This window comes from Cavia porcellus, unplaced genomic scaffold (assembly GCF_034190915.1).
Source record: "Cavia porcellus strain 051 isolate PalLab524CR breed Dunkin Hartley unplaced genomic scaffold, mCavPor4.1 scaffold_24, whole genome shotgun sequence".
Lineage (NCBI taxonomy): Eukaryota > Metazoa > Chordata > Mammalia > Rodentia > Caviidae > Cavia > Cavia porcellus.
The window spans coordinates 52,237,000-52,350,279 of record NW_026947507.1 but is presented as its reverse complement, the minus strand read 5'-3'; the positions used below and the strand labels follow the sequence as shown (position 1 = coordinate 52,350,279).

Sequence of the window (113,280 nt, the reverse complement as noted above, 5' to 3'; positions counted from 1 at the left end):
CACCGGTGCAGACTCCCTGAGCTCCCGTGCTGCTGCCTCTCCTAGAACACGCCCCATGCACCCTTTCACCCCTTTACCCAGCTCCCCTTACTCACCCGTAGCATGTTCTCAGGAAAGCTCTTTCTGGCCCCATGAAAGTTAGCCATGCCCCTCCTTTGTGTCCAACAGCATCCACATCTTACCCCTGAATCGTTGTACTAACATCTCCATTCTCTTGGCCTTATCCCCTAGGAGACATTTTGTGAAGACAGCCACTGTGGCCTGTTCTTCACTGTATGTGTATCCAACGCTTGCAGGAGGCCCTTCACAAGGGTTTCTTAAGGATAAGTCTCTGGCTGGACCTAGGGACAGAGTAGACATAGTCCATAGTTCTGGTGACCCCTGACTCAAAGCATGTCCTGATGTTCCACAGTTCCCAGGGCTCCTGAAGACCATCTCTGCAGAGCAAAATGAAACTTAAAAATGAATGGCGTCTTTGGGTTCCACCCGAGCCCCCACTGATAAACGTCTCCTGTTTTCCTGAACTGCAGGTTCTTATAACCAGTTACCACTTTGGCACCTCCACTTGGATGTCTAATCAGATCTCAAGTGAGTCGTGAGCCAGACGTGGTAGCACGTGCCTTTAATCTCAGCACTTGACAGGCTGAGGCAGGAGGCTCACCTGTTTCGGGCCAACCTGGGCTCCATAGTGAAATTCTAACTCAAACAAATCAAAAACTACCATCTCCAAATCCATTTCTCTTGTCCCTCCAAAATCTGCTCCCTTTCATTTAAGCAAATAAGAGCCTATTGTCCTACTTGCTCAGAAAAGAGGTTGAAATCATCTCTAGTTCTTTTTTCTTTCTCACACACCGCAGTTCATCAAGAAATTCTGTTGGCTCACCTATGCGCTACCTGAGCAATGCCCCACCATTGCCTAATTCAGCCACCGTCTCGCCTACCCGGCCTCCTGCAGCAGGCTCCTGTTTCCTGCTGTTGCTGGCACCCAGCTGTAAACTGTTCAACCTTCAGCAGCCACAGCAATTTTTTTTAAAACCTGCATTACACCACACACGCGTCTGCTCAAAAATTCCAGCAGCTTCCCATCTACTTGATCTTGGCTTAAACAACTCTCGGGTTCCCCCACCGGCCACGCCTCCCTGGAGCCTGCTGTTCCAGGCTGATGTGCCCCTGCCTGGCCACAGATCCACTCCCAACTCTGTCTTCCAAGACCACTGCTTTGGGCCACAAGACCTGCCCCAGCACTCGCTGCATCACTCGCTGCAGGTCCCTCCTCAAATGCACCTAGGAGAGACACAGTCCCTGTCCAGTGTGTCCACAGTAGCGTCCCCCAACTGCACCTTCATCCACCTTTTCTTCCTTACACTTAGCACCAGACAATCTTTCCCTTGTCAGGAATTTTGATTCTTCCATGCTTATTTGGCTGTAAGTTCAATGAGAACAGGGACTTAGTTGTCCCTTACTGTTATATCGTCAGCTTCTAGAACATTGTCTAGGCCCGGGGATATACCTCAGTAGCACAGTTATCTGTCTGGCAAGCGCAAGGTTCTGAGTTCAATTCCCAGTACCAAGAAAGAAAGAAAAAAAAAAAAGAGCATAGTCATTGTCTAGCTGCTAGCATACAAAAGGCAGTAAATAACTATGAATCAAGGGCTATAATTAGATAACTGTCTTACTCACTTTCTTTGTCACTGGAACAAAATACTCAACACCCAAAACTTAAAGAAGGAGAAGTTTATTTTGGCTCACAGTTTGTAGAGGTTTCAATCCATATCTGACTTACTCCAAGGCAGAACAGCATGGTGGGAGGGCCTCAGCAGAGGAGAGCTGCTCACCTCATGGCGGCCAGGAGGCAGTCAGTGGAGGAATCAAGAGGGAGACAAACCCTTCCAGACCATGCCCCCAGGGACCTGCCTCTTCCAAGGGAACGCCAGCTCCTAACAGCAAGTTGGCTACAAGCCCCTAAAACCCAATCACCTTCCAAAAGCCCAGCCTACAAGAGCACAAGGCTCCTGGAGGACATCCAACAACCGAAAAGTTACCTACAAACCAGGTCCCTCCACCCTTCTTTAGTCCCTACTCCCTCTGACAGAATTTAGCTCCTGAAGGAGGGTGTCAGGATATCAGGCCCCCTTTGACAGTCATCCTCTTTTTCATTCACTCGAGTAAGGGCCATTGTTACTGCCCTGATCAACAGTTTTAAGCATAGCTTTCTCGCCGTAATCTCAATCCAGGGTGTGAATTTCAGATGATGCTACTAATTTGATATTCATAGCATATTTTTGTCTTCTTTTTTTTTCTGGTTGAGAAAATTGCACTGTATTTTAGTGGACAAAGGCAGCTCCAAGACCTTGAAGCATTCTCATTCTAAGAAGCACAAGAGAGCCAGGAGTGCTAAAGAGAAAGTGATTAGAGTATGCCTTGGCAATGCTGTCTTCACATTCATCTAGTTGGTCAGCTCTGATTGACTCAGTCTGTGTGGCTTTCCTGGGCTGGAGCAGCTCTGCCTTCCACTGACAAGAAAGGGGTGACTGCTTGTGAGCTGGATGTTCCACGCTTGAGCATCTCCCTGAAGCACCTTGCTTAGGTCCGCAGCGAGACAGTTCCCACATGGGCAGACAGGTGCAGATAAACCCCAGTGCATGAACTCCCAGATTGGTGCCTACTTCCTCCTAACTTTTCTCTTTTTTTTTTCAGAGTAGGTCTCACTATCTAGCCCAGACTGGCCTCGAACCCTTGATACCTTCTGCCTCAGCCTCCTCAGTGCTGGGATTGAAGATATGTGTCACCACGCCCAGCTCCTCCTAAACTTGAAACTGAATTTCAGCAAGAATCCACCTTCAATAAAGGGAGAAAAAAAACCGAGCGGGCTTTGGGAACACGGAACATGAGGTCTATTGACTCTGGCTATGAAAGAATGTGTAAGCCTGAACGGGCTCTATGTGAACATCTGGTTTTTTCCTTTTAAGCTTCTGTGATTTCTATGACACAGGAAATTCATTTTGGAACAACCCTGTCTGCTTTCAAGTGAATGCCTTAAAAGAAAAATTGGGATCAAAATTATGTTTATCTCTTCACTCAGGCAGGATGATCAAATCCAGAACTACTGTAGTACCACTGTGAGAGGGAATCAGTTGTGGCTTCATCCTACATCCTACCTCTGGGGAGGTGCTAGTCATGAGCCCAGAGGGGTGGAGCATGGAAGAAAAGACTTCTGCACAGGCTTAAAACCATCCTATCAAGGCTTTTCCTCCAAAGCACCCAGATATGGTGAAAATACCAGTTTAATTCGACTCAATGAATAGTGTGCGGGTGGCTCCCGGGGCCCCTGGTCTTCTCCATCAGGTTTCCACCCTAGAAGCCTGGGCTTCCCAGGCCGGGCCTTCCCACCTCGGCGCAGGCTAAGACAGCTCTTCCTACCCACAAGGGAAGCAGCTGGGAGCTGCTAAGAGATAACACAGAATGAGGTGGGTGCTATCATTTGGATGCAGTTTGTCCCCTGAGCTTGCTGGGCTGGTCTCCAGGGTGGCAATAGTGACAGGTGGCAGAACCTTTAAGAGATGTGCCTTAATGGAGGTGGCTAAGTCTCCAGGGCAAACCCCTGGGGAAAGATGAACACTGGCCTCACGGTGAGTTCATTTTTGCAAGCCCCTCTGGCTTTCTGTCACCTTCACCAAGTGTACCTGTCATTGTGATGCCACTGCTATAAGGCCTTCACTCGAGGCTGAACCAGGGGAGCCACCCGACCGCAGATTTTCAACTTCCAAAACTGTGAACTAAATCTCTTTCTGTCTGTGTCTGTGTCTTTGTCTGTGTCTGTCCATCTGTCTCTTTCTCTCTCTTTGTCTCTCTCTCTCCCCTCACCCTGAAGACAGGGTCTCACTATGTAGTCCATACTGGCCTTGCTCTCCCCATGTAGCCCAAGCCTCAGTCTCCAGAGTGCTGGGATTACAGGTGTGCCCCACCACACCCGACTATCTCTTGCTTTTATTAAGCACCTAGACACTGGTATTTTGTTATAGCAACTAGGAATGGACTAGTACAATGACAGGAAACGGAGAATCTCAGACTTAAAAGAGGACTAGTTACACCCCAAGGGAGGTCTGAAGGAAGATAATAAATCATACTAGAAAACACATAAGGGACCCCTAAAAGAGAAGGAGAGATTGAACAAATGGACAACAGCAGTGAGACAGAAAGAATTGGCAGAACAATTTACATTCTGAATGTCCTCTTTTAGTGTTGGGTTTCCAGCGACATGTAATAGTTATTTTCTGCACAGTGTCATGTGACTTTGTTCTTCGGGCCTTATTTATATTTTCTGTCCCACAGCAGCCCTGGGCCTGGAAGCCTTTTCCTTAGTGACCTCACCAGGGTTTCAGTTTGGCAGTGGCTGAAGTCCATTGTGTCTCACACGTCCTCTGTTCTGTTCAGTGGCTGCACACATGCCTTCCACCACCCTTTATTCTTCTGTATAGACCCAACTGCTGCATCAGGCAACTGTGCCTGTGTTATGGCTTGTGTCTAGATGTCCCCCCAAAGCCTAGGCAATGTCATAGGTGGGGCTTTTCCAGAAAGGCTGGATCTAGAGTGTGTGACCCTGGATTCACAGTGCAATGCTAGGATCCAGGACACTGGGAATAAGGATGTGAGTGCTCCCCACCGCAAGTAGCCTGGATAAGATTTAAGGGACAGACAGAGCTGTGACTGTGTCTTGCCACTTTGCTACCCTCTCCCTGCCATGGACGGTTTCTTCCCCTGCGATGCATGTCCTGCATGCCAATTGGCTTGGAACCAGCCGATCATGGACAGTGTGAACTAAATAAACCTTTGCTCCCTTAACTTTGGAGGTAGGATATTTTGTCTCAGCAACGAGAAAAGTAACTAAGGGAGTCTGCCACCACCTAGTCCTCCCAAGGGTCACGAGGGGCCTTGGGAAAAGGTGCAGGCACAGAGAGAGAGGGACAAGACCCTCGGTTCGCTAGGAGGCTTGTGAAGTGTTAAGGGGAGACCTGTGGAACAGGGGTGGCATGGCCCAGAGAAAGGCCAGCCCAACTCCAAAGGGCCTGCTCCTAACCTACGTCTTGGCCTGTCCTCTCTCCCCCTGTGGGACAGCTTCAAAGTCTTTTCTTGGGTCCTTCTCATGAGACCTTCAGAATCAAAAGACTCCTGGCCAAGAAACAGTGGCAAATCACTCCATTCTCCCAAAGCTATTGGATGACAATGGAAATAAAGTCAAGCACACTCCAAGAGGACACTGGAGAAAAACCAAGCCAAGGCTACGATGAGGGTCCTGTGTCAAGGTCACAACTGCCACCCCATCGAGCTGAAAATATCACCTTGTCTCGACAGCGGGAAACTGATTTTTTTTTCTCTGATCTGCACCAGCGGGTTTGGCACATTAATGCATATGTGAAACCTTTTGAAAAAAAGAAAAAAAGATGTGTCTATTGACATTCTTCTGGGAGGAAGCCAAGGAGGAATTTCGTTGCACAATTCACAACCAAACTTACAAAAAAAATCCTCTTTCCAGATTCCTCTCCCCCAAATCTTACTCCGACAGCCACTATTTCTCTCCTTTCCTCCTCCTCTCCTCTGCAGTCCTCAGCCTTGTTCCCCTCACCTCCCACCTTTCCCTGCCTCCTTTTCCTCAAGGAGAGGATTACAGACTATTCCCATCTGCGCACCAGCTTTGTGAAGGATCTCACCAATAACTGAGTCGGCCAAAAAAACCCAAAAAAGACACAGAGGGAGAGAAACCACCCTGCCCCAGCAGTCAGGCATGGACAAGAGCTGGAACAGCACGTGTTCAGTTTTGTTTGTTTCGCGCCACCAATACAATACCAGTCTCAGTTTTCTCAATGTGTTCCCAAGGAGTATACATAGATCCTCTATAATTTTCTCCCCAGTGGCCAGAGCTGACAAAGAATGTGAAAAAAGTCATATATCCCTGTTCTCTGGGGACCACTGGCCATCTTCTGCTTAGTGACCTAACTTCCTGCTCATCACTGGAATTGTTCAGGATAAGAATAATGAGACATCGGGGATTCTCTGTCTCTAAGATTTTTGTGAGTGCAAATGTCCCTCCTCTTTGCAATTTAATGTTGTCTTTCTCCTTGTAGACCATGTCCATCAACAAATGGATGGATAAAGAAAATGTGGTATTTATATACAAGGGAGTACTACTCTGCCATATAAAGGATAAATTTGAGTCCCTTGTAGGAAAATGGATGCACTTGAGGCCACAATGTGAAGTGAAATAAATGAAACCCACAAGCTTAAATACTGTGTTGCATAGTTTCTGTTACCTGAGAAAATCTGACATATAAATAAAGAGCAAAATGAAAGCTAGATAATAGGAAGTAGGAAAATAGATCTTTTGCAAGTGAGAAAGGAACTAAGAGGTGCAGGAAGAGTGAGGGAAGGAAGGAGAAAGGGGTGAAAAAAGAATTGAGACGTGTTATGAACATATGACAACTCCCAACCTCCTCATAAGGAAAGCAATCCTTGTTTACCGAAAATGTGGCGCACTCCTGTAATCCCTGCACTCAGTGGGCTGAGGCAGGAGAATTGTCCAAAGTTGGAGACCAGTCTGGGCTACAAAGTGAGCCCAAGGCCAGCCCAAACTGCATAACAAGACCCTGTTTCACAAACACAAAAAGAAAACATTCCACATCAAAAATAAAAATAAAAATTCCATATCAAAAATAAAAATTGAAAAGAAAACGCTCCTTTCACCACCCCATCACCCAACTGGAACCAAAGACAGGATAGTCATTAGTACCTCTTTCTTTTCTTTGCCCATGTTACCCAAAGATCCAGTAATCTTATCTCAAAAATCTCAGTCTTGTTCCCTTCAGGCATCTGGGCCCTTCTAAGGTTAAATGTTATCCCTCCAGCTTCTCAGGTTGGCTTGTTGAATTGTGCCCTGTTTATAACAGCAATAATGCTGCAGGAGAATTAGCTGTGTTTCAGTCTAACCCACATACAGGGCTCGCGCTCGCTGTGACTGATTTTGGGAAGTGGAACACTTAAGAAGCGATAGTTGTGGCCCTCACCCAACTTCCATTATTCTCTGAGGGATAAATAAACACTGTGCCAAACGTATTAGTCAGGCTTCTTTTTACAGATAAATGACAGGAACTCAGATTATGCTAGCTTAAGCAAAAAGAGACAGAGACAGAGACTCTAGTGGTTGATTGATTGTGTCAACTTGAGACAGTTAGAAGCTAACTAAATGGGTTTAGCAATTCTACACCCAAGGATGTAGAAGAAGACCCACCCTAGTGTGAGTTATCACCTCGAGGTATAAAAGGAGAGGAGGAAGGACAAATCCATGCCCTTCTTGGGAGAAGCTCCAGTCTTGGCCTTTAGTTTGGACCTCACCTCCTGGCTTCCAGTACAGACTCTTCAGCTTCCCAGCGTAGACTCTTCAGCTTTTCATCACAGAGCCTTCGGCCTTCTGTCGCAGACCCATCAGCCTGCTGGTGTGGACTTGCACAAGACACTAGGGTGAACTCCAGAGATCTTGGATTGAACCCTTCAGCCTCCAGTGCATAGACACCCTCTGCACGCTTCATCATCGGACTCTGTGACTGACTATCGTAACCCAATCTTGTTGTTTCTGTATATTCCGGGTTATATCTGTTCTCTCTAGTAAAACCCTGACCAATACAGAGACAGAGACAGAGAGACAGAGAGAGAACTGGTTGGCTTAACTGGCAATCCAGGAGCTTCTCCTTAGTCTCTCTCTCTCTCTCTCTCTCTCTCTCTCTCTCTCTCTCTCTCTCTTTTTTTTCTATTTCAAAAGCGCTCCCCGCCGCGCAAAAAAAAAAAAAAAAAAAAAAAGTGCTTCCTTCACAGTCTTGAGAAGCCCGGTTGCTGTCAGCTCCCAGCTATGAAATCCCAACTTTCCAAAACCAGCAGAAAACACAATTTTCTCTCCCAACAATCATGTTAGTTTCAGGGAACGACTGTTACTGTTTCCGCTTCGTTAAAAGACCCAACCTTTGGGCTGGTGATACCAGAAGGGCAGGAAATTATGATTATGAGACCAAATAAAAACGTTGGGATAAAAGACTGAGGTTCTTTAAGAAAGGACAGTGGGCGGAGAAACTCGTGTGTCCATCATAATTTTGCAACTAGAGCTCCCGCGCCCCCTCACCAGCTGGGTGACTTCTGGCAAACCATCCTCCTTTGAGAGCCTCGAGCCCTCGCATGCAAAAGGGTTACATGACAGCTACTAATACTTGCACAGATCGCAGACGCAGATTTAGACGTCTCTTTTCTAACTTTTTTCGGTGTAGCCAGAGCCTCACATTTACAAGTTCTTCGCGCACCATGTATTAGAAAACGAAGTTCAAGAGGCTGCATAGTCCAGAACATAGGCGAAAGGGAACTTATTTGTGTAGCTGTGGCCACATGCAGCCGTGCAAACTGGATGACGAGGCAGCCAATGAATCATTTCCTGGATTAAGGAGAAGGCCCAGACCCACGGGGGAGCAACACGCGCCCAGCATGCCCTCGCTAAGGCGGCGTCCAGGTAAGCACGACTCCACAGCCCGATAGGCAGGCGAGCGTGCACCCTTCACCAGCTGCAGGGCACGCCTGCGTGAGTGTCTGCAGGGCAGGGAAGGCCCAGAGAAGTAGGGGGCATTGAGCAAGCTAGCAAATTTAGTTTTTAATTTACAAAAAAGAAAGGAGAAAAAAAGCAAAACTGTCCTGCGCCAGACCCTTCCTGGAACGCTGCAGCCCCTGCTCCCCTCCTCGATCCTGCTCCTGCGGCTCGGTGTTCCGGCCCGCGTTTTCGCGCTCTCCTTCCACATCCCCCTTCAAACCCCAGGAGTAAACAAGCCGCCAGTACCCCCAGCCAGTAGGACCGGCCCCTTGGCCCGTTTTCCGGCGCCAGCCCTAGGAATAGACCCCGCCCTTCGCTACAGTCCTCGCCCTGACCCCCGTCCAGATGCAGAGTCTTCCGCCAGCCCTCGTGCCTCCTCCCTTGGGGTGCACGCCGCAGAATAGTGCGTGGCGTGCACGTGACCCGCTTCGTGGGCGGGGCCTGAGCCACAGCGGAGCAGAGAGGGGCGGGGCTTGGCGCGCCTCCTGTCAAGGACCCGGCTGGCCCCGCCCCCTCCTCCTCCCGCCCGCCAGGCGCCTGGCACTGGGCCTTGGCGCTTGCCTGCGGAGCTTGCTCCTCCGAACGCAGATCGTAGTGCTGAAGTTTCCGGCCTGTGCCTGCTGAATCCTACATCCTCTTCGGTCCCGGGCGGAGCATCCCTGCTGCATAATCGCGCCGCCTTCCTGCCGCCTGTGCGCAGCCCAGCCTGCACGGTGCGGCCCGCCCCTCAAGTCCCGGGTGGAACTGAGCCTTTGCCCCATTGTTGGAGGCGGGTTTTTGCTAATTTGTCCGACTGGGCTCAAATTTGCAATTCTTCTGCCTCAACCTCCCAAGTAGCAGGGATTACAGTTGTGTACCACTGTGCCTGGCCCTCTCTTCGTTGCCAGGGGCTCCTCTACCCTGAGCCCTTTCTGCAGCAGAGGATCACATGACCCTCCATCTGCCCCTCTCCCTGGTGGAGGCATCTGCCCATCACCAGGAAATGCGTGGCCTTGCCTGAGCGCTGCAAGAGCAGTGATTTCGTGTGGTTCTTTCAAGAGGGCTGTGCAGCAGAGTCTGCTGAATTGCAGCCTGGCTAATCCTCCTACCTGTTATCTTGGGCCAGTCCTTTGCCTTCACTGGATTCCAAGGATGACAAGTAAACTCGGGGAGATGTTCTGCAGATTAAAGAAGTGAGTGTAGTTCAGAACAGTGCTTGACACCTAATAAAGGAATCAGACCAATCACTGGGTGCTGTCACTATGCTGCTGCGTTCTTCCTGATTCACACACAGCAACACACTGCAGCCGGGTAAAGCTTAACGCCTGACTTCAAGGTCACCTAGAGAGACCTGGGGGGGGGGGTCAGGGGACGGCCAAATGGCAGAGTGGGGAGCCCGAGTAGCCATCGCCCAGAATGCCCTGACCCCTCAGCGCCTTCCTCAAGTGAACAAGCACATCTGGACCTCCACCCCGTGTGTTCCTGGCCCTACCTGTCATTTGACTCTTCAGTGCCTGACTAGTGCATTGTGTAATTGATCAACAAGAATTTGGATGTTTGTTAACAACATCCTATACACATCATCCCGCTAGGCCCTGTGGAGGGAGGATCCTCATCCTCAGGAATTTCAGACTTTTCTATCCCAGTGTCTCACCTCAGAGTTAAAAGTGGAGCAGAAAGCTATTTGTCTGGGTTAAGCAGTGAGTTAGAAAAAAGCCAACTCTCTGCTTTCAGCCCCATGCTGTTTCCATGACACCACACGGAACTTTCAAGGCAGCAGGAAGGAAAAACAAACTCCCTCAGCCTTACAGAACGAAGAAGGCAGCCTGTGGTTAAGACCTGGTGTGTGGGACAAATGGCTGTGACAGGAGCTGGGAGGATTTGAGTCTCTCGGGGCTGGGGTCAATGGCAGACATGTGCCATGCAAAGGATGGCCTGGCCTTGAGGGATACATGGGATTTGGGGCTGCAGTGCTCATTAAGGGCAGACCAGTTGGGTTAGAAGAGAGTCTGCCTTGGATCCCAGTAGGACAGAGTGTTGGAGGCTTAGCTTGAGGCCAGACTGGGGGAAAAGTCAAGTACTGGGATATGGAGTTTAGATTTTCATCTATGGGAAATGAAGGACCCCTGAAAATAGACCCTGAGTGGGCCACTGAACCAAAACAGGACACCAGGTTCCATCTGCTTTGCATCTCTGGCAGACAGTGGCTTGCTGTATAAGTGCATTTACCAAGCTCACCACACACAGAGGAAACTCCCAGCAGCATCTCTCCACTGCAGCCCCAAGGCTTCGTGAGAGCTGCTCGGGAGCAGAGGAAGGCGAGGGACAGGAGTTCAGGTGGGGGCCTGCTGCTGGCCAGGCACTGCTGCCTGTGACACCTCACCACATCCTCACATGGCCGCAGTGGCTCCTAGAGGCGATTGTCACTCCCGGATCACAGAACCAGTGGGTGGTGGCAACTGAATTCAAACCACCCCCCCTCCACTCCAGACACCAAAGCCCTCTCCTGTCGCTTCTCATGTCCTTTGCAGGAGAAGACGCAATAGGGTTCTGGCGGTTCTGGCTCCCAGCTTCCTTCTCAGACAGGGTCATGTGTACCCAGAAGGCTCCCATTCCTAGGAGGACTTCACATCCTTGGCTTCCTATTCATCGGGAAGGGGAAATCCCCATTTCGTGTCTTTGGAGTCAAAGCTGGTTGGAATGAGCTAGTTTCAGGGGTAGACACAGTAGATCTAAAGTTCTTGGTTCTTCCCTTACAGGGCCTTGCAAAGGGCTACCCAGTTTCAAAACTGTTTTTTGTTAACCCTGAAAAGAGCTCTACTCACCACATCAGCGCCAGTCCCCAGGACCTCCAGGCGGGCTTTTACTCAGATGAACTCCACCAGCTACTCTGAGACTAAGCTTCCTTTGCTGAAGAAAATCACCCTGGACTCCACTCATAGGCCGGACAGCCAGCTGACACACCATGTCTGCATGGCTGATGCCAAAGTAACTTGAAAAACAGGATCTCAAGGCATGTTAGGCCTAAGGCAAAGGTTCACATGGCCCTGAGGCCCAAAGAAATATCTAGACAATCTGATTATTTCATAAGTCCAAACAACCAAAGTTTCCACATCCGAATTTTTTTTAAGTTCTTTACAATACACATAAATTGAAAGGAATTTATAGTTTTATTTCATTTTTCATGAGTGTTTTTGCTTTCTAATTGGAGGTGTACACTTGTTAAAGACTGCTTGATTTCCCAAACCTTAGAATCATATTGCAACAACTACTCTCATTTCCTGTTGCCCATCAGTTTTTATACAGTTCTTGCATTTGGTGGGGGGAGAGTCTCCCCATGTAGTTCAGGCTGGCTACACTCACTGTGTAGCCCAAGCGGGCCTCAAACTTGAGGTGCTCTTCCTACCTCAAGCTTCCTAAGTGCTGAGTTGATTGATGTACACCACCGCATCTGGTTTAGCTCTTGCTTTTTAACACAGAATCCACCAAAAACCAAGTCTATAAAGACACAGTGCCATCAAAATTATGGAATACATTCTATTCTATGTCAGCGTGCCACAGATGTCAAAGAAACTGTTTCCCTAAAAATGGAAGATATCAGAAGTGCGTATACGAGTTAGTATCTTAGGTACCCAGGACACAATTTGGGAAAGATTCACAGGGAGCTGTTAGAGGCTGTTTCCGGAAGCAACCAAAGAGCAGTGTGTAGAGAGAGAGCAAGACTCCCTGAACTTCCCCAGTTCCCAGTCAGCCACCAAGTCCTTGCTCAGCACACCCAGGAAATCTTCCTGGTCTCTTCTCTGGGTGCCCCTCCTCCTGCCCCGGGACAGTATTTACAGAACCTTCACACAGTCAGGAATAATGGAGGGCTGTTGGAGGCCTGGGCATGAGTCCCAGGCCTACCACTGGGGAGGTGAGGCACCCTGGGGCAGCATCCTTCCAGAGTCCCTTCCACCCTGAGATGCATCTGCCCACCAGCTCCCCACCAAGCACACAGATTGTGAATGTGCTCGATTTAACTTGGCCTCTTCAGAGCAGGCAAGAGCTGTGTCTCCAGGCACACGTTGGGAAGCTAGGCTGCACTGTCTGTAAGGGAAAAATTCGTCTTTACCTCAGGCACAATTCAGACAAGAGGGAAGAGAACAACACCCACCACCCAAGTTCTAGGGAAGGCTTGTGAACCAGGGGGCAGCAATGCCATGTCCGGGTCTGAATACAGGTGACAGGGGATGACTGGTTTGGGAAAATGTACTCCTGGGACATGTGTGTCTCACTGTCTATATGGTCACTTTCTGAGACAGGCTCCTGCTATGTGATTCAGGCTGGCCTTGAACTGACTAAGTTAGCCCAGGCTAACCTTAAACTCATGGTGCTCCTCCTGCCTCAATCTCCCAAGCGCTGGGATTATAGGCACAGGCCACCATGCATAGCCTATTCGACTTTTAAAAATTTGTTATAGTGAGAAAGATTGCCATTAACCCCCCTCATACTCCTCAGGGTACCCCTTCTCACTTTGAATGCTCTCATCCATTGTTCTTGGTCATGTGTCTTTTACTTAAGAAATTTTTAAAAATATTTAAGTACTCACCGTATTTTTCAGTCACCCTATTGAATCTCCCCAACCCCAAAATAAATTTTAAATCATTTGAAAAGCAAAATAAAGTAAGGCGCCAACCAGCTACAAGGAAATTTAGGATGGGCCAAAAGTTGGAGGCTTGTTCCTCTACCTGGCTTCTTTGAGATATGATGTCCTTGAGGGTCCCTTGTACAGCTTGGTCCCTGTCACACTGCAAAGCTCAGAGGCTCGGGCAGTACAATCTCAAGAGAGCTGGCAGAGCTTTCATAGGCCAAACCCATGTTGTCCAAGAATCTTAGGTCAGAGCCAGGCATAGTGGCACGTGCCTGTAACCCCAGCACTCCTGAGGCTGAGGCAGGATAGCCATGAGTTTGAGGCTAGCTTGAACTACATAGTGAGAACTTGTTTCAAAAAAAACTGAACCAAAATAAGAATCTAAGTGGCCCTGCTGAGTAGCTAGGAGGCAGAGGCTCTCCATGGCCTGAAGGGTGTCAGGGAACATGGGCCAGAATCAGGGACTCAGCCAGGGACCAGAGGCTGCATGTTCTACAAGTCACAGCACAGGGTGCCTGCATCCTAGCCTTGGTGACACAAGTAAGCTGAGTGTGGCCAGACTGCCTCTTCTGTAAAATGATAAACAGATAGTGGATGAGGCCTTCCTGGGGAAAAGGACAACAGCCTTAAGGATGCCTCAAAGAGAAAAGCAACTACGGGCTGGGGATTTAGCTCAGCGGCATAAGCACCTGCCATGCAAGCACACAGTTGTGAGTTTGATCCCTGGTACTGATTAAAAAAAAAAAAAAAAAAAAAACGAGCAACTTGCCCAATAGGGAAAATGGTCTTGGGAAACCTCTGGGAGTCACCAGAGAGACACCAGAGCAGGACTGACTTTAAAGACCCGAGCAAAGCAAGAGGCTGTGTGTGCAACCCACGAGCTGAATTCAAGGCTCTGGACAAGCAGATGGGCTTCCGGGATAGAATCTGAAACTGCAAGATGGTGACTTTGGTGCCAAATGGACGAAGTCAATGTGAAAAGCAGCACTGTGGCTGTGCTTTTTAATCCAAGTGGTGCAGTGCTGCAATTGTATCCATGTGGCATATGCAAGGGCTTAAAACAGAAGAAAAAGGGCAGTTTTGCTTGGATTCATTCTCTCCCCATGCGACTGGGAAGAGAGTCAAAAGAGCAACAATGATTTTAGCAACAGAGCATCCAGCATTCAGATAGAATCTTTTCAGGCCTCAGTTTCCTCATCTGTAAAGTGAGAGCTGTGACTTGCTTTCTTCAAACGGTGGCTGTGGCCTAAGCGGCATTCATGAGAACGCAGCTGCGGGCTGGGTGCTTATCAGTGTTTATTCTCTTATTCAGTACTGAAGATTGCACCCAGGGCCTCTTGCATGCTAGACAAGTCCTTCTCCGTAAGGCTAGAGCCTCAGCCCGCCCTTCTGATATGGAGAAAGGGTCTAAATTGCCCAGGCTCGTCTTGAGGTTGTAATCCTCCTGCCTCCAGCATCTGAAACTGCCGGATACATGCAGGCGCCACCGCATCCAGTTTGGTGATTCTTACAGTGCAATGTTCAATCTCCAACTCGGACATCGCTTCAAGTCCCTTTGCATGCTCAGGGGTTGGAGCATAAGTTCTGGACCTTGATTTGCCAAGGAGCTCTGCTCAGAAACCACCCTGCGAGACCATGGCAGCTTAGTGCACACCCTGAGGTCAGACAGCTGCGACTATGTGCTGCCCTCCCACCCACAAGGGAGAGGAAGGAGTGGGCAGCGGAGCTTATTGTTGGCAGGTGAAGGTTGTTCTGTTTCTCTGTGTTCCTACTGCTCCTCAGGTGGAGATTAGCTCACTTGCAAGAGCAAATTGATAGCATTTTCATTAATGACAGATAAGGTTTTCTTGATTCAGAGACAATTCTCTAAATAATACAGCACTCAGTTGTCAGAATAAGGTGCAGAATCCTCAAACTGCAGCCCAAGACTTCCACAGCACAGTCTCAGAACACAGCATGTCCCCTGCACTCTGCACTGTGGGTGCTGGCCACACAGAGCTGCTCTCCACAGCTTCTTTGTTCACACCACCTAAATCATGGCCAGCGAGAAGCATCCAAACAAAGCTAAAAGCAAGCACTGGAAATGCGGCGCCCTACATGGTTTAGCCACACCTCTTCATCTGTCTGTTTCCTCAATGCTGATATTCATATCATAGAATGTGTCTGACATCACATTGATGACACATGAAAGCCCATCAGATAACAAGAAAACTGAAAGGGAGAATCATGGAGATAATGTGGGAGGGTGTTCAGGAAAAAGAAAGTCCAGAGTAAGGCTGTCCTGGATGGATGGGTTCCATGGATCCCAAGAACTGCCCTCTCTGAATATACTTGGTCATGTGGGGGGGAGAAAGTGAGCAGTCTAACGTGGAACTGCAGCGAGCATACAGATGAGGACCTATCTTCCCTGTGTCATCTACCTTCACAGCAACAAAATGACAAAATACATATAAAACTGTAGCTTATGTATCATTTTGCCTCCAATACCAATAGAATACTGACATAACTAGGCAAGAATAATCTATGGGTGCCAGACACAAAAGTATGGTGGAGAATGAATTCAATAAACAGTGGAATATTTTCATAGATTCAAAGTGCCTCCTCATCTTTGCTTGCTTAATATAGCCAGGGAAGATTAATAACTATGTAATAAAGAACTGAGAGAATGCATTGACCAATGATCAAAATTAACATCAGCAAATCCAGATGGTCACTGTGTGGCTCTGGACCTGATACTCTGAGAGGTACATAGCATAATTTTTATAGCAATCTGGGTAGGATGGCATCTCCTATCTTAAAATTCAGTAATATTCAGAGGAATTGCTTGCATGTATCCTTCAAAATAGCAAAGCAATTGATGGAGGAACTGTCTCCAGGGATGAATATGGAGGCACAAAAGCTTCTTGCAATGTGTGATTCTACATTGATCCTGCCCTTGTTAGAAAACATTAAATGGCACATCATAGGAGAATTGTCAAAGACATAAAACATTGACTTAACTATTAAAACTGTTATGTCCATCTTTGATTTCATGAAATTGGTTATATTAAGTGAATATTATTGTTGGTAGACACCTAAGAATGTACAGTACACGCTTTTATGTGAGTACTCACTATGATTTGGAAGAGGGCTCTTGGTTCCATTGAACCGGGTTCTCCTATAGCTTCAAATTCTATCTTCATGTCCAACTTCACAGCCATGGTAGTGTTATAAGCAGCTGAGTTGGGCAGAAATATTATAGGCAGTCAGATAGGGCTGAGCCCTTGAAGAAACCAGTGCAGAAGACCAACTCTAGGGGAAGACAGACATCTCCCACTGTGGGCCAGACTTCAGGAAAAAAAATCAAACAAATGCACCCATATCCTAAGATTAAAACATCTCGGATTGATATTCTAAGTAGGTCTCTCTCACCTTGAGGAAACCAAAAGCAACCACTAATCTAACCCCTTACAGAAAGAGCCTCTGCTCTATATTCATGCCTGCCTGCCTCCTCATGTGTTCCTGACTTAATCAATCTTACCTGAGCAATTATAATTTTACTGGCTGGCCGTAGTTCTGCCCCACCTCATGTCCACCTTGCCAGTTCCCATCGTTTCCTAATGCTGGACCTGCCTTACCTCCTACTTCTGTTTTGTAAATGACCCTGGAAAAGGCAGTCTTTCGCAACCCACTTGGGACCTGTTCTGTCTCTCAGACCGCTTTCTTTCTCTCAATAAATATACTTTGCTCTTAGCCTCCATTGTTCCTAAAACTCACTCTTTGATTTCGGAGAACACAAACTTGTACCAGACCTCGAGTAGGCTGGAGTCTCTTTCCCCTGTATCAGTGGGAGCACCCTGTCCCGTGCCAGAGCCACTGTCCTGTGGTTGTTGTGGGATTGCTGGCTCTAACTTACCTGCATGTGCCTGCCTGAGGCACTGGCCTGAGAAGTCCTTCAGAGCCCCACCAAGTAATCCATCTTTACCACCCTGATAACATGTGGGGTGAGCCGTCATCTAAGTTGATAAAGAAATGTAAAGGTTTTAACTGGCTGTATCTGTGATTCTAGAGCCCGACATTTGCCTCCATGAAACAAAGAAGTGCTCAAATGAGTTGAAGAGGGGGAGTTGGCTTTCTAAACAAAACAAAACAAAACAAAAAAATAGAAAAAAGAAGGAAAACGGATTGGTATTTCTAATGGACTTTTCTTGTAAGGCAGGAGGAATACATGGTTCAGGTTAATATCAGGATATACATATTGAAGAATTAAAACAAAGATTTCATCATCACCTTCATTGAAACTGATGTTTAGAAAATTTGGCTGTTACCTCTCTCCTATGATTTCTCAGGAGATAAAATAACAATGTGGTTTCACATGAGTGACTCCACTGTTTTGTTTGTTTGATCTGCTTCACTTGGGCCATAGTACAGGACTTGAGGCCCAAGCAATAGCTTGATCTAAGTTTTATTTACCAATATGAATATTTAGTAGGTCTTGCAGAAGCATCTTTCCCTCAGGGATAACATACCCCTTGTGCTAGCTTTGAGTCTGTGAGATTGCTATCTCAGGCCCCAGGGGCCAGCAGTACTTTCTAAGTTCTTACTTAGCCCAATAGGACAATGGTGAATGTGAAAGATTATTATTTATTTTATGACAGAAATAAGGAAAGAAAAAAGGGAAGCCTAAAAGGAGTGCTCAGGGAGAAAAGGACTCTTTGAAGGAAAAAGTTGTATTCCACAGGCAGAAGGGACCATTGAAAGAACAAGAAAGCAATGGCCACAAAGTCAACCGCTGTCTTTCTCCACCATCCTGGTAGTTGATGCAGGCAGGCCCACTTGATCTTGTGCCAGAAAGTTGATCTCTGGTGCCACGTTCAGTGTGTTTTAATACTGGGAGATTGGTGCTGGGTGCAGGGTTGGTCTGATCTTGTCAGGCTCAGGTACTGCCATCCTGCTCCCTGGTTAAAAAATCTCTTTATTTACATTGTGCCTAACTGCTCCAGCCATGTGGTCCTGACTTAGCCTCCTACTACATAAATCCCCATAAGTATGGGACAGGATGTGGAGGAAGTGAAGGACTCTGCCTTCATAAGCTGCTTCATGCTACAAGGGCTGGAAGCCCTACCTCTGGGGATTAGCTACTTGACAACTAGCTTTGGCTGAGGTGGCTCACTGGGCAGACTGAGAAGCTACTAGAAAGCAGTAAGAAGTTAGTTATCATCTACACACGGAGCTCTGCTGAGCTCTCAACTTAACGAAACAGAGCTTGGTGGACTGGAAGAGAGACATTGGATAGGCAACCAGAGACCATTCAAGCTGTGACAGAAAGGGAACATTTTTTTTTTTTTGAGGGGGAGTCATTTTGACTCTCTGTGTCCTTAAAGTAGAATTGGGTCCTGTTTTTCAAATAGGAGCCTCCAGTCTTCCAGAGTTTCTCAGGAACAGCCCTCCTGTGGTCAGATGGTCTTCTTCAGCTATTTTGGGTGGAGTGAGCTTTATGCAGAGGTGCAGAGGGGGCTAGCTCATCAGACCTTTCTGGTGGAAACTACTATTCCAGATCTTGTGCAAATTCAAGTGACCATTTCCCATGTCGTGTATCTTCCCACATGAAAAGAACCATGAAGGCTTTTTGTTGTACTCCACTGTGTTGCCTGAGAAACGACCAATTTGTTTTCTTTAAACATTTTTTTTGGGAGGCTGGGGATTTAGCTCAGCAGCATGCCTTGTAAAGCGTTTGCCTGCCTTGTAAAGCAGGCAGTCGTGAGTTCGATCCCCGGTACCGATAAAAAGGAAAAAGACAAAAAAAAAATTTTTTTTTTATTATTTTGAAGGCAGTAAAATACAACAGAACAAGATGGAACAAAGCCAATTTAGACAGTGTAGTGAAAATGATACAGAATTTCATAGCAGGTTACTGGGATCACAGTAATAGGTATCACAGTATATCTTATCTTCACAATAGTTGTTCTTTCAGTCAGGTATAGCAAAATAAAATGAAATACAGAACATAATGGAAATTATCAAAACAGAATATTGAATAGAGCAATACCATTAATCAGAATAAAGTAAGATAGTGGTAAAAATATTTGCCTTCAAAGAGATGGTAGAAGGAAATCCCCCTGACTTGCTATACTGCATATGGTCAGTCTCCCAAGAGATGCTCAGATCTCTGGCTCCCAATTGCTAAGGGGGTGTGCGGGGGTTGTGGGATGTTTGATTCTCAGCCCATGTGCCAGTAGGTTTACTACCGCTTAGCAGGGAGGCTAGCTGGTTTCTTGGTGTCCCTGCACCCTAAGTTTCAACATGGCACAGATCTCAGGAGTTGCTGGTAGTTCCCCCTCTGGCGTGGCCTCAGACTGTCTCACCACTGCTGCTTACCAGGGAGGCAAGCTGGTTGCTTGGTTTCCCAGTGCCGAGTTCCAACATGGCGTGGATCTCAGGAGTCACTGGTGGTTCTCCTGGAGCGGCCACAACCTCTATAATTTGTTTTCTAAATACCACCTTTCTAACTATCTATATTAAGGCCCATTTATCTTCCTGGGGGTAAAGACTGGTTTTAATGGTTCTTCAGGAATAGAGAACAAGGTAGGGTCTGAGAACCTGAGAGACGGTCCCTCTTCCTCACAGTCAGCCTTTTGATTTCCCAAAGAGACTTTACACTTTCACAGATAACATCCACAGGTTTTAGTTACCTTTCCCAGTGAAGCACAAGAATGCTTAAAACAGTAGGGTTGTTAGGGCCGACGCCGCAGGGAAGGAGACCCCAAGGACTCAACTCTTGGTGAGGGAAAAAAGTTTATTTCCATGCGCATGGGGTCCTCCAGGCAAACGAGTGCGGAGGGCCCCGAGGGGAATTTGTGCAGGGTTTTTAAGGGCACAAGCGGGAAGTAAGCAGGTTTACAGAAGCAGATCGCATTGGTTAATTTTGAACGGCGCAGGACTTGGCAGATGCTGATTCGAGGGGTCTGGGGCTGAGTAACCATGGAGACTGAGGGTCCTGATCTGATCTCAGAGTGCCAGGTACAACTCGGTCTCGTTTGAACAGCACATTCCTTTACTTATCTTTACCTTTACAGAGGACAGAACATCTTGTGGTTAATGACTAGCAGATGCATTCCTTCCTGTCCTGCTCCGATTTCTCAAGGAGGAATTAGGGAGTGAAACATTCCTTGCAGCTCTGTTCTATAGCTCAGGGGGGTTACATTACAAACGGGGAGTCGATTCTCTCAGGGTAATTATACAGTTTTTCTCATCCAAGTTTTAAAATCTACAGTGCATGCAAGTTAATAGCCTCACCATCAGATTAGAATAACAAGCATAACAACTTACAAATAAAAGCACACTTAAAATAGCTTTAATGCAGTTTTCATCAGTAGATTAGATCATATTCACTTATTAAAAATAAAAGGAGGTCTATTGCTTTGGTGGAAATGTGGAAATCTCTCATTCATGTACTACAGAGCATAAATGCATTATTACTTAATCAGAATCATCTGGTCATCTACAACTGTACAATAATGATGGCATATCCATGAATTTTTATTTTTGAAATTAATTATAAAGTAGTTAAATTAAATTCTGAAGTTTGAAAATACCTGAATTAAATACATGTTCTCATATCTCCAGATTTTTAGGTAAAATCATTTCTTGGTTTAATTTTGTCAGCATTGTGTGTCTTTCTTACACAAACAATCCAAGCATCCAACACTTCACAGAAGCAGATCGGGTATTTCCAATTCAAGATCTTGTAGCAGAAAGTGCCCCCCCCCCACGATTCCATTCCATTAATTGCTCTGGTAACCTTTCCTGTTACAAGATCCTGTTATTTCTGTCTCTTAGAAATGCCCAGTCACTGTGATGTAGAGTTGGTCACTGTGATGCATATTGGAAGAAACAATCAAACACAGCCAAGTGCTCTTCTTCTATGCCTCCCATTGAATTCCATAAAAACTTCCTCTCTGGGTCTTCAGGGCCTGATATCTTGGGAGTGATCCTGATCAGTGCTCATTCATGTAAAATAAATCTGCCTCCCAATCCGGTGTGTGTGTGGGGGGTCATTTGGGTGTTACTGCTTGTGATTGCAGTCTTACAGACTCTGTGGAAAGTGAATAAACTGACTTAGTTGAAAGGGTTTCACTTTTAACAAGTGCCTTATTTGAAAGACAACAGTTTCAAAGGAGGAAGAGCAGTAGAAAGTGACAGAGCCATCTGCTCTATAGTTCTCATATATGTGCCTTTAAACAGCTCATGCTGTTTTTATACAGGCTGCAGCCATTTTTGCTGCTTTTAAATAAGTGGGGGAAATTTTTAAAGTAGTAACTCCCAGCTGCCCTGGGAGTTAACTATCTCTAGGTGTGCCTGTCAGCAGTGTCCATGGCTCCAGCGCCAGCTCAGGTACAAAGGTGACCTTAATTGCCTACATAACAGCCCTGTCCATTCCCCAAGAGAAACAGAAGCCCTAACCATGGTGATACCCCTTTCTCAAAGGTCATCCCTTGGGTACAAAACTGCTGCCTAGCATCTCTACCCTACCTGAGGGCACCAGTTCTCTGCTACTGCATCAAGTGGCCAGGATGTAAAGGGATCATGATTTTATCTAGCGGGCTCTGCGGTACTGAGCCCTGAGCTCAGCCTGCAGCTGCACAGGCTTTCTGCTTTGTGCTCTATCTGCTTGCCTCTTGTAGCCATTGGAAGGATCAAGGAGCCCTCAGCTGCCACTAATTTTTATCACACTGTGCTTCCTTCTTAGTCCTTGCCCATACCAGGAAAAGAGGCTTTCCTAAAGTACAGAAAAAAAACAAAAAAGCAATTCCATCTTCAAATTTGTCCTTCTTAACTTGAGTCTCTAGGTTTCAAAGAGAGAAAAACATAACCATCTGCAACAGCCTTGCTTTCTAACTTTCCTGTTACCTGCTTGTTAACTCCTGGCTGGCTCGCCAAATGTGTTATTAGAAGAAGTCAGAACCAGCAGTGTTTCTCAGGTTCTAATTTGTTTTGATCAATGGATTGGTCAGGACAATTGGTGATTGTAAAAATTTAGCAGGTATTTTAGGGTAGAAATAAGAAATAGAGAACAAAAAGGATAGGAAGCTCAAAGGAAGTGCTCAGGCAGAAAAGGGTGCTTGGAAGAAAAGAGATATCCTGCAAACAGAACAGACCATTTCAAGAACAAAAGCACAGTGGTTCCAAAATAAATCACTGCTGATGTTTTATGTCTTCTTTGATATTTGATAAAGGTGGTATCACTTGATGTTGTGCTAGGAGATTAACTATTAGCTGCCAAGTTCGCACGCTTTCATGTCAGAAGTTTGGTACCAGGCACAGGGCTCAGGCATTGAGCAGGTATTGATCAGGTATTGATCAATGTCAGGCATTCTGCACCTGTTGTAAACAAGTTTCCTCAACTGGTAGATCATGCCCAGCTTCTCCAGACATATAGCCACGCTCTAGCCTCCTACTATACTATTAATATTTTGTCTTCATTCATGCTTATGGGGCAGACATTCATGGGTATCTTCTATTATGCCTCGAGCACTACCCTGAATCATGCATTACAAATTAATTGCCTGGCATTATTTTCCATAGAATTCTTTACCTTGCATTTTCCCAGTTTTCAGGCTTTCTGAAGTTGACATTGCTTCATTTGGACACTGTAGCTCATCTTGGTTAGTGGGAGAAACTGTATCTCTACTAACATCTGACCTCTTTTTTTATCTGAAGAAGGGGAAATGAACTTTGACAGTCCAGAAAGATTCTTGTCACACAGATAATGCAGTGGATCTCATGAGTTGCCAGCTAAAATCTTGAGTTTACATCATGCCTAAAGGTCCCTGTATCGAATTCTGACCTAGATCCTCAATCTCCCAAATGAATGTACTGCGAAGGCTTAAATAAAAGAGGCAAGTGGTATAATTTTAGGGAGGATCAAAACCCTTTAGCCAACTTTGAGACTCTAAGGGCTAAGACCAAGCCTTCTATGGACTGTCTATATTTATTAGGTCCAAACAAACAAAGAGTGGGGAAACTGAGGAAAGTGCATGACATGCGGACCTTGGGAGTCACTTTGAAGGCTTCTTGAAGTAGTAAATTATGCCAGTTAAGAGAACTGTCTCATGTCCATGATGTCAGTTATGGTAGGAGTGATACTGCAGAAGTGAGATCCCTGTAGCTATAGTCTCCATCTGCTTAATTGGTGTTTGAGCGAGGTGTTCTCAGCTGTGGCCTTATCTTGTCTTTTAAGGTATCTCTGGCCTCACAGGCCACTACAGACCTCACCCAGGTTCAGTGATTCATAGAGCTTCACTTACTATGAATCAGCTCTCATCAGCAGAAAAGGGATCTAGGTATAGGACAGACTCGCAGACAAACATAGAAAGCCAATTAGTTAATTTTAAATCCTGCTCAGAGCTGCTTTATAGTGGTCTCCAACACCTGCAGTGGAGAGTGACTGATAACTCAAGGTAAATTTGTGGTGGTTAAGTTGAGTAAAACCACATAGTCCTACCGAGCCACTAGCTTTAGTTGCAACTGTGCCTATGGGCTAGACTTTACTGCCTAACACTGATCTTCCCAGATGTCCTGAGTCAAAGTTGTAGGCCGAGCTGAAATATCCTCAATAACTCTTCCACCTCCTAGTCTCGGTTCTTATGGATGTAATTATGGAAGAACAACATGGATCAAATAGTTTATAAACCGTAAACTGAAATTAACCAAAACATGAGATTCTTCCAATGAGAAAGGGTAGGAGTTTGCCTTCCCCTTTGGGTCAGCAAGGCAGCAAGATCACTGATATGCAGATTATTTATAGCTGAATGACCAAGGGACACTTGTATTTCTTAGTAAGTTCCGGATCACATGTTAATGGTACAAAGCATCTAAATGCCAGGTATCGAAACTGAATAAACACAATGGATATAAATAGTATATGTCACAAGCATGAGTGAAGTATAACAACAAAAATAACAAAGAAGACTTAGAGATGGAGAGAAGGAAGTGAGTAGGAAGAGGAAGTGGATTTAAAACAGAAACAAGAGATTCAGGGATCCAGAGGGTGGTGAAAGTAGCTGGGATGTTTTATGTACACATAAGGACTCTACACAAAGAATGTAAACATTTGGTACTGCAACCACACATTAAAAAGGCAGAGGATCAAGAGATGGGTGGAGCAGGAAAAGAGAGATAGGAAAGGATATGAAAAAGGAATTGAGATGTGTTATGGAAAGGTACCAACTTCCCACAAGCAGTGTGAACATTACATACTACACACGTACCAATAGACAGAACTAAAATAAGTAACTAAAAGTGGAAAAAGAAGCAAGCTGTGTTATACACATGTACCTGTTCCCCCAGATGAACATAAACTGCATGTAGACTAAGTATGTGCTGACAAAATTTAAAAAACAGAAAAGCAACACTTTATATGATAAACAAATGAGAAAGAATCTGTAGGACTGACATAACATAGGCAGAATTACCATGTACTGGACTAAAGTTACACACCCATACTCACATGCACTCACACACACAAACACACAGATTGTTAGGGCCAACGCCGCAGGGAAAGAGACCCCAAGGACTCAACTCTTGGTGAGGGAAAAAAGTTTATTTCCATGCGCATGGGGTCCTCCAGGCAAACGAGTGCGGAGGGCCTCGAGGGGAATTTGTGCAGGGTTTTTAAGGGCACAAGCGGGAAGCAAGCGGGTTTACAGAAGCAGATTGCATTGGTTAATTTTGAACGGCGCAGGACTTGGCAGATGCTGATTCGAGGGGTCTGGGGCTGAGTAACCATGGAGACCGAGAGTCCCAGTCTAATCTAGCACATTCCTTTACTTATCTTTATCTTCACAGAGGACAGACCATCTTGTGGTTAATGACTAGCAGATGCATTCCTTCCTGTCCTGCCCCGATATCTCAAGGAGGATTTAGGGAGTGAAACATTCCTTACTGCTCTGTTCTATAGCTCGGGGGGGGGGGGTTACATTACAAACGGGGAGTCGATTCTCTCAAGATCACTCCGGACATTACATAGATGAAGCTTCTGGCTTTTCCAGGGTGGCAGTGCTTCTGGGCATCAATATGTTTCACAGGCAGGGAAGTAGATGGCTTTTCTGTGGGCTGGGTTGTGTCAGCCTTGGACTATGGCTGTAACACCTGTTAGGAGGCCATTGCTGCAATGTGCTGTACACATGTCCTGCCAGAGGTCAGGGCTGCTGAGAAATCCTCTTACCCACGGGAATGGTGCAAGCATTCCAAAAGTTGTGATTATCTCTCCCCATTTCTCTAGTTAGCACCTTATCAGATTTATCCAGGGATGATCTGACCTGATAACATGTGAGATCTCATTCAGTGACAATGTCTGGCTTCTTTCAGTTCTCATTTCACAAAATCTGCTTGAGGTGGTAAAACTCAAGGGGAGGTGTTGTAATAAGGATTGTTTTAGACAACAGGAACATTGAATAAATTCTACATATATTCAACATTTTCCTTAAAGTATCAATTCAAGCTTGCCTCCACTAATAATTTATGTCATGAATGACTTCATGGATGCAGTGCTTACAAATACTTGTTTTGTTTTGTTTTTAAATTTTTTAATTTTATTGGAAAGAAAATAAGACACCACAACAACAACAAACACCAGAATAAATCTAATTAAAACAAAGCAGTGAAATTGGTACAGAACTTCAGAGCAGGATATTAGGAAAACAACAATGGCCACATAGGATATCTTGTTATCTTCACAATAGGTGTCCATTCCTCTAGATATAGCAAAATCAAACCAGAATAAAACAAATCAAAACAGAATACTGAATAAAGCAAAACAATTAATCAGAACAAAACAGTGAGAACAATACTGAATTTCAAAAACAAGATAGCAGGACATCTCCCATGTTTGCTATACATTACACCCTGTTATCCTCCCTATAGATGGTCAGACAGCCAGCCTGAGGCCTGCAAAGTCAACCAAGCAATACAAGCATTTAGCTGTGTATTATAGCTCAATTGCTGTCAACTCAGCCTGTCCTCTGAAACAGCCTGTTGCTTAGGGAGTGTGGGGGAAGCAGGGAGTTAGTGATTCTCAGCCTATGCACCAGTAGGCTCATGGGAAGTGCTATCTCACTTTTCTCTTCCTGGACCCCACATGGCTTATGCAGCTTACCAGAAAGATTGGCTACTTGCTTGTTTGCAGCTCCTCCCAGTCCCAGCATGGCCAATTCTTGATTCTTGGTAGGTGCTGATTTTTCTCTTCTTGGGCCCCACATGGCTTCAAGTATTCATTTAGTAATTTTCATTTGCCTTATACATAGAATGACAGATTCATTGGTAATTTATGAATCTTGGTGATTATTTTTAAAGGTTTTTAGGTTTGGGGAAAAACTAAAAACAAGACAAGTGTCTCTTGAGATCCACACCATGTTGGAACTTAGGATCCTGGGAAACCAGGCAAGCAGCTTGCCTCCCTGGTAAGCGGCTGTGGTGTGGCAGACTGCGGCCCTTCAAGGGGAAGAATCATCAGTGTCTTCTGAGATCCATGCCATGTTGGAACTTAGGACCCATTAGCAAATGGGAAACAGAAATCTGAGCATCTCTTGGGAGGTTGACTATAGCAAATAAAGGGAATTTCCTTCTACCATCTCTTTGAAAGCAAATATTTTTATTATTGTTTTGCTTTATTCTGATTAATGGTACTGCTCTATTCAATATTCTGTTTTGATAAGCTCTATAATGTTCTGTGTTTAATTTTATTTTGATATATGTGATTGAAAGAAAAACTATTGTAAAGAAAACAAAATATATTATGATACCTATTACTGTTATCCCAGTTATCTGCTGTGAAGTTCTATACCTATTTCACTACCTGGTCTCAGTTGGCTTTATTCTGTCTTGTTTTGTTGTATTTTACTACTTTCAAAAAAATTAGAAAAATACAACTATCTTGATTATTATTTACTGTTTTCAAGAATTCTGAACCCTGGTTAAATTTCAAGTGCCCTTCATTTCAAATAATGAAATAAACTGTTCACTGGGGCTAGAGCTTCAAAAAAATAAAAATAAAAAACTAAAAATAAGATAACCATAGGACCTAGTGAGATGCTTATGAAAGAAATTATGACTTTCAAAATTACACATCTATAGCCTTGATTAGAATTTTGCTACTTATCAGTTCTGTGCTTTAGAAATACGCATTTCACTTCTAGGACTCTATTTCCTCATCTTGGAAATGGGAAAATATTTTTAATGGGAAAATATCATAGAACCAGCTTCAGTTAATACTAATTTCCCTATTTCTCTATCCTCTTTTAAAAATAGATTTAGATTTAAATTTTTCCTTCTTCCTGTTTATTACACATCAAGTAGAATAATTCTTTAGACAGTCTTTTCCATCATTTTTTTCATTTCAAAGCCTCACAATAGAGGCCAGTTTAGAGCTCCAAGACTAATCTTTGAAGACATTGGGGTACTGTTTCATGGAGACCCTAGCCTGTTCCATTTCAGAAATGAGCAGAAGCTGCAGGGCTCTCATTTTGCACAGTCCTCAGTGTAATGGGACAATAGGCAGAGTGACAGTCATGTGGATTCTCTTCTGGGAAAACTCTCAGGGGCTTTCACGGGAAAGCTGGTGTTGCTTCTGACCAAAGGTTCATCAAAGGCAATTTCTTACTACTTTAATTGCTTTATTAAGTGAGAATATCTTTTGAATTCTATTCATTCATTTTTCCTAATAGTGTGTTCTTTTGTTTATAAATTTGTCCTGAATCCAACTTTGATGAGAAAAAAGTAAATTATGAATGGTATGCTGCTCTGGTCCAAACTGATACCCTCAGTCCCACAGAGAAAGATCAGTTGCACAGTCTCAGTGATACCTGATTCCTGCTGTTGTCACTGTTTGTCATGCAATTTAGAGAGCATGACAGGTCCAAGGCCTGTTGATAAGATAATTCATCAAATAAACTCATAGTCTAACACTGTTTCAGCAAGGAATAATTGGTGCTTTACAAAATATCAACATTTTCATGATGCTTATATAGAATACATTAGGTCTCAATGGTCAAACAAGCACACAGGTCTGTGTTCCTAATGCAAAGGAACTTAGGTGTCAGAATTTTGCCCTCTGTTTTAGACAGGCAAGATTCCCAGCTTGAGGACTTGTATAAACTGAGGGAAATATTCAGCACTGATGACCAATCACAGAGGTGCAGTGTTAACTCAGTAGAAAAGTTAAGAGAAGAAGATTTTCAAGGCAAGATAAAGTTTCATCTGCAAATGTTGATTTTTAAGTTTTAGGAGGAAACATCAGGGCAACATTTAATAGCTTCTTTGAAGTTAAGGGGAGAAGTCTGATTTACAACTATTAAGGTAAACACATAATAAACAATGTATAAGTTTCACATAGAAAACTACCTAAGATTGTGATGATTTTTCCATATTATCTAGTAATCCCATTAGTTTGTACATAAAACAGGAAATAAAACTAACATGTTGTAGAGATACTTGCACTCACATTGCAGAATATTTTAGATGCCACAAATAAGAAAAATATGACACTTGTCCTTAGGTATTTGACTTATTTTTCTTAGCATAAGGTCTTCCAGTTGCATCAATTTTGAATCTGCAAATGATGAGACTTTTATTTATACTATAACATTTCTTTATCTATCTACGTATACATGTATACCTAGGCTGATTCCTTATCTTACCTACTGCAAAAAGAACCGGGTGTGGCTGAGTGGTAGAACACTTATCTAGGCATACATGAGGTCCTGGTTCTGATTTGGAGCACTGCAAAAACAAAAACAAAAATCAATATATTCTTCAAAGTTACTATGTGATACTTTAAGTGTTCACACAACAAAAAGTCCTGAAACTGCATTGCAAAGAAACAAAACTGAACATGATTTTTAAAAAAATTTTATTTAAGGAGAAAAGAAAAAAAAAACAGCGAAAGGGTACAAGTTATACAGATTTACAGAAAAAAAAATGAACAGTAGGAAATCACTAGTTAATGGATTACATATTGCCATCTTAGAAATAATTGTTCAAGTCACAAAATTAAAGCTTGTAGAGTGGACATTCCAACAATGATACTGCAAACAGTTCTGTTCAATGATCCAATAAAACTCTGTGATATCATTTTCTATCTTATACACTTAAATATACATGCAGTTATATAGTTTAGAGCACTTTCTTTTCCTCTCTTTTGTAAAATGACTATTACACATTTTGGGTTTCATTACTCCCACGGTTCTTATTGCTTTTTTGAAAGAGAGTAAAACCAAATGTGACATAACAGAACAGAATCAGTCAAGTCAAAAGGGTGGACATAATAGATAATGTAAAAACATAATACAAGGTGATCAACAGTGGTTACAATAATGCCTCCCGCTATCTCTAATAGAATTGCCTATATCATTAGTTATAATACAATTGAACAAAACAGTAAAGAACAAAACCGACAAAACCAAACCATTGGAGACATTGTAGGTCTTCAAAAGTAGATAAAAGTCAACGAGAATGGGCGTCATAATGAATCTCATTATCTTCACAGCTGATGCCTAAACTTTCGAACCTGATACTATCCAGCAAAACAGAATAGGGGAACATCAGTCAAAAACAAGATGGTGAGAGTAATACAGGGCTTCAAATCGAGATAATAGAAAGTCAAAGTGGGTTACTATAATATATCCTGCTATTTTTTTCCCTTTAATTAAACAGATAAAAATAAAAAAGTAAATAATGGAGTGGAGATTGGGATAAAAGAGGGCATAACAGCGAAACAGCGTAGATCAAAACATAACCATTTAAGCAGAATAGTGTTTCACCGCCAGATAATTCCGACCCAAAAGTAGTTACCATATTGACTCTTTCCTTGAAGTCCTTGAGTACAACTTCATATACTGTAGCATTAAGTATATCAAAACAATGTAAAACCATTTAAGAGAATGACAGCATTACAGAGTATTTAGAATCGACTAACAGAAAAATGAACAATGGTTTCTGTATGATCTCCTTGTCTTTAAAAGGTTTTTGCTTATACTATCGTACATAATAAAAACCAATAAGATACAACCTATTTAGACCATTGGAGACAGGAGAACAAAAGCTAGATGAGACTTCAAAACAAGATGATACTAAATCAGTATTACCTATTAAGATGTAATTTTCTCCAAAATAGCTGTTCCTATCATCCAATCTTCTCTGTCTCATTTCTGTTGAGATCTTTTTCTGTCAGTAGCTGTCAGTTTGTCTTCTTCATTTTTTTCTCTGCTCCATTCGTTGTGGCCTCCTCGCCACTATTTCTGGGTTCTTTGTATTTTTCTTTTTTTAGAATATCCTGCAATACTTTCTGTAGAGTTGAATTGGTGGTTGCAAATTCCCCCAGTTCCTCTTTATCCTGGAAGCACCTTGTTTTTCCATCAATTTCCAGGGACAGTTGTGCAGGATATCTCAATCTTGGCTGGAGATTATTATTTTTCAAAGCTTGAATTATTTCTCCCCACGCTCTTCGTGATTTGATGGTTTGTGCAGAGAAATCTGCTGTAATTCTGATGGGTGTTCCCTTGTAAGTGGTTTGTTTCTTGTCTCTGACAGCTTTTAATATTCTGTTCTTGTATTGAATTTCTGGAATTTTTATTATTATATGCCTGGGTGTTTCTCTGTTAGGGTTATAGGTAGCTGGGGTCCTGTATGCCTCATACATCTGAGTATCTTTACCTTTTGCTAAATTAGGAAAATTCTCCTGGATTATTTCTGTGAGTAGCTTTTGTAGTTCACTTGTTTGTGTCCCTACTTCTTATGTTCTTAATCCTTAAGTTATGGCTCCTCTTATCATCTTCTTGTCTTTGTATTATTGCCGTTTGTTTCTTTGTTATTTTTAAGAAGTTTTTCATTTCATTCTCCCATATTACAATTCTGCCCTCCAGTTCAGATAGTCTGTCCTTAGTTTCTTTCAAGCTGTTATGCCAGTCTTTGATAGACTTCTTAGTTTCTTGATAGTCCCTTTGAACCTGCTTCACATACTCTATGCTTTCTCTGTTTTCTCCATCAAACAATTCTCCCCTCTTTTTCTGTTCTTCCATTCCACCATCTGTTTTTTCCTGGGTGGTGCTTAGCATTTCTCTAACTATTCTGCATACTTCTAGCTTCAGGTCGTTGATAACTTCATTCCTGAATTGGTCTATGAGGCTCTCTATATGGCGCTTTATGTCTATTGGTGTGGTGTCCGCTATTGCCTGTTTCTCAGAATTGGGGGCCGAGGAGCCTTTCTTGTTGCTGCCTTTTCCCATATTCTCTGTACCTTATATATGCAAGCTTACATAGGAGGCCCAAATTCCCTCCCTGTCAGCCACAGCCTGATCGCTGAACATGATTTTTAAAAGCTAGTTCCTAATGGACCCTTTCTAAATGCTTTTAAGAAACAAGAAATGGGAGAGGAAATCCCAAAGGAAACTTAGCAATTAACGAGGACTGTCTCAATGAAGAGGTAAAAATGGAAGCCAATTTATTTTGGAAGAATAGAGGGTCTATAAAGAGGTAAGGATTTCTGAAACAAAAGATAAAGATTTATGCTTACTGATGATTTTTCTCTGACCGATAGAAAGACAGAATAGAGAGCCCATGAATCAAGTAAGCTATAATGTTTAAATGACAGCGATTGTCTGGACAGGAGGGTTCACAGGTTTGGATGTTTTCTTCTCTGAAGTTCCATGAATGCTCTTACAATTGATGTGACTTGAAATTGAGAAAGATAAATCTCCTAGAAGTTGCATGGCAGAATTGGCATCTTCTGGTTTTTGGCGGAAGATGCTGGTTTGAACCAGAAATTTTGTTCTGTTCCTTTGGAATACTTGTTTGACTGACAGACACCCCATGACTACAAGCTCCATGAAGGAAGGCAACATTAGCAACATTTCACAGCAATGGATTTTATGTATTTAGTACAGAGCCTGGAATTTAGTAGGTTTGACAACACAGTCAAATGAATTAATGACATAGTCACCTGGCCATAATTGCAACAGTACACTGGCAAACATCGTATTTGATTATCACAATATACCTACAATTTTCTTCATATTTTAGTATTCTCATTTGCATTGCCTTATAACTTTCTTCTTATATTGAATCTTGGATCTAATTTTTTTTTGCTTTTTTTTGAAAGTTAAAGTTCATGCTAGATCTACTTTATGAGAATAAGATCATGTCTTTACTCAGAAACTGAAATTCTCAAATACAGTGAGGAAATAAAAAAAAAAAAGAAACTGAAATTCAGATATGAAAAATAGAGAACATGAAGTACAGGCTGACAAAAATATCACTTTTACTGGGAAGGAATTACAAATCTGGCCCACCAGATCATACCCTCTGGTCCTTTCCGCCAGGTAAGGAAGGGGAGCAAATGCTCATCTCTCCATCAGTCTGGAGCCAGTGCTCTTCAATAAGGCACCCAGTATCGATAACTCAGTTTACAGAGCGTTAAGAGTCTCTAGGCTCATGGCCTGCATTTGTCTGCATGGAGAGAGAGCTTGTTGTATGGTAAACGACCTGCATCTGCATGCAGCTGGATCTTTTTCCTTATTTCAAACCAGAACTTGTACCAACATCTGACCTAAGACAAAGGTTCTGACCATGGGGTGCTGGAAATGTTTTATAACTGGATTCTTGGAAAGGAAAAAAACAAAACAGTAGCAAAAGCAAAATCTGGTTGTTTCCAGGGTCTCTGTTGTTTTTATCATGTCCAGTTTCCAGTCAGCAATGTGATATCAACCAGCTCACAAAATTCCTGAAATTTTATCAGTAGGCTGCATAATCTGGCATATGTAAACACTGATTCTTTATTCTGGATAGTGTTTATCACATATCTCAGCCCATAATAGAGTTTGGTTTCACTGACTAATATGTGCATACTTATATTGATTTATTCAAGCATAATATTGATGAAGTATCTTGGGATAGGAATGAAAGATAAAAAGATGACTCTACCCTGTTTTAACAGTCAACAAAAGACAAACTTTTAAACAAGCAAAGGTAGTCTTAGGGGTATATGCAGGTTTTATGGAAGCACAAATATGAAATCAGGTAAATTAGAAGGCCAAGGATCCTCAGAGTAAGAATTTGAATATTTAATGAGCATGCTCCTGGTAAGAAACTACTAAGTATTCAATAATACAAAAGTAAATTAGATTCTTCTACTGAGAGCCACAGAGTCTAATACAAAACATAGTAGGTAAATAATTGCAATCTGTTGTGAGTGCAGTCACAGAATGGATATCAGAAACAGTGATGACTTACAAACAATCATGAGTAAAACCTGCATTGCACAGTATTGATCACAGCTCTCCAGACTGCTGCATGACTCTGTAGTTGGCCATGCAATATCTAGTCTAACCCAAGTAGCATCTTCAAGCTTCCCTAACATGCCTGGGCTCCTTTTGGGGGAATCAAGTGGTACTAGAAATCTGTGTGTTAAATTGAAGATGTGAACACTGTAGCAGTCTTTGCTTATCATATTTCTGACTTATTTTCTGTCCTTTTTTGAAAAACACTAAGAGGAAAGTTAAGCTCTATTGGGTGGTAAGAATAGCAGCACCCAAATGGAGCCAGGAAGCCCAGAATACTGCACCACCACCCTCCCCACCAGGGATCTTACAAACACACAGCCAGGTCCCCTGCAGCAATCAGGAAGGCCCACAGAGCATGATAAGGCCATTGGCTCAACTATGTGTGGTCCTTTCATGGGCAGTACATAGATGAGACGCTGAAAAGTGAGTAGTGTCCAATAGGGTAGAGATGATATGGCTTGGGAAAATGCCCAAGATCACTTTTAATCCCTTTAAACACTCCTAGACAGAGAGCCTTCATGGGTAACCTGCTCAGGAACCCCCTCCTGGCTGGTGGAAAGCTGCTCAAGAAAAGCAGAAGGGAAGGAGAGAGCCAGGAAGGGTGATGCACTCTTCCAGGTCTCACTGCATCTCCTAAGACATAGTGAGTACCTCTTCCAACCACCACCTCTGAGCGCATAGGCTCTGAGGAGAGCCTTGATTTAAACAACAAAACCTACCAGCTAAAAAGTGTATTTCTGTACAAATATGTAAGCTCAGTTATCCAGGGAGTACAGCATCTTACATGATAGGGTGAGGGTTGGAGGTTTCCCAGGGTGAGATAATAGCAGTGGCAGGGAATGTGCAGCGAGAGTGGAGGAGAATGCTCTCCCTGAGCAGGGATCAGGGAATAGAAGGCTGTTCTTGGAGGCTGCCTGAAACTCTAGGCTGACACTTCTGATCAATCACAAAGGCTTTCACTCTAAGAAGATAAGATTTTATAGGAGAAGAAATAGAGAATGGGTTTACTTTTAGATTCTATGTCTATTGCTACAAAAAGCAGTTATAGTTGTCACCTAAAGCAACACAGCTTTCAAACAGATTGCAGATGAAGCCATTTTGCATTCTCTGGCAAAAGAAACAAGCAGAAAGCTAAATGGAAGCAGCATGAGAATATGACAAGTTATCATAATAACAACACTTGAAGGGCCAACAATTTGGTGACTCCTTGCACCTCCGACTTTGTAAGATAAATGTAGTGTATATTTTAGGAACAACACCTATAGTTTATTTAAGTAATACAGATTATGAACACAAATTTATGCTTTTAAAACTATCACAAATAAAACCAAAATAGAAATTATAAGAACAAGACAATTGTGATATGCATGGCCAGTAAAGAAGAGTCTAGCTTTTCCAGAAAGCAAGTTGAAAAGAAACATCAGAAACCTTATAAACTTATTCATGTGCAGGGTATGGTAGCTCATACCTGCACTTGGGAGGCTGAGGCATCTCAAATTCAAACCCAGCCTAGGCAATTAAGTGACTTCACGAGATCTGTCTCAAAATTTAAAAACATAAACAAATAAAATAAAAAGATGTATCTCAGTATGAAGGCTCTAGGTTCAATCCTTAGTACTGAAAAAAAATCACAATGTTTGGCAATTCTATTAATCCATTAGTGCAATGTAGCAGGTTTTTTTGTTCTGTGTATGGCTAGTAGTAGCAGTAGTAGCAGTAGTGAGGATCAAACCCAAAGGGCTCAATCAAGGGGCTGCATACCCAACACTTTTGTTTATTTTAATTTTTGAAACAAGGTTTCATTCAGTTGCCCAAATTGGCCTTGAACTGTTGATCTTGCTTCAGCTTCCCAGTAGCTGGGGTTACAGGCTGTGCCACCTTGCCCAAGAGTGAAGCCTTTTTTAAAATATCATGTTGACTTTTTATCATTCATAAGATCTAGAATTTACTCTCCAAAAGAGGAATGGTTAAATAAATCTCACTACTTCTGTATTATGAAATAACATGAATAAAATATAATTATTTTAGAAACTTTAAGATGCTGGTTTTGAAGACTGGATAAAAATTGACATACAGGAGATCGTCAAAGTTTGTAAAGAAGGAGAGAAGGAAGGAAGGGAGACAGAAAGAGAGAAGGAAAGAGAGAGAGACAGGAAGAAAAGGTCCACCAGATGATGACATTTTCATTCTTGATGCTTTCCATAATCACAACAATGGCTGCTGTACTTAATAAATGACTGACTGTAATACTGCTCAATGGGCCCATGCACAGCAAATCTATTTCTACTTCTTGTCAAATATTTGGAAACTGAGTGTAGGGAGCCCTTGAAGCTGGAGATTGATCACGTGCCTGGGGCTAAAGCACAGGCAGCCCAGAAAAAATAGACCAAAACAAGGTATGTAAACAAGTCATTGCAGCACCAAGAAGGCAAGGGGCCCAGGCGTGCCAGGCAAACAAGTTGCTAGGAAGTGGTGTTGAAATTGACATTTTTTAAAGGAGTGTATGGAGCACATAAATAAACGTACTATAGTGGTTAAGCAGTTCCTTTCCTCCCATAGAGGATAAGGGCTCCACCCCACTCCAGCTTTTGTCTTTTCTTTATTTTCTGGGGATCCTTCACCCCTGCATGGGTCCCTACAACTGAGTAAATAAGTCTACCTATTATGGCTTAACTCTAACCAATGCGCCTCCATCTTGTTCAGTATGCGCCGTCTCGACAGGGTTAAGTTTATAATTCTTATAAAAACTTAAGTTTCAGCTTCTTGTAACTCCCTACCCACTTTCCACATGTTATTGCTAGCGAGCTGTTCTGAGATAATTACCCCCCCCTTTCCGCATGTTATTGCAGGTGTGCTATTCTGAGATAATGTTTAACCGCAGGGTGGGAGTAGTGGAATGCACCAAGAGCTCCAGATGTTATCAGAACTAAGTCAACTAAGTTGACAGCTTTACAGCTTTGCAGTTTTTTAGCTTTAAATAACCCTCCCTTAGTCTGTTAGGCATGTAGTCCCTGGGTCGATCCAAAGGGGGCTGCATCACCAGGCCTGGAATAAAGCCTTTGCTCTGAATTTTCTTAATTTCTTGCTTCCTTGGATTTTATTTTGGGGTCTGAGCTATCTCATTTGGGGGCTCATCCAGCATGGAAGCAAGACCCCTGACTCAATTCTGAACATCTAACAGTAAATACTCTGGAGGGTTTGGACCGCAGTCAATTTGTACTTTTGGAGGGGGCGCCCTCAATTTGGGGAGCAAGGACCTCTTGAGGGCAGAGTCAACTGGTTTTTGGGACGAGCCTAGTCCATTTTGACTCTTTCCTGGGTGGGAGCTGCTCCATTGGTTAATTTGATAATTCCTCCAGATCCCAAAATTTGACCTATTTTTGAGCAAAGGCCATTTTTGCTGAAGCTTGTCTTATCTTGTATGTCAGTCTGTATGTCTATGGGTCTAACTGTTCTCCTTTTGGTTACCCAAATCTAACAGAACATTTTCTCCTAGGAACCCCTTCTATGAGCCTAAAATGGACAAAAGGGTTTTGACCATTATTTTTGTCTCATTGTTGTTCTGTCTCTTCCTCCTAATCTTATCTCTGTCTCTTAGAGTCTCCCACAGGAGAGAAGAACTGACATCTTTGCCAGTCATGGGGCGAACTGAATCTAAATCCAGCACGCCCCTTAGCCTTGTGCTTGATCACTTCAAAGAATTCAAGTGGCGAGCTGAGGGATATGGGGAAAAGGTTTATAAAACCAGATTAACAACTTTTGTCACACAAGAATGACCATTAGGGACCCAAGGGGTCTGGCCCCCCTCCGGGTCTTTTAACATGGAGACAGCACAAGCTGCTCCCCAGTATGTTTTTGGGCCCACTGCTCACCCTGATCAAATTGTCTATATTCAGATCTGGATAGACATAATTTATGCTGCCCCTTCCTGGATTAAGCCCTCTCACAACTGAGTCATTGCGGCCTTCAAACTGAAAGTAAAAGTTGAAAAGCTGCCTTCTGAACTACTGCACCTCCATCCTGCCCTCTGAAGAAGACCCCTCAACTCGCTGGAGGCACTCCTGCTGCCTCCCCTGTATCCCACCTCTAACCTGATTTCACTGCTCCATCCCCATAGCCCAGTCCTGTTCACACCTGCTGACACCCGCGACCCAAGGTGTCTTCGGAGCAGAGCTCTGAGGCAACTCCACTTTGTCCATTATGGGAGGTCCCACTCCAAGCGGGGGCTCAATGTTTGTATATACTCCTTTCTCATTTTCAGACCTTTATAATTGGAAAACCCAGAACCTTCCTTTTTCAAAGGATCCTGAAACTCTGATTAACCTTTTAGAATCTGTATTTTCTATTCATCACCCCACCTGGGACGACTGCCAACAGATCCTGCACATCCTCTTCATGACTGAAGAGAGACTGTGCATCTGCACTCTCGGGCAAAAAGGAGTCTGAGACCCAGACTGATCTATGTCCACCTATTGGCAGAATATTGAATGCCTGTTTCCGTTCTCCAAACCTGACTGGGACCCCAATATGGATGGAGGTAAGAGGGCTCTCAATGATTATTGCCTGAGGCTTCTTGACGCGCTCTCCACAGCTGCCAAGAAACCCACCAATTTGTCCCAAGTGACTGAGGTAAGACAGTTGGCTGATGAATCTCCTGCTATGTTCTTAGAGTGCCTCCTAGATGCCTATAGATTGCATACCCCAATTAATCTGATGACACCCGAGAATGCATGAGCAATTAATATTGCTTTCATGTCCCAGTCAGCCCCCAATGGTAGAAGAACATTACAAAAGCTTGAGGGATTTGAGGGAATGCCCCACAGCCAGTTAATAGAGATACTGGAGAAAGTTTTGGAAATAGAGAAAATTTACAAGAAGCCACCAACAAGAAAATGACCAAAGTGTTAGAATTACTCTGTGAAAGAGAAACTAAAAAGCCAGCCAATACCAATAAAAAGGATGCCCAGGGACAATGACCTCCTTTAGAGAAGGAACAATTGGCGAAAGGATTGCCCAAAGTTAAAGGCTAAACTTGAGAGAGAAGCAAAGGCTTTGTTGTCTCAACAATGAGGAGATCAGGGCTCGTTGTTGCCCCCGGAGCCTGGATAACTCTTCAAGTGGTGGGGGGGGAGGCACCCGGTGGACTTCCTGGTAGACACAGGACCCACCTATTCTATACTAACCCAACCCTTGGGAAAATTGACCAAAGACTCAGTTAATGTAATAGGAGCCACAGGGGGATGAAGATCATACCCAAAGGTAACCACCAGTTTAGCTCGACTGGGCCACAAGTTGGTCCAGTATGATTTTCTATGGGCACTGGAGTGTCCAGACTCCCTCCTAGGATGAGACCGCCTTCATAATTTGCAAGTTCAAATTGATTTCTTGACAAATGAGCCAAGACTGAGATTGGGAATGAGCTCAACCCAAGGTCCTGAAAAGAGCATTAGAGTTTTAGCCCTTGTCCAAGAAGGAGAAAATTACTGCCTGCTGGAAAATTTGTTTAAGCCACCACCTATGGACTTAGAACTAGAATTATTAAACAAGTGGAGGCAGGAAATCCTGGAGGTCTGGGCTGAAACTAATCCCCCAGGACTGGCAGTCAACCAAGTGCCCTTGTAGTAAAGCTCCTACCCCAGGTGCGTCTTATTTGTTTGTGTCATTACCCAATAAGTCTCCAAGCCCAAAAGGGAATTAAAGTTCACATACAGAAGAAACAATTATATCCTCATTCCTTGTGTCTCCCTTTGGAACACACCTCTGCTTCCAGTCCAGAAACCAGGGACAACTGATTATAGGTCTGTGCAGGACCTCCAGGAGGTCAACAGGCAGGTACTAACTTTACATCCAACTGTGCCTAACCCCTACACTTTATTCAGGCTCCTCAACCCAGAGTGCACCTGGTACTCCATATTGGACCTCAAGGATGCATTCTTCACTCTACCTCTCTCCCCGGTGAGTCAACCCATTTTTGCCTTTGAATGGACTGACCCAGATTCTGGGGTCACGGAACAACTGACCTGGACTCGGTTATCACAAGGTTTTACAAACTCACCCACTCTTTTTGATGAGGCCCTGGCCAGAGATCTCTTGGGGTTTCACGAGGAACACCCTGAGGTGACACTTTTAAAATATGTAGACGATCTGCTGATAGCCTCCCCAACTTTGGAGTCCAGTCTCAGGCCACAGGGGAGCTATTAAGAACCTTGGGACAATTAGGCTACAAAGTTTCAGCCAAAAAGGCCCAATTGTGTCACCAAACCATGACTTATTTTGGGCTACGAGTTACAGGAGGAAAGAGAACTCTAAGGAAAGGATCCAGGCCATATTACAGATTCCTATCCCAGAAACTAAAAACAAGTACTAGAGTTTCTGGGGGCTGTAGGATACTGTAGTCTGTGGATTCTAAATTTTACTAAGATAGCGTGTCCCCTGTATGACTCCCTTAAGGGAGAAACTCAAAATTCTTTGGACTGGACAGATGAATGTGAACAGGCCTTCCAGCAGCTCAAACGAGCCCTAACAGAGGCCCCAGCCCTAGGACTCCCTTATGTTACCAAGGCATTCACCTTGTTCATAGATGAACTCAGGGGCATTGCCAAAGGAGTCCTAACCCAGGACATTGGCCCCTGGAAAAGACCTATAGCCTATCTCTCTAAAAGACTTGATCCAGTGGCAGGGGCCTGCCCCCCTGCCTAATAATACTAGCTGCTGTGGCAATGTTACTTAAGGAGGCTAAGAAACTCACTTTAGGACAAAAGATTTCTGTGGTGACCTCCCACAGCTTAGAAACTCTTATCAAGACCCCTCTTGAGAAGTGGCTCTTGAACGCTAGAATTCTGCATTATCAGGCTCTACTCCTAGACCCAAAGTCAGTGGTTTTTAAGACTTCCTCAGCCTTAAACCCAGCCTCCCTTATGCCTGATGATGACCCTGGAACTCACTTTCTGCCTCTTCATGAGTGTGCAGACCTCCTTGGAACGCAGCAGAATCTATGGGTTGATCTTACCGACCAGCCCTTGGAGAATGCTGATAACTACTTCACTGATGGGGGCAGTTTCATCCAGGATGGCAAACAAGTGGCCAGAGTGGCAGTTACCATCAAAAAGGAGGTACTCTGGGTTAAGCGGTTAGAACCTGGCACCTCAGCCCAAAAGCCTGAGCTCATTGCTTTGACTGAAGCATTAAAGTTAGCCACTGGGAAAAGGGTAAATATCTATATAAAGTAGATATGGTTTTGCTACTGTACATGTACATGGAGCCATCTATCAAGAGCGAGGTCTCTCAACCTCAGCTGGGACTAAGATAAAAATTGCTCCACAGATTCTAGACTTGTTGGCAGCTGTCTGGCTACCTCAGCGGGTTGCTATTATTCATTGCTAGGCTCATCAGATGAGAAGACCCCATCATCCAAGGAAATAATTTAGCAGACCAAATCACTCAAAAAATAGCAACCACATCGGAGGGGCCTACGGAGGAAGTAGCTACTCTACTCCTAGCTTGGTTCCTCCTACCTTACCAGAACCAGTTTATACAAAGAAAGACTCACAATTAGCATCTCAGCTTTGAGCAAAGCTCCTCACTCCAGGGGGTTGGTACCAATTACCATATAATCGAGTGCTGTTGCCAGAGGACTTGAACTGCTACACCAGGCTCACCAAACCACCTATTTAGGGGGAACCAAACTTGCTGAGTTGTTCAGAACTTGTTTTTTCATTCCAATACTCTCCAAGTTGACCGCCTCTTTGAGGCGCTCCAGATGCCCACAGTGTCTGTTGGTAAACTTGACCAGGAGTTCGCCAGTGGAACTACTCGGCATCGAGGAACAGCCCCAGGAGAACACTGGGAAGTAGACTTTACAGACATGGTAAAGCCTGGTTTACAGGGACATAGCTATCTCTTGGTATTAATAGATACTTTTACTGGCTGGGTAGAGGCTTTTCCTACTAAGTCTGAGTCAGCCTTGGACATAACTAGAAAACTATTGCAAGAGATCATACCTCAATTTGGCCTTCCACTATCCCTGGGGTCTGATAATGGCCCAGCTTTCATAGCCCAAGTCATCCAAAAGTTAGCCCAGGCATTAAGAATTGATTGGAAACTTCACTGTGCCTATCAACCACAAAGTTCAGGACAAGTAGAACGTATGAATTGAACTCTAAAGGACACTTTAGCTGTCTTTAGAAACTGGTGATAATTGGGTGAGCCTTCTTCCCTTTGCTCTGCTGAGAGCTAGATGTATGCCTTATGTTTCTGCAATTTTCTCATTTGAAGCTATGTTTGGGAGACCCCCTCCACTGGTCCCAAAGCTCTCTCAGGACAAATTAGTTGAAATAACTAACCAAGATCTCATTAAGTCCCTCTCGATGCTCCAGCCTGTGTTGGCTTCCATCCACTAGCTGTTTAGCCAAAAACACCCCGACCCACCTTCAGAGATACCACTAAAGAATCCCATCAAACCGGGTACTTCAGACCTGGTGTGACACCATCATAGAGACTCCTTTGAACCCCGCTGGGAAGGACCTTTCACCATGGTGATCAGTACTCACACTGCAGTCAAGGTAGCTGGAAAGACTCTGTGGATTCATCATACCCATGTAAAGCCACTGGAAATGGTGGACGATAAGGACCACACCCAGTGGACTGTACAGCAGACTGGTAACCCCTTAAAGTTAAAATTGACTAGACTTAGTCAGATTGCATCAGGCATGTACTGCTTTAGCTTGCTTGCCTTTGCCCCTTCTATTCCACTACTGGGGATTTTCATAGTGCTGTTACCAACCTCATGTGGCGGGTTCGGTCTTCCTGTAAGCCGAGAACAGCTGTTAAAATCTTTGTACAGAAGTCCTTGTGATTGTGGAGGAGGCCAATTTTGTGGTAGTAATGGGGTAGTAATTGTTCAGACCAATCACACAGATTGTGGAAACAAAATAGCCATTCTTGTTGCTAGGCCCACCGCTACAAGAGTAACTCAAATGTGGGAATGCAAAGAAAAACGTAAGGATTGTCCTTATTATTCAGAAATGCATTCCTCCTGCTATGATTCAGTGCAGGAATGCACAGGAAAAGACAGCAAGACTTATTTCACTGCTGAGCTTCTGAGGACATGTATTGGAAGGGCTGGGGGTAACTGGTCCATCACTCAGACAGTAATAGAAAATTTAAAGTATGCCCAAGCCTCATGTAACGGCAGGATTGGTAAACCAGTGTGCTGGAGTAAGGTAGCCCCAATACATGTCTCTGATGGAGGCGGTCCACAAAGAGGGCAGTTCAATTTATCCCTTTATTGGTGGGTCTGGGAATATCAGGAGCCCTGGGTATGGGGGCAGCAAGAGTGGGGGGGTCTCTGTTAAACTTTCCAACCAGGTCATCAATGATGTGCAGGCATTATCTAGTACCATTCAGGACATTCAAGATCAAAATAGATTCATTAGCTGTAGTTCTTCAAAATAAAAGAGGGCTAGACCTCTTGACAGCAGAACAAGGAGGGATCTATGCCACATTGCAAGAACGATGCTGTTTTTATGTAAACAAATCTGGCATTGTTCAAGATAAAATCAAGAGATTGCAGGAAGACCTGGTTAAAAAAAAAGAGAGAGCTATTTGAAAACCCCTTTTGGAGTGTCTAGAATGAAATTCTGCCTTATCTTCTACCCTTGCTTGGACCATTGCTAGGGTTGCTACTCTTGATTTCAGTAGGTCCTTGTATAATCAATAAACTAACTGCATATATTAGACAACAAATGCAGAACATAAAGCTGATGATGATCCGTCAGCAAGCCTATGAAATTATTCCCCAGGATCCATAATGTTAGGCCAAAGATTTAGCCTCAGTCACAACATCAGAGGGGAAAGTTATGGCTTAACTCTAACCAATGCGCTGCGCCGTCTTGATACGGTTAAGTTTCTAATCCTTTTAAAAGCTTAAGTTTAAGCTTCTGGTAACTCCCTACCCTCTTTCAGCATGTTATTGCGGTGTGCTATTCTGAGATAATATTTAACCGCAGGGTGGGAGTATTGGAATGTACCAAGAGCTCCAGATGCTATCAGAACTAAGTCAACTAAGTTGACAGCTTTACAGCTTTGCAGTTTTTAGCTTTTAATAACCCTCTGTTAGTCTTTTAGACACACAGTCTCTGGGTCGATCCAAAGGGAGCTGCATCCCCAGGCTTGGAATAAAGCCTTTGCTCTGAATTTTCTTAATTTCTTGCTTCCTTGGATTTTATTCTAGGGTCTGAGCTATCTCATACCTAGTGGCCTTTTGCTCATTCCAACAAAATGTCAACAAAATGTCATTCATTTCTCCAGGTAAAAATGGCCCTGTTCTTGACTGCTTACTTTGTGTGCCATTTTCTATATATTTATTTAACAAGCATTTTCATTTCACAGTTTTTGTGTGCCAGTCACAGGTCTATGTGCCTTACACAGTGAATTCAACCAGCCTTCAGAACATTGATTGGTCTGGGCACTTTGGCCCTTTGTATTTTGAGACTAGAAAAGCAAAGAAGGAAAGACTTTGGAGCACTGAGGTAGAGAATCCTGCTCCCTCACATTGCCAACTGGAGCTCCTTGGAGAACGATGTCAATAAAATGATACATGAAGCAATATCCAAATACCAGAAAAGGGTCAGCTGTGAATGAGGAAAATGTATCCTGTGGGAATGTGTAGATATAGGCATGATCCAGGCAGTTTGAGGACTTTACTTTGGGGCACAGACTTCTAGTTGCCAAACAGAAGTATTTCTGCAATGTAAGTCAGAACACATAGGATCCTTACCTCAGAATCACAAAAACCACAAAGTAATCAGATAAGCATTCTTCCAAGTGTGAGTACAACTATAAAGACATGTAAGTCACAGAAAGAAAAAATACATAATTATTGAAATTAAACTTTTTTTTTCTTCTCTCTTTTTTTTTTTTTTTTGTCTTTTTCATTTTTACTGGTACCAGGGATTGAACTCACGACCGCCTGCTTACAAGGCAGGTGCTTATGCCACTGAGCTAAATCCCCAGCCCCCGAAATTAAACTTTTGCTATAATTTAAATAGCACACTATAAACAGCTTATTGATAGAAATGTGGGGGGAGGACCGGCGGGGGCTGAAAAGATAAGAAGTATGAAATATAAATGACTTTTATTTTGAGAATGCAGGGAGAGACACCCCTAACCCCCTGGGGCGTGACATCTCCACCCTGGGGCCGGCGATCTCTCCGTGGAACACGTGGAGTGAGGCACATAAGTAGGCTCGGCTTGGGGTGGAACCTAAGGGGGGCATTAGGGATGCACAGGTAGCCCACTGGTCTTAGTTTGGCCCCAGAGGTAGATTCCTAGGGGTGGGGGAGATAGGAGCTCCTTGGCTTTACCTGCTACAGTATCCGGCCTGGGCCCAAAACCCTTTCATATGCCATCTTATGATTATTATGAAAAGGGGTGGAGATTTCTCTCTTTAACTGCTTCCTGCCAGCTGAGGGCGCTGTACTGGGGTCTAAGGCAGTTGACAGGATGACAGTGGATGCCCAGGTAGAAGCTGGTGCCAGGTGTTTTAGCCAGGACAACTTCACTGTGAATACACGTATGTTAGACTGGAAAAACAAAGAGACAAGATGTTATGAGGAGAAACGGCACTGTCATATTTAAGGAGCCAGGGGAGGTAGAAGGAAAGGTGCTATTGATTTAGACATGTCATTCTATCAGGACCATATTGAGAAAGAAACATTTCCACGGCAAGGCAGAATTCTGAAAATTAAACATGGGATTAGGAGGAGTGAAGTTATTAAATGTGGGGTTAGAAGGAGTGAAGTTATGAGAGGTGCTTACTCCCCCATCTGAAAGCATAAAAGTTAAAAGGTAGGTCGGTAAGGCTTGTCTCTGGTATGCATGATGTTGGAGTCTGTAGGCAATACTGTTAAAGAGTCCTGCTATAAAAATGATCATTAATATAATGTAAGAAATTAGGAACCAAAGTGGATAATAAAACATGACAACCTGTGGTCATGGCCATGAGGCCTTGGTAAGGCAGAGTTGAGTAGGAAAAGGATGGTCAGATCTAGGGTCTGAGTGATGTGAAACCGGAATGTCTTGCAAATTAGTCCTTGGAATGATTTGCTGTAACAGAACTTTAGCAAGTGTATCAGCAGTTTCCCTGGTTGTGGGAAAGGCTTTTATGTATCCTGAAAAAGTGAGAAGACAAAATGTATCTGTCAGCCTGTAAAAGGGAATAAAAGCCTTTTAAGATTTAGGACTGGGACCTGCACAAATTAGGCCCTGTTTGTAAATGGCATAGGTTGACCTCCAATACCCTGACATAGAGATCGAGGACTTAATATAGCAGCCTGAAAATTTAGGAACAACTCTGTAATGTGACTTGGATTCTGAGAAGGACACCCACAAAGTGGGCTAGGGGTGGAGGAGATAGGAGTTCCTTGGCTTTACCGGCTACAGTATAAGGTTATAAATCCTTTTTGCTGAAAACCACTAGCTCTGTTCTAAGACAAGGGTTTTATTAAAAGTTTTATTATTGTCTGACAAACAAAAAAAAAAGGTAATTGACTGGTAACTTGAGAGTATATAGTAAGTTATAATAACTTGAGGGTATATTTGGCCCTGAACCCCCTGAGTCTTCAGCAGCAATTTCATCTGTCGGTGACAAATCTGGCAGTATGGACATTTTATGTGAGGGCTAGAGATTAGGATGGCCCACCTACTCTCTGGTGGCCAGGACACCCCAGCAGCCCTGGAGTAAGGTCTCAAAGAATGCCAGGATGTGACACTCTCTCTTGCCCAATGTCTTCTGCTGCATTTGAGCATGGTCTGTGTGTGTGTGTGTGGGGGGGGAGCCAGGCAGTTTTGCCTTGTGTAGGTTTGTCTGTCTCAGAACTTTAAGTGTCATAAGTAAAAATATGAAAAGCCATTTCAAGGTCTCTGTGGAGCTTGAAGGTCAAGTTTTGCTTTGTTGTTTGAGATCTGGACTACAGTAAAAGGTATCTGTAGAATTAAGTAAGTATGTAGGAGTATAATATTGACATTTTAGGTCAGAGAGCAGGCTTTATCTGGATGGCATATCACTTTTTTATAGGGTGTCACGTGGAATTAACAAAACAGGCTTTAGTCTGTCTAAAAGGCTTTAATGGAAACATTTCATGGAAACATTTTGCAGTAAAGGTTTATCAATCTTATGAATAAATCTATCAAAACTGATTTAAAATTGTCAAATTTTGAACATATTTAGTTGTTTTTAAATTTGCTGTTTGCAGTACTATAGACCAAGACAAATAAAATTCACATTCTCTCAAGCTTTCTACAACTTACATCCTCTCGAGCCTTCCATAACTTTCTACATACCCTGAAGTCTTAACCAAGACAAATATACCCTCAAGTTATTATAACTTACTATATACTCTCAAGTTCCAGTCAATTACCTTTTTTTTGGTTTGTCAGACAATATTAAAACTTTTAATAAAACCCTTGTCTTAGAACAGAGCTAGTGGTTTTCAGCAAAAAGGAATTTATAACCTTAGTTGTTAAACAGCAGATTGGTGACAACACAGTACAATAGAGGCAATAAGTTTAGAACATTACTGGTGGTCCACAGCAAAAGGAATTGATAAATATCTCTTAATTTTAGGGTTAAACCAGGAGATTAGTGTAGGCTTTAATTGATAAACAAGGCTGGTAAAATTGCCAGGTGGCCACTAACCTTGAATAAATAGTTTGAGAATTGTAATAATAATAATAACAAATAGTATCTCTGAGCAGAGCCAAATTGTAAAAAATAGCATGTCTGAGCGGAGTCGCTGAGGTGTTGTCTATCTGTGCCTGTGTTTTAAGCGGCGCTTGTGTTTGGGAGGAGCCTGTCTGGGAAACTCCAGTGTTCAAGGCACGATCTAGCTGAGACAGACAGAGCGCGCCTGCAGAGAGCTGTACCCGCGCATGGGGGCGGGGCCGAGATTTTCTGGCATGTAGCCTGTAGGTAGAACATGCAGAGTGGGCGGATTGAGCGCTGGGACACAGCGCAGGGGCGAGCTGAGACCTCATGCAGAAATGAGTAAGGCCTCGAGGATGGTGCACAGAAGAGGGAGGGGCTGGGATGGCGCCCGGAAACACGCAAGGCAGCTGTGACGGCGGGGAGGGGCTTGGAGGCTTGCAGCGGTGGTGGTGGCGGCGGTAGGGGCTCGCTGCTGGTGATGGAGCCGACGGCGTGTGGTGCGAAGGGTGGTGGGAGCAGGGGCAGGGGCAAGGGTGGCAGCAGGGCTGGGAGACGCCGTGACACAGCTTGAAGCTGGGTGCCGCTCCGAGAGGCACGTGGCCAGTAGCTGGTGAATTGTCACTAGAAGGAGCCACTGGCGGGGTGTGTGGCCCAGGGCTCGGTGCCAAAAGCTGAACCTGCTGCACAGACCAGGGCGCAGTGTCAAAACCAAACTGGGTGTATGGACCTGGCTGCATGAGAGCCGAAACACCATACATGGAGTTGGGGGCTGCGGGGCACGAGAGCCCAAAGCTGCACAAAAAGCAGCCTAAAACAGTCCAGTGCCTATCTCTCAACACTGTCTGGGCTCTACCCTGGTGGGGAGTGGGCCGGCATGAATGGGCCAGTGTGGCGGGGAATGGGTTGGACACGGAGCTGAGCCACCACATGGAGCTGGAACTGCTCTCGGGGCACACGGATTAGGGCAGGGCATTAGAGCTGACCTGGTGTGGACATGGAGCACTGCATGAGAGCAGAGATACCGCACAGTGTTGGGGTGTGGTGTGAAAGCCAAAAGCTGTTTAAAATCTAAAGCAGTTTGTTGAAAATCAAATGCAGTTTTATGTATATCTCTTAACATTGTTTGGTCTCATTTTTTTTTATCTTGGTGGGGAATGGGTTGGCGCACATGGGAAACAAAGGGACGCTGGGAGTGCGGGGGGCGGGGGGAAGCCGGGATGAAAGGAGACACTGAGAAAGCTCCGAAAGGCTGCAAGTAAAGAAGCTGTTATCTCTTTAAGTATAGGGAGGGGGAGGGATCCTGGAAGAGACAAAGGGATGGGGAACCTGGCAGGAAAGGTCACATTCCCAAAACAAAGATAGTTTTGTAACCCTGTTTGCAGTGTGATAAGCCTTAGATAGGTATGGTTTGGGGGGGGCAGGAAGTGGTCCCCGAGATAAAATCTGGTGTGGGGTCTAGCCCACGGGGTTACAATCAGATGAAGCAACGGACCATGGTCTACCAAGCTTAAAGTTGTCACTTTTTTACTTAAGACTGAATGGTTAATATGGTTCCAAACTCCTAATAATTGGCCGTCACCAATATTATGAGTGGACTTTACATGGGCTGAGTAACTGCTCTGCCATGAGAACTTAAAAAGCTCTAAAGAATACGAGGGTCTCTCAGTGTAGGCGGTCCAGAGTGGACACAGGCTTGCCCAGAAAGACCCTGGCTTGGGCTGTGAGGGTCTCTCAATGTGGGCGGTCCAGAGTGGACACAGGCTTGCCCAGAAAAATCCTATTTTGGGCTGTCCAAAGGATGTGAAAGCGTCACGAACCCACGCAAAGTGGGGAGAAGACCCGCTTGAGCCTGGCCCAGTGGCTGTCTCTGGGGAGTTGCTCACCTGTGGTAAATTGGTGGGTGTTGTTTGCAAACCAGCAGCAACAAGCTTACAGCTCCTGAGTGTAGAAGTGAGGAATTAATACAGGATGCAGTAAGGTCCGTCCTGAACAGCAGGGGACTCAAAACTGGGAACCAGCCCCAGGAGTCTCTCGCCTGCTGTTCCTGGTCAGGGAACCATATGATAGAACTGTGGGGGGAGGACTGGCGGGGCTGAAAAGATAAGAAGTATGAAATATAAATGACCTTTATTTTGAGAATGGGGGGACAGAAACCCCCGACCCCCTGGGGCATCTCCACCCCGGGGCCGGCGATCTCTCCGTGGAACACGTGGAGTGAGGCACATAAGTAGCCTTGGCTTGGGATGGAACCTAAGGGGGGCATTAGGGATGCACAGGTAGCCCACTGGTCTTAGTTTGGCCCCAGAGGTAGATTCCTAGGGGTGGGGGAGATAGGAGCTCCTTGGCTTTACCTGCTACAGTATCCGGCCTGGGCCCAAAATCCTTTCACTTATAAGGAAAATGGATTAGCTGGGACACAGATCTATACCAATTTTCTAAAAGTATCATACCTAAATAAGTAATAAATATGAGAGAAACAAAGAGATAGATTAACACTAGAAAGGACAAAATAATAAAATATGTGTATGTATATATGTATGAATGTGTGTATGTACATAGATATGCTGTACATGTACTAATATTGTATAGTTCCAAAAGAAGAAAATAAAAAAGAGCAAATTTTAAATAACTAATAATATAAATTTTTAGTTATAAATTTATAGTTATACATTTTTATAACTAATAAAAGATAAATTCTTATAATCTGAAAAAACAAAGGAAAACTCTAGCATGTAGAGTGAAAGCTGATTTTAAAGCAACAAAATGAAATCAGATTACTTATATAGAAACATTAGATTATGTGCAAATTTCCTAACTTCAAGAATAGAAACCAGAAAATTCCCAAAGCACTTCTCATGATAAATTTTAATCTATAGTTGTATTCATAAACCGTTATTGGAGAATGTGAATAAAATAAAAAGATTTCTGAACAGCAATAATCAAAATGAAATTAATTCTCTACCAATGAATTTTTACCAAAGAAAATCCCAAAAACAATTATTTTAAAATAAAGGTAAATAGGAGCATCTCCCAAGAACCAGCCATGCTGGAACTTGGGGAACCAACCAAGAAAGCAAGGAGCTCTACTTCCTGGCAAGCAGCAAAAGCTGCGGGCTGGCTGGCCAGGGAGAGAGTAAGTCAATATCTTCTGTGAGTCTACCACTTCAGGCTGAGTATCAAATGTCCCGAATAGCCCTTCCCCTGCCCCATTAGCAACTGGATGGTTTCAGGTCAGCAGGAATTGATAGCAACTAAATGCTGGTATTGTTTGGTTGATTACATTAACCTGAGGCCAGAGGTCTGAGCATCTCTTGGGAGGATGACAGTATGCAATGTAGCAAATATGGGGATTTCCTGTTATCTTGTCTTTGAAGGCCAATATTTGCTTTCAATGTTTTGCTTTGTTCTGATTGTTTGCTCTATTCAATATTCTGTTTTGACTGGTTCTATAGTATTCTGTTTTTGATTTGATTTTGCTATACCTGATTGAATGGACAACTACTGTGAGGACAAGATACACTATAGTATCTATTATTATTATCCCAGTATTCTGCTCTGAACTTCTATACCAATTTTACTGCGTTGTCTTGATTAGATTTGATCTGTATTGTTTTGTTGTATTTTACTATTTTTAAAATTTTAAAAATGGCTAATTGTAAAAAAAGGTAAATGGTTTCAGAAAATGGTTTCAATTAAACAAAGAATAAATGATTAAGAAATTAATCATCAATTATAGGCAATTGGAAATAGGGAGATGGATCTTTTGCAAAAATAGGACCAAGAGATAAAGGGAGTCAAGAGGGAGGAAGGGGAAAAAGATGAAAAAAGAATTAAGCTGTGTTTTGTACGTGTATTAATTCCCCACAATGCATACAATCATGATGTACTGTTAACATGGACTAATATAAATTTTAAAACTTAAAAAAAGTAATAAAAAGGAAAAGTTAGATTTTTCAAAAAGATGATGAGGTAAGCATAATGTTCAACTTGGAGCATAAAAAAGAAATAAAGAGGCCAGGGATTTAGCTCAGTGGCATAAGTGTCTCCCTGGTGTTTACAAAGTCTTTAGTTTGATCCCTGGTACAAAAAAAAGAAAGAAAGAAAGAAAGAAAGAAAGAAAGAAAGAAAGAAAGAAAGAAAGGAAGGAAGGAAGGAAGGAAGGAAGGAAGGAAGGAAGAAAGAAAGAAAGAAAGAAAGAAAGAAAGAAAGAGAAAGAAAAGAAAGAAAGAAAGAAAAAGAAAGAAAGAAAAGATATTGAAAGAGTTTTCGGCATAGTTAGAAGACAGAATATAAAGTAAAGTGGCCTTTAAGAATGCAGAGAGAGACTCCATGACCTCCGGGTCTGGCTTTCTCTATGCGGATACGTGGTGTGGGGGCATACTTGTAGCTTAGATTTGGGGTGGAGCCTAAGGGGTATTGCCGATGCACAGATATCCCATTGGAATTTATTTTAGGCCATCGGTAAATTGCTTAGGGGCTGGGAAAGTGACCTTTTGCCTCCCAGCGTCTCCCACACAGTTACAGCGTCCCCTCCAGGGCAAAATCCTTTCAGATATGGCAAAAATAGTTGATAGCTGTTAGTTGCAAATAGAGTTTATCAGAATTAAACACCATGTTTTACTAGCATTATCAAATAGAAGAAAAAACAATCTCAAGTTCATTGTGGCCACTAAGCTAGCACTGCAGAACATATTTAAAGGAATCTTATACCCAGAAGAGGAGGAATCCATAAACTATTGAGAATTAAGAAAGAAGCAAACATTTGTAAATCAACAAAATAGTAGGAATTAGTATATATCTGTTTATAATAACTCTAAATATAAATGGTCTTAATGGATGAAAAAACAAGATCCAACCCTTTGCTGCTTGAAGAGACACACTTTAATAGCAAAGATATATGCAGACTAAAAGTGAAATGATGGAAAACAATATTCATGCAAAGACAACACAAAACAAGCAGAAGCAGCTGTATTAATATCTGACAAAGCAGGCATCTAGACAAAGTTAGTCAGATGAGGCAAAGACTTACAGATTGGTAAAGGAAACAAACCACCAAAGAGATATATGGCTTTTAATATATGTCACTTAATACTCATGTAAGTCTGTCTTAGAAAACAAACTCAATATAAAGAGATACATAGACCCTAATAAATAATAATAGGTGACTTCAATAATTTACATAGCCAAAAGATAAGTCATTCAGATAAAAACTAACAAAGCACATGATAGATCAAATGGACTTAATACAGGTCTGCAGAGCAGTCTGTCCAAAAATTATACAACACATGTTCTTCTCAGCAGCTTATGCAATTTCTGCAAAATAGATCATCTTTTAGGCCATAAATCAAATCTTAACAAATACAAAACAGGAAATAATTTCTTGCATCTTATCAGGTCATTATGGGATAAAACTAGAAATCAACAATGTTTGAAACCCTGAAAGTATAAAAATATAGTGAGATTAAATAATTCATTTTTGAATGATTAATTGATCATTGAAAAAATCAAGGAGGAAGTTTTTTAAAGTTCCTAGAATCAAATGAAAACCGCAATCAACATATCAGAATCTGGGACAGAGTGAAGGCAGGTTTGTTTGTTTATTTGGGGTTTTTTACTTTTCGTTTGTTTCCTTGTAATAAGTTACTATATGCTCCAGCGGTTATCTTAGTTCTTTTGATAAGTACGTATTTGTCATCCATATTGATTATAGGGAATTTGTAGGTGTACATGATGCATCTTAATTCTTTTTTCCATTCTTCTCCCTACCCTTCAACCCTTTTCTCTTCCCATTTAAGAGTTTCACTTCTATTTATTCTTTCCATTATCTTTCGTTTTCCCTTTCCTTGTCCCTCCCCACTGCCTTGTTCCCCTTTCTATCTGAACATGTTATTCCTACTTCCCAATATGTCTCCTCCATTATGTATCTTTTCATGTATCTTTTCAGTTTCTCACACAAAAGGAATAATGCAACATTTAAACTTGTGTGCCAGTTAACTTCCTTTAAGATTATGGCCTTGAGGTGCATCTGTTTTCCTACAAATTACTTAAGTTTATAGTTCTTTATGGCCAACTAGTACTCCATTGTACATAAATACATTTTCTTTATCCATTCATTTGTTGATGGGCATATGGGCTGTTCCCAAAATTTAGCTATTATAAACTTTGCTGCTCTAAACATGGGTATGCATATAACGCAGTGGTACGATGCTCTTAACTCTTTCAGGAAGATACCAAGAAGAGGAAAAACTGGGTCAAATGCAATCTCCATATTCATTTTATGAGAAATCTCCATACTATAATTTCCATAATGACTGTATCAGTTTACACTCACACCAGCAATATAGAAGGGTGCTCCCCACCATCTCACCAGAAGTTATTTGTTGAGTTCTTGATGATGGCTATCTTTTCTGAAGGTAGAATCTCAACATTGTTTTAATTTGCATTTCTCAAATAATCATTGATGTTGAGCATTTTTTTTTTTTGGTCTTTTTCCTTTTTATCGGTACCGGGGATCGAACTCACGACTGTCTGCTTGCACAGCAGGCGCTTATGCCACTGAGCTAAATCCCCAGCCCGATGTTGAGCATTTTTAAAAATATATTTGCTGATTATTTCATCTGAGAAGTATCACTTCATTGCAAATGCCCATTTTTGGACTGCACTTTATCTTGGAGGTCTGTTTTTTTGTTTGTTTTTTGCTTTTTAGTTCCTTATATATTCTAGATGTTAATCTTTTGAGGACTGGATGGTAAATTTTTTTTCCCATTCTGTGAGTGGTTTCCACTTTGTTGAGGGTTTCTTCTGTTTAAACTTCTTAGTTTGATGTGATCCAAGCTGTTGATTCTTTGTAATACTTCCTGTGCTATCAGGGTTTGTTGATGAAGTCTTTGCCTACCTTATATCTTCTAGAGTTTTACATATTCTATCTTTCAACAGATTAAGAGTTTCTGTTCTAATATTTAGATCTTTCACTGATTTCAATTTTAATTTAGTGTGTGATGGAAGATATGGGTCTAAGTTCAATTTTCAGCACGTGCAAAACCAGTTTTTCCAACACCATTTATTATTTTTTTAAATTTTAAAGAGAAAAAAAAGCAAAACAGAAAAAAAGTATAAGTAATACAGAATTTCAAAAAAATAAACAGTAAGAAATCACTAGTTGATAAATTACATACTGTCATCTTTTTATAAATTTTAAAGAAAGACTAAACAAAACAGAAAATAGGTAGAAATAATACATACATTCAGAGAAAAAATAAACAGTAAGAAATCACTAGTTGATGTTTACATATTGTCGTTGTACAAATAGTTGTTCGAGATACAAAAAAGGAACATGTAAAGTGGGAATTCAAACAGCGAGACTGCAAATAGTTCTATTCAACTGTCCAATAAAAACTTAGTAACACAGTTGTCAATCCTATACACTTAAACATACATGCAGTTATCCATATCTTCATTTATGTTTATTAAACAAACTAAAGCAGGTTAAAATCATTCTGGACAAAGAATAATAGTATTGCAGATATTTCACATCATGACACTCTGTGATTAGCACTGGGTACTATAGTGTCTTTTTAAAAAAATTTAATTTAAAGAAAGACTAAACAAAACAGAAAATGGGTAGAAATAAAATGTAATTTCAAAGAAAAAATAAAAAGTAAGAAATCACTAGTTGATGATTACAGATTATCTTCTTACAAATAGTTATTCAAGATACTAAAGTGGAGCATATAAAGTGAGGATTCAAACAGTGAGCCTGCAACCAGTTCTGTTCACCTATCAAAATTAACAAAAACTTAGAAATATGGTTATCGATCCTATACACTTAAACATACATACAGTTATCCATATCTTCAATTATGTTGAGATTGAATAAACCCAAGCAGGCTAATATTACTCTGAACAAAGAATAATACTACTGCCGGGTTTCACATGATGACACTCCAGGATCAGCACTGGATATTTTAGTGTCTCTTTTTCTTTAAAGTATCTTATCTGTTCATTTCATCATGTGTCATAAGATCAGTTCTCATAAACTGTTTATAGATTCTACACATGCACAAGTCTTAACATGTATTTCTATCCATTCTATATTAGAGGGAGAAACAAAACAAAGCAAGACAAAACAAAACATATTCCTATAAACACATGAAATGAAAAGAACATATAAGACCATTGTACAAGGAGTTCTACCATAGTTCCTGTATTGTCTCTTGTTATCTCCAATAGAATTGGCTATATCATGAGACATAGTACAATTGAATATATCAGTACATAACAGTATTAATAAAAACACAACTTTGTATATAGTATAGAACTTCAAAAACTGGCAGTTATCAAACCAGAATGTGTATCATAGAGTCTTGTCATCTTCAGTGTAGTTGCTTATATTTTCAGATTTGATAGTATTAATCATATCAGTTTTGAATAAAATCTTTCAAAACCAAACAGCAATCAAACAAACCAGATTTAACTAAGATCAGTCATGATAAAACAGTATAAATCATACAGGGCTCTAGATTAAGATAATAGGAAATTAAAGATGATTACTGTGCTATATCCTGATGTTTTGGGGATAGCTGTCTGTGCCCTCAAATCTAATGCAAGTAGACAAACGGGGACAGCATAAAATCTATCTAAGCAGAGTGGTATGAGTAATGTGGGTTTTAAAACCTGATACACTACTAACAATATCTTCTGCCATCTTTTTTAAGACTCTCCCTCCCCTTTCACTTCCCCAGGGTATACTGTGTATTTTTGGGTCTCACCAAGACCCTTGGTTTTAAATTGGTGGGGGGCAACCTGCTATTTACCTTTTACCTAAGTGGTTCCAAACCTTCTTTCTCCTGGACTTGATTTCTAATTGTATTCCTTTACCTATTAAAGTCTATCTTACCAACCTATCCACAAATACTGGTCTAGTTGCCCCTATTACTCTCTGGTTCTCTGTCACATAGAGCATTGTTTTCTCATATTTGATTTTCAGTCCATGTACTCTTTCTCACGTTAATTATATTTCTTATAAATAGCATCTCAGTGGACCCTACCTCTTGATCTACTCCACATGTGGTTCTTTTTTTTAATTTAGTATATCAAGGCCATCTATATTAGAGATTATAACCAACCTTCTCTGCCTCATTTCTGTTATGCTCTTTTTTTGTCATCAGTTCTCTGCTTATCTTCTTCTGTTTTCTGCTCCATTCATTGAGGGCTCTCTGGCACTGTTCCTGGAATCCTAGTACTTTTTTCTCTCTCTAGAATTCCCTGAAGTATTCTCCGTAGAGTTGGATTGGTGGCTGCAAATTTCCCAAGATCCTCTTTGTCTTGGAAGCATCTTGTTTCTCCATTAATTTCTAGACAAAGTTTAGCAGGGTACATCAATCTGTGGTGGAGGTTTCTTTCAGGGCTTGGAATATTTCACTCCAGGCTCTTCTAAACTTGATGGTTTGTGTCGAGATGTCTGCCATTATTCTGATGGGCCTTACTTTATAGGTTATCTGTTTCTTGTCTCTAAAAGCTTTGAATAGTCTGTTTTTATATTGAATTTATGGGATCTTGATTATTATATAACTGGATGTAGCTTTGTTTTGGTTGTAGGTGGCTGGAGTTCTGTATGCCTCATACATCAGAATATCATTTCCTTTTCCTATGTTTGGGAAGTTTTCCTTAATTATTTCTGTGAATAGCCCTGTAGTTCCTTTGTTTGTACTCCTGCTTCTTCATTCACATTCTTTATTCTCAAGTTATAGATTCTCTTGTCATCTTCTAACTTTTATATTATTACTACTTGTTTCCTTGTTATTTTTAAAAAGTTTTTCCTTTCATAATCCCACATAGCAAAACTGTCCTCCAGTTTGGATAACCTATCCTTAGTTTATTTCAAGCACATTTGCCATCTTTCCATACAGTTTTTAATTTCCTGGTAATCTCTTTGAATCTGCTTCATGTATCCTATATGTTTTTATATTCTGCATCAAATAGTTCTCTCCTTTGAGTTCCTCCCTTTTTCCACCTGTGTCTGCTTGAGGGGTGCTTAGCATCTCTTTTATTAATCTTCTTATATCTTGCTTTCCTTGGCTAAATATTTCACTTTTGAACTCATCTGTGAGGTCCTAAAGATATCTCTTTGTGTCCACTGGTGCCATGTCTGATATTACATGTTTGCTGTTCTCATTCTCCATTGTATTTACCTGTCCTGGGTCAATGTTCTCAGGGTTGGGACCTGGGGACTTTTTGTTGTTGCTTCCTCTTCCCATTTTTCTTGTTTTTTTCTAGGAGGTCCCAGTTTCTTTCTTTGTTGGTTACAATCCTTCTGAAGCACGCTGGCTAGGTAATCCTTCCCACCACAGTATGCTAGTGACTTGCAAACAGGGGCAGCATATGCTGGTCCCTCCCCTCCGGATCAGTCAACCTGCTGTGGCCTGCACTGTATTACTGTGTGCCGCCTCCCCTCTGGGTCAGTCAAACTTCTGAGGCTTCACTGTGTTACTGTGTGCTGCCACTGTAGGGAATTGATTTCGGATAACCTATTGGGTCTCAGCCAGGTCACATGACCCAGGACTAGCTCACTCCACCAATCCTGTTTGGGAAGGGAACAACTGACTGAAGTCACTGCTGCCCCTTGTACTTGCCAGTCCTGCCCAGTCCCAGAATGTCATCCACTGGAGACCCCTTTCTGTGGAATGGCTCCACTCCCATTGCTCACCACAGGTCGATGCAGGTACCCTGCCAACTCAGCTCTGTTTGGCTCACCAACCCCTAAGTTCAATGTAACTGCCTCCAGTGAGTCGAAGTGGTGGGACCTCAGCAAGTTGCGGCAGGACCTCAGATGGTTGGTAAGTCGCCCGCTGCGGCAGGAACATTGAACATTTAGCTGTTCCATTAATAGCACCGGGACTGTATGTTTGGTTGGTTATTCTCACCTTAATTTCTTCTTGGGATGAGAGAATTCATCTCCCTCTGTTTGGGGCACCCCACACTGTATCATGTTGAATTCTAAGTTGACTATCTCAGGGAACCTCTGTAGCCAGTTGTTATCTATCTGCCATCTTTGTGCCTCCCATCCATACTGTCATCTTAGAAATAGTTGTTCAAGCTACAAAATTAAAGCAAACTGGACATTCAAACAGTGAAACTGCAAAGAGTTCTGTTAAAGGATCCAACAAAAACTTAGTAATATGGTTGTCTATCTTACACACTTAAATATACATGCAGTTATATCGTTTAGAGCACTTTCTTTTCCTTTCTTTTTTTATAATAGCAATTGCACATTTGGGTTTGTTACTCCTACAGTTCTTATTTCTTTTTACACTAGAGACACAATGTGATATTTATAAATGATTCTTATTTATTTCACTTATGAGAATAGTCCCAAGTTGCCTCCATTTACCTATGAAGGCTTCAAGATCACCCTTTTTTATAGTTGAGTAACACTCCATTGTATAAAAATACATATTTTTCATCCACTTTGTGGTTGATGGGCATTTTGGGTGTTTCCATGATTTAGCTATTACAAATTGTTATGTTATGTACTGCTATGAACATAGGTGCACATATATCACTGTGACATGACTTTTTCAGTTTTTCTGGGAAAATACTCAGGAGGGGAATAGCTGGATTGAATGGAACTTCCAATCCTAAGTCTTCTGAGAAATCTCTGTAGTTATTTCCATAGTGGCTGCACCAGTCTACATTCCCTTCAACAATGGAGCAGTGTTCCTTTTTCCCTGAAGCCTTGTCAACATTTGTTATGAGTTGATTTCTTGATGGCAGCTATTCTTTTTGGAGTGAGATGAAATCTCAATCCTGTTTTAATTTGCATTTTTCAAATGACCTGTGATGGTGAACATTTCTTCATGTATTTATTTGCCATTTGTATATCTTCATCTGAGAACTGTGTGTTCCTCTCAGATGTCCATTTTTTGGGGGCTTGATGTTTTTCAGTTCTTTATATGTTCTGGATATAAGTCCTTTGAGGGGTTGCTAGAAAAAATTCTTTCCCATTTTGTGGGGTTTCTTTTCACCTTATTGGTGATTTCTTTTGAAGTGCAGAAACTTTTCAATAATATGAGATCCCAGTTTTGATTCTTTGAAATGATTCTCATGCAGTTTGCTTTTGTTCATGAATACTCTGCCTACCCCTATGTCTGCAAGACTTCTGTCTACCTTGTCTTCCAGTAGATTTAGTGTTTCTATTTTAATATTTAGATCTTTGATCCATTTAAATTTTAGTTTTGTGTATGGTGATAGGCATGGGTCTAATTTCAGTCTTTGGCATGTGGAGAGCCAATTTTCCCAACACCATTTATTAAAGAGGCTATCCTTCCAGTGAACATGTTTAGCACCTTTGTCAAATAACAGGGGGCTGAGTGTCTTTGTAGTTGTGTTTGCATCTTCTAATCTGTTCCATTGAACCTCAGGTATAGTTCTTTGCCAGTACCATGCTGATTTTATCACTGTGGCTTTGTAGTATAGTTTCAAGTCAGGATGAGAGGCCTCCTGTCTTGCCTTTGTTGCCCTAAATTGCCTTTCCTTTTATAGGTTTCTTCTGTTTCCAAATGAATTTTAGTAATGTTTTCTCTAAATCTGTGAGGTATGTTAATGGTATTTTGATTGGGATTGCATTAAATCTGTGTAACAGTTTGGGGAGTATGGCCATTTTCACAATGTTGGTTCTTCCTAGTCAAGAGCAAGGAATAACTTTCCATTTCCTAATGTCCTTTTCAATCTCCTTTTTAAGCATAGCATAAATTTCAGCATATAGGTCTTTTACATTCTTAGGTTGATTCCTATGTATTTTATTATTTCAGATAGTATTGTGAGAGGCAATATTTCCATAATTTCTCTCTCAGTGAGTTTTTTGTTTGTGTACAGGAATGCTATTGATTTTTGAGCATTGACTTTGTATCCAAGTACACTCCTAAATTTGTTTATTACCTCTAGTAGTATTGTAATGGAGTTCTGTTTTGTTGATACGACAATTTACTGCTATATATTTTCCTCTTAAGACTGCTTTCATTGCATCCTATAGGTATGTTGTTTCTTCATTTCCATTGAATTGTAGATTTTGTGCTATTTCTTCTTTAATTTCATCTGTAGCCCACTGGTTTTTCAGAATTTAATTTTCATGTATTTATGCAGGTTTTGCAACTCCTTTTGCCATTCATTTCCAACTTAAGTGTGCTATGGTCAGATAGTACACAAGGAATAATTTTAGTACCTTTGCATTTACTTAAGAATGTTCTATGGGATAATATAAATGGTCTATTTTGGAGAATGTTCCGTGTGCAGCTGAGAAGAATGCATTCTGATGTGGTTGGGTAGAATACTCTGTAAACATGTGCTAAGTCCAATTGCTCACAAGTATGATTCGGTTCTATTATTTCTTTGCTGACTTTTTGTCTAGTTGATCTATCTCTTTGTGACAATGGGGTATTAAAGTCCCCTGTTATCTCATGCCACCCCAAAGTCTAATCACTCATTCTACTCTGGAAATGACTCAAACTCAGTAACACAGAAGAGTAAGCAGCAGCTAGTGTGGAGGCTACGATGAAAGGAGCCCTGATGGAGGAGGAGAGCTTTGGTGTGAAGCTCAGGGGCTTTGGGACCCCGCAGCAAGCACACATCCCTGCTGTCCAGCCACCACTCAGATGGCAGTGCCTCAGTCCCATAGGCCTAGAGTCCTCCTCCCAGAGCTCTCAGGCTGAAAGCACCTCAGAGAATGCAACCATCCCCTCCTCCACAGGCATAACGGAGCAAAGGCCAAATCTGCATGTCAGCAGACCTCTAAAACTCAAGGACTCCATGTCTTCAACTGTCACTACTTGAGGAAGAAACAGTAGTGACGTGACCATAGGCCAGAATGAAGCCCAGTCAGGGGCTGGCTCCCATCAGCTCTGGCTTGGCTCAGCCAACAGTGCCACTGGCCCTGGCCCCCACACTGTGCACCCTGCTGTTAAAAATCCTACCTCAGCAAACCCCTAAACCAGGAAACACACCTTCTGGCCATCCTGTGGCTCAGAGTTCTCCTACAACATCTCAGCTTTCACTAAATGTGTCACCAAAGCCACTCCCTTGAAGTCCTTCTCCCTTCACTCCCACGCCAGCACACAGGCCAGGCACCAGGCCAACCCTCAGCCACCTCTTACCCAGCTTGGCATCCCTTCTAACCTTCGGCAACCTTCGATCTCTGCAGACCAAACAGTGAGAAGCTTCCAGTAGAGGAGTAGGAAAGCCTTCCCATGTAGGACTTGGCTTTCTGCATACACTAAAGAGAATGTGGAGACCAATAACTTAAAGCTGAGTGACCTGCATCTTGAGGAAGCTGGCTTTACTTAGCAAAGAAATCATGCCTGAAGAAACAAATGACAAACACCTAAGATCAGAGTACTACTGCTGAGAAGTGTGAAGGGGGCTTTCTCATTGCTGCTGATCAACAACAGCTGGGATTTGGAGCACTCAGTCTTTAGTAAAAAGGAAAAAAAAAACAGCTGGGAATGAACAATTAGCAATGTGCTTTATTCTTTTTTTTTTTTTTTTTGGTCTTTTTCCTTTTTATCGGTACCGGGGATCGAACTCACGACTGCCTGCTTGCAAGGCAGGCGCTAATGCCACTGTGCTAAACCTCCAGCCCCTGCTTATTCTCTATTTAATAAAGCACAGAAGTTATGCAAGTAATCTATTTCCTGATATTCAGAATTCATTAGCTCCTTCATGAGAGAAGTTTCTCTCCTTCAGACTTGCTGAAGAATACTTTTGTGTTGAGTCTGGTCTTAGTCTCCCTCAAGCACTCTAAAATTTAGTTTTTATTTGCTTTCTTCCAGAAGCTTGAATTCCCTTTGCATTGCACCTGGATACTCCGCATGATGGCTATAAAATCTCCTTCGCACACAAGAGGAATTGAAGGACATGTACTTTATCAAGATAAAGCTGGGCACAACTCGTTCCATCTGCTCAAAATAAGGCAAAAAGACATGTTCACTCCATAACTGCAAGCCAATGAAGAAAAGTAGAATAAACTTTGGTCTGTTATCCAGGACAGAGGGAAATCAACTCATAGGTCTTATAAAATGGAAATGAACATTTGCTATAGTCAAGAGTAGATTAAAAATATATATCCCATCTAAATATTTCAGATAAAAAATGGTGGAAAAGTTTCATTGATTCATGCTTTCTCCAAAATTTATCTCATTTCTACCTTTAGCCACCGATGCATAAACCTGCCAGTGTTATTAATGAATCTCTCTCTGTTACTCCGTGGCTTTACTAAATATGGGAAGGTCAGACAAATACCCCCTTGAAAGAATCTGACGTTTTTTCTGTTGGGGAATCAGTTTTGTCTTTCCTTATTCTCCAGCTTAACATGCTGCAGGCTTTCAAATAGGAGTGTATGCAGAGAGTGAGCTTCATTGAATCCTTTAAAAAGTAAGCTATAGAACAAAATATACTTTCTTAAAATATTATGAATGACCGCTGTAGTAAAGAACTCCCCTAGTACAAGGTGATGATCAACTGAAATTTTCAGTGTTTAACTATTACTGTGATTTTATCTTTCTAAGCCAAGGTGCGTAAGTAGTGCATAACAACATTTTAAAGTTATTTGGTGTTATTCCTTACAGGATTGTATTTCGTGTCCAAAAGCTATAGCTGGAAGCAACATGTATAGATGGATTCAGAAATTTTATATTTATCACCTTCACATGGAGACTAAAATTTAATCTGTGAATCAGCAAATTATTTGTGTCTCATGTCTCAAAAAATGGTGGGGCTCTGAGGATGTAGCTCCAACCTCCAGTACTGGGAAAGAAAACCACAATAGTCTCACCTCTCAACACTATAAAATTATTGATCAAGATTATAATGCAGGAACTTGAGTGGACATATTCTAGCCTCGCACACAGCTTTATTCTTTCTGATTCTATCAAATATATTCTTTAAAAGAAAGAAGGGGGAAACGATATACATATACACACACAAACAAGATAGATAATTATACTATTAATCTCTGTTAGTTCACCAAAAATAACAGTTTGTGCTTTGTTTGATCACTTCTAATGCCTATATCTGGTAATCTGAGTAAATGCTTTAAGAATAACCATATGTAATATATTAACCATTGTTAATCTCCTATTAAGTTGTTTTGAAATTGTGTATCATTGTTTTTGGTCTTTTTCATTTTAAAATAAAAATATGTTCTTTAGTTTCAGTAACTTTTCTAAGATTCCTTATCTGCATCATAAGTTTAAATATTATAATAAACTCCCATTCATAGAACTGGCCTGGCAATGAACTGAGAATTGACTGCTCACCCACTTGAATGCTCTGTTTTGATGAAACATTCCTCCCATATAGAAACAAGTCTGTTTTATCTAAGAGAGGTATTGGGACACTTTAGGCTATTCTAAGATGGATGACATCTCTGAGTTGAATGTCAAAATAATTTTGACACATGACACAAAATTTTGAAAATCTTCCTCTAATCTTTCACACACTACCTCCCAGTTTCAAATATCCTATATCTTTTTTGCTTTATAACTTTTATACTAAAGTCAGAATGTTATTCTTCCTTTTGTTATCAATTATTACAAGTCAGTGCCTCATAATTTTGCAAGCTCCATATTTCTAAATTGTTTATTTCATTTCAATCAGTTCGTAAGCTCTATGTTACTCCACTTTGAAGATTACATCTCACTAATATGCTTGCTCTAATCTTCCTCTTATCAGGGGCCACTAATCCTAACCATTTAACCTCTGGTTTCCATATGAACATATTCTGTATTATTTTTATATATCAGTCCTCATCTACCTTATTCACCAGAACTGGTACTGTTAGACTTCTGTTTCTTCCCAATTCAGGACACTGAGGCAGCCACGACTCTGCAGCAATGAAAGACAATAGGAAAGGGAACTGCCAGAACTGCTTCAGAAATTGGCAAGAACATGAGATAAGTGTATTTTGAAATGAAGGGTAGTATCTTGAGAAATGTTAATGGGAATGTGTTCTTTATTATAATCATTTTAAAAAGGTGAAACATTTACCATATTGTTCAATAGTACAGAATGTATCCCAGTTATCATCATTCTCTGGATGGAATTCTTTTACCTGTATTTTTACAGTGATTTCCAGAGTTGCCAATAAGATTAGGCTTTTTTGGCCAATTAGGGAAGCTCACTTAGAACTTTCTTCACATTCCTGTAGTGCCTCGGCTGTGACTTTCAATTAATGGCCTACAGGTCACTTTCTAGGGGAGGCAAAGAATAACATTACGAAATTCTACTGTATAATTTCAGGTCTTTTCATTGATCTTGTTATCTCTGGTTCTATTTTGTTTGTTTAACCCTAAAGCACATTTCATCTTTTCTTTCTCTTCTGAAACTGCTCAATAACTCCTTCAATTTTCCCAGACTTCATTACTTGGAAAAACTTTATAGTATATCTGTATTACACTTATATTTTTTATTCATCAAGATCCTTATCTTTTATTTAACAAGCAGTCATCGAGATTTGTCATGGCTAGTATAAGCTCTTTCAGTGGTCTGCTCTGCACTGTGCAAGAGTGCATCTTTCCCTCATTTTATTGCCTTTAACAAATGTAAAACTTCTCTATCTTTTGTGTATCTCTTATCCCAGAAAAACAGATCTTTCATTTTCTGCTTTGAATATTAAAATTCCAAGACTATTAAAAGAGATGCTGTTATGGTTTGTATCTAGATGTCCCCCAAACCTCTTGTACTCGTAAAGGGGTCTTTTGGGAGGTGTCTGGATCATGGGACTGATAGTCATCAGTGAATTAGTGCACTGATGAGCTTACAGCCAAATGTGATGTCAAGAGGTAAAGCTTGGAGGGGGGCAAGACCTGGAAGGGTTTATCCCCCTCCCTACTCCCTTGATTGCTCTTTGCTTTCCTGTACCATGCTATAGACTGTTTCTCCCCTACCAGGCTGCCCTATCTTGGAGTTAACCCACTGTGAACTGAAATCTCTACAAACTGAATTAAAATAAACCTATCTATCCTTAAATTGTGGGTGCTGGGTACGTATTTCTGGGAGGAGATAGTAACTAAGATGATTTTATTTAAAATAATCTCTTAGGGGTGAAACCAGGATGGTTAATTGGGATAGGGATTTAGACTAGGATAACTATGGTTAAGAACAATTAATTTAATATTTAAAAATAATTAAGAGATATTTTGAATGCTCCCATCAAAAAAATTCTATGAAGTGCAAGCAACACTCTGTGACAGATTATCAAAATAGTCTGTCACAATTTGAGCTTGCTATAGCAAGAAAGTCTAACCTATTCCGGCACTGTCCTTTCTGTGAGACTAGCCGTTACATAGACTGAAACAAGTTAAAAAAATAATAAAAAAACTATGAGAACATATGATTACACATTGCATATATGCATAAAAATGTCACACTCTACCCCATAAATACATTATGGTTTGGACCTGAACTGTTTCCCTTAAGTCTCATATATCTAAATTGGATCATGGCAATGAATCTGTGGAGGTGCTATAATCAGTGGGTTAGTCCACTGATGAGTTTATGGTTAACTGTACTACAAGGAGGTGGGATATGGGTGGAAGAGAGTTCCTGGGGACATACCTGAAAAGGATATAGCTTTTTCCCCCGAGCTCCTCCCTTCTCTTATAGCTTCCTGGCTGTGACATAAGCAAGTTTCTTCCATAGTAGGCACTTATGCCATGCCATTTTCTTCATCTGAATCTCCTGAACATGGACTAAAATTTCCTAATCTAAACCTCTCCATCTCTGAGTTGCAAATGTCATTCATTTGGTCAAGCAATGATGAGAGTGATCAAAAATGATTTTGATATCAGGATTGGGGCTATTGTTGGGACTACACCAGTGCAGTTTAGAAGCCTTTGAAACTGGTTTGTTTGTAGGCATTTGGAAAGGTTTGGGCAGGCTGGTGAGCCCTAGAATGTAGTAAGCTGAACTTGATGAAAGATTCTAATTGGAGCTCAGAATACAGAATTCTCATAGAAATGCTGATGGAAAAAGCCAAGTTCAGGAGATTTCAGTTGAGAAGTAGGACTCCATTGGGGCTATGTTATGCTCTGGCAGAATTTTATCTACGTCTTAATTATGCCCTGAGACTTTACAGGAGACTGAAATTAAGACTGGCAGATTAATCTGGTAGGAAAAACTCCAAGGCAGCCCAATATTGAAGTTATGGCATAGGTTTAATGTAGCTTTTAACCATATCAACCATGAGCATCTGTACCAAAAAAAGTACAGTTAAATAATTTGAAGAATTTTACTGGTGGCAATAAAGGGAATGTGTATAAAATTGGACCTATCAAGTTTTCGCCTGTAAAGTTTTGTTCGAAGACAACCTAGCAGTTGAAAGGATTAGCATTATAAAGAAGTCAAGTGCTTTACATAAGGACAACAGAAACAATACTTTGAGGGCATCTGAGAAATCTACAAGATCCCCTCTTTATAGACTCAGGGTGCAAAAATGACTATTTTGAGAAGAGAGCTCTAGGGGCAACCTGCCAATGAAAGACTGCTTAAGGAATCAGCTCCCTGAATTTCTTTTCATGGTGCTCAGGTATTTCAGCACTCAAACTAATCAACAGCAATGATGTAAAAAGGCCTGGCCTTTTCCTCATAAGGCTGGATGGACAAGCATGCAGAATGTAAGAATTGTGGGTTTGGGGAGGCTTCCATACAGATTTCAGAAGGCAAAAGAGTACAGGGAACATTCCTCTGAGAGGGCAGTTCATGAAGCTGTAAGAGTGAAGCTAAAAATGCAATTGAGATCCCCAGAAAGAAGAATTGAAGGACATAAAACATCAGGGGAGGAAGGCTGCAGGCGGTGCAAACCCACTCCAAGAGAGGTAAGGAGAGCTCCAACTAGCAATGCTGTAGGGGTGGACCCCCCAAACCCTTCGGATGTATCTCTCTCTCACCACAACCTGACTGGACGTTGGCCATGGGACTATGGGACTTAACATTTGCCTTCCCAGATTTTGATGTTGTGTTGGCCCATTTTTTTTTCATTTTAAGATACTGCCATTATTTATTGGATGTGTTTAACTTACTTCCTGATTTTTTACTAGGGATCACAGCTTAGAGTTTCCCTTGAGTATCAGAAGAGAGTTTGGACTTGTATACTTCAGCAATACTGGAACTATTAAAACTTTAACTCTTTCAGATGGATTAAAAGTATTTTGCATAAAGACATGACCTTGCTTAATTTTTAATTTTTTTTTTTTTAATTGGTACTGGGGATCGAACTCACGACCACACGCTTGCAAGGCAGCGCTTATGCTGCTGAGCTAAATCCCCAGCCCCAATTTTAAATTTTAAATCCTTAAAAATTTTTATCCTTTCTTTCCATCTAAATTAAAGCTACTCTCTCAAAAGTAAATACATTCAAGAGTTCTGCTTCTGAAATAACAACAGTAGGCTCAATTCATAGAAAAAAAGCACTATTCTTTAAAAAATTTAAACTACAAGCATTAATGAATATAGAAAGTGGTATAAATAAATGTTTATTCAAGAAACTCTACCAAAGGAGAAGAAAATTTGGAGTATTTGAATCACAACCTGTTTTCTCACTCTCCCAGCTCAGAATCAACAGAATTTCACTCTAAACAGTTGCAGCCAAAGACACAGTTTCCCTGTCTCCTTAGGTGTCTGTCAAGGGCCAGGATACAAACTTTTATTCAACATGCCAGATACATTTTACAGATTAATTTCTAGCTGATTGCTCAAGAGGTCAAAGATTAATCTTTTTTCACTCTGCCCTTACTTAGGACAGATTCTGTAGCATAGGTGTGTATGGCTGAGAAGACTGATGTCTTGATTGTTCTTACTCCAAATCAACTGTAGGTTAGAGGTTCTGTGCTGAGGAGATAAGCAAAAAGCAAACAAAAACAAAAAACAAAACAACCCCCCCCCCCAAACAAAAACACCTAGAAGCTAACATCTCTACCTTAAACTTGCAATACAAGGGGACTGCACTCCATGGGGAAATCCACAGCACCACTCCATGCCCAAGAGATTTTTTCTCACAAAGAGAGTTAGGCTTTTAGAATAGAAAGGCCTGGATTGCCCATCATGGAACTAGCTTATATGAAACAGATTATGGAGAAATTCAAACAGCTAGGTACTCTTAAAAACAATGGAGATGTTTGTTGACAGTGAAACCAACGTTGCCAAATGTTGAACAGCTTTTACCAAAAATAACAAAGGAAAGAGATGTCAAAGAAAATCATTTCCTAAATGAGGGCAATCCTCATATTACCTCCAAAGTGAAAGGCAAATTGAATTGTAAATGGCAGAAATTTCATGTCTAAGATCATAGGAAAAAATAATAGAGCAGTCAATAAGCAATTCAAGACTAATGTCAGAATATGGTCAGGAAAATAAAACAGTCAAAGACAAGCTGGCTAAAGTCACTCCCACTCAGCTGAATGTTCCCATGCTCAAGATTAGATTCTCTGAAAGGCAGCATCAAAACTTCCCATTAAACAGTAACACTGGTGCCAGGCATTGTGGCACACACCTGTAATCCCAGCACTCAGGGGGCTGAGGCAAGCAGGATAAGAAGTTCAAGGCCAGCCTGGGCTACATGGTGAGTTCAAGACCACTCTGAACTATAGAGTGAGACCCTGTCTCAAAAAGATTAAGTAATATTAGTAAATTAGTTTACTTTAGCATCTGTTTAAAGGTTTGTTTCATAATTCTGTTAAATAAACTACTTTATGTATGATATATCTTATTTTTCAGATGGTAATTATCTCGGCATAATATAGCCAGGCATGTTTATTGTTGTAAAAGGAAATTGTTTTACTAAATTGATACCTTATGTATTGCTTATTATCATTTAATCAGAAAAACCCATGCTACTCTTAGTAACTAAGACTCAATCTTTATTACATGAATCTTTTTCTTAGTTGGTAACATACTTTAATTTTTGTACAATTTATTCAAAATTTTTGCAGTTGTGTGTACCTAGAAAAAAAAAATCTAAGCTGTTACACAGAATTTAGTAATTTTTGGTATTGGCATAAATAAATGATACATTTTCTCATAAAACATAGTTATATTGGCTTATAGAAGAGAGAACTAACTTTGTCTCACAATGAATTGGTTTTCTTTAGTTAATTTGTTCACAAAAATTTTTCAGTTCAAATCTCGTATGCAGCCTGTATTTTCTTTGCTTTCTTAGTTTTTTGGGTTTGTAGTTTTGTTTTGGATTTTGAGACAGAGTCTTGGGATGTAGTCCAGGGTAGTCCTAAACTCACTATATAGCCCAAATGGGCCTCAAAGTAGCAGAGATCCTCTTATTTCAGCCTATTGAGAGCTGGTATTACAGGGAGGAGCCACCACGCCCAGCCGCTTTGCTCTGTTTGTATTACATCTGCTTGTAAGCTTTTAACTGTTGTCAAAGTTCAAAGTTAATGTTTTCATTAGATCTTTTTCCTAAAGATGAAAGACTGCATAATGAACTCTAAATGCATTTAGCCTGAAAGTCAAAATCTCTGATATTGCTCAATTTGATGAGAATTGTTTCATGACACTGAGCCCTCTTCCCTGTCGACGTTAAACTGGACCTGATATGACTGAAAGCTATTTCAGTATTGAGGGACACAACCCAAAATGGTTAAGCAATGGCTTCATGAAATTGTAAAAAAAATACTGGAGAAAACTTTGTATCCAGATTGTTTTTTGCTCTTTTCCCATTCCCTAGTGTTCTTTAAAAAGTTAAATGGTGCTTTGCACTCAAGAAAAAAAGCTCCTTAAAAGTTCATTGCAGGTTAGGAAACAGCATTCATGAAAATCAAATGTTACTCATGAAACTTTAATAAAGATCCTATCATAAGGGATCAAGTATGTAAATAATTAGAAGCATCTTTTGTTCAGAATAAGGGGACACTTGAGGTATAAGACCTATCATTATTCACTGTTTTTCAGGGTATGACATAAATGTCATGTGCTACGTATAAAACATTTGCAATGGGGACAGAAATCTGCATACTTAACCGAGTGTGAGGCTGTGTATGCCAATGACTGAGGACCTCATAAAAGACACTACAGCTCAGGAAAAGTACATACACATGCACACACGAGGTAAACAGAAAGAAGCATACTTAAAGGGTTACATCTCAAGCCCCAAATTGTAGTACACATGAAATTCTACTTTATTTTTCTTTGGCTCAATTTAATACCTATTCTCTCAGTTTTGTCTGCTCAGGGGCCAGTTTCAATTTCACATTTTAAGAATTGCTATTCTTTGTACCAATGTTGCTGCAGTGTTCTGAGAGTTTCACATAATTGTGCAGTTTGGTGAGATCACTTTATAATTCAAAAAACCCCAGGATAGTGACAAGCCCTGCCTGCAAGGCTGGGAGTGTAGCTCAGAGGCAAAGTGCTTGAGTCTCTGGGGTCCCCCCACTCCAGCATAGTTAAAAAATAAAATAAAATAAAATTCCTGAGTGGAGAACGCGATATAGAGAGGGAGAAAAGCAATTTAACAGTGAATCAAATAAGAGGGTCAGAATAAGTATAATTACATATGTATCTTGTAAAAATTCAATTAAAAATGCATTATATACTGACCCAGCAGTTAAAGAGTTGCTACATACTGACATGTTAACACTGTAGTATATTAACTTTTGTTCTGTGGTTTAGCAAAGGCTATTCCAGTGAAAGGAAGAACCAGATATCTTGGTTGAGCCTTTACAGTCTTCATATGCCTATCTTTTCAGGATATTTAAACATCCTTTCTGTGGTTTACTCTCAAAGTCTACTCCAATTTAGCAGATCTAATCATTGGAGCACAAATGTGCGTATGAGGGGACAATAAATAAGAAATAAAAATGGTCATTATTTCAGACCACTATTACCACTGAAAACACCTCACTGCCAATACCTGGCTGCTTCCAGTTAAACTCAGACAGCTGTGGATACATGTATACTTAAACAGGAGTAGAAAAAAAGGGTGATTTGTTTTTCCTGTTAGTATCATACTAGAATAAAAATGTCTTCTTTTGTATCATCTTCCTTGCATTTTTACCAGCCACAGATCTTTTCCCTCCTCCAAATTACTAACATACTTTGGTCTCTTTCGATAGTTTTTAATCTCTTACAAAGATTATTCTCAACTTATTGGTACATTATCTGAGAACAGGTAATTAAAAAAAACACTTGAAAAAAACCACAAGATATTATCCCCACACTTTATTCTGATTTGCTTTAAAATATCAGGGAGCTGTACACACACACAAAAACAAAAGTTACAAAGGCTGTTTGTGCTGGCCACAGCTGCCAAGCTTGGAAGGCTGAAGCACAATACCATGGTGGATAGGGTCATAAGCTTTCTGTTTTTGGAACACAATTCTTGTCATGGACAACTCAAAAGATAAAAGCCTTAAGGTTTATGGTTCCTGGTTTTACAGTTTTCACCCTCAGGTGGGTCAGGTTGGGGCATAAACTTCACAGCTAAAGGGTCTGGTAGAGGTGGTGGAAAGCTGCTCACTTCATGATGGCCTGGAAACAGAGACAGCTGGAAGAGCCAGGAGAGATACAGCAATCCTTGTTTAATGACTGAGTTTTCTCCCATGGAGTACGTCATTAAATGAATTGGTTGCTCAGTAAGAAACCGTGTATAACATGTACTTTACAATATTCAGAACAAAGAAATGGTCAAAGGACACTCCAGCCTGATGACTTTGCTGTTATTTGTCTAACACCTGCCCATGGTATGGTTATGTATAATAGAACATCTAACTACAGCACTGTACAATACAGTAATCAGCAAAAATTATACTACTGCATAAACATGGTATACTGTACCATAAAGATATTTATGCTTTATAAACAAGGTGTACATAACTATATCAAAAAAGTGGGGTCATAAATTCGAATACTCATTAGACAGGTGTGTCATTAAATATGAAATGGCTGTACTCTGAAGTAGGTAGTCCCCAGTGACCCGGTGCTTTCACCTTGACCCACATCCTAATGCCCCACCAGCTAAAAACTCAACAGTGTGCTGACCTATTGATGAGTTAGTTCCTTAAGGATTAAATCACCTTCAGAAAAATCCCACCTCTGAAGATACTTGGGAGACATTTTTAAAGAGTTCAATCACAACAATAAACAAACCTAAGATGCAAACCACACATCTAGTCTATCATTCTGAAAATCTGAGATTATTCTCTCAGATGACTTAATCAAATGAGTTTCCTTTTCAAGTATAACAGATTAATTTCACAGTAAACTGGAAATACTTCTAATGACTTTTTCCTACCAGTACTACCAAACTAGGTTCCTCCTTCTGCATCATACGCAATGCCTTGCTAATTTCATACCTCCTATTAGAGATAGAGATTATGTTTGTTTATTGACCTATCCATTTAACAGCTGTTTGAACTTACAATTCAGGTATACTCTTCAGACATGACAACTCATCTTTTTTTTTTTTTTTTTTGGTACAGTTCTCAATATCCTGCTTATAAAGCCTCAATGTCTTTTTGGTATACTATGCCTTGTTTATACAGTACTATAGTTTTTGCTAACTACACTGCACAGTACATACTATAGTTTTATGTTGTTACACGTTACAGTACTTCATGTAAAAGTTATACAAATAAAAACAAAGACACCGAGTTTCCTTTGACCATTTCTTTGTTTTGCATACTTACAGATAATATGCAATTCCTCATTTAGTGACCAATTCATTTAATTACCTAGTCACTCAGGAAAGGCACTCAGTCATAAAATAAGCAATCCCTATATATAGTCTATCGTATTTAGGCACATTCACTATACATGCTGTACAAATAAACACTGTATTTATTGAAAAGAGAAATGTCTTCAATATATGTATTATTTTTGTAATGTCTGACACTGAGGAAAAATTAGCTATCTGACAAATTTTGGATATCCAGGCAAAACAAGCAACGTCATGCTTGTTTTGTCTGGATATCCAAAAATATGTATGATTTGCCTATTTTGATGCAGAAGGGAATGATTTGGCATAGATCTTTTGAGACTTGTCAAAGGGCAAGAAAAATTTCTCAGTGCATTATTTTTAGGGGGCTCACTTTTAAGACTACTTGCTTCCAACATTTCTTTCTGGTGATGATTAAACTGATGCATGTGGAGGAATGGAACGCAGTCCCTAAAGGAGGCAAGTCTGTAGAGTTCTCATTCATACTTTTATCTATGTCAACCACTGACTTCGGGGACACGACGACACCAGTACAATCCCTGCACTCTGACCACACTCCAGCACGCCTTCCGCGGGGTGAAGCCAGGCACCTAGCATGACCCCGCCACCCTCCCAAGGGCTGCCTCAGCAAGCTCAACTCACTGCTTCAACCAACACTAAAGGGACTAAAGGGCTCAGAGAGGATGCTTTTCTGTGTCGCTTGCTAAATTAGGACCCGAGAGCTGAACCCTTTTCCTGCAGTCAACTAGACCCTGGTTTGGCTTCAGGTTTCTGAGGCAGAACAAACCCTGCGGGTCACCACCTGTAACCTACCTGTCCCTTTCTCCTTTTTACCTGTCAGAATACTGAGCACCTACATTTCTCCTTTTCCTATTTAAAAAAAAAAAAAAGTTCCGTCTGCGGGAATCGGAATAAATTCGGCTTTTTCTTCCGACTATCGGGAGTGGCCGGCTAATCTGCACCTCAGCTACATGGCTGATGGCGACTCTCTGGAAACCAAATCTCAGCTCCTGAGCCAAGAGGGTTCCAATTATAAAGTACCACCTCACATTCAGGATCTACACAGAAGATTGCTTTTTTTTTTTTTTTTTTTTGTCTTTTTCCTTTTTATTGGTACCGGGGATCGAACTCACGACTGCCTGCTTGCAAGGCAGGTACTTATGCCGCTGAGCTAAACCCCCAGCCCCAGAATATTGCATTTTTGAGGAAAACAGAAAATACTCATTCTCTCAACACCGACGATATGGAAAATGGGTTTGGTTTCTCGCCCTATACTGTCTTCCCTGCTGCCCAGGTTTACCGTAGCAGGACTGTGCAGCCTCTATGTCAGCGCTAAACCGAGGACAGAAGGAGCCAGCTGAACACAGCCCCCGAGCGCTGGGCGCCTGTCACAGCACAGAAAGGCTTTCAGCGTTGGGGGCGGGACTTCCGGGCCCGGGAACTTTGTGGAGAGTTCACGCGCGAGCCCCAGGCAGAGAGGGGGCGGGGCCAAGAGTCGGCCGTGGGGTGGTCCGAACACTGAGGTGGGAGAGGCAGGGCGGAAGTGGGTCTCGGGAAAGCGGAAGTGGCCCTGGAAGCACCATAGCTGTACGCTGGCGGGGTCCGACTGCGTTGTACGCTAGGTGCTTGGCAGCTGGAGGTCTCGAAAATCGCACAGCAATGGATGCTAGCGTCTTTCCCGGCGAATTTCGAGTGCTGAGCTTCCCGTCCGCGCCTCGGGCTCGCTGTGAAGTCCCGACGCAGGCGCACTGCCCTCTGCTTGTGAGAGGTCCCGGCCGTGGGAGCGGCTCCCCAGGAGCACTCTCGGTCCCGGAGCTCTGTGAGCCCACCGTGCTAACTCAGGCAGCGCTACTCGAGGTCTGTAGGCTCCTTCACCTCTGCGTCTCCTGCTTGACTGAAACATCTCCAGTATCATTTGTGTGATGCTGCTGACTTCTCAGAAAGTGAGCCACACTGTCCAGGTATGGGTGCTTTCTTTCTACATGCGTGACTGTTTTTCGGTGCTGCAGTCCATCTACCACTACGCACATAGGCGAGGCTGTAGATTATTAAAGCCAGAGGTTGAAAAGGCTGAGGACCAGGAGGTCCCCTCACCACTGCTGTCCTTCCTCACTTCCACGTCTTAGAACTTACAGTGCAGCTCTTTTGTTGCCCTAGGTGTTGCGGGAACACGGAGGAACTCGCCATAGGAATACCTACCTGGAGAACCATCTGGTGAAGAAAGACCTACCACTCGTGGGAGGAATAAGTGTCGAGGAGGAAGTGTCATTGAGAAATTTGGAGGAGGGACAACGACATAAAACATCCGATCTTGACAGTGATTTGGCAGATGAGTACATAAGGAAGCAGTTTGGTAGGGAAAGAGCGTTTCAGCGAGGGAAAGCAGCTCGTGGACAGCGCCTGGCTTGAACTGGGTGAGTGCTGGGTCCAACAGTCAGTGAGGGGTTTGGATTCCGTCCAGATTCTTAAGTCATTGTGTGACATTTAGTCTTTTGGCAAGTAATATTCGTCAGGACCTGTTCTAGGTACTGCAAATGTCATCTTGCAGCAAAAATTGGACAATTCCATTAAAGAAGTAATTAAGGCAGTGAGTGAGGGTTAGGAGGTGCACTAGGCCATGAGTGCGCTCAGTAACGGTATTAGAAGAAATAACTTGAAATTACTCTGAGGAAGGACAAAGTGAAGTAGGTAGAAAGATTGCATATTCTAAGGCTTAGGAAAAAGTGTGTAGGATTTGAAGATCTGCCAGTTGTTTGTTTTGACCTAGGGTTGGGAATAGAGTGCAGGTGGCCTGTAAGATCTTGAAAGATAATTTATGCTATGTCAGCCTGAAATCAAATTGAAGCTTGAGAATCAATTGTATGTTGACAGTCTGAAGGGATGAACTTTCGATTTTTTTCCTTGTTTGCTATATGCTTTAGCCTATTGTTTCCTTATTAAGTATGGATTCTGAGCTTAATGATTCCAAAATAATGGATAAATAGGAAACGACTTTTAGTGGAACAGTTAGCTTATTTTCTGTTTACCAAGGGAAGCTGTTATTTTATCACCTTTGTAGAACTTGAACACAAACAAATTGGAGAGTGAAAACTGGTCTCAGATGGTCAGGCAATTTCTCCTTTTTTCTTGGTTTCCAGCAGCTTGGCAGAGAGTTTGCTCAGCTGCACTAAATCTGCTTTGTATTGGGGCAGCAAGGCAGCATGCATTTTTAAGCATTTTTGCTCTTAAGAAAGTTATAAAATTTTAAATGCCTCAGGACCTTGTTGAATTTTAGTTCTGGGAATAACCCAAATATATATTGTTTATTTAGTTGCTTATGTGGATTCTGCATCTTAGGCTTGCTTACTTGAATTTTCAGATGCTACTACAGTTGATTAATGACTAATACCTTATGTTTGCAGCACTGAATTCTTGTGTACCTTAGTCTCTGAACTGGGGACTAGGATGAGTGCGTACATAGTAGGGTATCATCAAATTAATTCTTTGGACTTGCACTTCTTAACTTGCAGCCAGCAAATCTACCAGGACTAACTACTCTCTGTGAGCTTTTCTAATTCTATGCTGGTACAGACAAAAAAAACCTGAAAAAAGAAGAGAAAAGAGGACGGGTAATAAGAGGAGTTAGAATGAGAGGAGAAAGGGAGAAAATATGTAATTAATAGAAAAGAATTAATAGAAAAGAAGGCAGGTAATGTACTTGCCTTAGGGTAATCCACATTTGAGAGAAAGGTCAAAAGTTTATAATGGGGGATAAATTAGAGACATTTGTTAGAAAACAGATATACCTTGAAAACATAATATTAAGTGAAATAAATCAGTCACACAAGCTTAACTACCATATGGTTTCACTCATTGAGTAATGTGAAGTATGCATAAAGAGTAAAATAAAAGATTGATCAATTAGGGACAGAGATACTTTGCATAGTGGAAAGGGTCCAAGAAACTGAGGTTGGGGAGCATAAATAGATTCAAGTTTATGATGTGCCAAATACCAACAATGAATTTAATCACTATATGTTGCAAATATGAGCTGAGAAAAAAGAATAATAATGAAAATGGGGAAAGGCAATCTAGAGGTAGAGGGAGCAAGTTGGGTGGGAAGGGAAAGAATAAAAAGAATCAAGATACGTTAGGTACATAAAGAAAAAAGGATAAGTACATGAAACTACTCCTAAGGTGAATATAAACTTGATAATGCTGCAAACATGTACTCATAACACTTTAAAAAGATTAGTGCAGCAAAAGATTATTGTTATATACACAAGTGTTTAATGATTTAATGATAAGGAGTTGAAAATCTGATAACGTTCATCCTAACTGCTATGGTATAGACAGAGTCTGTACAAATGAAACCAGAAGCTAAGTTGTTCATTGTGTGTTATTTCACAGTGATAATTAAAATGCTGATGAGTTTATAAGGCATTCCTCTTTATTTTCTAGTTCAATTCTTTGTTCTGTTCCCTAAACAGAGCGTTATGACACAGAGGCAAGTTTAGTTTTCTAAATAGCCAGCTAAGCCTTTATCAAGTTTCTTTTCCATTTTTGTTTGAAGTCATGATCAGTGTGGAGAAAAGCAGCAACTCTGCCCTGATTACTTTTCTCCGTTTAGCTAGCTTCTAGTATCTGAGTAAAACATGTAGAGCCTAGTGTCCACCTTAAAAACAAGCTGCTGGGGAGTCTGTGTTTGGCTCTGAACATGTAGGCCTTTCAGCTTTGTGAACTGAGCTGGTGAGTAACCTTGAGAACAGATTTTTCCCTAGGCTAGAAGGAGGCCTAACGAGTGAAAAACTGGAGGGGGAGGGAAGGAGAGAAAGAATGGGAACAGAGGCCATTTTGGATACATTGTGCAGCATTAATAAAATCGTATAGGATATTTTTGTCCTTCTTTCTGAAAGGCAACAGAAATCCAGGAACCCAAGATCAATGGACAGTAGTGGCCCTGTGGCAGGCAGATTTTGGACAATAACTGTGATACCTGTGACGCACAGACAGAGTTCCTGGACTTGCATTTCTTGGAAGCCTAACAGTGCAATAATTTTTTTTTCTGTGCTGTAAATGTAAATCTGTACATCGGTTGATACCAGTACAACAATAATCATGTTCTCTATCATCTAGTTTTCCATATTTAATTGTAAAAGTTTTAATTAATTGTATAATGGAATTAAGGGTCTCAGTCTGTCCCGTGTTGCTACAACAACAGAAAAATATTGGGTGGTTTATAACGAATAAAAATTGCCTCAGTATGATAACATACACCTGTAGTCCCAGCCATTTAGTCAGCTGAGACATGAAGCTCATTTGAGTCTAGGAGTTGAGGGCAAAATACGGAGGCCTCGTCTTAAAAACAAATAAAACTTGTTCCGGAGGCTGAGGAGTCCAAGATCAGATGCCAGCATCTGCTGAGGGCTGTCCTGTGCTTCTGAGATGGTGTCTCCCTTGTTTCTGCTTCATAGGAGAGGAGCTCTGTGCCATCACGTGATAAGAGGTCAGAAGGGCATGAGTGACAGACTCCACCAAGTCCTCTTGTGAGGATACCTAACCCTAAGCATGAATGCAAATCCCACAGGACTCAGTTTTCTCCCAGAAGCCACACTTCCCATTTGTTGAAGTATTTTTCAGTGAACTTTTGAGGGTACAAACACATTCAAATCATCTTTTAGCCTTAGGTCTCTCTATTTTCTAAATTTGTTTCTAGGTAAGGGTTTAGGACTGTGTAATTTTAGTGCTGTAATAGCATTAACATGATCTAAATGATCGATTAAAGAAGTGATACTCTGAAAACTGCAGGGCTAGAATATCTTAAAGTTGCCGTCCACTACTAGCTTAGCCAAATGGAAATAACCAAAAAAATTTTTAAAAAGATGATCTGAATTGGTTTTCCTTTTGTTATTTCTCTGTAGACCCAGAAGTGCTGATATATTACTTGATTTTATTTTTTGTATTGTTAGAACTTCAAGATTTAGAAAGAAAAACGTAGTATAATCTATAAAGTTACTGGTATTTCAGATCAGTCATATGTGTAGAATATTAGACTACATGATAAAAATTTTACTGGTAGGAAAAGTAGATCCTTTCAATGCAAATCTCTGTAAATGTTATGTAAATAGTTAAACTATATTGTTTAGGGAATAATGACAAGAAAAAAATACATGTGCAGCCCAGATATAATTGTTTTCCATCTGGGATTAGTTACCTCAATGACTGTAAAACCTGTGGCTACGAGGGGCCAACTGTATTTGAATTACTTTGTTTTATGTATACGTATTTTGTTTCCTTGATGAAACTGAAGGTTTTATTTAATGGAAAGATGACGTATTTCTCTCCAAAATAGGAATTTAGCTTTTTGAATTGCTATAAAATAATCTCTTAGCAACTACATGTATCTATATTCTTAGATTCTATTATATGAATTTCTTAGCCATAAAACCCTGTTCAGAAGGTTTCTTCCTGTCCCATGTGCTTAGCAACTAATCAAATCTTTAGTTTTTAAAATGTAGCTAAACTTATAGCTGTTATGTGCTTCAAATAATCTAATAAAGAATATTGTCCAATTTAAAAATACTTCAATATTAGTCTAGTTTATATATCTTCAAAGTTTGTCCTTAAAAAAGCACAGAAAGCTTCAGAACTTCCTTTCAATGATGTGGTTTGACATAATTTCCTATTTTTTCTGTGACCTTGACTGTAGAATTGGGTCTAGGTAGAGTAAAAGTAGAACTGAAAAAGAAACCACTAGTGGATGGGAATGAGAGTTATGATCACAACAGAGCTTATAAGCAAACTTTAGATAAATCCTGTTGTGAGAATATAGGTCTGGTTAGCTAAGTTGTTGCAAGAACTCATTGCTTTCATTTCTACATAGCTCTGAAATGTTTAGTTTACATTTCTTCCACAGAGAAACCCAAAGTATAGGAGGATCTTGGGACTACTTATTATTTACATGTAGATAATTACTGAAGAAGCCTTCAGAAACCTTGGGGAATTTTTCAGAAGAACTTCATACTGCTAATTGATAATTATGTTTCTCATAGACTTGAATATTCTGCCTTTATTAATTTATTTTTCCTCAAAGTTCATTCTTTGGGTGGTGCTCAAGCACGACAGGGCCATTATTTTAAATATGCTCATTTTCTGTCAGATTGGATGCAAATATTCATACTTCAACTGGTGTGAATAAAGAGACTTGGTTACCATGCAACACCTAAGAATAAACTGAAGTATCTTAAAAATGATCTGAACTATTTAACAGCACTGTTCTATGTGCTTGAACACAACAGACCTCTGAACAAAGGACTTGTCTTTGCATTTAAGTAGTGTAGCGATTTTCTAACTGTGCTCACTAAGTCTTGACCATAATTTCTGAAGTGCTTCCTTTTCATAGTCAGACATTTTACTTCCCCTGGAAAATCAAGAAAATAACTTTGAACTAGGCTGTAATTTGGGGAATGGAACTGTTCTGGTTAAAGAGATAAGTTACATAGCCAATGACTACTTGCAGAAAAATCAAGCGGGTCATTTGTTTACTTATGAATTTATTATTAAGTATGCAGTGTAGTTACTGATTATTTTTGGCACTCAATCTAGAGAAGTACAGAGAAAAAGAGAGAAGACAAAGATTAGAGAGGCCTTTAATGTAGGCACAGCAGAGGCTGCAGAAAGGGGAATGTTGGGGGCGCTCTCAGTAGGAACAAAGCAGTGGAACTACTTTTATCAGTTTTGGTTGAGGGAGGAGTTTGGGAAGTGGGCAGAATGACATATTAGAAGCTGATTTGAAGGAGCATCTGCCTGTGCAAAAGAGCAGACAGATTTATTTGAGGGTGGGGGTGGAGGCTTGAGTGGTTGTGGAGTCTTGTGGTTGGAGAAGGCTTGGTGCAGTTGCCAAAAGGGAATGGGAGGTTTATCTCTGGAATGAGAAGGAGAATATAGAAGTTACTCTTGGAGAGAGAAGTTTTTCTCTGGGTCCAGTACCAAGTAGAGCAAATGTCATGTTACAGATAGCTAAGCCCCAGGCCAGCAGAATCTGTGGGTAATACTGTGTAGTGTTGGATGGCCACCTTTGATGGTCATTCCTTGTAGCCTTCTGGGTCTTCAAGAGGCTTTAGGCACCTTAAAGTTAGGTTGTACCAACAGAATCAGTAAATGCCTTGTCTGTCACTTTTCAGATTTTGTAGCCAAAACTGATGATGGGATGGGAGGATTTATACAAGTGAGAATATTCCATAGTTTTTGGAAAAGATGTCTAGAATTGGCAAAGGTTAAGATGCTCAAAAGAACTTTAAAAATTTAGATATTTTACAATTTTTAGCATTTCATTTAACTACTTTCCCTGGTTGTTTAGTAGTTCTGTTTAACATGTTGATACAATCTTTTTTTATATTCTTTTTTTTTTTTTTTTTTTGTCTTTTTCGTTTTTGTTTTTATCGGTAGCAGGGATCGAACTCACCACTGCCTGCTTGCAGGGCAGGCGCTTATGCCGCTGAGCTAAATCCCCAGCCCCTGTTGATTCAATCTTAAACAGAATTCTGGGCCATGTAGTACTTTTAATATTTTTGACTTTGTCCGTAGCCACAGACAGCTGGTGATTTTTTGAAAAAAGAGTGAATCTATAAGGATTGTGTCATTCCAGGAAAGAATAACATTATGCCAGTTGAAATCAGATTCCACCACAGGACTTAGGTTGGCAAGTTAGAGCACTTTTTTTTCTTGAAGATTAACATTAAATACTCATTTTAGGCTGTTGGTCCATCATAAGACAGGGTGGCAAGTTAGGGTACATTTTTCTTGGAAAAATAACACCAAACAAGTCTACCACTGAGCTTATTCTTGGATATTGTTCTTTAAGAAAATTGTGACTTCTCATTAAGCCTTCTAAAATATATTACAGATTATTAGGTCATTATCTCATATTGTTTATATTTTTATTAGATTTAAGAAATATTTTGATCTTATCAATATTGTGTTTAGAAGATAATACTTGGAAAAACTTTCCCCATGTTCATAAAATGCATCTATTTGAGAGATTGCGTCCTACTTTGTATTCTTAGTTCCTTAAATAGGACTGAGTGTTGTGCTGAGACACTTTGCCAAAAATGTCACTTGTAGGTAAAGCAATTTAAAAGAAATAATAGTGTACTGAACCTTTTTTCTAATACTGTTTTATATTTTCATAGCTTTATAGCAAGTTCATGTCTTTCCATTTGGCTATACTTCCTCCATGAACCTGTTGGTAAGAGGGAATACTATACTAGACCTAGTGAAATAGTGTATGTATCTCAGAGAATTCTCAGAAAACACGCTTCTACTGAGAAAAAAAAAGAACAATAAAATTAAACTGATACATACTCATACTTACCTGGCAGGGGCGATTCCATGATCATGAAGGTGGTTTTTCCAGGGTGAGGCTCATCCATTTGAACTCCAGATGTGCTGACACCTGCGATTTCCCCAAATGCAGGAAACCATACTGCATTAATTTGTGGTAGTGGGGAACTGTGTGTACTCGCTTTCCCTTGGGCAGAAAAAATTAAACTGGTATATGGAATGTGTTAAAATGGGACTCAGCAATATCATGGGCGAGGATCAATAAAGGCTGTTTTTTTCTAGGGAGGGAATCATTTTTAGGTGGAAACTTAGAAATTTAGTTTTTAAAGATGATTGGCTGTTTTGCAGGTCAATGCAAGAGAGGATTTTCTAGGAAGGATAAAATAATATGAAATAGGATGGCAAATCTTGGGACCTTGTTTATTTGCCCATGTACTTTGCATAGAAATGCATGAGAAACAGAGGCAAGATTTAAATGCCAGCCAAATGAAAGACAGCTTTAGACTTTATCCTTTAGATAATATAGAGCTCTTGAAAAACCTTAAAATTGTAATATCCTATTTGGATTATAAGGATATCCAGGAATACATTCTGAATTGGAGATAAAAATGTGAGTTTTAAAAATTACACTTTTTAGGAAAGCTGTGGGCAGAAGAGTGAAAGATCTCCAACAAGTCTGTAATAAAAAGGGAAATAGAAAAAGTAGACAAAATGTTTGAACAGATATTTTTACCAAAAATTATATGCAGGTGGGGAGGAGCAAAGATGGCAGATAGATAACAACTGGCCACAGAAGCTCCCATAATACAGAATGGGGAGCCCCAAACAGAGGGTAATGAATTCTCTCGTCCCAAGAAGAAATTAAGGTGAGAAGAACCAACCAAACATACAGTCTCGGTGCTATTATTGGAACAACTAAAGGTTCAGTGTTCTCACCATAGTGGGCGACTTGCCAACCATCCAAGGTCCTGCCACAACTTGCCAAGCTGTCCGAGGTCCCACCACTTTGACTTACTGGAGGCTCAGTTACATTGAGTTCAGGAGTTGGCGAGCCAAATGGAGAGTTGAGTTGGCAGGGTGCCAGCATTGACCTGTGGTCAGTGACAGGAGGGGAGCCATTCCACAGAAAGGGGAGCTCTGGCGGATGACATTCTTGTACTGGGCAGGACTGGCAAGTACAAGGGGCAGCAGTGACTTCAGTCAGTTGTTCCCTTTCCGAATGGGATTGGTGGAGTGAGCTAGTCCTGGATCACATGACCTGGCTGAGACCCAATAGGTTATCTGAAATCAAGCCCCTACAGCGATGGCACACACTAACCACACTAACACAGTGAAGCCTCAGAAGTTTGACTGACCCAGAGGGAAGGTGGCGCAAAGTAATATATTGCAGGCCACAGCAACTTGATTGACCCGGAGGGGAGGCGGCAAAAAGTAATACAGTGCAGGCCACAGCAGCTTGACTGATGTGGGGGGTGGGGAGGATGGACAGTATACACTGTCCCTGTCTGCAACTCACTAGCACATGGCAGTAGGAAGGGTCATCTAGCCAGCGTGCTTCAGAAGAATTGTAACCAACAAAGAAAGAAACTGGGGCCTCTTGGAAGAAGCAAAATAGATGGGAAGAGGAAGCAATAACAAAAAGTCCCCAGGTCCCAACCCTGACAACAATGACCCAGGACAGGTATATACAAAGAAGAATGAGAACAGAAAACATGCAGTATGAAACACAATGCCAGTGGACATAAAGAGATATATTTGGAACCTCATAGACAAGTTCAAATGTGAAATATTTAGCCAAGTAAAGCAAGATATAAGAAGATTAATAAAAGAGATAGTAAGCATCTCTCAAGCAGACACAGACGAAAGAAGGAACTCAAAAGTGAGAACCATTTGATAAAGAATATAAAAAAATATAGAATACATGAAGCAGATTCAAAGAGATTACTAGGAAATTAAAATCTCTATGGAAAGATGGCGTATCAGCTTGAAAGAAACTAAGGATACATTATCCAAACTGGAGGACAGTTTTGCAATGTGGGATTATGAAAGGGAAAACTTTAAAAATAACAAGGGAACAAGCAGTAACAATACGAAGGCTAGAAGACGACAAGAGGATCTATAATTTGAGAATAATGAATGTGAATGAAGAAGCAGGGTTACAAACAAAGGAACTACAAATGCTATTCACAGAAATAACTAGGGAAAACCTCCCAAACATAGGAAAAGGAAATGATATTCTGATATATGAGGTATACAGAACTTCAGCCACCTACAACCAAAACAGGCATATAATAATCAAGATCCCTGAAATTCAGTATAAGAACAGAATATTAAAAGCTGTTAGAGACAAGGAACAGATAACCTATAAAGGAAGGCCCATCAGAATAATGGCAGACTTCTCGACATAAACCATCAAGTCAAGAAGAGCCTGGAGCAAAATATTCCAAGCCCTGAAAGAAAATAACCTCTATCCCAGATTGATATATCCTGCTAAACTGTCTCTAGAAATTAGAGGAGAAACAAGATGCTTCCAAGACAAAGAAGAACTTGGGAAATTCACGACCACCAATCCAACTCTACAGAGAATATTGCAGGGCAGTCTAGAGAGAAAGAAAAGTACTAGGATTCCAAGAACAGTGGCAGAGAAGCCTCAATGAATGGAGTTGAAAACAGAATGCAGAAGATAAGCAGACAACTGATGGCAAAAAAAGCACATAAGAGAAATGAGGCAGAGAACATTCTATACAAAACTGACATGATTGATAGTATCAAGCCTGAGTATAGGCAACTACCCTGGAGATGACAAGACTCTATGATACACATTCTGGTTTGATAACTGCCAGTTTTTGAAGTTCTATATACAAAGTCGTGTTTTTATTAATACTGTTATGTACTAATGTATTCAATTATTCTATGTCTGATGATATAGCCAATTCAATTGGACATAACAAGAGACAACACAGGAACTATGGTAGAACTCTTTGTACAACGGCCTTATATGTCTTTTTCATTTCATGTGTTAATAGGAATATGTTTTGTTTTGTCTTGCTTTGTTTTATTCTTCCTGTAATATAGAAAGAATAGAAATACAGGTTAAGACTCATGCATGTGTAAAATCTGTAAACAGTTTATGAGAACTGATCTTATGACACATGAAATGAACAGATACTTTGAAGAAAAAGAGACACTAAAATATCCAGTGCTGATCTTGGAGTGTCATAATTAATGTGAAACCCAGCAATAGTATTCTTTGTTCAGAGTGATATTACCCCGCTTGGGTTTATTTAATCGCAACCCAATTGAAGATATGTATAACTGCATGTATGTTTAAGTGTATAGGATTGATAACCATATTTCTAAGTTTTCGTTGGATAGTTGAACAGAACTGGTTGCAGTCTCACTGAATCCCTTTATATCCTCCACTTTAGTATCTTGAACAACTATTTGTGAAACGACAATATGTAAACATCAACTAGTGATTTCTTACTGTTTATTTTTTTCTTTGAAATTATGTATTATTTCTACCCATTTTCTGTTTTGTTTAGTATTTCTTTAAGTTAAATTTTAACAAAAAGACACTACAGTGCCCAATGCTGATCATGGAATGTCATGATATGAAATCCAGCAATTCTATTATTCTTTGTTCAGAATGATTTTAATCTGTTTTTGTTTGTTTAATCTAAACATAAATGAAGCTATGGATAACTGCAGGTATGTTTAAGTGTATAGGATTGACAACCATGTTACTAAGTTTTTGTTGGACAGTTGAACAGAACTGTTTGCAATCTTGCAGTTTGAATTCCCACTTTACATGTTCCATTTTTGTATCGTGAACAGCTATTTGTAAAACGACAATACATAAATATCAACTAGTGATTTCTTACTGTTTTTTTCTCTGAACGTATGTATTATTTCTAAAAAAAAAAAAATATATATATATATATATGCAGGTGACCCATGAGTGTATGAAAACTGGTGTTACCTTCACTGTACATCATAGAAATATAAAACGAGACCATAATGCTAACTTACAGTAGAATGAAATAAAAAACACAATGGGAAGTGATAAGGTTGTAAAGGAATGCTGACATTCACTGTGGGGATACACACTAGTCTGACCATTCTGGAAAACTCCTACCCAGATCCTCTGTAATTGAGGGTGTTTGGTCATTTGGCTCTGTGCACGTATAAGTGAGAGAGAGAGAGCGAATAAGAAGTTTCACAGTGACCAGTTTGAAGCTACCATTGGTTTAAAAAAAACCAGCTTGGGGCTGGGGATTTAGCTCAGCGGCATAAGTGCCTGCCGTGCAAGTAGGTGGTCGTGAGTTCGATCCCAGGTACCGATAAAAAGGAAAAAGACAAAAAAAAAAAAAAAAAAAAAACAGCTTGCAGAATTCTTCACTATTTAACCATTTGTGCATGCCAGACTGCAGCATGTTCGAGTCCTAGATATGTATCAACCAAAATGCATCCATATTGCCCAAAAGACACATGCCAAAAGTATTTATAGGAACTCTATTTGTAAGGCCAAAAATTGAAAATAACCTGAATGTCGTTAATATTAGAGTAGATTGTTGTGTATTGATGTAAATGAATACGGGAATGAGAAGTAGTGGAGTATTCAGACTCTTTCCACATTTAATAATAATGCATATTAAAGTTAGAGGAGGAATCAGACATAAATTCATGTACATTTCCAAAGCAAGTGACCTAATCTTGAGTGTTAGAAGGCAACATGGTCAATTACCCTTGAGATGCTACAACCAAAATGTGCCTCAAGGAATCTTTTGAAATTCAGATTATATTCTCTTGATTTGGAGGTGATCTAGTAAATGTTTTCCTCTTGTCAGAATTCATTGAACTGTAACTTATGTTTTATATGCTTTGTGAATGTACCAATCTTCTCACAAAAATGTTCCCATAGGGCAAAAAGCATATGGGCAAAAATGAGGTTATTCACCTTGTGCATATGAAACAGGAGACTGATAGAACTTTGGAGAACATGAAAACCACACACATTCCTATATCTTTCCCTGTTTTTCTAAGACTTTTTCCAGCTTTTTCTGTGAGCATTGCAGAAGGCAAGGACAATGCTGAGCATCGAATCTGATTGTGAAGTTGTTCTTGTGGCATTCTGCCTAGAAACTGTCACCAGGGGACATCTGAACTAAGTTACAGTTAGACTTTGAAAAAGTGAAGGTTGCTGGGTAGAGAAGTGCTGTCATGAGTAAGAGTATCTGGTTGTGAGGCAGCCTGCCTACCTTCTGCAGTGGTGTGAGGGCTGGCGCAGCAGCACATGCTCTGGCAGCCTTCCTGGCTGTTCATTCCCAGTATGTACACCATTGTTTCCTCATCATCTCTCAGTGATGTCCTAAAATGATATACTTTGTGAATTATTTGGTTTAAGTATGAGCATGAAAGAAAAGCAACTCTGAAAGAATTGCTTCTGTATTCTGAAAGAACAGTTTTGTTTCATTTTCATTTTATCTTTTGCCCAGGCTCTACCCATACTCTTGGGTTCACATGGCTTTCTTTTCTAGGCATCTGGAGAAGGTGGGTTGTGAGTATGTACCATGGTTATCACTGCCTACTAACTGATACTCCTAGAAAAGCAAAGGTCTCCTAACCTGAACCATTGCATACTTTCTAGAAATGGCAAGCTATCTTTTGAAAATGCCTCTGTCTATAAGGACAACAGTGCTCCGTCAAGTGGGCTTGCCTCTGTATAATACCTCTCACGGCTACCATGAGGAGGAGGTGAAGAAAACACTCCAGCAGTTTCCTGGTGGGTCCGTCGATCTTCAAAAAGATGACAGTGGCATTGGCATCCTTACTCTGAACAACCCCAGTAAGATGAACGCCTTCTCAGGTAGGCGAGATCTTTCTTTTCCTAGATAAAGAATGACACTGAATCTCACCTGCTGTCTCGTGGATTTAGTCCGTGCCCTGGTGACAGAATCCTGGCCAGTCTTGGCAGTGTTCACAGAATTCACACCAAACAAGTACTCTGTAATGTGAACCGGAAAGACTTTTACTAATTAGTACTATTTTAATGCTTTTAAAAAATTCATGAATTTGGATGTTGATAAAAAGGATGCACTTAAATCGATCTTAACTGTGTTTGCCTTGAAATTTATTCACAGCATAAGAATTTTGTTTTCAGCTAATGCTATTTGGAAACAAACTGCAACAGATTTGAGCAGAGGCTCAAATTTGAATCATGCTACCATTTTACACAAGAGCTATGAGTAGCTTTCCAACCCTCACCCTTCATACCTGAAGCAATGCTGATAATTTCTACTTGCCAGTTATATGGCAAGGGTACATTATTTTCTTTGGTAACATTTGAAATGCTGGACTCAGGTATCACAGTAAATTTTGGGTGTCTAACTTAAGTGTACTGCTACCTACAGACATAATTCATTAAACTGTTAACTTTGTAAATTGCCAGAAGTATTTATATCAAAGACAATTTTTCTTCTTAATCAGATTTCAGAGATATTTCTCTATACGAGTGCTGAGCAATAAAATTATAATGTGAGACACAAATGTGATCCACACATGTAATTTTAGATATTCTAGTGGCCACCATTTAAAAAGAAGAAACAGTTAAAATTGATTTTAATAGTGCATTTTATTTAACACAGCACATCCAAAATATTACTCAAGAAGTGACTGCTGTAAACTATTATAAATGAGATTTTTTTCATTTTATTTTCATACTAAGTCTTGAAACCTGTTATTAAGCTCATTGCACATCTGCATGTTAGGCACCCTTCAGTTGCTCAGTAGCTGCATCTGATTAATGGCTACTTTAGTAGACAAGGTTGCCCATATCTTTGATTAGTTTAGGGAATAAACTCCAATTTTACCATTATCCCCGATAAAATAAATTTCAAAAGGTAAGAGTGGGAAGACTATCCTAGACGCTTAAATTAGATCATTGTAATTTACTACTGAATAGTTACTAATAATACTTTTTTCTTTTTGGTACCAGGAACCAAACTCAGGACCTCTGCTTGCCAGGCAGGCACTGTGCTGCTGAGCTGTGTCCCCAGCCAAGAAATAACCTTTTATTCAAATGAAAACCAATAGTAACCTAAAACTAGTAAAAACAGAATTGCTGGGCTGTGGGTAAACACACTTGGTTAGATTGAGTGGGGACAAGAGGAATGAGCCCCAAAACTCTTATTTAAAGAATACCCCATCAGATACTCTGTAAGGTTTCCTCCAACTGTCAAGGTTGACTGTACAAATTGAAAAAATGAGTTTAAGATTAACTACTAGTACAGACTTTCTAGTGCCCAAACCCACCTTTACTTTTTAGAAACTGAAATATACATAATTAAAGGTCCATATTTCTCTAAATGTATGAGTCTTTTGGTTTCCCTGCTAAACTGAAAATTGCTTCAGAACAAGATCTATATTTCTGCTGGGCGTGGTAGCTCACACCTGTAATCCCATTCCTCCGGAGACTTGACGCAGGAGGATCATTGCAAATTCCAGACCAGCCTAGGCTACAAAGTGAGCTCGAGGCCAGCCTGAACTGCATAGAGAGACCCTGTCTCAAAAAGACAAAAAAGGGCTGGGGATTTAGTTCAGCGGCATAAGTGCCTGCTTTGCAAGCGCATGGTCGTGAGTTCAATCCCTGGTACCGATAAAAAGGAAAAAAAAAAAAAAAAAGAAAAGACCTATATTTCTAAATTATATAAGACATTTTTGGAGAAGTTTTAAGACATTTTGATTACAGTCCTAATTAGCAATTGGAAAGGTTAACTGGCTGTATTAGTCATTGTCCAGCCAATGACCATTTATTGTAGAACCGTATACCTACTGGCTATTTTTAAAAGGCAAAGAAAATAAAAGTTCTTGACTTTGTGGGATTCGTTTTCCAACATTTAGTTTACATAGTTTAATTAGGCATGAGTGAGTTTTAGAAACTAACACTGCAAATTTCAATCCCACCTATGCTTTTTATATTGGCTTCTGAAGCATTTCCTAACAGTGGAAAATAAACCACATTGAAAATATGAACCGTGGGAACTTAGAAGAGAGTAGTATATCTAAGATATACTGACTGCAATTTAAAAACCATAGTCCCTACTGTTCCTGTTTTAAATTTGTCTGTTTATAAAGAAGCTTGAATAGAATTTGAGGTGATCTCAAGGTAACAATCTGATCTATAAATTGTAGACTTACTAGTAGTCTGATGAATCACTTCTGTAATGGCCTTTGGGCTTGTTAGAGCCACTTGAGATCTTGGAACAGGGTGTTTACTGCGCCTTTTGTGAACTGACACCTTGTCATTGTACTTCCAGTGCGAACAAGCTAGGAATGTCACTTTATTCTGTGCACTATGTTGTAAGATCCCATAAGCATTATAAGATCCATAAAGTTAGTAGTTGAACAAATTCATGTTGACTGAGACATCGAGTGTATCGTACTATAAAGTTTATTTGTGTTTTTTTTTACCCTAAGAAATAATTTTTCCTTATCACCATATCCCATGTGGTCCAGTCCAGTTTCCCTACCCCTAAGATATGTAGGATATGTGTAGTGCATTTTTATTTTTCTGTGTAAGCATAAATTTATGTGCATCTTTAAGCCAAGTAGAGAAATGCAGACACTGACAAGCTTAAACTTTTAAAGCAGGGACTGTCATAGGTTCCTCTTGTGTACCCCATTGGGCCAGCACAGCAGGCATTTTTCTGAAAAGCGTTAGTAACTATTTGTAAAAGACTGAGACTTGACTGACTACAGTGTCTGTGTGATTTCTGCTTTTCAATCTCAGACTTTTTTGAGTTTGTGATTTTGCCCTTTGTTCCCTGGTAGGTGTCATGATGCTACAACTTTTGGAAAAAGTGATTGAACTGGAAAATTGGACAGCAGGGAAAGGAGTCATTGTCCGTGGAGCCAAAAACACTTTCTCTTCAGGGTCTGACCTGAATGCCGTGAAAGCACTGGCCACTCCAGAGGTGAGGCCTTGTGGGTTACACTGCCTTAAGGTGCGCAGGCCAAGCCGGAGTCTGGGCTACAGGGTTTCTGTTCTGCCTATGTGTTTATTAGCCTGACTGAATCTTTGGCCTCCGAAGCAGCAGGGCTGTGGTCCTTGGTGTCTGGAGGAAGTGTAAAGAACCTTAAGGGGAAGGATGTAGGGGAACAAATGATGCTTTAGGCCTGTGCCGTAGGCCGCCTGTGAGGATCACTGCTGTGAGTGCTCGGACACAGCTCCTCCTCGGCTTAGCAGTGCTCTCTCAGCTGGGTTGCTGCTTTTGCAGAATGGGATTCATTCTCTTTCTCTCTCTCTCTCTCTCTCTCTCTCTCTCTCTCTCTCTCTCTCTCTCTGTCTCTCTCTCCCCCCTCCCTCTCCCTCTCTGTCTCTGTCTCATGCTGTGAGTGTTGATCCTGTTAGTTCTCCTCAGCTCCCACTGTCTCTTCTCTGTGTCTGTTAAATTTTTTAAAATAAATTTTTAAATTTTCGAGTAGTGTTGTTTGGATTTACAAGAAAACTACACCCATAGCAGAGAGCTCCATATACCTACCCTACACCCAGTGCTGTGTATTACTGTGCTGCCTTAGATCTGTCACAGGTGATGAACTGGCAATGATGCTTTACTGTGGCTGAGAGAAGGATTTACTTCACAGCTAGATGAGGAGGAAGAGGAAGACACTCTCCCATGCATGTGGTGTTAGGAAGTGTGGGCTGTTCTGGATAATTAGATGTCTAGTTTCATATTCTAAATAGAGACAGTGTAGAATTGTGAACACTAAGGAAATTCATATTTATTAAACATACTTAATAATTGGTCATCACTGTATGTTAATATTCATGATCGTATCTGAGAGTGTTGAAAGGCCAATAAAATCAGAGCATTACTGCACTGAAATACATAGTCCTGTGTACAGAGGGTACAGTTATCTAAAGGTGACTTTTAAATTAGCATGAAGCAGAAAGGGTGCGGTGCATGCATGCAGAGCCCACAAGCCAGGCTTCATGCAGACTACAGTTGATGGTACCTGGGCGTGAATCATTGATGGCCTTGGAGTCAGGGGACCCAGCCCCCCTCAGCCATCCCTCCCCGCCATACTTTCCGTGCTCCCCACTGTCACCTCCCTGCAGGTTTTCTCTCCGGAGGCTCCTCTTTACTCCACACATGGACTCTAGTCACAGATGCCTCACCGGCCTCTGCTATTGGGAGAATTTGCTTTGTTTTCAGAAGGCTGCTGTACTTGGTCTGCATGATGATTTTAGTAATTTGCTTACATTCCCCTCCAGCTGTGGCAAAATGCTTAAAATTGATGATTACATGGATTTTTAAAAAAATAATTATGTCAGTGTTTTTGCCACTGTGATTTTTTAGATATTTGAAAATGCTTATTAATGATAGTTAGCAAAGATCAACAAGACAGAGCCTAACACAGTGAGAGCCCTGTGTGCCAGAGCAGCATCTGCAGTGCTCCACGTCCTGTGGTGGTCGCTTGGCTTTCACTGCAGGTTTATTTCTTTGCAACTGGTCTCCTAAGCAGTTGGTTTCTTTCTGGTGTTTTTAGTCCTGATGAGCAAGAACAGAACTGCACCTGCTTCTGTGACACAATTCTTGGTTGAGAAGGCAGAGTCCAGGAGGTGACTAGCAAAACTCAGGATTCACCCTGAAAATTTACAGTGAGTCGAAAAGAATGAAATGTTTAAAAATGTGATTAATAATGCAATTATAAGATTTGGATTTCAGCTGGAAGTGGTGGTGCATGTGAGTAATCCCAGCACTCAGGAGGCTGAAGCAAGAGGACAGTTGCAAGTTCAAGACCAGCCTGAAAGAAAGAAAGAAAGAAAGAAAGAAAGAAAGAAAGAAAGAAAGAAAGAAAAATTGGATTTGATGCCACAGGTGTTCTGTATGCCGTAATAGTTCTCCTTTTAGAGGGAGGAAGCAGAGTCCACTTACAGGCTTTCGGATACAGGGAGATGAAAACTGCTGATTTCCAGTGAATGGGCATGAGGCCTCAGGAACAGTCTGGCCGGTTAGACACCTTCATGAGTCTTAATCTAGCTTCAGGACAATACCCTCCTTTGTCCCTTGACCTCCTATCTCCTCCATTCCCCTCTTGTGGGCACATTTATATCTTTCTTTTTTTTTCTCCTGTTTTTTGAGACAAGGTTTTACTGTGCATTTCAGGCTTGCCCTGAACTCACTATGTAGCCCTGGCTGGCCTGGAACTCGAAGTGATCCTCCCATCTTAGCCGCCTGAGTGCTGGGATTACAGGCATGCACCACCTATAATTGGCCTATAATTGTATCTTTCTAATTTAAATTTAAATCAGCAGTCATTCCTGACTCTATGAATTCAGAGCCAGTGCTGCTTACATGTTCTCCTTCATGCTGCTAGTAAGCGATAACACTGCCATTTGCACTCAGCCTCTTTCTGGGCAGCTGGCTTTACTGAGCTGAGTTGGAGGTGCTGGCAGGGTGTGAAAATTGAGAAAGGTTTTAGTGCTTCATAGGAAAGGCTCAGTCGAAGGGGAACAGTGGGGGACACCTGCAAGGAAGTGCCTCATCCAGCACAGCTGTGGAAATTCTTGGGGCGAAGTGTGGTAGAGGATAAAGGGAAGAGTCAAGGAGCGGAAAGCTGAGGTCAGGTGGTGCCCTCTGTCTAGATGGGAGTAAAGGAACTGCTCATGGACCACAGCACATTTATTTATAGTTTGGCAGGTGGATGTCATGTGGCACCCCCTGCCTACCAGCCTGTGTGCTTGGCTTGCCTTGGGTGTCTGGTGTACTTTGGACTTGTTCATGAGGTTCACCTTGGCACACTGTGTGGGTGATCAATCTCCAGCTTCATCCGCTCCCTGCAGGGAAGGAGCTGTGCTTAGGACAATGTGAAGCATGGATTGGATTGTTAACAGTAAATGCATTAGGGGACTTGCTAAATAAGAGAGAAGCCAAGGAAGAAACAAAGGAGAGCTAAATAAGAGAATCAGGGGTTTAAAGTTGCATTACAAACAAAGGTAGAGGATCAGAACGAAGAAACTGTCAAAGAAAGGCACTGCCTGTTAGAGCGAGCAAGAACAAGATGGGGAAAATAGAGAAATGGTTTAATTTGCAAGCTTAATATTAGAAATGTTCGCGGGCAATTGATTTAATTTTCAAGCTTAATATTAGAAATGTTTGAGGGAAATCTTTTGGAAGAAGGCTGAAGGCCAAATTACACGAGTTTCAGAAAACCTGAGTTGAAAAGAGTAGGCAATGTGTTTGGGTCCCTTTTAAGAAGAAATGCATTCATTTGTAGAGATGCATAGATCAGGAAGTACAGAAATTCAAAGCTTGTTACAACACACCTTCTCTCCTTCTGCTTTCCTTCCTTCTTGCGTGTGTCTGTCTGTGTGGCAATAATGAGTGAGTACCACTCAGCACCCTTCTCCCCACTATTTCTCCAGTGCAGCTCCACTCTATCCTCACCCTGCAGTTTGACTGTCCTGCTTGCGTCTCTGCTGCACCTCATGCCTAGCTGAGCTCAGGGAGCCCTCAGGTATCCAAGCCAAGTCCAATGCAGTATCCTTTGTGTTTCACACAGCATCGCACACTTGTAAATGAACTTGTAAAACTAGACACGTGTTTTTGTCTTACTTTCTGAAGTCTCAAATTAAAAATGTTATTTTGTACAGGTGCATTATATCTTTGTATTAATGCCTATTTTTATTTAAAGGATGGAATGGCTTTATGTATGTTCATGCAGAACACCTTAACAAGATTTACAAGGTAATGCATCTTTTTAAAAGAGGTATAATTTCTAAAAGACCAAAAATAGTTCTGTATCACTTTATTATTTGCACTAACTAGAAAATCACAGTTGATTTTTAAATTACATATATATTCTGATATTGCGCTATTTGATTTGCTGTAGAGAACAATCATTTAATTGAATTTTAGCAAAGGATGCACAAGTATTTCATAAACACTAGAAGGGCGAGAGGAAAAGAATTTCCCCAAAGAGTTCCTGGGACTGTCTTCGGGGGCAGTCACCAGGCAGTCAGATACTTTGAAGTCACACGTTAGAGCAGGATAATGACACCAACCAGGAAGTGCTGGATACAATGACTTCGTATTGAGAATTCTGGGACCATGTGTTATAGTGGGCTATGTCCAGAGGTGGTGGGAAACCAGCAGTGGATTGAAGAGGCTCTTACAGTTTTTTGAGCAAGGTGGATTTACTTTGCATCGAGATAAGAAAAAAATGGGAAAATTTTTTCTTTGCAATTCCAGGATTTCAAACTGCTGCAGATTTTGGTTAGTTTCTAATTTCTTATTCTGAATGTAGACACTCTTACAATTATAAGAACTAAGGAAATTTAGATGACTGTATTTTGGGACTTATCATATCTGAGAGTCTAGGAAGAGCAGTAGAATCATAACATTTCAGTGTAAAATACTTTTTTTGTTATTCTAGTATATGTTCATTTGCGTCCTCTATTAAGGCTTAACTTCTTAGATAAATCTGAGCAGCTATTCTGTTTTTTGTTTGCTTATTTAATTTTGTGTGTCACTAGAGAGTGAATCTGGAGATACTATACCACTGAGCTACATCTCCAGCCTCTATATTTTTAAGTGCACCCTTGGGATCCCGGCTCTTCAGGGGCTGAGGCAAGAGGATCCCACATTATTTTTTAGATTGTCCCTTCTATATGCAGCCAGTGTGTATTAAATATTCATCTGTATTAGACTTGCAACTTTATATTTGGATTCGAATGTACAGAAGCATCCTTTTAAAACAATGTAGATTTACCCTCTATTATTTGCATATGCTCACAAATTGGGATGCTCTATTCATAGGACCCTTCAATTCATAGCTTTGGGGTTCTGCCTTTAGGACCACATCTTCCTTTGGGTCTATCCTTAATTTTCCTACCCTTAGCCAAAGATGAATAAAAACAGATGAAGACAATATTACATTCAGTTCTTCTGGATTGTTACTTGCTGAGAGGCTCTAAGATTTATGTTATTTAAAAGCATGTGTCTTGGGAATGAAGTTTGAATATTCCTTCAGTGTAAACATTGCTGGTCTGGTGGTGGTGACACCTGTACCCCAAGCAGTATGTGAGGCAGAGGCAGTATTGCACCTTCAGGCCCAGCCTAGCAACTTTGTGATGTGCCAAGACTCTGTCTCAGAATAAAACACAACAAGAAATGCAGAGGCGTAGCTCACAAGGAAGGCCTTGGGGTCGATTTTCAGTACGAAGAAAAAAAGCAATAAAACCTCACTCAAACTTACATGGCATTTAGTATGAATTAGTGTATTTTTAGTACTGTATTGTTTTTCAGCTTAGGGTTTTTCACAGCTTCAGGCTCCACTATTTGATACATGTTACTTAGGAAGACTGAGCAGTAGTTGTATTTGCACTGCAATTCAAGACTTTCAAAATTACATTTGTAAATCAGTATTGAAGCCAAAACTGTTAACATCCCTTTCCTTCCACACACAGGCTTCCTTTAATAAGCGTGGCCCTGGTGCAGGGCCGAGCCCTGGGTGGAGGCGCAGAGTTGACCACAGCCTGTGACTTCAGGTGGGATAAGAGTCCTTGTGTCTCCCGGGAATAGATTGCTGTTTGCTCAGATTTCTTTTTGTGCCAGGATGTTATGTTGCTGTTTTATATATTCCTAAACAGAATAAATAGTGAGCGAGTGTTTTCTCTTGGTCATTTGTTAAAATAGATCATTTACAGTTAGGGTAACAACTGTGGCTCTAAGCATCCACTGAAGAAAAGATTGAGAACACAGTGACCTGGAGTAACTCAAGTCCACATGAGCAGAGCTCTTGGCGAGGAAAATTAAGGAAATGTATGGAACTTGAAAATACAGAAGGATTATACCGAAGGTGCACATTGGGGAAGAAAATAGAATGGAGAAAAAGAGGCTGCTGTACTGCCCTTTGGCCAAGAGAAGAGCCTTCCTGAGTTTGTTTCATATCTCCCTCTGTGTGAGTGATAGCTACTTCCTTGAGCTTTAGGGCAGATTTAGGACATAAAGTTAGATGGCTGTGGTTGCGCACCGCTCTGCTCCCTGCACTGGGGAGCCTGAGGCAGGAGGATTGCTGTCAGTTAATTAGAGGTCAGGCTGAGCTGCAAAGGGAATTACAAATGAAAGAGAACACACAAACAAATCCAGTGAGAGAAGTTCTTTGGGACCAGCAGCTCTTTGGTCTCTAAAATTACTTTCCCTATTTGAAGCTGAGCCACATAGGAATGAAAGTGTCTAAAATCTAAAGTTATTCCTACCCTTGAGACTTCTTTGGCATTAGCATTTTGGAGAACTCCAGTGCCCCACCTCACAGCCTTCAGCCTTTGGGAGGCAGAAGGGGTGAGGCCCCAGGATGGGAGGAAGCAGCTGCACAGGACAAGGCAGACTCCAGCACTGTTGGTCATGTTCTGCTCTGAGCAGTAACTGTTTTATTTCCTTGCTGTTTCCCCAATGTATTATTAGATAAGTTTCAGTGATACTGTGGATACATACACTATGAATTGGCACAGTGCTTAACTTGAAATACATAGCAGTATCGACTTGCTAATATTACTTTCTGTCTTAAAATGAGTTTACACTATGCTGTTTTACAGAAATGCCATGACAGCAGCATTCTGCTGTACTTTGTTTGCTGTTTTCTTTTCATTCACAATCTTTTTAAAATTTTTATTTCATTAGTATGTTTGCAGTACACATTAACAGGCATCATCCTTTAATAAAATTAGAGAAAAGATTCTGTAAAAACCATAGATTCTCTTTTCATAATTTATGAATCAAGCTTCATTTTATCAGTTAAAATATGTCCCTTTGTACCCTCAGAGATTTGAACATAGTTCTGGTGCATAAGACAGTTTCCCAAGTTCCTGGCCTCTTTGAAAGGTAGTAATTCCTGGTTGAGCAGGTAGATGCAGGAGTAGGAGGAAGGTGGGCGCTTTGTATGGCAGCGCCCTCTGCTGTCTGCAGGCTGGATTCCAGCAGGATGCTGCTGTCTCCTGTTTGTGAGGCTAGGTAGGAAATGCTGTGTGTGAAAGGGTGAAATACTTTACTGTCTTTACTCTGAAATGCAGTATGTGATAAAGATTTTGAAAGAATACAAAAGTGTGCATTATTACACCTTTAAAATCCTCTACATACAAGTAAAGGCAAATTAAGATTTTATGGGTGTTTTTTGGAGAAAGAGATAACCCTTCAACATAGTCTGGGGTCCACCTTCACGTGTTCATTAGGCTTCTGTGCTATCTTTTGTGTCCACCCCTGGGATTTCTCCTGTAGTGGCAGAGCTTTCTAGCCGGATTTACCGGCAGCATTCAACAGGGAAGAAAACTGGGCCATAAGAGGCCTCAGAAAAATCATGTCTCCTAGGCTGATCTCACAGGCATAGAAGTGGAGGAGGTTTGAGGCAAAGAACTAGAAAACCAAATGGGTAAAATGCTTAAAGATCCTCTCAGACTAAGAGCCAATGGTTATGTGCTGTGTTCAGAGATTACTTGTTTTTTCTTTCATGTCATTTTATTTGAAATAATTTCGTTCATTTAGATTTTGATTTATGCTATCCATATTAATTTAATTTTATTTTTAATATGTAGAATGTTGTAATAAATAATTTTGTGTGTACTTTTGTTGTGACTAATGGTATTTCATATGAGTAAATTCTAGAAGTGAAGATTACCAAGTTAAAGTTAACAAATATTTGTGGCTGCCAACTTCTCCTTCACAGGAAGTGGGTAACAGACCTGTCTTTATTCCCTCTGTCCTGTTTCACGTAGACTTGTCAACACAGCTTACTCTTATACTTGTCAGTTTTTGCCTGTCTGATGGGTGAATAGTATTTTAGCAGTTTCAGTGAGCATTTCCCTAGAGTAAAATAGTTGTTTTCCTGTGTCTAAGGATCACTTTATCAATCCTTTTATGAACTACCTATTCATATTTTGCTTATTTCTCAATAGAATACTTGACCTTTTATACTCACTTTTTATAAAGTTTTTTCATATGTTGTGGACATTTGTTATTATCTGTGATATACTTTGTAAATATTTGCCTAATTTGCTACATGTCTTTTTGAGTCTATTTGTATGGTGTTGTTTTCTCAAAGCAAGCTATTTTAGAGAATATACTGTCAGTCTTTTTTATTACTGACTTCGGATTTTGAGTGGCAAAAAGGCTTGCCCTACCTGTAAGTTAGAAAGATTTCATGGTTTGATTGGTTTTTAGTCAATAGTTTCGTGTTTTACTATACCTATCTAAACCATTTGAGCTTACTTTTATTATGTTACAACTAATGGATCACATCTCTTTTTCCAGGTAGCCATTTTCCAAATTTTCGTTTATGTTCTAAGGATATGAAATAGCACCTCTTACATATTAGCATATTTGACTTGTAGTTAGAGCTGTCGATAGGTTCCATAATCTGTTCCATCATTCCCAGTTTTTCTGTATCATTAATGCTGTGATAATTACTTGTGCCTAAGACCTTATCCACTCAAGGTTATTTGCTGAAAATAAGTCCTGTAAGTAGCTCTTTCAAAAATAAATAAATAAATAAAAACCTTTGTATACCATAGCTTTCCGAATATCCAGCATACTAAATAGTCCTTACAGAAGTCTGCCAGTTCTAGCTTGGGAGTATTCCTACCAAATTTAAAGTCTGATAAACCACATGCAAATATGAACACTTCCAGTAGTCCTTCAATTCTTCAAGGGCTTGGTTCTAGGACTTCTTCTGGATGATAAAAATCTATAATTGTTCCAAGACCCTTATTTGAAATCACACAGTATTTACACACAGCTTTCCACTATATTTTGAATCAGCTCTAAATTATGTATTATACTAATATAACGTAAATGCTATATAGTTGTTATACTGTACTGTTTAGAGAATAAAGAGGAGATAAAAATATAAAGAACCTTTGAAATACATTGTCAAACTCTCCTCCAGGAAAGATTATATCAGTTTATCCTACCAGCAGAAGATCAGTATCTGAGAACATCCTTTCTTACAATGAACACAGACTTTCAAAAAATATTTTCTAATTTTGATAATACTTATTTCAATTTAATTTACATTTTTAGGTTTTAAAGCATATATATGTTCATTGATCTGTTTATGTTTGCCTGTAAGTTGTCTGCATTTCCCTCTTCCATTTGTTTTCTTTGGGAGTGTTGAGCTGTCTTTGGGATAGGTGAAATACACATTTTAATTCCACCATGTCCCTAATGAAATAAAGTTCTCAACCTGCAGTTCAGAGCATACCTATTTAATTTGCTTCTAATCTTCAACATGTTTTCTTGAATATAAATAACCTTTAGCCAGGTGTTAGCATTTCCAGTGACTGCTTTTCCAGGTCTGTCACAAAGAAAGGAGGCTATAAACATGCATATTCCAGGAGAACCTGCTATATGTAGCCCTTTTCTTAAAATATTTGTTTCACAAATAAAATGCAAAATATACATATAATATACCTGTACATATATAAATAGATTTGTACATATATGCACACAGACACACACACTCAAAAGACCTAATTCCAGGTGGAAGTGCCGGGACTTTGAATATGACATGCATACTCCAGTAAGCAGTCACACGGCCCTCATTGCTCTGTTTTGTAGTTACCACAGCATTACTTGGAAATTCCTGTGTATAATATCACAAAAATCTGTCTCTGCTCATGCTAGGGTTACTGTCTAGATTAAAATCATACTTGACTGTCACAAAGCATTTTCTAGCCATTCCCCACCCTTACTACTATGACTGCACACAAATAAGCAATTTCTCTTCACCCATATCCCTTCTTACTGAAACTGTTGTGCATAAAGTGCAGGAGCCTCAAGAGGCGGTCACCTGAGAGTTAAGAATCAGGGGTGAGATAGGGAAAGCCCTTGGGTTCTTTCCTTGCATTTTTCATAATTTGTCTTACAAGGTGATGGCAGGCAGAAACAAAAGACAGTGAAAAGGAAATACATGTGCAAGCAAGCATTTATGTTCAAAGTGTGATACTAAAATGTGGTTTGTGATTGGAGATGCTGCCAGTTATGTAACGTTCTGTACCAGTGGTGGCAAACCTATGGCATGTTTGTTGCTGTGGTGTTGGTTTTTAGTTTGGGGTTTTAAAAAAATTTTTTGTAATTTTTATTTTAAAGAGAATAAAATCAAACAATAAATCAGAATGAAGCCAATCAAAACAAAGCCGTTTGACACAGGATTTCAAAACAAGATAATAACAAATTAACAGTGGTCACCATAATGCCTCTTGGTGTCTTCAAAGTCAGGCACAGCTCAGTGGCTCAAGTGCTTACCTGGTAAGCACACGGTCATGAGTTCCATCCCTTGTACCGCCCCCCTCCCAAAATTCTAAAAAGTAGCCGCCCATGCTATAAGACATAGTAAAATGAAGCAAAACAGAACAGAATATTACCAATAAAAACAATGAAAGCAATAAAGACTTCAAAACAATAGTAAATCCAAAATGGCTACCATGATGTATCTTGTTATCTTTGAAATAGTTGCCCATGCCATCGGACCTAATAAAATCAAGCAAGACAAAACAGAATAAAGTCCCACCAAATAAAACAGTGAGAATGATACAGGACTTCAAAACAAGGTAATTGGGACGTAACAATGTCTGCCACCTTCAGAAGATTCCCCCTATAAAAGCTGTAGATGATCTTTTGAGTAAGATGATCACAGACTACTTGCTTTTTATGCTTGCAAAGTCAGTGAAACACTAAACACTACAAGCATTAAGTTGTATTTTATGTCATTAGGTATGGTCACAGCCTGTGTTTCTCCAGATGAGCTGCTTGCTTAAGTGGGAGTGGAGGAAAGGGAACATTGGCTCTTCTTTTTTTTTTTTACACTTTTTTTTTTTCTTTTCATTGGTACCAGGGATCGAACTCACGACTGCCTGCTTGCAAGGCAGATGCTTATGCTGCTGAGCTAAATCCCCAGCCCCTAACATTGACTCTTCTTGTCTTCAGCCTGTACACCGGAAGGGGCTGGCATGTGGTTCTCCTCCTGATTGTCCATGTAAGACACCAACTCACAGGAAGGACTTTGCTTCTTGTTCTCCCCTGCAGTGCGCAAATGGCACCAGCTCACAGGAAAGGGCTGGTGTCTAGTTCTCCTGGCGGGCTGTACATGGGGCCTGCTCCCGTTGGTTTTTGCTTTTTAACAAGAAATGATAGTGTCATTTTCTTGAACTAAAACCTCAGTATTCAGGTTTAATTGATTTATTGGCACTCTGTGATACGAGTTTTGGGTTGCAGTTTGGCACCCAGTAATTTTATGACAGAAGTACTGTTATTTAATATACAAGCAAACTGAGGCCAAGATACTACGAAACTGCCCAAGATCTGTAACTGAGCCTTGCTCTGTCCTTTCGCTGTGCTGTATCACGTGGGGTGTGGGATGCAGGCAGGCAGTGGGCTAGTGGCCTTGCTGGGGTCTCAAGCTGCCTGCTGGCCCCAGAGTCCATGCACACTGCTTCACTGCAAAGTTCTACGTTCAGTATGCGCTTCCATTCTTCCTCACAGTACTCTCGGGAACTTTCCTCAATAGGGAGTATTTTTAGAAGCTATTTTTATATCACGTTTGAAGTGTTTTATATCTTTTACTAAAATTTTAAGTTAGTAAAATTTGGTGTTTAAATTGTTCTTATGCACTTGCGAATGCTGAAGTATTGGGCTAACCCATCAGAAATAGTAGCTCCTTGAACAGGCAGGCTTTCCTAGGCATCCATGCCTGGCGTGCAGCCTGTTCCAGGTACCCTGGCTCTTGTGGAACAGTGTCCCATCCACACAGCGACGGGATGGGTCTACATGTGATTCACTGCATTGCTCCTCCTGCAAAATGCCAGAGGAAATTTTAAACACAACCTGTGATGATCGCACAGTCTAAAAAAGCTCAAAGTGCTTCACTTGCCAAAATAAGAGTTTCCCAGGAGTCTCCAGGTCCTATGAATGAAGCCATTTCTAATTTTGGATGTATCTTGTATCTTGTTGACATGTGTTGACAATATGATTATATTTTTTCAACATTTTATATTTTATCTTTAAATTTTACTACTTAGGTTAATAAAGTTCTAAAAAAGGACCCCGCCCAGTGGTCCGTATACCTCTGATTGGTTAAACATCTTGTGTCCGTCACCAGTGAATTTTTTGTTGCACGTATTTACTGTATGCATTTGTATCAGTACAGGGGCACACTCTAGGCACATGGTTCATAAAGGATGGCTGTCATTTTGATGACATCATGGATTTTTTAAAAAAATTACTTCAAGGTTTTTTGTTTTAAAATAGTACTCAAAGGCATACTCTTAGGGGTTGGGGAGAACATGATATAAAAATTACGATTCTTTAGAAGCAAAGAACTGCAAACAGATGTGCACTTACATTTCAGTAATTTTTGTTGTGGTCGTCTATGTAATACATCTAGGACACTGTCCATTGTTTATGTTCATCTGATTCTAAATTTTTTTTTTTTTTTTTTTTTTTTTTTGCTTTTGTAGGCATAGCTCTGAGCCAATGTGAGTGGCAATCCCAGGATTTGTGAAGTGACATGTTTTATTCTGTGAAAAACCTTACAGGACTGAGTTCAATATTAATGCTATTCCTATATCTAATGCTATCAGACATTTCTATAATTTTATTTCCTTCTTAGTTTTGACGGTTTCCTGTTTTGTTAGAAGACGGCAATACTCAGAATTTGGGGATAGTGTCAGAGTCTTATTAGACTTGTTCTTTCTTCCTATTTAAACTTTTTTATTGACACTTCATAGCTATTGCTGGAAGCAATTGTTAATGGTTATGGCACATTTCCTTTTGTAGATAGTGATAGTTATGAAGACAAGTTTTCCAAGTGGGTTAATAAATAGACTTTTGTGTGAATTCTCTATTGGAGAGTTCTCTTGTTTAAAGAGCCAAAGACCTGGGCCAGGGATTTAGCTCAGGGACATAAGTGCCTGCCTGGCAAGTGTGAAGTCCCCGGGAACAAAAAAAAAAAAAAAAAAAAAAAAAAAAGAGCCAAAGACCCGAGCTTGTTCTTGGTGCTAAGAGAAGTAAGTTGCCTGCAGGTAAATACGTAACACTTTGGAAAGGCAGACTAATGTCTTTTTTGTAATGAGTATTTTTGAAAGCACTAATTTTTCCTAAAATGTTAAGGTAGCCTAAATCAGGTTTTAACATAGTAAAAGTTCCTTGTTGAAGCACAGAATCAAAATAAAACTGACGCTGGTTCATTGGTCCATTCCTGTAATTGTAGACTAGAAGTAAGGTAGTAGAAGAGATAGTAAGTTCCAGACTGGGCTAGCCTGGCCAACTGAGATTCTGTCACAACCTGAAAAATAAAAAGGATTGGGGACATAGCTCAGTGGTAGAGTGGTAGAGAACCCCTAGGTTCAATCCCCAGTACTGAACAATGAATAAACAAATCAATAAAACAAATTCTTCCTAATACTACATAGGTTTAGTCATTAATACACAAATGTTTAACTGGTAAACTAACCATTTGCTTTAAGTCATTCTACTTTGCTTAATCACTGCATTCATAAAATTCGCACAGCTTGGAATAAAGGAGCCCATGCTTTAGACAGTCACAGCCATCAGTCTGACCTAAGCTATGACCAAAATTGTGGTGTCTCAGCTTCTGTTCTTGTTTAGCTAAATGCTTTGTAGGCCCTGGGTCAGAAGTGCAGAGTGACACCAAACTGCCTGGCTGTGCATCCCGCCTCTGTGGTAACTCTGTGGCTTTGAATGAGCTCCTTCTTTTGCCTCCACCAATGAGGATGCTATTAGTAGGCAATATATGGCAGCTCTGATGCTTAGGTACAAGTGCTGTTAAATGCTAAAGCCTTCATAGAGCAACCCTTATAAAATACCAGTTGGGAATCCTTTGCTTGAACTTTGAATAACTTCATGGAGAATTAAATTGGAATCTGTCACTAAGGCCTGTACATCGGCTTGATTGAACATCCCATTTCTTGCTTCATTTTCTCTGTTTCAGTGACACCGCTTGGTCCCCAAACAGTTCTCCTTTAAAGCCTTTGCACTTGGAATTGCCTCTTCCTGGAATGCTTTCTCCCGATTTTTTTGTTGTTCATACTTTTATGTAGCTGCTGAAATATTCAGAGGCCTTCTCCATTTTAATTGCATTCGTTTGTTAGTCCTGGTCCCATTTTACTGTTCAGTGTCTCTCCCCAAACTGGTATGTAAGTTTCAAGCCTAAGGATTTTAATTTGGTTCTTCCTGTAGCCTCAGCACCTAGAAAACTACCTAGTGTTGGCAGTGCTCAGTAAATAGTTGCTGTATGGACACTAGGCAAAAGACTGAAGACTATGAGGATCTTCATTTATGTATGTTTATGTATATACCTAATAATTAATGAGAAAGTTTGGAAATTTAGAAATATGAAGCCTAGGTTATTTGCCAAGTTAAGCATAAGCAAGCACAACAAACTTGTTTTCAAAGAGGTATTGAGTACCACATGGTACATTAATCCTCGATGGAACAGCTACATTTTTCTGTCCTTCACTTTTTAGTGTTATGTGTCACCTAAAAGGCTCAGTGGCTGTTTTCTAGATTATGGAAAGGTAATACTTCATTATTGTTCATATTTTATATGTTTCCTCTTTTCTTTTGCAGATTAATGACTCCGGAGAGTGAGATCAGATTTGTCCACAAGGAGATGGGAATAATCCCAAGCTGGGGTGGTGCCAGCCGGCTAATTGAAATCATAGGCAGTCAAGCAGCTCTCCAAGTGTTAGGTGGGGCCCTCAAACTGGATCCCACAAAAGCTTTAAGCATAGGAATGGCTGATGAGATCTTGCAGTCTTCAGATGAAACAAAATCTGTAGAAGAGGCCCAAGCATGGCTTGCACAATTTGTCAATGGGCCACCAGAAGTCATTAGAGCTTTGAAAAAATCTGTTTGTTCAGGCAAGGAGCTATATTTAGAGGACGCATTACAGAACGAAAGAGATCTTTTAGGAACATTATGGGGTGGAGCTGCACATTTACAGGCTATTGCTAGGAAAGGAAAATTTAATAAATTGTAAAAATGTGAGTGTACTACAAGTTCCAATTAGTAATATATATTGAAGTTAAATGAAAATATGAACAGCAGAATTAATCTGAAAACTACTATTAGTATTCAGATTTGTTTTGGGTTAGGGTTAGCTGAAGTTACTAGCCAACGTTTTCTTAATATTTGGGCAACACTTTATGTAAGTTATTCCTATCACTTCTTTTATAGCAATAATGGTTCTTAGCCTATGAACAAAGTATGCCTGTATTTTTTCTTTTTTTTGAGATGTAAGTGTGCTTATCAAAGATTAGTTTTCGCCAAATAAAGATTAGTTTCTAAAAGAAAAAAGTTCTTCTGACAGAAAACCGATTTTTGTTTTGCTTTTTCCCATAAAATTTTTCTTCTGAATTACATAATAATTAACAATCTAATAAACTTTTCATTTAAAGAACATGGGGCTAGATCACAGGACAAGGAAAGATAGTCATTTTTTTCTGTTCCACATGAGAAGAAAAAAAAGATCCACCCTGTTATACCTTTCAGATCTGGAGCCTTACTTGATCTTTTCAGTAACTAGATTAATGGTGTAAATTATTTACTAGTGATAACCATGATAGGGAATATCAACTGACTCTGCAAACTACCATTCACTTTCCTGGGAAATATTAAGCTGGAAACAGTACTGTTGATAGTTTTAAAACAGAAACTCTTGATTCATGAAGCAAGCATCCTACAACAAAAGTTACCACTTTCCTGAAAAACCTCAACTTTTATAAGTAATTTTACAATCCATTTACTAAAAATGTGTAATTCAGACTTTTATGATCATCCCAGTAATTCATTTCTTTAAAAATGTGTACTCCCCAGTGAAATCCCTATCCTAAGCCTTGCAACAAATGTCAAAGCAGTGAAGCTTTATCTTTGTTACTGTGGCATTCATTTCACATTTGAGAATCATACTAAAAATAGCCTAGATTCACTTTTATCAGTATTATTCTGCTTTCCGAACAGACTTTCACAAATTGTAGATTACCCTGTTAACCCCATACTTACTTCCTTATCCAAATATAAAAATGTCTCAAAATAAAAGTGAGTTTTCTGAGTGAATTCATGTCTATGAATTCCAAGTAAATCTGCCTTGTACCCAGAGTGCAAGGCCACTCATGAACACTGGAAAGAAAAATTTATAGTATGAACTACTTGATGAACATAAGACTCATAGGCTGTTCAAATTCATTTCCATATTTATTCCACACACACTGTTTGCAGATACTATTTCCAGAATTCTCTGAAGAAATCAAATTTCTGAGCAGGTGACTAAGCTGAGTACAGTTAATTCAGACCTTTACCTTTTAAATGACCTTTGGCCACAAGTATCAAAGTACTTCTATCACTCTTCCAGACTCAAACCAGACACATAGTTTTTGATAAACTCTAGTATTTATTAAATTATAATTTTTTAATCCAAATGAAAGGGGCAGACAAGAGGAAGTTCAGACTACAAGGGCTAGACAGCAAAGCTTATGGGAAGGAATGCCATGAAGTATTAAAAAGATTCTGAAACAAAAATTGTTTTGTTTACATTTCAGTTTCAATAACTTCACTATAAAATTCGCTGTCACTCACCTATTTTTAAACCCAATTCACATCTCCACATTACCTTAAGCTTCCTGCTCATGATGCCAACATCTCACAGGTCCCAAATTTCAGTAGCAGTTTTATGCCAATCCATGCAGAAAAATAATGCCAGAGTCGGGTGAAAACCATTAATGCACAGATAATATACACATACTGGCCAAAAGAACTAAAGGAAAATTGTTTTAGAAATTTAAAGAAAAAATGTCAAGAAAACTGGGTTATTACTAAACAGCTCTCAACTATTAACACCCAAGTTCCTTACATTAAATAGTTATTTCTCAACAGGGACATGTTAGACATTTCATTTCAGATTTATCCTTCCCAGACCCATTCCCACCCATCTCCCAAAATGCACTACTAGGGATGAGTAATGTTATGTGGGCAGAAATTTACAGATAACTGTTCATCCTTGGGCATGGAGCTGAAGACTTCTATTTAGACTTCTGTTACTGTGCACTGTCCATCAGGTTTTCTGGATCTGACAATGACACTCCCTGTTCCACCCGCTGCTACTGACCGGTCAGTTCCTGATCGATCAGCTACTCTCTGGTTTGCATTCGGGACAGAAAGTCTCTGCTGGGCCAAGGAGTGCTGTGCAGTAAGTACAGACACATCCTCACTATCACTACTGGCATCTGATTCGGTGTCTTCAATGGAGGTGTCTGCTGCCCTGCCTGAAGACAGGGATTCTCGGTCTCCTTCTCCTTCTCCCCGGTGACTTCTCTCATTTATGCTGTCTCCACTGAGTTGCAAATGAGCAATAGAGTCTTCCAGAGAAGTGCCAGCATCAGGGGATGGGGTGGCAGGGCTGGTAGGCTGCCCATCCACTGACGTCAGGGGCCTTGCAGCGGAGGACAGCGGAGGCTGGACGGAAGCTCCACTCTGAGCTGACATACTGTCCGCACCATCGGCAGAGCTCTCTCTTGCTAAGTTTACAGAATTTGCATCACAGTCTAGCCTAAGTCCTGCCACTCCCTTCTTTGGTATATCTATTATATCCCGCTTAATCTTCCTGCGACGTCCGTGTTCATTTCTCCTATATTGAACCATATTTTCAAGATCAGCAACATACAGAAAGCCAGCAATTAACATCTCCGTGTTCTTTTTACCTTTGGAAAAAGCATCTTCTAGCTCTCTACTGGTACGCTCATCATACTGCCACCATCCGTTTCTTCCTTCATAATACCATGCATATTCTCCATTCCCTCTGCTTGCTGCCTTGAGTTCTTCTGGTGACAACAAGGTTGGTTTGTCAAGGAAATCTTCAGGAATTTCTTGTCGACAAAGGGCACATCGCTTTCCAAGCCATGAAGCTCCCTTCACACACAGATAGCAGAAAACATGCTTACAGGGCAGACTGACTGGATGAACGCAGGTCTGCAGACAAATGGCGCATTCCGGAACTGTCAGAGAAGGTGCAGCATTAGAACAGGACTCATTGGCCTTCCTGTTCGTAGGAAGCATGTTTATTGAGTGATCGATTTCGCCACAGCCAGCCATCCTAGGTGAGAAAAAAAGACAATCAATCTATACAGAAAATCTTTTTGATTCTTGTCTCTACTCTTTGTTTGTAGGAAGCAATCAAGCACACAAACACTGAACCAAAAAGCTATTTATACCATTTCAACTCAAACAGAATTGATCAAAGAACTAAACGAATTCAAACATTCAAAATGTTCAATCCGTTCTAGACAGACTTTACAATCAGCTAGAAAGACAAATGGAAAACAGTTACTCAGATTACAGTTATGGCCAACACTAATTGTGTAGCCTTAGAGGATATTACTAGCAATTTACATTAATGCACTTTTGGTATTTTGTACATGGACCATAAAATTAAGACTACAATCAAAACCCAGGAAGTGCCTATGCTTGCTACATGGCACTGGAACCATGGTTCAACTGGTCATTTCTGCACACAGGACCACTTCTCTGAAACACAAGTGGCCTTTTTTCATCTGTTTTTACTCTCTTAAGCTGTGTGATCCTCTCATTGTACTTCCTCTGCATGACCTTATCTATATTCATGACTTCAATTATTAGCTACATATAAGCAGCACAAATTGGTATTGCTAATCCAGACCTCTCCACCACAGACCTGTATTTCTAGTTGACTATTTTTAACGTAGGACACCTGAAAGGTACCAAAAACCTCACGACCTGCTTATTTTCTAAAACAGCCCCTATGATAATACCACTGTTTACTGAAGCCAAAAATCCGTCTCAGAAACTGTCCCCTTCCTTTCTATTCCAATCATCAGTTTTTTCAATTTTACCTCCTACATACCAAATTTACCCTGTGTCTCCTGAATCCACCTACAGGCCTTCCCTAAAAACCAAGAAAACATTTTTTATTAAATTACGATGTTAAGTCTTCCTCCTTGCTTAAAAGCTGACTTCTAAGGTAAAGACTAAAATCTCTAAAGAGTCTTGTACACCCCATTCCCTCTTTCACAGCACACTTCCCTGGATCAGGTCTTTACCTACTGCAGTTACTCCCCCAGGAATGGCCTTCCCTGAATTCATGTCACACTTTGCTTGGGGACACATGATGGCCCCTTTTCACCAATCCTGAAAAGGCTTCTAGGACCAAGGCTACATCCTGCCCAATGACCACGTGAACGCACCATCTTAATGAGAACTGCAGTGTAGCATCTATTCCTGTGAGTGCTGTGATGCCCATCTTCTCCAGAGGCAGGTGAACTTCCTAAGGGGGGTGGGGGGTACAGGCCACTTCTGGCTTATCCACATACTCTTACACAGAATTTAGCAAAGATTCACAAAGAAAACCAGTATGTTTTTCAAACCACATAGATTATAAGTGATACTACGCTAAACTATCTGATACAAACTTTTGAAAAATTATGTTCCCATAACTAGCTTGGAAATACATGAAAATTCTGTAAGTGTGATACACATCAGCTGTGAAGGAGCATACAAAAGGAGCTACACAGAGAAGAGCTGTGGCCAGCAAGGGAGAATGGATAGTCCAAACAGGGACAGCTGTTACACAGTTAAACCAATGCCAGGCAAAAAATCAAAAAACCTCAGTCTAGTCTTCCTTATTAATGACATACTTGGGATCACACAGGTAAGCCTTTAATCTAAATTTCCTTCCCTGTAAGAATTTATGAAACTAGAAAGAATAAGAAAAAATAGCTCGCAAAAAAATTCTGCAATCATTAAAGCTCCATAAAAGCTCCAGTCATATAAAACCAATATAAATCCAATGTCCATCTGAAAAGGAGGGTGAAAGAAAAGACAAGGTTTGTCACAATAGTTGTACTGAATGTACATCAAATTTGGGACATCTATCTTATTAATTCAGAAAAACATTAAACATAAACCGAGGTCCATACACAGTGCAGAGTACAAACTATACAAAGACGAATGAGACACACACCTGGTCTGTTATATAAGGTAACACACATGAAAGCAGACAGTCAAAATACTCACTACTCCAGAGTACTTCAGATACTCAGTACAAGGAGAGACACACGAATGGACATAGGTTTGATAAAAAGTTTAGGGTGCAAGAGGTGCTGTGTAGAGAAATTCCAGGCAGAGACAGAAGGGTTTGATCAGAAGGTAGTATGAGTAACTTAAAAACATGATTACAATAAAAGACATGCCATCAACTCCTCTAAAAATATTCCCCACAACCTCAAGCAAACTTTTTTCCTTGTTCCTGCCACATTGTACGCAATTTTGTGAGTCCTCTTTCATAAGCGTTTTTTTAATGAGATGTAATAAAAAAATGCAGCCAATGCTTCTGCTGTATTCCATCCAACAACAAAAAGGACGGCTTCACAACACATCATTTGCCTCATTCTCTGGATCTAGGGCTGTGCAGCTTCTGGCACTTCCCTAGTCGAAATGATGATGATCAAAGGTAAACATCTGCACCAACTCAGGACACTGAGGCAGCCACGACAACACAAAAACACACAACAAAGGACTTCCAGAACTGCTTCAAAAACTGGCAAGAATTATGCGGTGTGTTTAAAGTGGAGTATTTTGAGGCAGGTTAATGGATATGTGTTTTTACTGTGAATATTCTAGCTCAAGCGTTCATTGTATCTTTCGCACTTCATATCCAAGGAACTGAGTCACATAAGCAGTGGAATCAGAAAAGGTAATCACAAAGACAATCATAAATCAAATCACACAAGCCTTATTGTGCCCAACCTAAAGAAACATGACTTGATTTTTATTCCACAGTAATGAGAAACCACAGACACCATGAAAAAGGGAAAATGACAGGAGCAGAACAGTGGTAAACAGAAAGGAAGGTTAAAATCTCAAAGATCTGCACTCTGTTGTTTAACATGAATGACAATGTCTGTACTAATTAATTCTGCCATTTTAAACATAGAATATCTGGAATCTAATTACTGTAAGACCTTTACATTTGATGCAAGAACAAGCCTTAAAAAGTAACTCTAGAGTTTAAAAATGGGATAGTCAATAAAAATGTTTATGCTAATCAGAAACTGAAAAACACTATTCTTAGGCTTTCATCATGGCACATCCAATCTCACACTTTTACTAAGTTCTTGTCCTTGGCTCCTCAATAAACAAAAGTTTTAAAATGGTAAGGTTTTGGGGCTGGGGATTTAGCTCAGCAGCATAAGCGCCTGCCTTGCAAGCAGGCAGTCGTGAGTTCGATCCCTGGTACCGATAAAAATGAAAAAGACAAAAAAAAGGTAAGGTTTTAAAGATTTCTATTACCTGACATCAGGCCCAGGTACCCCCTGAAGAGCCACGCCCCAAGGCCCCACTGCCACCAGGAAGCATTTGTGAGCCCCCACCCCACACCTGTCACAAGCTTGGGAACCTATCAGGGGAACCCAGGTGTCCAGGCCAATCCCCTGCACCGCTGGACGGGCAGGCAGTGCAGGGAGTGCCCAGGACTTGGCAACCAGCTGATTCGGATGAACACAGGAAAACGTCAAGACAAAGAATCAGTATACAATGTCAGACCCCACCCGATCACAGATACAAACCAAATTAGAAATCACACACCTGACATGTCTGAAATGATGGCAACTGAAGTAAAGAAACAACTTAGTGCTTATATTGTTTGACTACCTACCTATGCTTGCCTGTGTCTGGTGGTCTGAGCAACTATTTAGAGGACAGTGATGTGCAATATAGTAACTACTGCTGATTTCCTATTGTCTTGTTTTTGAAATTCAACTCCTCGCTCACTGTTTTGTTTCATTTTATTGTTTTGTTTTATTCTCTTTAAGAGAAATAAAGATTTCAATTACCTGAAAAAGGACACAATGTTTCAACAGACAAAATGATCACAGAAAATGTTTAATTTCCAAATTGTTTTGCA

General features: G+C 40.7%; 2 protein-coding genes and 2 non-coding genes across 6 annotated transcripts in view; 3 read left to right on the top strand and 1 right to left on the bottom strand.

Annotated features, from left to right (window-relative positions):
• Positions 1-8,156: 8,156 nt before the first annotated feature.
• Positions 8,157-106,646, top strand: Echdc1 (ethylmalonyl-CoA decarboxylase 1). 2 transcript variants are annotated; one of them, XM_023561464.2, is made up of 7 exons: positions 8,157-8,542; positions 75,112-75,368; positions 87,926-88,144; positions 91,108-91,250; positions 94,975-95,027; positions 96,749-96,829; positions 105,918-106,646. In XM_023561464.2, exons 3-7 carry the CDS (start codon positions 87,928-87,930, stop codon positions 106,327-106,329), a joined length of 906 nt encoding a protein of 301 aa, XP_023417232.2. In that variant the 5' UTR covers positions 8,157-8,542; positions 75,112-75,368; positions 87,926-87,927; the 3' UTR covers positions 106,330-106,646. The 2 variants fall into 2 exon arrangements, with proteins under 2 accessions (XP_023417232.2, XP_003479778.2); XM_003479730.5 differs by lacking the exon at positions 8,157-8,542 and adding an exon at positions 74,513-74,915.
• On the top strand, positions 65,467-65,592 carry LOC111754556 (small nucleolar RNA SNORA28). The gene has a single exon (XR_002789231.1). It is a non-coding gene; the product is annotated as a small nucleolar RNA SNORA28 (small nucleolar RNA).
• Positions 82,299-82,464, top strand: LOC111754531 (U1 spliceosomal RNA). Its single transcript, XR_002789209.1, has one exon. It is a non-coding gene; the product is annotated as a U1 spliceosomal RNA (small nuclear RNA).
• Positions 106,647-107,530: 884 nt separating the features above from the next.
• The window catches only part of Rnf146 (ring finger protein 146), a 20,046-nt gene continuing 14,296 nt past the window's right edge, over positions 107,531-113,280 (bottom strand). For both annotated transcript variants that reach the window (XM_003479404.5, XM_013143361.3), the window contains one exon: positions 107,531-109,437. In XM_003479404.5, the coding sequence (XP_003479452.3) occupies positions 108,372-109,437 (1,066 nt within the window). In that variant the 3' untranslated portion in view covers positions 107,531-108,371. The remainder of the gene's footprint in view (positions 109,438-113,280) is intronic.

Coding starts and splice junctions, on each gene's coding strand:
- Echdc1 (XM_023561464.2), top strand. CDS start 87,928: ATGGCAAGCTATCTTTTGAAAATGCCTCTGTCTATAAGGACAACAGTG. Junction 88,145..91,107: donor TAAGATGAACGCCTTCTCAG/GTAGGCGAGATC, acceptor GTTCCCTGGTAG/GTGTCATGATGCTACAACTT. Junction 95,028..96,748: donor ACCTTAACAAGATTTACAAG/GTAATGCATCTT, acceptor TTCCACACACAG/GCTTCCTTTAATAAGCGTGG.